We start from the raw sequence: 144,179 nt of genomic DNA, 5'->3' as shown, positions 1-144,179 counted from the left end.
GCTGGGGGGTGGGGGGTGGGAGACATGGGTGGGGGCCTGGTGGAGGCTGCCCCTGCACTGCTGGGGGGTGGGGGTAATAGGGGACATGGGTGGGGGGCTGGTGGAGGCTGCCCCTGCACTGCTGTGGGGTGGGGGTGGTGGGAGACATGAGTGGGGGCCTGGTGGAGGCTGCCCTTGCACTGCTGGGGGGTGGGGGTGGTAGGAGACATGAGGGTGGGCCTGGTGGAGGCTGCCCTTGCACTGCTGGGGGTGGGGGTAATAGGGGACATGAGTGGGGGCCTGGTGGAGGCTGCCCCTGGTGGCTGGGGGGTCGGGGGGTGGGAGACATGGGTGGGGGCCTGGTGGAGGCTGACCCTGCACTGCTGGGGGGTGGGGGTGGTGGGAGACATGGGTGGGGGCCTGCTAGCAGGTGCCCCACAGTGCTGGGGGGTGGGGGGGTGGGAGACATGGGTGGGGGCCTGGTGGAGGCTGTCCCTGCACTGCTGGGGGGTGGGGGGGTGGGAGACAAGGGTGGGGGCCTGGTGGAGGCTGCCCCTGCACTGCTGGGGGGTGGGGGTGGTGGGAGACATGAGTGGGGGTCTGGTGGAGGCTGCCCTTGCACTGCTGGGGGGTGGGGGTGGTGGGAGACATGAGTGGGGGCCTGGTGGAGGGTGCCCCTGCACTTCTGGGGGGTGGGGGGGGTGGGAGACATGGGTGGGGGCCTGCTGGCAGGTGCCCCACAGTGCTTGGGGAACATGAGTTGGACATGGGTGGGGGCCTGGTGGCGGGTGCCCCTGCACTGCTGGGGGGTGGGGGTGGTGGGAGACATGAGTGGGGGCCTGGTGGAGGGTGCCCCTGCACTGCTGGGGGGTGGGGGGGTGGGAGACATGAGTGGGGGCCTGCTGGCAGGCGCCCCACAGTGCTGGGGGGTGGGGGGGTGGGAGACATGGGTGGGGGCCTGGTGGAGGGTGCCCCTGCACTGCTGGGGGGGGGGGGGTGGGAGACATGGGTGGGGGCCTGGTGGAGGGTGACCCTGCACTGCTGGGGGTGGGGGGGTGGGAGACATGGGTGGGGGCCTGCTGGCAGGTGCCCCCCAGTGCTGGGGGGTGGGGGGGTGGGGAACATGAGTTGGACATGGGTGGGGGCCTGCTGGCAGGTGCCCCACAGTGCTGAGGGGTGGGGGTGGTGGGGAACATGAGTTGGACATGGGTGGGGGCCTGCTGGCAGGTGCCCCACAGTGCTGGGGGGTGGGGGTGGTGGGAGACATGGGTGGGGGCCTGGTGGTGGGTACCCCTGCACTGCTGGGGGGTGGGGGGGTGGGATACATTGGTGGGGGCCTGGTGGAGGCTGCCCCTGCACTGCTGGGGGGTGGGGGTGGTGGGAGACATGGGTGGGGGCCTGGTGGAGGGTGCCCCTGCACTGCTGGGGGGTGGGGGTGGTGGGAGACATGGGTGGGGGCCTGCTGGCAGGTGCCCCCCAGTGCTGGGGGGTGGGGGGGTGGGGAACATGAGTTGGACATGGGTGGGGGCCTGCTGGCAGGTGCCCCACAGTGCTGGGGGGTGGGGGGGTGGGGAACATGAGTTGGACATGGGTGGGGGCCTGGTGGCGGGTGCCCCTGCACTGCTGGGGGGTGGGGGTGGTGGGAGACATGAGTGGGGGCCTGGTGGAGGGTGCCCCTGCACTGCTGGGGGGTGGGGGGGTGGGAGACATGAGTGGGGGCCTGCTGGCAGGCGCCCCACAGTGCTGGGGGGTGGGGGGGTGGGAGACATGGGTGGGGGCCTGGTGGAGGGTGCCCCGGCACTGCTTGGGGGGTGGGGGGGTGGGAGACATGGGTGGGGGCCTGGTGGAGGGTGCCCCTGCACTGCTGGGGGGGGGTGGGAGACATGGGTGGGGGCCTGGTGGAGGGTGACCCTGCACTGCTGGGGGTGGGGGGGTGGGAGACATGGGTGGGGGCCTGCTGGCAGGTGCCCCCCAGTGCTGGGGGGTGGGGGGGTGGGGAACATGAGTTGGACATGGGTGGGGGCCTGCTGGCAGGTGCCCCACAGTGCTGAGGGGTGGGGGTGGTGGGGAACATGAGTTGGACATGGGTGGGGGCCTGCTGGCAGGTGCCCCACAGTGCTGGGGGGTGGGGGTGGTGGGAGACATGGGTGGGGGCCTGGTGGTGGGTACCCCTGCACTGCTGGGGGGTGGGGGGGTGGGATACATTGGTGGGGGCCTGGTGGAGGCTGCCCCTGCACTGCTGGGGGGTGGGGGTGGTGGGAGACATGGGTGGGGGCCTGGTGGAGGGTGCCCCTGCACTGCTGGGGGGTGGTGGTGGTGGGAGACATGGGTGGGGGCCTGGTGGAGGGTGCTCCTGCACTGCTGGGGGGTGGGGGTGGTGGGAGACATGGGTGGGGGCCTGGTGGAGGCTGCCCCTGCACTGCTGGGGGGTGGGGGGGTGGGAGACATGGGTGGGGGCCTGGTGGAGGGTGCCCCTGCACTGCTGGGGGGTGGGGGGGTGGGAGACATGGGTGGGGGCCTGGTGGAGGGTGCCCCTGCACTGCTGGGGGAGGTGGGAGACATGGGTGGGGGCCTGGTGGAGGGTGACCCTGCACTGCTGGGGCGTGGGGGGAGTGGGAGACATGGGTGGGGGCCTGCTGGCAGGTGCCCCACAGTGCTGGGGGGTGGGGGGGTGGGGAACATGAGTTGGACATGGGTGGGGGCCTGCTGGCAGGTGCCCCCAGTGCTGGGGGGTGGGGGTGGTGGGGAACATGAGTTGGACATGGGTGGGGGCCTGCTGGCAGGTGCCCCACAGTGCTGGGGGTGGGGGTGGTGGGAGACATGGGTGGGGGCCTGGTGGAGGCTGCCCCTGCACTGCTGGGGGGTGGGGGGGTGGGAGACATGGGTGGGGGCCTGGTGGAGGCTGCCCCTGCACTGCTGGGGGGTGGGGGTGGTGGGAGACATGGGTGGGGGCCTGGTGGAGGGTGCCCCTGCACTGCTGGAGGGTGGGGGTGGTGGGAGACATGGGTGGGGGCCTGGTGGAGGGTGCCCCTGCACTGCTGGGGGGTGGGGGTGGTGGGAGACATGGGTGGGGGCCTGGTGGAGGGTGACCCTGCACTGCTGGAGGGTGAGGGTGGTGGGAGACATGGGTGGGGGCCTGGTGGAGGGTGACCCTGCACTGCTGGGGGGTGGGGGTGGTGGGAGACATGGGTGGGGGCCTGGTGGAGGGTGCCCCTGCACTGCTGGGGGTTGGGGGGGTGGAGAACATGAGTTGGACATGGGTGGGGGCCTGCTGGCAGGTGCCCCACATTGCTGGGGGGTGGGGGTACAGGGGTACATGAGTTGGACATGAGTGGGGGCCTGCTGGCAGGTGCCCCACAGTGCTGGGGGTGGGGGGGTGGGGAACATGAGTTGGACATGGGTGGGGGCCTGCTGGCAGGTGCCCCACAGTGCTGGAGGGTGGGGGGGGTGGGAGACATGGGTGGGGGCCTGCTGGCAGGTGCCCCACAGTGCTGGGGGGTGGGGGGTGGGGAACATAAATTGGACATGGGTGGGGGCCTGGTGGTGGGTGCCCCTGCACTGCTGGGGGGTGGTGGTGGTGGGAGACATGGGTGGGGAATAGTGGAGGGTGACCCTCCACTGCTGGGGGGTGGGGGTGGTGGTAGACATGGGTGGGGGCCTGGTGGAGGGTGACCCTGCACTGCTGGGGGGTGGGGGGGTGGGAGACATGGGTGGGGGCCTGGTGGAGGGTGCCCCTGGTGGCTGGGGGTGCAGGGGGACATGTGTTGGTGGGCAGTAGTGCAAGTTGACATGTGGGTTGGCTGGGTGGCATGGCCATGGTGGATGGGGTGCCTGCAGGACATGTGCAGGGTAGGCCCCTGTGGTGTGAGCCACCTGCAGGGGCCGTGGAGGGTGTAGAGGGAACACCTGGGAGGACCCACACGTGCAATTCACGTGTGGTGCTCCGCGCGCACCCCTGTAATACACGTACCCTGATGGAATTGCGTGTGGAACCTCCCGCGCACCCCTGGAATACACGTACCCTGCTGATGTTGCGTGTGATACTTCCCCCGCACCCCGAAGTACACGTACCCTGATGAGATCGCGTGTGGAACTTCCCGCGCACCCCTGAAATACGCGTACCCTGCTCGCACGGGGCCAATCGCGTGTGGAACTTCCCACGCACCCCTGAAATACACGTACCCTGCTGATGTCGCGTGTAAAACTTCCCCCGCACCCCTGGAATACACGTACCCTGCTGAAATCGCATGTGGAACTTCCCGCGCACCCCTGAAATACGCGTACCCTGCTGAAATCGCGTGTGGAACTTCCCGCGCACCCCTGAAATACGCGTACCCTGCTGAAATCGCGTGTGGAACTTCCCGCGCACCCCTGAAATGCACATACCCTGCTGGAATCGCATGTGGAACTTCCCGCGCACCCCTGAAACACGCGTACCCTGCTTGCACGGGGCCAATCGCGTGTGGAACTTCCCGCGCACCCCTGAAATACACATACCCTGCTGATGTCGCGTGTGAAACTTCCCCCGCACCCTGAAATGCACGTACCCTGCTCGCACGGGGCCAATCGCGTGTGGCACTTCCCGCGCACCCCTGAAATACACGTACCCTGCTGATGTCGCGTGCGAAACTTCTCCCGCACCCTGAAATACATGTACCCTGCTGAAATTGCGTGTGGAACTTCCCGCGCACCCCTGAAATACGCGTACCCTGCTGAAATCGCGTGTGGAACTTCCCGCGCACCCCTGAAATACACGTACCCTGCTGGAATCGTGTGTGGAACTTCCCGCGCACCCCTGAAATACGCGTACCCTGCTCGCACGGGGCCATTCGCGTGAGGTACTTCCCAGGCACCCCAGTGATACACGTAGCCCGCTTGCCGTGCTGGTACAGGGTTAGCGCAGCCCTTTGCGCTGGATTGGGGATTTTGATGGCTTTTCCCTGCACGAGAGGCGTTCTTGGGGGCGTAACTGGCGCTTCTGCAGGGTCGCTGCGCCACTGTGCGCCACGGCTGGTTTTGGTGGCTGGAATCCATGAATACGCTGTGCGCGGAAATGGATTTTAGCGCACGCGGCTGGTGCAGGGATTCGCACGCGCACACTGTGCGCCAGCCGCATGTGCCACTTGTGCGCTAAATTCTATGAATTACCCCCTTAATCTGTTCGTACTGTTCACAGAAGGTGATACTGTTCTACGAACGCACACAGTGTCCTGGATGACCGTAATTAAATGAAAATGGATATGTCCTAAGAACACTATACCTATCCGTACTGTTCGCAGGCAAGTTGAAACTGTTCTAAGAATACACATGGTGTCCGGGTTGTCCGTAAAAAAAAACAAATATGGAGGTGTCCTAAGAACACTGTACCTGTCCGTACTGTTCGTAGGCAAGTTGAAACTGTTCTTAGAACACTTTGGGTGTCCACGGACATAAAAAATACCCATACTGCATGGTTAAAAAGTTTGATTCTATGGGTGGGATCTATGGGTGTGAAATGCTGCGGTGGTTGTGGCCAGGGACTAGAGTCTTGGGTGCATGTGTGAAATATTTGCTAATCTACAGTTTATGCACTGTTTGATTTGTATAGTTTGTATGTGAAGTTTTGGCTACATCATGCCATTAATATTGTAGAGATTGGTAACAAGCACTGCAGTATAACATATCCATGGAAGAAAACATTTTGCATTGTGATGTACCGTTACATGTTTGCTTCAATGGTTGTGTTACGGAGCAGTATTTATGAGTTGTACTTACTATAATATACTTACTGTTTGGTTTGATAACTGGAGTACATATATTCTTTGTCAATTTCTGTGATAAAAGAAAGATCATGTTAGTATTGGTAGTTTGTAAGGACTTATAGCATTGAATAATAGACATTGCTTATTCCTTTTGACCCTCATATTTAGTAGATTACAAACTAGTGTACTGTGCTAATTGCTCAGTTTCGGTGTTTGTGTTTCTAATCATTGGGTCTGTGGGAAAAAAATTCTATGTCGGATTAAAAAAACCTTTTTTTGTTATGCTACAGTCTATTTGTCTGTTTGTTTTCAGAGTTCACTTGTTGTTTCTGGCTAATGTTCTATCTGTTGATTTTTTACATATTTTTTGGAGCAGTTAGATACCTGTTGGCGTATTCTAACTGTTTGTTTATTGTTATAATTTAGTGGTATTTATTTATCTGTTTGGTTGTTATAGAATCTTGGGGCAGTTTGATATCTGTTGACGTATTCTAACAGTTTATATTTTTTTAATTGAAGTTTTGTTAATGTTTAAGTACAGATTTGTTATAAAATTTTGGTTTTAGGAAGATTAAAGAAGTGTTTGTAAGATTTGCTGGTAATCTCTGATTTAGAATAATGGTACTATAATTACATTCAAACCATCCGCATTTCTTTTTAATATATGCAGTGTAGTGACCTGCATCAGTTGTGCCTCCTGTGTGGTAGATAAAAAACCCTTTTTTGTTATGCTACAGTCTATTTGTTTGTTTGTTTTTACTGTTCACTTGTTGTTTTTGACTAATGTTCTATCTGTTGGCTTGGTGCACATTTTTGGAGCAGTTAGATAATTGTTGGCGTATTCTAACTGTCTATTTTTTGTTATAATTTAGTGGTATTCGTTTATCTGTTAGGTTGTTGTAGAATGTTGGGGCAGTTAGATACCTTTTCGCGTATTGAAACAGTTTATTGTTATTTAATTGGAGTTTTGTTAATGTTTTAGTACAGATTAGTTATTAAATTTTGGTTTTAAGAATATTAAATAAGTGTTTGTAAGATTTGCTGGTAATATTTGCTTTAGAGTAATGGTACTGTAATTACATTCAAACCAACCACATTTCTTTTTAATATATGCTTTGTAGTGACCTGCATTGGTTATGGCTCCTGCATGGTAGATTATACCTATTGTTGTGAAGGTTTTCTTACCAAGTGATACTTGACCATGTGTGAATCCAGTTAGCTTGCAGTTGTTTTTGGTACCATCTGCATTGTAACGTAGAAGCATTTGTATTATGTATTTACTATGTGTTTGTATTAGTATGGTGGAGTGATTATCTGAATTGCAGGTAGTACATAATCTACCATGGTTTGCATTTTGTACAAGTTGCTGAAATGGAACGGATTCACAATTGGATACATACATGAAGCGTTCATTAGGGATTTGTTCCTGTGTCACATTGTTGCAGAGAGTGCATGTATGTTTCCATATGAATGAAATCTTGAAGATTCATTTATAGGTATGTTTTTGTTTTCCAGTACTTGTAGTAAGTACATTAGAAATTCTTGTGGATCTTCTTGTGAGTTTATAGTGAATTTCAACATTACAGCACAATAGTCTAATTCTTGTCTTATTCGTGATTTACCTTTAACACTATGGCCCTCATTACGACCCTGGCGGAGATCCATGGTGCAATTTGCACCATGGACCATGGCGCAGAGCTGCCAACTCCGCCATGGGGGTTGGCGGACTTACCGCCCCATTCCGACCTTGGCGGAGCGGTAAGTCCCCAATCCCCATTTACCCTTCCCCATTCCCATTTTTGCCCCATAGGGTATAATGGGAGTGGGGAAGGCGTTAATTACGCCACCGTAAATTACGGTGGCGTAATTAACAACAAGTCCCGTAGCGCCATGGATTTTTCCGCCTGCAAAAAGCAGGCGTAAAAATCACCATGGCGCTACGGGAAGTCGTAATCTGGCGGAGAGGTACGCCATGCATTACGCTGGCGTAAACCCCTCTCCGCCAGGGTCGTAATGAGGGCCTATGTCTAACTGAAGACATGAAGTTGTTCACTTCACCTGTTTCTGTAACTGGTCTAGGGAAACCAAAACGGCATTTGGTATAGTATTTCCCTTTGTTTTTGTATTTGCAACGACAATATTTGCCACATTTATGTCTTTGAAATTGTACAATTTGTGCATGAAGATCACTATTTGTTGCTTCTGATGGAATTTCACAAGTGACATATTTTTCGATAAACTGTAACACAGTGGCATCACTGCCTTGACCAAATTTAGGAGCATCTTTAATCCATAATAGCATGTGGATATGTGGTGCTCCTCTGGCCTGGTATTCTTCTCTCCAAAAGAAGTGTTGCACTTCTCTGAGGGGAGGAACAGTTTTATTACAATTAAAGTGTAGCATAGCAATGAAGCATGATGGAAATATCTTGAAACATTAACATGATCTAGAGAGCAAAGTTCTCCAGGTGTTAGTATATCTATGTTTGTTTTGTTTTTGTTTGATATGTGTAGGAAATCATGTAGATCTTCCCATGCATATTCTGCACAACTTAATATAACAAACCAAGTGGGTGGGCCAAGGTTTCTTATCATGCGACGTACATCTCAGTGACGTTGGAACCAGTACTCTTTCGTACCACACATGTTTGCTAACAGATTTGTAATGCTTGATTGTAAAACTTCATCTTTTTCTTGCACTTTTTGTAGTAATTGCGCAGCTGACATATTTTGAAAGTGGGTTCCTTATTTTAATTTGTGTGCAACTCCGTAACATAGAGTTGCTAGTTCACTTTCAAAGAGTAGGTGGAATATGTATTCCACATTTCGTCTAAATCTGGGATCTTAAGAATACATTCGTAATGAGCGGTATTCTGATGCTGTTATCTGAGTGGGTCTATCATCGTACCTTCCTCCTTTGCCAGTAGGAAAGAGTAAAGGAAAAGCATGTGCTTCTATACTTTTTTCCCATATGCTGATTGTGATCCTTTTGTTTGTCGCATTTGGTACATTTCTAGTGCATCATCTATGGTGTCTTTAAAGTGTAATGGATGCATTGTATAATGGTCCAAAATATTGGATATTGTAGCAGGATCTAGAAGTTCAAATTGACCAGTTTCTGGTGACTCTTGTATTATTTCAGCTGTTTCTCTTACGTTTTCTTCAATATTTATTTCTTTGTAGTATTCATTATTGTCTTTTAGATATTGCAAGGCTTGTCTAACTGTATGTAAATCTACCAGTTGTTGCCAAATTATTTTGTCTTTTGTAAGTACACCATTTTCTATGACAATTAAAGATTGTTCTATTGGACGTTGCACTCCCAGAGTGTGCACATTTTCTTTTAGATCTAATGGTAAATATACTACTTTGCCGCGAATGCTTTTCACCAATTCAGAGGGAGGTAATTTTGCTGTTTTTGGTTGAAGGCGTATTATTGCTTGGAATTGGTGTACTGTTTGAATTATGATGCTGTCATATAAATTGAGTTGTTGCAGGGGTTTTGGTAGAGGGAATAATTCCAAATTATTTGTGATAGCACGTGAAGGAGTTTGATTGTTGTCAAGTTTTTTAGTGCTGCAGTAACTGCAAACAGTTAATGGGTCAGTTATTACGTATTTGTTTTGATCTATAACATAGAGAGCTAATTCAAACCATTTGAAATCTTCATTGTCTTCTATTTTGTATGTTATGTCTATAGTTTTTGTGTTATTTTTATAAAACGTTCTGCGGCAACACACACACACATGGTTTGGTATTTCAGCGGATGTACTTTTGAATTTTAGTATTTCTTTTTTGTATGTGTGTAGTAGAAGGTTGCCATGTTCAGAAATTGTTGCTAGTCTGTTGTAAAGTTATTGCATTTTGCAAGTGGTTTTCACTTCCAAAATATTTACTCTGGATATGGTTGATTTCTTCGAGTAGGTCTTTGGCTGTACTATGTAGAAGATTGTTATTTAAATTGGCTAGTGCTAAAGCAGGACGTTTAGCATAGTACAGTTTATAGACTAGATTTCTTATAGTTGAATGATGTGTTGAAATCATTTTGATATGATGGAAGCTGCTTTTGCAAATAGGTCCTGAAATGCAGGCCAATGAATGTCCTTGCCGTCCTTTGTATTTGCGCACTGTACAAGTATCCATATTTTGCAGCAGTTTTATTTTGATTTTGTCTTTGCCTTTCACATATTGATTGAGGAACTGGCGTAAAGATTTGCAAGATTTTTTGGCAATGTTACACATTGACGTGCATGGCCATTTGTATATTGGACGTTCTGGTTTAGTCAAATGGAGAATTGATTCTGAGTTCTTTGGAGATATTTTTGTAAGCAGTATTTCTTGTTCCATAATGGTATTATTAAGTTTTTCATAACCTCGTGCACTGCTATGGATAGCAATTGTGTTTGTTTGAGTTTGTTTATATGCTTCTTCATTGAAATATGGTTCTGTGCTTGTGGTGTGACTCCATTCACCTCCACAGATATTTAAGAAGTTATTTTTGTGGACATTCTGTTTATTGAGAAGGTTTTTATGTAATTTAGTAGTTAGTTTTGTTAGTGGTTTCATTCTGTTTAACACTAAAATAAATAACTTTCTTTTGAGAAGGATTGCACTGTCTATCAAAGCATCTAAGATTAATTTTCTACGGTAGTTTTTAAGGGTTGTGCATGATTTGTCTCCTGATTTTATAAGATTCTGAAGGACTCTGTGCCTGTACATTTTTGTTAATATACTTTTTCTGGTATGGTTACTTCCTGCTACATCAATATTTATAGGAACAATTTTAGCAGTAGTGGTACCTGTATTTCTGTTAATCATTTTCTGTTTTCTTTTACATTTTGTTAGAGGAGGCAAAGTTTCTGTACTGGAAGATTGTTTAGTTTTGCTAAATGACTGTATTAGCTGTTTTGTTTGAACTTTGTGTACTAACTCTGCTAGAGATGGATGCTTATTTTGGACATTTTTATTTTCATTTGCTCTATTTCTGTGTTGCTTTCTATGGACTTGCTTTCTGGTAGGCATTTTGTGGGGTCTGTGGAAACAAGAAAATAGAAGGCATGGGTTGGGCTGTTGTGCAATGTATGTGTGCTGTATGCATGAGTGTTTGAGTATGATTGTAAAGATGTATCTAGTGGTGTGTGATTGTGCATTGGGCAGCTACAATTAGTTGGGAAGGCTACTCTTCTATTTGTGTGTTACTATACTGCGGTTCAGATGATTGTAAAAAGTGAGCTAGTGGTGGAGATAAGCACTAATAGTAAATCAAATGGTATAACATTAAAATTATTCTTTGTTTTGTAATACTAATATTCTAGCGGCTGAGTTATGTCATTTGTGCTCTGAAAAACTGAGATTTGTGTGCCATTCTGCATGCTAATCCCTGTTTAATAAATGGTGATTTGTGGGTAGAATGGTACACAAATGTTGGTTCTTTTGGTGCACAAATTACATGAATCACTTGCACAGTGTGTTTGAGTAATATATTTTAATAACAAGATGATAAATATAACAAGTTAAATTATAACAGTAACAGTGGAAACAATTTAAAATTGAGAGTCAGACCAAGAAAACAGTAAGTAGACCCATTAAAGTGAAGGGAAGAAGGTGAGTAGTGCAGTAGAAGTGAGAGGAAAGGGTGGAGAAGAGGAGGAGGAGGGAAATGGATGGGGTTAAAGGTGAGAATAGGGTGAGAGGGAAGGGGAGGGAGATGATTAAGGAGATACGGCAAGGGGGTGGAGTGAAGAAGGTGGGAGGCGTTTCATGTTGGGGAATGGAGAAGGAGAGATTTGAGTAAAGTTTACAATGAGGAAAAGGTAGAAATAGAGCAGAGTGAGAGAGGTAAGGAGTTCCAGTGCAGGGGGGGCTAGGAGATGAAAGGAGCGTAAATGGGGTATGGTATAAGGGGAAGGAGTAACAGTGAGAAGAAAGTAGCCAGCAGAGTGAAGGGAGTGGGAGGGAGTGTAGAAAGACAGGAGAGAGGAGAGATAAGGAAGAGCAAGATTGTGGAGAGATTTAAAGGCTAGGCAGAGAAAGTATGCTAGTATTGTACTTACTCTTTTTTTGTGGAATGAGCAGGTTTCTTTGTAGTTGGTGTTTGTAGTTGAGATGTTGTTGTTTTCCAGAAGAGTGATCTTCACTGCAATTGTAAAAGAAAGAAGTTAGTAATTTTGTGTGTTTATAGCAGTGATGTTAATTGAGAGATTCATATTTATGTTTTTGTAGTAGTATACTTGTTTGATATCTGAACATAGTGTATGCATGCAGTTTCATTTTACTATGTTCAGCCTTCATATTTCATATACAATATGCTAGTTCAATGTGCCTTGCAAATGAGTAGAATATTAAGTGTATGAAACTCACTTGGTTTTTTAAAGCTGTGTTATAGGATGTTAGGAGAAAGAAGAAATAATGATATATTTATGTTGCAATTTTTATAAGGTAAATGGCAGAAACTGTATAGAAAAGCATGGAATGTATGTATTTGTGAAGGTGTGGGTAACGAAGCAGAAGGATGTGATTTACAGGTATTGGAGTTATTGCAGCTGGGAGCTTTCCAATTATAGTGTGTATGTGTGTGAGTCTATGAAGATGCATGACCTTTTACTGGCTGTGTATAATTTTATAATACACTACTAAGTGTTTTTCCACTATTATATTGTTATTTCTCCCATCCTCTAATATTATAATTTTTTAGATAGGTGTGTGTGTAAAGAAAAATTAGATAGCAGACAGGTTTGGAAGTGACAGTTGATTATATCAGATGGGAAAATTACAGTAAATTCATTTTATAGGTTATACAGTTTAAGTGGCAGTTACTCTGTTTATATGCATGTATAAGAGTTGTACATGTACTGTGCAGAACATATGCATACCTGTAGTTTGTATTCATGCATGTGGATATTCATGCAGCTGCAAGTAGAAATCTTGGAGACTTGTAGAGCAGTTTTTGTAGTAGGTGCTTTCCAATGATATGAGACTTGTACTCAGAGTGATCAACAGTACATTTGAAGTGCTGAACTCTGATGATGGAGTTAGATGTAGAGTTCATGGATGTGATTGGTGGATGGTTGTGTGACTGGTTAGCTGTATCCAATGAGGGAATACACAGAGAGTGAAGTGGAAATGGTAGGACTGTTCAAGTTACGATATGTCCGCAGACATGGCGGTAGTCCAAAGACATCGCGTATAACATACAGGGATTTTGGGGTCAAGAGGCATGTAAATGAGAGTGAGCACAGTAATTGATTGGTTAGTAAAGTTTAGTGGGTGTGTTCTTTAAGGAGAGAGTTTGTCAGAAAGTCTTTTTCCTGAGAGAAGGACAGTTAGCTATGGCTGTGTGTTTCAGAAAACAGATTGTGTGGATTTTGGGAGACTCGTGGATACATTGGTTGGAGGTGCATGCACAACAGTGTGGAGTAGCTGCAGATATTTGATTCCCTCATGTGGAAGTGAACTAGCATGGAGTGCGCTGAATGAAGTGTCTAGACTCGCTACCACTCTGTGCTAGTTTGCAGAGACAGTATAATCGAGACATAATTATAATTCATTGTGGAGGGAACAGTTTGGGACATGTGTCAAGAATTTCTTTGCAATTTGCGATGAAAGAAGGACTTGGGAAGGTCATGTTTCCAAATTCCCAAGTAATATTTTCTCGTATTGCGCAGAGACAAATGTGGCTGTGTTCTTCTTCATTTGGTCCACAAATGGAGAAAGCGAGGCGCAATGTCAATAAGGCTGTTTGTGCCTTTATAAGAGATGTTGACATGTCCTCATAGCACATACATTTTTCGTAGAGATGGAGTCCATCTTACATATACTGGTAATCAGAGTTTTCTGAGAAATGTACAAAATGCATTGCGTCCTTTTGTGGAATTACAGCCGTCTTTTTTGCAGTAGGTGTTGATTATTTCATGTTTTTCAAATACAAAAATACAAAACACACCACCAAAAGGCTCTTTTCAGAGCCACCACTTCCTCCCAGAGAAAAGGGCAATAATTTTGATAGGGCAGCACCCCAAAATGTTTGATGTCCTCAAACTGTCTTCGGACTTCTGAAAAATACAAAGGAGCCTGCTCAATTTATTTGCCACTTATTTTTTTTTTGACTGTGAAAGAGGGCTCTGAAATTCTTTTTTGTTTTTTTATACACGACACACTAGGAGAGATGGGGAAAGGAGGGAAAGGAAGGACACCAACCACGGGGATAAGAAAGGGCGGGTGGAGAGAGGAAGATGTAGGGTGGGCCTTCTCGTGCTCCGAGACCGTATTCTCGAAAGCACTTCAAAGTCTCTCCTCCCTGCAGAGTACTGTGTCACAGTACATACACAGAACTGTGACCCTCGAAAGGTAAGGGTCATCAGCATTGTGAATGGCCTGTGAGGCAGCTGGAGGGATGCGCTCTCCCACAGGAGTGTCTCTTGTGGTGAGAGGAGTGGAAACGGAGGATGAAGTAGAGGAACTCAACCTACTACGCTCCTCGCAAGTTACAACCTTGCGAACGGCCCCACCGTGGAACGACCTTAGGTGTCGCTTCATAGTAGTCGTACCAAAGCTGTACGAACCAAGCCTCCCGCGACTCAGCACCATTTTGCACTGGTTGCAGGTGACTTTGTTCGCACGCGCCTTGGGTATGTTACCATGAATGGTAAATAACCACCACACCCAAGACTCACAGCGAGTGCTGGTAGTAGGGACTTCCACTACCTCATCCTCATCATCCTCTTCATCCTCCTCTGCATTCTCATGCTTGTTTCCCTCTTCAGGCCCTTGGGGAGGTGGTGGAAGTGGAGGGGGTGGGGGTGGTGCTGAGGCAGATATAGCACCAGTTGGCAGTAGAGGAGCCATGGATGCCATCAGGTTTCAGAAAAATCTGAAGATTGGCAGCAAAATACCAGCCAAACTAGACAATGCTTTGTCAAATAGCCAAAAGCACAATGAGGATGAGCTCTGGGGTGTGGCCTTTTATAGGGGTGCGTGTGCGTGCTTTGCGGACACCCGCGCTGTCCGCGGACAGATCGAAAACCCAAAAAAGACTCAAAAAAATCCAAAAAGTATGTAGAAAGTCAGGGTGATTGCCTGGGACATGTGCTATGGTGAATGTTTACTATAAAATACTGTGGATAGCCTGAAAATGCATTTGTGATGTCATCTTTGATGTCCTGGGTGTTAGTCTTAGCAGTGCACGGTGGTGGCGCGAGTTATGGTTGGTTAGCTTACCATAACTTATGAATTTCAGGGGTTTTCTGGTTTTACTTGGAACCATAACGTCCCTTTAACAAAGTTGTTTTACTGAATTTCATAGGTTTTTAGTAGCGCAACTTAACCATAACGTCCCTTTAACAAAGTTTTTTTACTGAATATATATATATACATTCTACTCTACTTCTAACGATAATTACGTTTTCCCGCCTCCCTCCGTTACATTCCCTTACTTGTTCTACGGCATGCACTTTTGCCAAAGTATTCTTTTTCACTCACCGTTTGCATGTTTCCTCTCTTGATGCTCGGGATCACCACCTTTGTCACCGCCTCTCCTGCCATTCGCCTGCTCAGCTGCCCGCAGAAGTGGGAAGGGGTTTGTAGGGGAAAGTACAGGTCCCTTCGGGCCTACACCTGCAGGTTTTGCTCTTTACTCTAATCACTATCTACAGGGAGCTTCACGCTCTACTTAGCCGGATGGCAAAGGACTTGTGATATTACTGAGGAAAGAGAGTTACTTTATTTCGACGGTCAATGGGTGTCTTATCTAATCGATAATTGATAACCATCAATCTCTGCTACCAAGTGTGCAGGAGGGACCCCAGCCGGCCCAAAGGACTGGGGTTTTCCCTAACAGCACTTTAAGATGGAATAGCAGCACCTGTGAGATGGATGGGGATGCAGAGTCGTACTCAAGCATGACATCAATAATGACAACTCAGAGGTTTGGCAAAGGGAGTCCGTTTAATGACAAGTACACAAAATGGGGAGTTATGAATATCAGCAGTGGCGCGATCTCCCTTCTTGCTTCAACTCCAATGAACTTCACAAAAATTACATCCTTTATACTAAAAACTCATCATCGCTGACGTGAAACGCTAAAAATGTTGCATGTAATTCTATTGGTTATAGGAAGGTAACTTTACTATAGGTACTATATCTGTATACAGTAACGGGGAGAGAGGATTGGATAACTAGCGTCAGGTCGGGCATCTAAGTCCTTCCTTCAGAATGACTACTGTAAACGTCACAAAAAGTACAACGTCTCATTGGTTCTACGGACTGTAGGATCCTAGATTACTTGCTACATTCTGATTGGGTTGATACCATGTCACCTTGTACTTTTCTACTTTGCCTAGCAGCATGCAGAACGGTCGGCCAGTTGCAGGGTGCCTGTCAGTTCCCCTAGCCTCCCACCAACCAGTACCACCATCCATCACTGCCCCACTGGCCATGTGTCAATTAGTTTCTAATTTGTAGACCTCGATGCTGCCTCTTTGTCTGGGAGAACTCAGATATCTGTGCAAGGCTCAAGGCTGTGCGTAGGTGTGAAGGCCGCAACTCTTCTTGCTTGGCAGGTCACATGCCTTAGGCACTGTAAAATCATCTCCGTCTCCATGTAATTTGTGTATTTGATTTTAGCTTTCTGTCCACCAAATGCCTTCTGCTGCTTATCTCGACTCCTTTGAACAGGATACTCTGCTCTTGGTGTCATAAATTGTATTAGCCTGTGTCAGCTTAAAATGACCTTGGTTCCTTTGCACAGTCCTCATGCCTCTGAATTTCGTTTCTGTCCTTGGCTTTCGATTCCCGTATTTGAGGCCTTTGCTCCTGGGGTCTCTGGTCACTTGCAGTTGGTTCTGCCCTTTTGCAAAGTGGACATATGTTATATAAAAAGCTCCTTTTGAGGTAGATATGTATATGTGGCGCTTGCCGCATCTAATTTCCTTCTATGGCAAGCCGCACGATTTCCTGAGCCTTCTTGCGTTTCCAAGCGTGTAAACTGGTTGCATATCTGCATTGCTCTTATGGCATAAGCTTCTTATACTTGACATCTTCCTTTTACGTCAACTCAGGATGTCGCTTATCCATGGTGTTTCGTCTCTTTTGTTATTCACAGGTCATCGTTTTCTTTATCTGCGAGTCAGTCCGAGTTCTTGTGACATCACCATTTGTCTTCTTTTAGGACTTTCTTGGCCTCTTCAGGGACTGTACTCAGACAATCTTCACTCTGTCTTATTTGTTGATCTAGTTTCCTCAATGGGTCCTTTATTCTCCATGTTTTCTTTGGTGTTGGTACTTCAATGGGTGCTGTCGGTCTGATCGGTACCGGGCAGAGCCCTACTGCGGCTCTCTGCTGGTTTATTTACTCATCGTACATCACGTATCTCGGCGTAAACGTTCCTGGTATTTCAAAATGGGCGCTTTGAGTGCGGGTCGCGCTTGCAACCTCCTCTACAATATAACATTTGATGGAGATGTATTTGAACCACTATACCTTTTATTGAGCCACAATACACTTGATGCCCCTAAATAAATGATATACAATACATTTTATAGGAATTTATATAAATTTGATAAGAATTCCAATGAGTTTGATATAAAAAATATGATAGAGATGAACCCGAACCCCTATCAATTTAATTCAACCCAAAAAATGTGATGACCCCCCAAACCTTTTTATATGCATTTTACATGGTTTTTAAATGAATTTGATAAGAATTTCAATGAATTTGATATACAAACTGGATATAGATGTACCCAAACCCCTATACATTTCATGAACCCCAATACATTTGATGAGCCCCAAACATTTCATATAAGTTTTATAAGATTTTTATATAAATTTGATAAGACTTCCAATTAATTTGGTATAACAAATGGATATATATTTACCTGAACGTCTTTACATTTTGTGCATTGATTACGATGGTCTAAACATCTAGACTACCCAATGTGTTTTTATGTTGGAAGTGAACACTGAACTGAACAAGGGGGGTCATTTTGGCGACTCCCTCATATACAAGGAAGTTTGAGTTTAGGTGAATATGAACATAAAAGCGCACAAGCTTCTCCACTAACCGAAGGCCTTCTGAAGCATGAAAAAACATTGTAATGTTAACCTTTCTACGTATGAAAGACAGTATACATTGACAATCCAAACTCAGTGATACAAATTCTGCTGTCATTAAAACTTGAAGCCCTTTAGTGATTGCTTGCAAAGCATCACATACATCCAACCATGTTCTGGCTACATGCAGAGATAGCAAGCAGATCATTAAGATGATCCCTTTGCAAGTGCAGCACATGGTTGGCCCTTCAGTTCAGTATCTCCCAAACTTCCCTCATTAAGCTTGCTTCCTCAAAAGTGACTCTTGAAAGGGCAGTAGTGTGCTAAGTGCTCTGCTAAGAACAAAAAACACGCCCTATGCTCCTGCTCACATAAGAGGATTTTTTTAATGGTAAAGTATTCTTTAATGTGCAGCTACAGCTACAGCACCAATGTCTTGAACATGTTATGAAAGCCTTTGTGCAGAAGGAAACCAAAAAAGGTTCATCCTTGTCATGTGCTTTGTCAGCTTGCCGTGCTGGTACAGGGTTAGCGCAGCCCTTTGCGCTGGATTGGGGATTTTGATGGCTTTTCCCTGCACGAGAGGCGTTCTTGGGGGCGTAACTGGCGCTTCTGCAGGGTCGCTGCGCCACTGTGCGCCACGGCTGGTTTTGGTGGCTGGAATCCATGAATACGCTGTGCGCGGAAATGGATTTTAGCGCACGCGGCTGGTGCAGGGATTCGCACGCGCACACTGTGCGCCAGCCGCATGTGCCACTTGTGCGCTAAATTCTATGAATTACCCCCTTAATCTGTTCGTACTGTTCACAGAAGGTGATACTGTTCTACGAACGCACACAGTGTCCTGGATGACCGTAATTAAATGAAAATGGATATGTCCTAAGAACACTATACCTATCCGTACTGTTCGCAGGCAAGTTGAAACTGTTCTAAGAATACACATGGTGTCCGGGTTGTCCGTAAAAAAAAACAAATATGGAGGTGTCCTAAGGACACTGTACCTGTCCGTACTGTTCGTAGGCAAGTTGAAACTGTTCTTAGAACACTTTGGGTGTCCACGGACATAAAAAATACCCATACTGCATGGTTAAAAAGTTTGATTCTATGGGTGGGATCTATGGGTGTGAAATGCTGCGGTGGTTGTGGCCAGGGACTAGAGTCTTGGGTGCATGTGTGAAATATTTGCTAATCTACAGTTTATGCACTGTTTGATTTGTATAGTTTGTATGTGAAGTTTTGGCTACATCATGCCATTAATATTGTAGAGATTGGTAACAAGCACTGCAGTATAACATATCCATGGAAGAAAACATTTTGCATTGTGATGTACCGTTACATGTTTGCTTCAATGGTTGTGTTACGGAGCAGTATTTATGAGTTGTACTTACTATAATATACTTACTGTTTGGTTTGATAACTGGAGTACATATATTCTTTGTCAATTTCTGTGATAAAAGAAAGATCATGTTAGTATTGGTAGTTTGTAAGGACTTATAGCATTGAATAATAGACATTGCTTATTCCTTTTGACCCTCATATTTAGTAGATTACAAACTAGTGTACTGTGCTAATTGCTCAGTTTCGGTGTTTGTGTTTCTAATCATTGGGTCTGTGGGAAAAAAATTCTATGTCGGATTAAAAAAACCTTTTTTTGTTATGCTACAGTCTATTTGTCTGTTTGTTTTCAGAGTTCACTTGTTGTTTCTGGCTAATGTTCTATCTGTTGATTTTTTACATATTTTTTGGAGCAGTTAGATACCTGTTGGCGTATTCTAACTGTTTGTTTATTGTTATAATTTAGTGGTATTTATTTATCTGTTTGGTTGTTATAGAATCTTGGGGCAGTTTGATATCTGTTGACGTATTCTAACAGTTTATATTTTTTTAATTGAAGTTTTGTTAATGTTTAAGTACAGATTTGTTATAAAATTTTGGTTTTAGGAAGATTAAAGAAGTGTTTGTAAGATTTGATGGTAATCTCTGATTTAGAATAATGGTACTATAATTACATTCAAACCATCCGCATTTCTTTTTAATATATGCAGTGTAGTGACCTGCATCAGTTGTGCCTCCTGTGTGGTAGATAAAAAACCCTTTTTTGTTATGCTACAGTCTATTTGTTTGTTTGTTTTTACTGTTCACTTGTTGTTTTTGACTAATGTTCTATCTGTTGGCTTGGTGCACATTTTTGGAGCAGTTAGATAATTGTTGGCGTATTCTAACTGTCTATTTTTTGTTATAATTTAGTGGTATTCGTTTATCTGTTAGGTTGTTGTAGAATGTTGGGGCAGTTAGATACCTTTTGGCGTATTGAAACAGTTTATTGTTATTTAATTGGAGTTTTGTTAATGTTTTAGTACAGATTAGTTATTAAATTTTGGTTTTAAGAATATTAAATAAGTGTTTGTAAGATTTGCTGGTAATATTTGCTTTAGAGTAATGGTACTGTAATTACATTCAAACCAACCACATTTCTTTTTAATATATGCTTTGTAGTGACCTGCATTGGTTATGGCTCCTGCATGGTAGATTATACCTATTGTTGTGAAGGTTTTCTTACCAAGTGATACTTGACCATGTGTGAATCCAGTTAGCTTGCAGTTGTTTTTGGTACCATCTGCATTGTAACGTAGAAGCATTTGTATTATGTATTTACTATGTGTTTGTATTAGTATGGTGGAGTGATTATCTGAATTGCAGGTAGTACATAATCTACCATGGTTTGCATTTTGTACAAGTTGCTGAAATGGAACGGATTCACAATTGGATACATACATGAAGCGTTCATTAGGGATTTGTTCCTGTGTCACATTGTTGCAGAGAGTGCATGTATGTTTCCATATGAATGAAATCTTGAAGATTCATTTATAGGTATGTTTTTGTTTTCCAGTACTTGTAGTAAGTACATTAGAAATTCTTGTGGATCTTCTTGTGAGTTTATAGTGAATTTCAACATTACAGCACAATAGTCTAATTCTTGTCTTATTCGTGATTTACCTTTAACACTATGGCCCTCATTACGACCCTGGCGGAGATCCATGGTGCAATTTGCACCATGGACCATGGCGCAGAGCTGCCAACTCCGCCATGGGGGTTGGCGGACTTACCGCCCCATTCCGACCTTGGCGGAGCGGTAAGTCCCCAATCCCCATTTACCCTTCCCCATTCCCATTTTTGCCCCATAGGGTATAATGGGAGTGGGGAAGGCGTTAATTACGCCACCGTAAATTACGGTGGCGTAATTAACAACAAGTCCCGTAGCGCCATGGATTTTTCCGCCTGCAAAAAGCAGGCGTAAAAATCACCATGGCGCTACGGGAAGTCGTAATCTGGCGGAGAGGTACGCCATGCATTACGCTGGCGTAAACCCCTCTCCGCCAGGGTCGTAATGAGGGCCTATGTCTAACTGAAGACATGAAGTTGTTCACTTCACCTGTTTCTGTAACTGGTCTAGGGAAACCAAAACGGCATTTGGTATAGTATTTCCCTTTGTTTTTGTATTTGCAACGACAATATTTGCCACATTTATGTCTTTGAAATTGTACAATTTGTGCATGAAGATCACTATTTGTTGCTTCTGATGGAATTTCACAAGTGACATATTTTTCGATAAACTGTAACACAGTGGCATCACTGCCTTGACCAAATTTAGGAGCATCTTTAATCCATAATAGCATGTGGATATGTGGTGCTCCTCTGGCCTGGTATTCTTCTCTCCAAAAGAAGTGTTGCACTTCTCTGAGGGGAGGAACAGTTTTATTACAATTAAAGTGTAGCATAGCAATGAAGCATGATGGAAATATCTTGAAACATTAACATGATCTAGAGAGCAAAGTTCTCCAGGTGTTAGTATATCTATGTTTGTTTTGTTTTTGTTTGATATGTGTAGGAAATCATGTAGATCTTCCCATGCATATTCTGCACAACTTAATATAACAAACCAAGTGGGTGGGCCAAGGTTTCTTATCATGCGACGTACATCTCAGTGACGTTGGAACCAGTACTCTTTCGTACCACACATGTTTGCTAACAGATTTGTAATGCTTGATTGTAAAACTTCATCTTTTTCTTGCACTTTTTGTAGTAATTGCGCAGCTGACATATTTTGAAAGTGGGTTCCTTATTTTAATTTGTGTGCAACTCCGTAACATAGAGTTGCTAGTTCACTTTCAAAGAGTAGGTGGAATATGTATTCCACATTTCGTCTAAATCTGGGATCTTAAGAATACATTCGTAATGAGCGGTATTCTGATGCTGTTATCTGAGTGGGTCTATCATCGTACCTTCCTCCTTTGCCAGTAGGAAAGAGTAAAGGAAAAGCATGTGCTTCTATACTTTTTTCCCATATGCTGATTGTGATCCTTTTGTTTGTCGCATTTGGTACATTTCTAGTGCATCATCTATGGTGTCTTTAAAGTGTAATGGATGCATTGTATAATGGTCCAAAATATTGGATATTGTAGCAGGATCTAGAAGTTCAAATTGACCAGTTTCTGGTGACTCTTGTATTATTTCAGCTGTTTCTCTTACGTTTTCTTCAATATTTATTTCTTTGTAGTATTCATTATTGTCTTTTAGATATTGCAAGGCTTGTCTAACTGTATGTAAATCTACCAGTTGTTGCCAAATTATTTTGTCTTTTGTAAGTACACCATTTTCTATGACAATTAAAGATTGTTCTATTGGACGTTGCACTCCCAGAGTGTGCACATTTTCTTTTAGATCTAATGGTAAATATACTACTTTGCCGCGAATGCTTTTCACCAATTCAGAGGGAGGTAATTTTGCTGTTTTTGGTTGAAGGCGTATTATTGCTTGGAATTGGTGTACTGTTTGAATTATGATGCTGTCATATAAATTGAGTTGTTGCAGGGGTTTTGGTAGAGGGAATAATTCCAAATTATTTGTGATAGCACGTGAAGGAGTTTGATTGTTGTCAAGTTTTTTAGTGCTGCAGTAACTGCAAACAGTTAATGGGTCAGTTATTACGTATTTGTTTTGATCTATAACATAGAGAGCTAATTCAAACCATTTGAAATCTTCATTGTCTTCTATTTTGTATGTTATGTCTATAGTTTTTGTGTTATTTTTATAAAACGTTCTGCGGCAACACACACACACATGGTTTGGTATTTCAGCGGATGTACTTTTGAATTTTAGTATTTCTTTTTTGTATGTGTGTAGTAGAAGGTTGCCATGTTCAGAAATTGTTGCTAGTCTGTTGTAAAGTTATTGCATTTTGCAAGTGGTTTTCACTTCCAAAATATTTACTCTGGATATGGTTGATTTCTTCGAGTAGGTCTTTGGCTGTACTATGTAGAAGATTGTTATTTAAATTGGCTAGTGCTAAAGCAGGACGTTTAGCATAGTACAGTTTATAGACTAGATTTCTTATAGTTGAATGATGTGTTGAAATCATTTTGATATGATGGAAGCTGCTTTTGCAAATAGGTCCTGAAATGCAGGCCAATGAATGTCCTTGCCGTCCTTTGTATTTGCGCACTGTACAAGTATCCATATTTTGCAGCAGTTTTATTTTGATTTTGTCTTTGCCTTTCACATATTGATTGAGGAACTGGCGTAAAGATTTGCAAGATTTTTTGGCAATGTTACACATTGACGTGCATGGCCATTTGTATATTGGACGTTCTGGTTTAGTCAAATGGAGAATTGATTCTGAGTTCTTTGGAGATATTTTTGTAAGCAGTATTTCTTGTTCCATAATGGTATTATTAAGTTTTTCATAACCTCGTGCACTGCTATGGATAGCAATTGTGTTTGTTTGAGTTTGTTTATATGCTTCTTCATTGAAATATGGTTCTGTGCTTGTGGTGTGACTCCATTCACCTCCACAGATATTTAAGAAGTTATTTTTGTGGACATTCTGTTTATTGAGAAGGTTTTTATGTAATTTAGTAGTTAGTTTTGTTAGTGGTTTCATTCTGTTTAACACTAAAATAAATAACTTTCTTTTGAGAAGGATTGCACTGTCTATCAAAGCATCTAAGATTAATTTTCTACGGTAGTTTTTAAGGGTTGTGCATGATTTGTCTCCTGATTTTATAAGATTCTGAAGGACTCTGTGGCTGTACATTTTTGTTAATATACTTTTTCTGGTATGGTTACTTCCTGCTACATCAATATTTATAGGAACAATTTTAGCAGTAGTGGTACCTGTATTTCTGTTAATCATTTTCTGTTTTCTTTTACATTTTGTTAGAGGAGGCAAAGTTTCTGTACTGGAAGATTGTTTAGTTTTGCTAAATGACTGTATTAGCTGTTTTGTTTGAACTTTGTGTACTAACTCTGCTAGAGATGGATGCTTATTTTGGACATTTTTATTTTCATTTGCTCTATTTCTGTGTTGCTTTCTATGGACTTGCTTTCTGGTAGGCATTTTGTGGGGTCTGTGGAAACAAGAAAATAGAAGGCATGGGTTGGGCTGTTGTGCAATGTATGTGTGCTGTATGCATGAGTGTTTGAGTATGATTGTAAAGATGTATCTAGTGGTGTGTGATTGTGCATTGGGCAGCTACAATTAGTTGGGAAGGCTACTCTTCTATTTGTGTGTTACTATACTGCGGTTCAGATGATTGTAAAAAGTGAGCTAGTGGTGGAGATAAGCACTAATAGTAAATCAAATGGTATAACATTAAAACTATTCTTTGTTTTGTAATACTAATATTCTAGCGGCTGAGTTATGTCATTTGTGCTCTGAAAAACTGAGATTTGTGTGCCATTCTGCATGCTAATCCCTGTTTAATAAATGGTGATTTGTGGGTAGAATGGTACACAAATGTTGGTTCTTTTGGTGCACAAATTACATGAATCACTTGCACAGTGTGTTTGAGTAATATATTTTAATAACAAGATGATAAATATAACAAGTTAAATTATAACAGTAACAGTGGAAACAATTTAAAATTGAGAGTCAGACCAAGAAAACAGTAAGTAGACCCATTAAAGTGAAGGGAAGAAGGTGAGTAGTGCAGTAGAAGTGAGAGGAAAGGGTGGAGAAGAGGAGGAGGAGGGAAATGGATGGGGTTAAAGGTGAGAATAGGGTGAGAGGGAAGGGGAGGGAGATGATTAAGGAGATACGGCAAGGGGGTGGAGTGAAGAAGGTGGGAGGCGTTTCATGTTGGGGAATGGAGAAGGAGAGATTTGAGTAAAGTTTACAATGAGGAAAAGGTAGAAATAGAGCAGAGTGAGAGAGGTAAGGAGTTCCAGTGCAGGGGGGGCTAGGAGATGAAAGGAGCGTAAATGGGGTATGGTATAAGGGGAAGGAGTAACAGTGAGAAGAAAGTAGCCAGCAGAGTGAAGGGAGTGGGAGGGAGTGTAGAAAGACAGGAGAGAGGAGAGATAAGGAAGAGCAAGATTGTGGAGAGATTTAAAGGCTAGGCAGAGAAAGTATGCTAGTATTGTACTTACTCTTTTTTTGTGGAATGAGCAGGTTTCTTTGTAGTTGGTGTTTGTAGTTGAGATGTTGTTGTTTTCCAGAAGAGTGATCTTCACTGCAATTGTAAAAGAAAGAAGTTAGTAATTTTGTGTGTTTATAGCAGTGATGTTAATTGAGAGATTCATATTTATGTTTTTGTAGTAGTATACTTGTTTGATATCTGAACATAGTGTATGCATGCAGTTTCATTTTACTATGTTCAGCCTTCATATTTCATATACAATATGCTAGTTCAATGTGCCTTGCAAATGAGTAGAATATTAAGTGTATGAAACTCACTTGGTTTTTTAAAGCTGTGTTATAGGATGTTAGGAGAAAGAAGAAATAATGATATATTTATGTTGCAATTTTTATAAGGTAAATGGCAGAAACTGTATAGAAAAGCATGGAATGTATGTATTTGTGAAGGTGTGGGTAACGAAGCAGAAGGATGTGATTTACAGGTATTGGAGTTATTGCAGCTGGGAGCTTTCCAATTATAGTGTGTATGTGTGTGAGTCTATGAAGATGCATGACCTTTTACTGGCTGTGTATAATTTTATAATACACTACTAAGTGTTTTTCCACTATTATATTGTTATTTCTCCCATCCTCTAATATTATAATTTTTTAGATAGGTGTGTGTGTAAAGAAAAATTAGATAGCAGACAGGTTTGGAAGTGACAGTTGATTATATCAGATGGGAAAATTACAGTAAATTCATTTTATAGGTTATACAGTTTAAGTGGCAGTTACTCTGTTTATATGCATGTATAAGAGTTGTACATGTACTGTGCAGAACATATGCATACCTGTAGTTTGTATTCATGCATGTGGATATTCATGCAGCTGCAAGTAGAAATCTTGGAGACTTGTAGAGCAGTTTTTGTAGTAGGTGCTTTCCAATGATATGAGACTTGTACTCAGAGTGATCAACAGTACATTTGAAGTGCTGAACTCTGATGATGGAGTTAGATGTAGAGTTCATGGATGTGATTGGTGGATGGTTGTGTGACTGGTTAGCTGTATCCAATGAGGGAATACACAGAGAGTGAAGTGGAAATGGTAGGACTGTTCAAGTTACGATATGTCCGCAGACATGGCGGTAGTCCAAAGACATCGCGTATAACATACAGGGATTTTGGGGTCAAGAGGCATGTAAATGAGAGTGAGCACAGTAATTGATTGGTTAGTAAAGTTTAGTGGGTGTGTTCTTTAAGGAGAGAGTTTGTCAGAAAGTCTTTTTCCTGAGAGAAGGACAGTTAGCTATGGCTGTGTGTTTCAGAAAACAGATTGTGTGGATTTTGGGAGACTCGTGGATACATTGGTTGGAGGTGCATGCACAACAGTGTGGAGTAGCTGCAGATATTTGATTCCCTCATGTGGAAGTGAACTAGCATGGAGTGCGCTGAATGAAGTGTCTAGACTCGCTACCACTCTGTGCTAGTTTGCAGAGACAGTATAATCGAGACATAATTATAATTCATTGTGGAGGGAACAGTTTGGGACATGTGTCAAGAATTTCTTTGCAATTTGCGATGAAAGAAGGACTTGGGAAGGTCATGTTTCCAAATTCCCAAGTAATATTTTCTCGTATTGCGCAGAGACAAATGTGGCTGTGTTCTTCTTCATTTGGTCCACAAATGGAGAAAGCGAGGCGCAATGTCAATAAGGCTGTTTGTGCCTTTATAAGAGATGTTGACATGTCCTCATAGCACATACATTTTTCGTAGAGATGGAGTCCATCTTACATATACTGGTAATCAGAGTTTTCTGAGAAATGTACAAAATGCATTGCGTCCTTTTGTGGAATTACAGCCGTCTTTTTTGCAGTAGGTGTTGATTATTTCATGTTTTTCAAATACAAAAATACAAAACACACCACCAAAAGGCTCTTTTCAGAGCCACCACTTCCTCCCAGAGAAAAGGGCAATAATTTTGATAGGGCAGCACCCCAAAATGTTTGATGTCCTCAAACTGTCTTCGGACTTCTGAAAAATACAAAGGAGCCTGCTCAATTTATTTGCCACTTATTTTTTTTTTGACTGTGAAAGAGGGCTCTGAAATTCTTTTTTGTTTTTTTATACACGACACACTAGGAGAGATGGGGAAAGGAGGGAAAGGAAGGACACCAACCACGGGGATAAGAAAGGGCGGGTGGAGAGAGGAAGATGTAGGGTGGGCCTTCTCGTGCTCCGAGACCGTATTCTCGAAAGCACTTCAAAGTCTCTCCTGCCTGCAGAGTACTGTGTCACAGTACATACACAGAACTGTGACCCTCGAAAGGTAAGGGTCATCAGCATTGTGAATGGCCTGTGAGGCAGCTGGAGGGATGCGCTCTCCCACAGGAGTGTCTCTTGTGGTGAGAGGAGTGGAAACGGAGGATGAAGTAGAGGAACTCAACCTACTACGCTCCTCGCAAGTTACAACCTTGCGAACGGCCCCACCGTGGAACGACCTTAGGTGTCGCTTCATAGTAGTCGTACCAAAGCTGTACGAACCAAGCCTCCCGCGACTCAGCACCATTTTGCACTGGTTGCAGGTGACTTTGTTCGCACGCGCCTTGGGTATGTTACCATGAATGGTAAATAACCACCACACCCAAGACTCACAGCGAGTGCTGGTAGTAGGGACTTCCACTACCTCATCCTCATCATCCTCTTCATCCTCCTCTGCATTCTCATGCTTGTTTCCCTCTTCAGGCCCTTGGGGAGGTGGTGGAAGTGGAGGGGGTGGGGGTGGTGCTGAGGCAGATATAGCACCAGTTGGCAGTAGAGGAGCCATGGATGCCATCAGGTTTCAGAAAAATCTGAAGATTGGCAGCAAAATACCAGCCAAACTAGACAATGCTTTGTCAAATAGCCAAAAGCACAATGAGGATGAGCTCTGGGGTGTGGCCTTTTATAGGGGTGCGTGTGCGTGCTTTGCGGACACCCGCGCTGTCCGCGGACAGATCGAAAACCCAAAAAAGACTCAAAAAAATCCAAAAAGTATGTAGAAAGTCAGGGTGATTGCCTGGGACATGTGCTATGGTGAATGTTTACTATAAAATACTGTGGATAGCCTGAAAATGCATTTGTGATGTCATCTTTGATGTCCTGGGTGTTAGTCTTAGCAGTGCACGGTGGTGGCGCGAGTTATGGTTGGTTAGCTTACCATAACTTATGAATTTCAGGGGTTTTCTGGTTTTACTTGGAACCATAACGTCCCTTTAACAAAGTTGTTTTACTGAATTTCATAGGTTTTTAGTAGCGCAACTTAACCATAACGTCCCTTTAACAAAGTTTTTTTACTGAATATATATATATACATTCTACTCTACTTCTAACGATAATTACGTTTTCCCGCCTCCCTCCGTTACATTCCCTTACTTGTTCTACGGCATGCACTTTTGCCAAAGTATTCTTTTTCACTCACCGTTTGCATGTTTCCTCTCTTGATGCTCGGGATCACCACCTTTGTCACCGCCTCTCCTGCCATTCGCCTGCTCAGCTGCCCGCAGAAGTGGGAAGGGGTTTGTAGGGGAAAGTACAGGTCCCTTCGGGCCTACACCTGCAGGTTTTGCTCTTTACTCTAATCACTATCTACAGGGAGCTTCACGCTCTACTTAGCCGGATGGCAAAGGACTTGTGATATTACTGAGGAAAGAGAGTTACTTTATTTCGACGGTCAATGGGTGTCTTATCTAATCGATAATTGATAACCATCAATCTCTGCTACCAAGTGTGCAGGAGGGACCCCAGCCGGCCCAAAGGACTGGGGTTTTCCCTAACAGCACTTTAAGATGGAATAGCAGCACCTGTGAGATGGATGGGGATGCAGAGTCGTACTCAAGCATGACATCAATAATGACAACTCAGAGGTTTGGCAAAGGGAGTCCGTTTAATGACAAGTACACAAAATGGGGAGTTATGAATATCAGCAGTGGCGCGATCTCCCTTCTTGCTTCAACTCCAATGAACTTCACAAAAATTACATCCTTTATACTAAAAACTCATCATCGCTGACGTGAAACGCTAAAAATGTTGCATGTAATTCTATTGGTTATAGGAAGGTAACTTTACTATAGGTACTATATCTGTATACAGTAACGGGGAGAGAGGATTGGATAACTAGCGTCAGGTCGGGCATCTAAGTCCTTCCTTCAGAATGACTACTGTAAACGTCACAAAAAGTACAACGTCTCATTGGTTCTACGGACTGTAGGATCCTAGATTACTTGCTACATTCTGATTGGGTTGATACCATGTCACCTTGTACTTTTCTACTTTGCCTAGCAGCATGCAGAACGGTCGGCCAGTTGCAGGGTGCCTGTCAGTTCCCCTAGCCTCCCACCAACCAGTACCACCATCCATCACTGCCCCACTGGCCATGTGTCAATTAGTTTCTAATTTGTAGACCTCGATGCTGCCTCTTTGTCTGGGAGAACTCAGATATCTGTGCAAGGCTCAAGGCTGTGCGTAGGTGTGAAGGCCGCAACTCTTCTTGCTTGGCAGGTCACATGCCTTAGGCACTGTAAAATCATCTCCGTCTCCATGTAATTTGTGTATTTGATTTTAGCTTTCTGTCCACCAAATGCCTTCTGCTGCTTATCTCGACTCCTTTGAACAGGATACTCTGCTCTTGGTGTCATAAATTGTATTAGCCTGTGTCAGCTTAAAATGACCTTGGTTCCTTTGCACAGTCCTCATGCCTCTGAATTTCGTTTCTGTCCTTGGCTTTCGATTCCCGTATTTGAGGCCTTTGCTCCTGGGGTCTCTGGTCACTTGCAGTTGGTTCTGCCCTTTTGCAAAGTGGACATATGTTATATAAAAAGCTCCTTTTGAGGTAGATATGTATATGTGGCGCTTGCCGCATCTAATTTCCTTCTATGGCAAGCCGCACGATTTCCTGAGCCTTCTTGCGTTTCCAAGCGTGTAAACTGGTTGCATATCTGCATTGCTCTTATGGCATAAGCTTCTTATACTTGACATCTTCCTTTTACGTCAACTCAGGATGTCGCTTATCCATGGTGTTTCGTCTCTTTTGTTATTCACAGGTCATCGTTTTCTTTATCTGCGAGTCAGTCCGAGTTCTTGTGACATCACCATTTGTCTTCTTTTAGGACTTTCTTGGCCTCTTCAGGGACTGTACTCAGACAATCTTCACTCTGTCTTATTTGTTGATCTAGTTTCCTCAATGGGTCCTTTATTCTCCATGTTTTCTTTGGTGTTGGTACTTCAATGGGTGCTGTCGGTCTGATCGGTACCGGGCAGAGCCCTACTGCGGCTCTCTGCTGGTTTATTTACTCATCGTACATCACGTATCTCGGCGTAAACGTTCCTGGTATTTCAAAATGGGCGCTTTGAGTGCGGGTCGCGCTTGCAACCTCCTCTACAATATAACATTTGATGGAGATGTATTTGAACCACTATACCTTTTATTGAGCCACAATACACTTGATGCCCCTAAATAAATGATATACAATACATTTTATAGGAATTTATATAAATTTGATAAGAATTCCAATGAGTTTGATATAAAAAATATGATAGAGATGAACCCGAACCCCTATCAATTTAATTCAACCCAAAAAATGTGATGACCCCCCAAACCTTTTTATATGCATTTTACATGGTTTTTAAATGAATTTGATAAGAATTTCAATGAATTTGATATACAAACTGGATATAGATGTACCCAAACCCCTATACATTTCATGAACCCCAATACATTTGATGAGCCCCAAACATTTCATATAAGTTTTATAAGATTTTTATATAAATTTGATAAGACTTCCAATTAATTTGGTATAACAAATGGATATATATTTACCTGAACGTCTTTACATTTTGTGCATTGATTACGATGGTCTAAACATCTAGACTACCCAATGTGTTTTTATGTTGGAAGTGAACACTGAACTGAACAAGGGGGGTCATTTTGGCGACTCCCTCATATACAAGGAAGTTTGAGTTTAGGTGAATATGAACATAAAAGCGCACAAGCTTCTCCACTAACCGAAGGCCTTCTGAAGCATGAAAAAACATTGTAATGTTAACCTTTCTACGTATGAAAGACAGTATACATTGACAATCCAAACTCAGTGATACAAATTCTGCTGTCATTAAAACTTGAAGCCCTTTAGTGATTGCTTGCAAAGCATCACATACATCCAACCATGTTCTGGCTACATGCAGAGATAGCAAGCAGATCATTAAGATGATCCCTTTGCAAGTGCAGCACATGGTTGGCCCTTCAGTTCAGTATCTCCCAAACTTCCCTCATTAAGCTTGCTTCCTCAAAAGTGACTCTTGAAAGGGCAGTAGTGTGCTAAGTGCTCTGCTAAGAACAAAAAACACGCCCTATGCTCCTGCTCACATAAGAGGATTTTTTTAATGGTAAAGTATTCTTTAATGTGCAGCTACAGCACCAATGTCTTGAACATGTTATGAAAGCCTTTGTGCAGAAGGAAACCAAAAAAGGTTCATCCTTGTCATGTGCTTTGTCTTTTCAGGATACTGTTGCGTGAAGTCCAGCATTGTATGTCGAATCGTCCAGGATCACTTTGATCACAATATCAACCCTACCATTGCGCAAGTACTCTGCATGGTTGGAATTCACTCACACTATGATTGTTTAGTTAAGGTTGTGCAGTTACATTTTATTTTTGTAATTAACATTGCGAAGTACAGGTTTCTAATTTGTACTTTTAAGACTGCCACTCCCAAGAAGCTCGAATTCTCAAATGTTCATGTTTCTTCAAACTAGCCTTCGGGTGTTTTCTTGCTCTTAAGAAGAGCTTGGTTAACTCAAAACGGAATTCCTTGCATAGCTTTTAGTTTGTGTCGTTTCCACCCAACTCGAAAATATGAAAATGTCTGCTCCTGGTTCTTATTTTCATTGTCACCCGAAGGCGTCCATGGGACTTTAAAGCGTATGCATTACGCAATCTTAGCATATTCATTTTTTAGTCAGGCCAATAAAAGGTATTGACCACTGGCACGACAAAGTGTTGGTGCACGTGCACAGAGCAGGCTTGTGAGCTGGCCACGTTACTGGCCACAATCACAAGACCCAAGCACTATGTCCATGCTGAACTGGACAGCGCTATTATAAGCACGGGTATGAGAATATTCCTTAAAAATAGTTTATAATTATTTCAAACTTTTAAAGAAAAGTGTTTTATAGACGTGTTCAGAGCGTGTTTTAAATCCAATCTCTCTTATACTCTTATGAGGTAAAATGGCTTTCATAATCATGGCTGCCCCTTCATGGAAGGATAGTCAGAGGTCATGCCTTGTGTTATGATTCTATAGCAATGGTATTCAAACTTGTTACGCTCTTACTGTCACATCTGTTTATATTTCCTATCGAAAGCACTCAGTTGAAGAGCCTTGCTATTTTAAACTTTTAAAGACAACTGTTGAGTGTGTGTTTTAAATCCAAATTCTCTTGTATTTTCTTTAAGGGTGTAAAGGAACGACACGTGCGACTGCACGGCCATCAGTGGGGATCCTTGGACTGGCGCTATCAACATGAAAAGATGTCTGCCCATCAACAGCAATCCTACAACCGGGTCTACTATCGATCAAAGGTTCTTTTTAATGGGGACTGAGCTTCATCGTGGGGATGCTGCAGCGTGCAGCCTTGCTTCATTTGTGGGGCCGTGGAACAGGGCCCCCCTCACTGGCTCCGAGGGCCTTTTTAATAGGGACTGATCTGCATCATGGGGACGTTGCAGCGTACAGCCTTATTTCATGAAGGGGCCGTAGAAGCGGGCCCCCTACAATGGGCAATAGGGCCTTTTTAATAGAGACTGATCTATATCATAGGGCCGCTACAGGGCACAGCCTTGCTTCATCAAGGGCCACTGGAACCGAGACCCCTAGAATGCCACAGGATATCTTTAAGGCAAGCACTGATCAGTGTCCTAAGATCAAATACCCAATCGTTATAGATCGTTAGTTCCCTCACATGTGCAACCCACTACTAAATATGTGGGAATGGAGCTGGGACAGCTTACAATGCCAGCACCATCATGCTTGACAGCGGAACATTTGGGGTTAAAACAACACTTCAAGACCATTAAACAACCTCAGGTGAGAATGGGGCTGAAGCACAAGTTGGGGTGTGCAGATACAAAAGCTGTTTTAACTGCCCACTCTCACAAAAGACAAAACCTTCAAGCCCCGCTAGAGAACGATGTTACAAATGAACATGTTATTGAAGCAAAGGGACCTGCTTGAGCCTTAAAATAAAAAATATGTGCCTAGCAGTGGGACAGGAGATGTTATGCTATCAAACAGCATTGTCAATGCTGATGTACTTGGGCTTCAGGCTATAGCAACAACAGATGACTGCTATAACAAGGTGGCACACACACATTTCAAAAGAGCGATGACACAGCCCAAGCTGTGGTAATCATCAATGAAACACAGTCTACACTGTTAACTTATGGGCAAAGTGTAGTGGGTATTAGGTGTGAATTAGAAAGTAATATAGGTAACTGTAAAGACCAAATTATCACAAATACTGTTGTCAATGTCACAATGAACCCATCTGACAATACCATCAGAGCCCAGGGTGATTTGCCAGCATATATAGGATCTATTCACCAGTGTGAGCCTGACCCCCCTCAGTAAGAAAACATCAGCCCATGGCAGGATGAGGATCTATTTGTGGGAACTTGTGATAGACATGTTAATGAGAGTGTGTAGTTTGATTGTAAAGATGCAGCGTTGGTGGCACTGAGGGCAGAGTTACAACCCTGTATTAATATGTCCAATCAGAAGGTTTTTGAAATGGCTTGCAATCTCTTCCAAATGACCCCTGCAACGTTTGTCCATGACCCGAGTACAAGCACTAAAAGGAAAGTGCGCATAATGATCACAATGTTGAAACAAAAACAGCATTCCTTGGAGATAGGAAAGATAGACACATTACACCAAAGCATTAATTGCGGCACAATGAAATCAAGGGCCACTTTATGTGCTATGGTCAAACATTTCAACACTGTACGCAAGCTTTTACGCTCAAGGATTTTGTCAAGTGACCGAGGATACTGAGATGGAATGTCTTGTGATGATCGTAACAGAGACAAAGGCAGAAAAAAACATGATACACAGGCAACTTGCGAAAAGCAAAATACATAGTCCGAAATGGATACTTATGCTACTCTAAATGGAAGTTTTTGTCTGCATGGTGAATATGAGGTGTTTAAAAACATACTAAATCAGTGACTCACCCCCTGAAGTGTGCCCAAAATAAACCTTTAATGAGTCTAGCAATTATTGTATAGAATTCCAAAAAGTCAAATTATTTGTTATTCCTATTCTTTCTTATTTCGGGTCACTGCTCAAAGTGTTTTCTTAAGAAGCCTGAACAAGAAAGCCAGCTACCATAGAAACAAAGTGCCACATGGAACTGGCCACAGCTCAGGAGCTTCAATTTGTAAAAAAAAAAATGTTTTTTTTATTCTTTTTTTTTAGGGGTACCAAGGGAGACCACCAGGGTAGCAAGGGAGACCTCAGGGGTTGCAGGTGTGAGCCCTGGCAACACCCAAATGACGTCACTGGAAAAAACATGCACACATCCCCCACTTTAAAACAAAGATATAAAAAAGGGTGACTGTGGTGAAAACCTTGAAGCCCTATTGTAAAAGTAAACTAAGGGAACCTGATATCAGGGGTTCTTACCGATATGTGGAGAGGGTAGGTTCTACATTAATAAAACCGCTGAATGATAGCATTACAGCCTTAGTGGCGGGGCATTGTGGGGCATCCATGGTAAGCCAGCCCAACTATCCTGATAGCACAACATGGAATGCTCAAAAAGGAGAACATAGCATACCAGTGCCTGGGGGCCTGGTCAGTTCAAAAACCATAACACATCTTCTACACCTCTGATAAATCACTGAAAATCATGGTGTAGTGATCGATATTCCTAGTACAGTTGCTGCTCCGTCAATACCCGCTGAAGGGGCATGGCAATCATCAGATGTAACAGGGGCTGACGACAGCAAATGCTTATAACTAGTAAGTAGCGCACACTTGAAAACGAAATGGCCCGTTACAAAATAGGCACTTCATTTAAACAGCCAGCAAACCGTTAGAGCAGGCTCGCATTTAACCAGCACCAGCTGCAACAGGAGTGATCCAGCATGTGAAATAGAAAACACAAGCAATGTTACAGTCGGTATGTCTCTACAAAGTGAGGGTGGATAGCCAGTTCAGAGGGCCCATAAAAGCACTGAACGATCCTTAAAATGGTGTAGATCCAGAGCTCTGCAATGTCTGTTATTTAAAATTTTCAAAAAGTCCAGGTTGATTATATTCAGACGTGATTGGCCTAATATGTCACAATCCCAAACCTCACAGTCTGATGCTCCTGTGTACTTAGAATGGGTGAGGACATATCAAGAGGCATATAAAACATTGTCAGCTGTTGAGTATCATGAGGAATTCAGATTTGTAGACTTGGACCAGTTGAGGTCCTTGGGACATGGGCTAGTTGTTATAACAGACGCAGTGGAATCACTGCTGAGGCATATATTAGAAACAGTTGGACACAATGATTTCATCCAGATATGCATAGATGCCGATGGTTTAACCAGGGCCTTATTTACATAGCAATCCATGCACAATGTCTTCTGTGTTTTACAATTTCTGGAAAATATGAGGAGGCTCATGCAGAGTAAGACTGAAATCATGTGTTTTGCACCATTAAGAATCATTGCGGTATTTGTAAGGCCCCACTCCAGAGGTATTTACCACAATTTGAATGAAGTCATTCACAGTCATATTACAAAATCTAAAAATAGATGGCTATCAAATTTCAATGAAGGACCATTAAATCTGTGTGTAGTGTCTAGTCTCATAGCTTCAATCAAACCGTGAAGCTGAATAGACGCAGATATACATGATAAAGCATTCAAAGCACATAAAGAGCTAGGTATTCCAATGGGCACGCCTGTAAGGTTTGGGGAGTTGGTTCTCTTTGAATGGTATTTTTTTTACCCATCAAAATATTGTACTTCAACAGAGATGTATGGTGATGCTTCCTGCTAAAGGCAAAAACAGCAGAAAACAGATTGTATGTTTAACATCACGACGACCATTTTCATGTTATAACAAATCTACAAAATGTCGTAGGGGCTAAAAACCTCTGTAAGCATTGTCATCGCATTTTAAACAACAAAAATAAATACAGCTACCAGTATCACTGTCACTTCTGTTTTAGAGAGAAGTGCAAAGTGCTTAAGGAATGTCCGCAATGTCACACCTTTGCAAGGTTGTGCGTATGTCTAAACATTCACATTGAGAAAGCGTCCGCGTGGGCTGTCATGTATGAGCCATGTTTTGACTATCCCATGTGTGGGAAATTTACCACCAAGAGTCATAAGTGTAATGGGCTACTTTTTCCGGTATGCAAAGTACCTATTGTCAACATGGCTGAGCACCTATGTTATATGACACTTCAAAACAGAAGCGAGGTTTAGATTGTGTATGGCATAGAAGCTAGGCAGGAGGATATAACGCACCAGCCAAACTACATTTATGCCAGACATTTAACAGGTGTGAGTGATTTTGTTAGCATCTTTGTAACACCTAAATTCATGGGCTACGCATTTATAGCTCATAATGCCAAAGGGTGCGATGGCTACTTTATACTCAAACAATTGCTGAATGAGCGAATTAGAGTGAAAATTATCACATAGGGTGCTAAACACATGTCAATACTTGTGGTAAGGCTGCAAATATGTTTCATTTACTCAATGAACTTCTTACCCCCAAACCACATTAAACTCCCCAAAACATTTAGTTTTCCTGGTTCAAAGTGCTTCTTTCCACATATTTTCAACACAGCGTCTAATCAAAACTATGTACGCATGATCCCGGCCTCTGATCAATGTGGCGTTCAGTACTTGATGCCTAGTGAAAAAGACCAGTTCATGACATGATATAAGGCAAATGAGCACAGAGTATTTGACGTTCACCGCGAGTTAAGAGCTACAGTAAAGAAGGTGTCAACATTTTAAGACAGGCGTGTAATTTCTGAATTACAATTGCGCAGCCTCCCCAGGATTCATATCACCGGCGTCAAAAACATTATTCCACGGCAGCTATTCAATGGCTCTTATACATAGTAGAAACCGAAAACATTGCGATACAACACATTCTAACTGGTAACGTTGAGAAACGCTATAGTAAATACTGGCTGGGTGGATATGCTTTGGCTCAGGGTGTGGAAACAGCCTACCAATTCAACGACTGCTTCTATCAAAGGTGGCCTGAATGATATCTATCCAGGGGTTTCAATACTCTGACAGGTACTACTTAGAGTTGCATAGATACACACTGTTGAAACAGACATTCATATTCAGTCATGGAGTTTGTATTGTCAGTATCTGCGAACATGAGTGGTGCTGAATGGTACAAAGCAATCCAAAAGTGTATCGTCTTTTTAAAGAGAAAAAACTGCATAACCCCATATAACCCAAAATGCACTGTACAGAGGTTGTACGAATGCTTCAAAGTTGCATCTTTGCATCTCAGAGGGTGAGCAAATACACTATTTAGATTTCACCAGTCTATACCCAGCTGTGAAAAATGAAAAACCATTTCAGTTAAGACACCCCGAGATCATCTGTAATAATTTTGGAGATATAGATCAGTATTTTGGTTGGATTAGGTGTGTGATCTATCCACCCGAGGCCCTTACTTACTTGTGTTGCCCTATAGATGTGATGGCAAGCTAATATTCCCCCTTTATCGTACATGCATCGAGATAAAACAGGATGGGTGTAGACACACAGATTAAGAGCGGGTGCTGACAGGCGCTTGGTGTACAATCAAGTTATAGGCCACTTTAAAAGGTGGCTAGCGACTGGGGCTCATACACGAGAGATGGCATTTTAAAACAATGACCCTATCACTCTTCTGTGAATATATCAAAATGTTCCTCCCAACAAAAACAGGATATCTCAGGCTTTCCGGCATGATGTGTGGACGATGCCAATAAACAGGGTTACGTGGATGATTATTACAAACATCAGGGCATATGTTTGTGTATGGAACAAACACATCAAGGACAACCCCGATTGGCAGCTATTACCACAGCTATGTCTTAATTCGATATGTGGCAAGTTTGCACAAAGAGTGAATTTGTCAAACACAGTCATCATTACAGACCCCAATGAGCTTCATGATTATTTATTCGATATCTATTAGGACATGAGAAGCTACATGGTCATAGATGATGAAAGAGCTTGTTTGTGCTGGTGATATGCAAAGGAATACCTGACAACTTCTGACAATACCAATATATTTATAGATTCCTTCACACCCGCTCACACATGCTTGAAGCTGTATGGTTGATTGGGCAATTGCAAGAGAGTGCTCTGCATCATGATATGGATAGTGTTATTTTTGGCAGCGCCCATTGTGATGTCAATCCGGCCACCAGCAACCACCTAGAGGATTTAACCTCACAGCACCTAGTGAGTCAATTGTGGAGTTTGTATCTACATGACCTAAAACATCCACCTATCACACATCTCTAGGTACTGTAAATATGAAAGGGAAAGGTATAACGCTGAATGTTAAAAATACAGCTGAGATAAATGTTGACAGTTTGAAAGATCTTGTACAGTTGTACGGATGTCAAAACTGGGGCTATTACTGTTATATAGCCATTTATCGTACGTGACAAAAAGCCCTTGGAAACTAGCACGACTACTCTACAGAAAACTCTCATTGTTGTTTTTCATAAAAGGACATTAGCACCAGGAGGCTTGACACATTCCAATGACTATTGATTACTAGTTGTTATGGATACCAGTCTACAACACCCGTTTGCGGGTGTTCTGGCCGGACCTTACAGCTGCAGCAAGAGTTATTTTGTCTGAAAACCTCTAGAAAATGCACACATATTTTGTATCCATTATGTACTTGTATTGGTGTATACCAAAGCGCTCCATTGCTTCTCAGAGCTAGGTCACACCAGTTTTAACACCTCCAATTTGTAGACAGTATGCCAGACAGTCTCATCAATGATCACCTACAACCCTGAGCATGGTGAATATGGTCATCGTCGATGATTTGATGAAAGAAGGTGGTAAGAAAGCTTAACTAGAAAAAGCATTTATTCAGTATTCACATCTCCACAATCGAAGCATTTGCTATATCGTCAGAACATGTTCAACAAGGATAGGAGCAACACATCTATAACACTAAACATTAGTTATATAGGGCCTCATTACAACTCAGGCGTTAAGGGTTAACGCCACCGTTAACCCTTAACGCCTGATTCTGATTTTAACGCCTGCTTTTAGCAGGCGTTAAAATCCATGGCGCTAACCTGCCATGGTGCTAATTACGCCGCCGTAATTTACGGCGGCGTAATTAGCGCCTTCCCCACTCCCATTATGCCCTATGGGGCAAAAATGGGAATGGGGAAGGGAAAATGGGAAATGGGGATTTACCGCCCCACTCACCTTGGAATGGGGCGGTAAATCCGCCATCCACCATGGTGTAAACAGAGTTTACACCATGGTGGTAAAGTTGGTGCACTTAGCACCAAGGTTGTAATGAGGCCCATAGTGTTATTTAAACCACCTTGATAAACAACAAGTAGCCATGATAGCAAGACGCTACTAGTAAACCCTGCAGTTATCTTTTGGTTGATTTAAAAACAACGACTCAAGAGGATTGTTGATTCTGCACAGATATATTCTCACACCCGATGTCTACATCCCTAAAAAGGCATCTAAAGCAACTAGAAAACACCCTTCGTTACAGTACCATATCAGTAGCTGCTCGAGTTTTCAACATGTTGGCATGCATACAGAGAAACATTGTGCTGCTCAAAATGCTTGTATACACCACAACCCAGCAATGCAAGGCCATTCCAGCTATGGCCTCTGATGATCTGGTGGCTGCTTTTTCTGAGATTGTCCAGATCAATTTAAAGGGACACGTCCCCTTAACACAACACCAGGTAAGTGTTTTAAAAAAGAATAAGGGCATCATCAAAAAACTGGATCTCTCATAGACATAGCCCTACCGCTAATCACCAGATTGCTTAGGGGTCAGTGATGGAGCATGCTCACATAATGTATTTGGTGGCCAAGCGCCAGTTGGAAAGCCTGGCACCTACACCCATGTAGTTTTGGGACATAAGGAAGGTTGCAACTGTGAGGCTTGACTCGATAATGATGGATGTTTTAAACAGGCCTGCTTTAACGGCTCATGATAAAGTGGCCTTACATGCTAAAATTCTACATACATATTTAAATCACGCTAAGCATGGTGATGAAGAAAAGAACAAACTAACATTATACATGCCACCCGATGAATCTAGCAGTGTGAGGTTTCCGCAGGGAGTAGACCCTGTTGTGGCAGACGTGGTGAATACACTTAGCCAGAGCTATAGACCTAGTGTTGGACTGCCTCTACTTAATATGGAGCTTGAAATAGATGTGGCGGCGTTGACCTACAGGGGAGAATCAATCTACAGAGATAGTTTTGTAAAGGGATTGAACCTGCACAATCTAGTACAGGATATTACAATTTGACAGCCAACTTCTATAAAAAAAGGCCCCCAATGTCTGGAATGAGTTCATGCAGGCCGCTGCTGTAAATATCCTGACATCTGTTGTAGGTAACAAGGCCTTCTGGGGAGGTTAAAAGCTGTTGATCTTGCTACCCCACAACAATAACATAATCCTGTAAATACATCCAGGCCCACCACCCCTATGAACAGATTCTGATCGTCCAGTCTTGAAACAAGGTGGCAGACCTGGGGCTTTTAAGACTCTTTACTCTGCCATCTATACATCTGAAGTGCCTAAGCCTCGTAGAAGATGTACACATCCAAGTTGGTTGTCTGATTAATGCGAACAATCCGTTGTCTGGATGTACTTAAAAAAGATTGTTCAAGTATAACTGATGCCTTTTCTCCTTTCTATATTAAAATAATTGTTCAAGTATAAATTATACCTTTTTTCTTTCTGTAAAAACAATGGTTGTTCAAGTATAACTGATGCCTTTTCTCCTCTTTGTATTAAAATGATTGTTTTAACTATAACCTTTTCTCCTTTCTGTATTCCATATGTCTTTTATAAATAGATATTTTTATAAGTAATCAAACGCACTGGTTGTTTATTACGTTGGCACATCTATGTATAATAGCACATGAGACTTGTTGATTTAAAAAAAGTGATTTATTAATACAAGATAACACTAAATAGAACACAAACATCTGCATTTCTGACACAGTGTAAAAAGTCTGTGAGATATATACATGCTGCGTAATGTCTTATTAACGAATGTTGTCAACATTTGATTGTTTTGCTTGGGATTGTTTGAGAACATTTTCATAACAGCTGACAGTGATCGCCATTCCGACATTTGACTGATAAAGAATATACAGCGTTGTCCGCATTTAACCGCTTTAGAAACGTGGTCTGGTTTGGTGGTATAACGTAAATACTTTGCAATGCTTTTCACGTAAACCATTAAAACATTACCGTATTAAGGGGTGTTGAAGAACATGTGACAAGCTGTAAAACACTGTTAGCGTATCCCCCCTTCAGCCACAGATCTATCCAATGCATTCTATCCCGGTCCTGCGGATCACCGTTCACCACCAGGCTGACAGGGGCATGTATCGCTGACATACACACCGTGAAATGTTTTCCTGGCATGTCTATAGTTTCTTAGGAATCCTTTTATCTGTATACTATCCATTATATATGAAAGAGTATGTTGTGCTGCGTGTTGATCTCGCAAACGTTATCAAAAATGCTCCATGCTAGAAGCAAGTGCGTAGCTGCTAGGTTTCCTTCAAATGTTATATCAGCTCCTAGGTTCCCATTCCTCAATAGGGTGAAATGGCCAGATGATGCATTGTTGGGTCTTAGATCGAAGGCCAGTTATGTGTAGCTGTAGGAAAATACATTGCATGGGAATGCAACTGCTGTATCACGCATGTGCTTCCCCGTAATGGCCACCAGCCCCAATTTATTGATGTTGGCATATTTAACAAAGTCACAAAAAGATTCCGGTGTGCTTGCCCATATTATAATAATATCATCAATAAATCGTTTCCATCCAATTATGTGATGCAAATATGTATTATGTTGATATATGTGTTCTTCTTCGTATTGAGCCATAAATAGGTTCGCTAGAGATGACGCCAATTTTGCACCCATCGCTACCCCTCTCTCTTGTTGGAAAAATGAGTCATTAAATAAACAAATGTTGTTTTTCAAAGTAAAAAGTAAAAAATCTAATTCATATACGTTTGCTCATCCCAAACCTTCTACCAACTGGTGTGGTATGCTACAATCTTATTTCATTTTTATATTATGTTCCATCATGGGTGGATATTGATGTATTTTCTTTATGTTTATCAATAATTGACTGCATAATATGATGCCACTTTTATTCTAATGGTCTACTTTTGTAACTGACTGTACAACTATGGGTAACAGATAGCCTTGAAAATGACCGTCGGGGTCGAAACATGTGTCGGCTATTACCTTACAATACAATGAAGAAATTTCTCACAATTTGATGTGTGGATTCAATTAATTGCAGCATCGGATCATGATTGCTACAATCTGAACATTTTAATAGTTTTCAAGTGGGCATACATAATTGCCCTGTGTTACATCCACCTGGTTGCATATTGTGGCTATGGGGTATGCAATCATAGCCACTCGTGCACCAGCTGTGATGTTGGTGCCATCAGCATTTCTTATTTTACAAGTTAGATGCAGCAATGTGTCGTTTAAATCGAAGTACATGTCGGTCGACCGTGATACAAATAATTCTGTGGGGGCTAGTGGCAATAGCTCTGCCAGAGGCAACACCGCCATGAAAAATCTGTTCTCGATGCTGGTTTGGGTTGATGGTATGCTGAAGAGATCAAGCCCCGATTTCATGCACTACTCGGATGAACCATGTAAGAAGACAATTGTTGTTTAGAAGATATCACTGCCCTTGTGTCTTTCAGTGCTAATGAGCTTCTTCTTAGTTGGATGTCTGCGTCAGGCCCTTGAGCTTCTTTTCTTGATGGGTTTCAGAGGGCCGCGTAGATTTGATGTGGGCAAAGCCTGACCTGCCCTGCCCCTCCTTTTCCTGTTTGATGAGACGATTGGCAACTGCTTTTGTCACACTTCCCACAATGTCTTATGCAATGCTTGTGGCAGCTGTTTTCACGTGTGGTTTAGCTAATTCAAAGCCACCGCATAGGAAGAGCATTGTGGTCTAAAGAGACTTCTAACGGTACCACTGAGCACCACATTATACATTAGGGTGCTCCCACTAAAGTATGGCTGATCGCCATAGCCAGCCTGGGTACTATAATATTCCATATAGGCTCTGGGGTCCACATAGTTCTTCAGCGCTGCCATTGTAACACTGTTTTATTAGCATATGAGCCTCTGAAGTGCAACCACAGCCAGATCTTTCAGTATTTGAATGATACAAACTGCCCTTGACCATCTCTTGTCTGAATATTAATGATATCAAAATGATTTATACACACAGGGACGTAATTGAGTTTTCTGCATTGAATGTTCACAATATAATTGTTATTTCTTCTGATCTCCACGATTCTAAGTAATGGTGCATAGCTATCCCCCACCCTTTGACACTCCACTATATTGCTGTAAAGCAGTTAAACTATAAAACCCGACATTAATATCAGCTTGGATATTGTCCTGCGGTTCTCTACTTCCAACATGTGGCACGATTCCCAGCATGTTACGTAGTCTCCCTGTTGTTGAGAACCTGACAGACGCATTTGGTCCCTGGAGAAACACATTCCTCTGGTGCGGGTCTAGATGTAACACCATATCACCATACTCTGATATGGTTGATATGCTTTTGTTGATGCCTCTGACAAGATCCTGTATATTTCAGTAATACCCCTTGGCATAACCTTCCTGGTGAAAGCCTCAGAGGGTTTGTTCATTTTAATAAACATGGTGTCCCCGTTGCATAAAGTATCCCATGAATGAATGAATTGAACTTCTTTATGTGCCACAGTCCACTGTCCTTCCGAATTTACAGGGTTGGCCAGCTTTGTGGTGAAGTTGGATGTTTTGTTCTCTGGGAATGTATCTGCAGAGGCATTGCTGAGGAGCATAATGTAAAAAGGCTCCACAACTTTCCCGCTATATACCCGTGGCCTCGAGGGAAGTGGCGTCCACCCGATTGTTGAATTTCACACGCCACCCCAGCCATTTCAGTAGACATTGTTTGCTAGACCATAGTCCTTTACTAGTTATTACTTTTTCTATTGTATAAACTCTTTGTTGGTCTTCACTGACTTTCTGGATCTCGTCCCCATAAAAGAAAATCTTGAACTGCTTCCAGTAAGTGATTAGTCTGTATATATAAAGACCTGCATAGAAAGCCACTCCATCTATGATATCGATCTCATCGCTGTAGTTCCGCTCATACCCTTTTATAACTATGGACTTGAGTTTTGAGATCTGCACATGATCACACTTTCTAAAGGGCGCTCGTGTCTCCTTTTTAAAAAGTCTTTTGGCATACAGGTTTTTCCAGACCACCAAGGAATTCTGGGGTGTTACAGCTACGGGGGTAGTTTTACTAAATCTTTGATGTGTGTTGTTATACACCTGTTTAAATGTGAGTAACACATCGAACTATCTACAGGTGTTTGTAGCTGTGAAGAAATGCCAGATCCGTGTTTTAAAAGTCTGTATAAAATGTTCTACCATAGAGGCTTTAACTTCGAAGTATGTTATAAAATGGCGCACTGTATGTTGTTTTAGAAGGATCTTTAGTTCTGTGGGTTATCGTTCACTCTTAAATATGCGTTTAAAATCCATCGCTACACGGGGCCCCGTCTTGTCTTTTAAAGTCTCACCATAGGCATATTTTGATAGGACATCGATGATGGCTAGAATATATCGGAAGCCATCATTGTCTCCCTGGAACGGGGTCATATCCATAAGATCAGACTGCCATTGTTGATCAATATTGGAAACTACGGTCATTGGTCGTTTAAAATGTTTTTGGACTGGCTTGTGTAGCGCATAGGACTCCTGATCCGAAAGCCACATTTTGACAGTGCTCCTTGACACATTCTCACCATCAGCTTTCAGTTTACAATACAATCCTTCAACACCTCCATAACTACCGACAGCCCTTTCATTATAATATATTTTGGACAGCCTTACGCGGAACATGTTCACCACATAGTCGTTGGACATAAAGACACAACTACATTTTACAAACAACATATTTGTATTAACATTTACAACATCAGATTTTGTATTCAGATTTATATTCTCCCTGAATAACTGGGGTCGTCAGCTGCTTTAAAGATATCAATTGGGCTACAAATTCTGCCGAATACTCATTTATATACACACTCTGCCGTTCACTGCATCACAACATGCACAGTATAGTGGTGGCTGTTAGAAATGCATAAAGCTCCCTATCAAACAGCCAATATTCTGTAACAACTAGGAAATTATGTTGCATGTCGTACACTGCCAGCATCAATGAAATTTCCACAGGCAGCCTTACATTGTCAAAACCCCCTTTGCAGCAACACTAGATGTCCATTGTAGGGTTGCATCTATTGGAACATAAGTTTGCTATACATACAACATAGTTACATTCACGTTTGTATGCCACAGTGGTGTTTGCAGATAACATAATATCCTTGGGGATATACTGCCCATATGCTCTAAGTAAATCCAACATTAATTGTTGTACCCATCCTCTGGTGTTTTTCAAATTAAACTGGCAGCTTCCAAACAGGTGTTCATTTTTTATTTCCTGCAAATAAGTGTAAATACATGTAAATTATCTACATTCTCAATCTTTATATGTCCGTTTATGGTACGCCATGCACATTACTCTGTTGTACTGTCTTAGACATACTTTATCCCCCACTTGTGAAACATTTTCTCAATTATACTTCTAACACACAATGGACACCCCCATCTAAACCGCTTCATTTTCAAGAGGTGCTTATATGACACTTGTATAGCCCACAATGTTTTATACATGCATCGGTCTGGTCCTTTCCCAACCCTTAGCTGGGTTGACTGCTTTATCAGATGGATAATTTTGACAGTTAGGGCTCAACACGTAGCATATTTTCCGTAACGATTTATCTGTATATGATATTTCCATACATGAGCCTCCTGCTGCGTATCGTCAATTTTATGCCCGCAACAATTTGTGAAAGTGTTGTTTTCACCACTATTGCTGTGAATCCCTGAATGGCTGGGATATCAACCCAGGTCACAACTGTCATGTCTGCATCGTCTTTAACACTTATCATTCTCCATTAGTGATATACATTGTTTACACAGGCTATTATTACGATTCCCTGGGCTTTCAATTTGATTTGCACAACAAAAACAATAAATATTGACGGTGGCTGCTACAGCTTTGCTCTCCTCATTGCCGTCCTTTTTATCAGCTAGAGGCTGTAGACAAAAACAGAAATGCATGGTTTTAACTCCAGGTTACGTGTCTGCATTCCCCAAATGTTCAGGGGGTCGGGGTCACTCTGCCTCACCTCAACTCCATCATTCTGCATGGTCATGGATTTGTATCCATTGTCTTCAGACTCCATTCCACCATGGTGCATATCTAAACATGATGGCACAGGCTCTAAGTTCATAGGCTGCTAGAGAACCATGGTAGCCATTCCAAGTGTGACTGTCCACCTCCCTGAGTGTTTCGAAAGATGTCTCCAACAGAACACTCCATGACAGTGGTGATGAGAGGCGGCTGACTGCTTACAGAAAGTGTAGCCATGTTCACACTAAGCTCCCGAGCTTCGTGGTCTGCCATCACAGCCTGAGAGACGTCTATTGCATCAAGACTGTTGTATCTTCTCCTGAGGCAATAAGGTAACTATCATTGGGATCGCTGGGGCTGCAGAGAGCTGTTTTCTGCTCGTCGTAATTGTAGCTGTTCATAATGACAGTTTCCTCAACACCACGCAGGCGAACCCCGAGAAGTGTGAATAACACATGTGTTTTCAAGGCCTACAATACCAGATATATTTGGTGCAAAAACTACTCAAATTTGGCTACTTTAACCAGCTATCATAGCCTAATGGAACAACTGGTACATAGCTATAAAGCACCCCAATGCTACCTGTTGTTGTGCCCTTACCCTGAATGATGCAGATTTTTGCTCCCCAATGCGAAATGGCAAGTTGCTGTTATTGTCGGTACTAGGACCGGAGCAGGATATTCCAAAGGAGGAGAGGCTCTGCCGATCCTGTGGGCTTGGGAACTACTTGGAGTCTGCCCATCATGTCCTAACGGAGTGCAGGGAACCTGGCCCTCTATATGTGAGTAGGTTGGGAGCATTTGTCTCTGATTCCCAACAGTATTAAATCAGAGACATTTTAGTGTTACTGCTTGAACTCAGACCATAAAACAATACGCTGTGCACTTTTCAACATTTAGAAAGAACTCCTAAAACATATTAAGGTAGGGTCTCACATTGTATCAGAAAATGACATCTAATATGATTAACGACTCTGGAAACTTTCCTCGACACATTGATTATCCATTATGAGATTGGAATTATGCAATATAGATTTTAATGTGTTAGTCTGTGAGTACATCGAGTTTGATACACTGTAACGTCCTGATCTGTGTAGTTACAGCTCCATGATACATTCACCTATTGTTAGACTTGTAAGGCTAGTACTAACCTCATGATTTGTATGAAGTCTCTGTGAAATTATGATATGAAATTATGATATGAATTTTAGGAACTCTATTTTATCAATATCACTTTGTGTAATATATTGATGAGACCGAATTCAGATACATTTTAAAAACATTTCTAAGTAAATTTGAGCGATTATTTAAAATTTTAAGAAATCACGCATTCATGTAACACTTTGTACTGTATGAATATTATCTGTTTTTATCTGTTTATTTGCTATTTACTATCTATTTTATGAATTTGTTTGTAAATGTATTATGTTAAAGCTCTTTGAGCTATAATCATAATTAACGTTAATGTTAAAGGATATTTGTACCGTGCACTATCACCACCGGAATGGTCCCCTGGTGCTCTGGCAACTCTGAAAAGGGAGGGTTGGGAGTGAGTTAGTGGGAATAAGCTGGAAAAGTGCAAGAGAGCAGTGATGTGCTGTTGGCTGCCTCAGCCTGGAAGTCCGTTGGCTGGGCTTGGGGTGTTTTACGGTCGGTAGCCGTCGTGTGCTGTTGTGCGAGTCTGTGTGTTGTTTGTTTTGTTGTTGCAGGGTAGTGAAGTTTGTGCGGATTGTTGTGTTGTAGACTTGTGGTTGTGTTTGGTTAGAGTTTGAGAGGTGTATGCAGAGGGGTGAAATTGTTAGTGGATTGGTTAATTGGCATTGCTGTCTCAAAGCGAGGCGCTAAACTTCTGTATTCTCTTCAGGTGGGGTGCATGAGCATCTCTGCGTATCTGTCCAGATCTGGGGCTGTCCGACACTCACAGTCCCTTTACCCACATGGCATCCACTCACATTCATAACCTTTCCCAAGTTGGGCACCGGCCACCTACGTGAAGCCTGTCTGTATGCGGGGCAGGCAGGCGTTTCTGCGTTCCTTCAAATCTGGCTCAGAGATCATCCCCAATCCAGTCGGTGTGCGGCATCGGTCAGCTAAGGTTACTCCATCCGTATGTGATGGCTGGTCGGCATTCATCATCTTATTCAGTTGCTCATGCATGCTACCACTCCCAGCCCCTTCGGAGGATCTTGCAGAGTGGGTTCACCTCCCTAGCCTACCAGGCGGTGGCTCCCCTCTGGGTAGAAGGGACAAATGTATCATATTTGTCACAGTCGGCTTGATAAGATACCAGAAAAGGATGATTTTTGAGATTAACCCAAGGAGACACACCAGAGATGGGCCAACGACAGAAGGAGAATCAGGGGGAGATATTGGCATTCAGTTGAAGACCAAAGGGCAGCACATTCGCCTGGAGTTCCCCAGTTGGGAGAGATAGAACCAGGGCATTTGCCGGATGTCCTTGGATAAAGAGTCCAGAAGGTTCATAGAGTTTTCAGTGATCTGGCAGCAACGGGCACCTACTTTTGGATTCAGCAATACAGTCAGGGTTAGGATCTAAAGGGAGACCGGCCCTGCAAGCAGGAGAGGTGATTTAGTTGTCCCCACAGAATCAGAGGGGAAGATGCACGACAGTCAGTCCCTTCTGGTTGAAGAGGCAGAGCCTTGGCATTTGGTTGAACATCAAAGGTGTTGGTGCAGAGGCAGGTCCTTTCTTGCAGCAGGAGGCCTACCAGGAGTGCTGGTACAAAGCTCCAGCAGTAGAAAAGCGAAGTCCATAAGGAGGTCAGCTTTTATCCTTACTCGGGAGCCAGCGAATGGGCTAGGATCCCAATCAAACACTGTGCATCATTCAAACAGCCAATGGCGGACCACCCCACCAAATACACCCAGGAACTCAGGAGGAGCACACCCACAGGAAAGGAATCCAAGCTAATCAAGACAGGCATCTGCCAGTCAGAATCAGATTGTGCCTGGCTACAGCCTCAAGTCCTGGCATACAGGGCCCCAGTGACCAAATATTGTCACCACACAAAACATATGACATACTCGGAACAAAGACTACCTCCACTTTGTGAAATGAGGGGAGTCAAGACCCAACCATGTAAAAAGTATTCCAAAAGGTTGGAATCATCATTGATGTGAGAAATCTGAAGTTGTCTCCAGGGATCTGCCATCCAGGTGGCCGGGACACGGCCATCGCTTTTGGATCCAGTTCCTGGGGGTGGACCAGTGCAGGAGGATCACCTGGATGAGGGGGTCTTTCAGGAGTGGAAAAGGGACACCATACAGCGATATGCGGTATCAACTTCCCTGTAACACCTTTATCCCATCCTACAAGGTAGAACACCTAGGAACTCAAACCCTCCCCCCCTCACCCGACAGGAACACTTTCTCACGGACAGCTCACTGTGAGAGAAAACAGACTAACAACCAAGCCGTATACCGGACATGCCCCAACACTATGGTCAGGCAATTACTGATTACACACGCCTGATTTCCATCACACTTAGTCACATGGATAAAAGGTGCAGCACGAAAGCACACTCTGAGCAAGGCAAAGCACATGAGGAAGCAGCAGTTCCAAGATGGCAGTTTAAATCGAGGAGAAAGACGGCAAGACCGGAGAGGGCTGCAAGGAGGGAAGTGCCCTTGACCTTTTCAAAGAAAGACTTACTTTCATGAGCCCTCGAGAATAAGAAACATAAGAACTGGAATGAAAGCTGAAGAAACATGCATTGTGTGTCAGAGGTACCCGGGGCTCTACCGCAGCGATAACCAAGGCGGGGAGGAGCGTTTGTCGCTGTGGTACTGTCTTTGGCTCCTACAACAAAGCAGCACCAGTAAAGTCAGCACAGCCTGTGAGTCTGGGAGACTGATACCAAACCGGTTTGTGTTAAAGCCAGGGTTGCAAGTAGCAACATTGTATAAAGAAATATGAAGAGAACAGTGTGTGAAGCATATGTGATGAGCGACCCGAATAATTAAACAGCAGATGAGTGGCTGAACTTTTGAAGCCCAGACATATACTGTAAACAGAGTGGTCTGGCAGCATGTGGGTGCTCATTCAAAGGTCTCTTTAGGTATCCAACTGAGAGGTGGCAACTGTAAAAAGGAATTGTGAAATTGGAGTGGTCCTGCAACGGGTCAAGCTAAACCCTGTGCCCATTTGAAGGTCTTCAATAGTTAATACTAACTGAAATTGGTCCGAACCCAGTTGAGGGAGACTAATTGTGTAAGAGGAAGGATCTGAGCCCAGCTGGGGGGGATCCAGGCTGAAGAGTGAATCACCTGGATTGAGTACTTGTAAGAGGAAAATTACTTTTCTTTTGTTTAGGTACATCAGGCCCTCTGAATCAAGAGACTTTGATATGCAAAGGCACTTGGGCACAGAAGCCCCTTATGCTAGGGATTGAACTGTATCCTCGTGCCGAAGAAGCCAGAGATTGTGCTACGCTTGAGTGAACTTCCTTGTCCTGTGCTGAAAATGTGGGGAAGGGAGGCCAATGGCCTAAACATCCTGACATATCATTTTTGTGAACACTTCTTTTTTCATAAACTCTACCCCCACACTATTTGTATTTAGGAGGTAAGGATTGGCAAAAGTTGTTTTCAGTGTAGGCCCTTTTATTTTGACAAGACACCACAAGGACTGCGCTATTATTTGATGGTTGTATCTTGCTCCCGTCTGTAGATTTAGGATTAGATAGGTGTTTATCAAACCCTTGTTGGATTTAGGATTATATGGGTGTTTATCATACCCTTGTTAAAGTTCAATAAACACTCTTGAACTGTGGTCACTTGTGTATGTCTTGCTGTTGATGCCATGCCTTCCTTACATTACACCCAGAAAAACCTACCACAAGTCTAGCCACATGATTAACAGAGGGTGTACCCGTTCTGAAACGCTATGAGGTACCCCTGCCTTAGGAGACTTAAGGTCTCCTTAAGGAAAAAACATAAATAACAGCTATATATCTGTATTGTGAGATCCCCACCCCTTATAGCGCTGTAGCCTTAGAACCGCCCATAGACATACACCTATATATCAAATGCATTGGGGGGGTCTTATCAAATATATATAAAATTCATATAAAATATGTATACAAATTATTGGGTTCAATTAAATGTATAGGAGTGCAGTTACATTTATTGGGGTTCGGGTACATCTCTATCACAATTTTCTATAACTCATTAAAATTCTTATGAAATGTATATGAAAATCATAAAAAAGGCATATCATTTTTTGGGGTCATCACATTTTTTGGGATTCAATTAAATGTATAGGGGTTTGGATATAGCTCTATCAAATGCTATACATGCTACAGAGGGGTTCTTATTATGTTTATATAAAATGTATATAAAACATGTTGGGGCTTCATTACATTTAAATTGGAACCTGTCACGACAAACATAACAGTAGCAGGAGCAAGCACACCTATCAAACTATTATTCTATTATCAACCTTCCTGTAACACATACACTTCAGAGCAGAGACCAGCCACGTGCTGATGCACAGCACTCTTTAATTTAACACTTTCAATCTGCCACCCACTTACCAACTTTCTTCTGGACTTTTTGAATACATTGTATATTTCATAATATAATACATACAAATATATCATACATATATAATAATTAGATATTTTCAGTCAAGCTAACAAAGCTTGGAAAAATGAAAAGATGTATTGGTGATGTAGTGGAGCAAGGGGGTGCAATGGTGAACCTCTTTCTTAAGGAGAGGGAGCCAGGTGGTTGTTCAATTGCTAGCAGGATTTACAATAGGATTGTGTCTGCTTATGAGGAGAATTCTGGTTTGAGGGATGAGTGGGGGAGGAGATTGGGGTGTGAGATTTCGCCAGAGATGTGGTTCAAAATGTGTGCGAATGTTAAGCTTTGTGCTATTAATTTGGAGGAAAGGTCGAGACAGGTAAAGATCTTCAATAGAGTGTTTTGGTATCCAGAACGGATGTTCAAGAGAGGGATGATTGATTCGGATGATTGCTGGTGTTGTGGGAATGCCCTGGGAAGTTTGGAACATCTGCTTTGGGAATGTGTGCATGTGCGGGGATTTTGGCATGATGTTTGTTGTGTCTGTTTGCGTGTTTTGAATTTGGATGTTGAGTTGGATTTCATGACGATGATTTTGGGGTGAGGTGAGTTGCTGGAGGATCTCTCTATTTCACGGAAGAAGTTTCTGCTCCGTGGTGCTAGTTTGGGAAAGAAACTGGTTCTGAGGGGCTGGAAGACATGAATTGCTCCTATTGTGGAGGACTGGATTGAGGGGATTTCTGGGCTTGCAACCATGGAGAGGGTAATTTAAAAGCGACAAGGGAAGTTGAGATTACATGAAAAGATTTGGGATGATTTTCTGAGTTTGTATTAGTTCTTTAATGGTTCTTTGTATATTATATTCTGCGTGTACTTAATTGCTTTGTTTTAATTGTATTACTTGATTTGCTTTTTTATCTTTGTGTAAATCTTATAAATAAATAAATAGATAAATAAAGGAAAAATGAACATTCTAGATGCTAAAGCTTAATATACAATTGGTATCAACATTGATAAGTGTAATTGTCCTTCAGTTACATGAATCAATTGTATCTCCCTTTAATACAACAAAGATGTTACACTTCAAACAAAAGCAGTAGAAACCTGCCAGAAAAATGCATTCTTACTTTATGAAAAGTCCAAAAAAAACAAATTCTCTCTAGCCAGAAAACATAAAATTCCTTTCATGTTCCCTCGTTGCCTGGTGTCTCGACATTTTTGTAAGATTTTAGAGCACCCAAAACGTTTTCCTTTGCGAAAGAGCACACCAAACTCTTTTGCTCTGCCAAAGAATTAATATTGTTATTAAGACATAATATTTCACAAATCTTCATTTCATCAGTTATTTTCATACTATAAAATTGTAGAAATCATACGCAATCAAACACATCTTTTCAGTATCAGTTGGAACACTTCTTGGAATGTTTTTCAGACCACTCCTTGCTGCTTTTAAACATAAACTGTTTGTTTGTTCCTGTAACAAATGGTAATGTTTTTCTTTTATCATTTTACTATCTTGGATCACATCAAATTTTGTATTTGACCATTTATATAATCGCTGTAATTTCTTTCCTAAACTCATTTGCTTTCCACATTTTGAAAATGCTCTTTCCCCCCTTAGTAATACATTTTTTCTCTTCTTAGTAAATATCCAACACTGTATTTTTTTCACAAAAAACAGTTAAATATCTCTACCCTTCATAGTCCTGTTTAGCTAACATTTGTACCTTTTTATGTTGTAATAGGTGTGTATTAAGATTCCCTAGTTTTTGTTCCCATATTTAATTTTGGCCACAACAATTTCCGTGAAAACCAAACAATGATCTGTAAGGAAAATACAGGTATTTAATCACAGTTAGTACATTCTAAATCAGGGGAAATCAAACCAGAATCAATTTAGACTTTGACGATCCAGCTACCAAACTTGTATATTTCAATCTCCAATTATTGCTCGCTGAACACCGAATGAGAGAACACAGAGAGACCAAAATGAGAGACCGAGCACTCTACTGGCAAGCTCCAAGCTCGGAGCCGAGTGAGCTAAGAGCTGACCCGTGCTGATCTGAGGAACTAATGGGATCGGCCCGGGGGAAGCAGAGGAGCAGAGGAGTACTCCGCTCTGCGTATTGTGTTTCCTTCTACTCGCTTGGCCGCTTAGCCATGGAAATTGCCGGTGAGTCATGGTGTGCGGCATGGTCTTTGACCAATCTCTTTCTGGCCCTTTCTCATTCTTGGGGACTCAGGTGACCAGCAGTCTATGAGGGTCTAAGCAGGTCGAGCAGCAGGTCGAGCAACCTTGACATGTGACACAAACCCCTACTCCAATCCCACCCTGATTTCAATCAAATATCTGTATTCTCTGGGGAGGCACACCCTGGCCTTGACAATTAAGTAGCAAGGCTTTCCTGTGTGAGTGATAAAGCAGTCCTGGTTAGGTGGGGACTGTGGGCTTTTGCCTATGACCCACCTGCCCGTGCAAATCTTGCTACCTGCCCTGCTGCTGAATGAGCTGGAGGAATTCTTTGTTTGGGGATCTGAAAAGTGAACGCATAGTGTGTGCGAAGGTGATATTGGTCTGGACAAGCCCAGTGAGGAGAAAATGGCTGTGCTACTTTTCTGTTTCCCGCTGTTTGCGCTGGCCGCAGACCGTTGATGTTGATATGGCATCGCACGGTAAATAATACACAATAGATACTGAACATAAAGTGAGGAGATTGTGACTGAAAAGTGGGATCGGATAAATAATAGCATTGTGAAATAGCATTCGAGCAGAGCTATTTCATATTCATTAATCCCACTACTTGCTAAGAAATCTCCTACATGAAGGGCTACGAATAACACGTGACCTAGGCAAAAGACATATCGCCTCTCAAGGAGCGTTACAAAGACTGCTTATATAGAACATCCACGCAACTCGCTTGTGAAACATAAAGTGGTAACAATGTCAAAAAGCTACAATCTGCGTAGCGCTGCACAGGAAAGTAATTCAAAAAATGGCCAGACAGCTTGCAAGTTTAGCCAAAGCAAAGATAGACAACAACTGGTGACTCAGTTATTTAAATAAACTGCTATAGTCTCAGGCAAATTTTAACCCCCTAAAAGTATATATCCATGAGATCAACAACAGCCTGCCTGTTCAGGTATCGCACCAGTAGAGGAAAAAATATTTGAAACACTAGGAAAATTAATAAACAACCATAACAAGAAAGAAGTTGGAAACCCGATGAGAGAAAATACAGAGGAGACCAATTCCTATGGGAGAAACCTCCATTGAGAGTAACGATCCAAAAATAAATACAACTATTGATACTAAACAAAGTAAACAAAACAAGGAACTTAAAATACAAACAAGCAATATCATGCAGATATCTAATCCAGACGACAAGCTAGTACAAGAAATGCTAAAAAATGTACATACATTTGTGGAGTCCAATGAAACACAACAGGAAGAATGTGCTGGAAAAATGGAGATGACAATACATTTAAAGAGGACAACTAATGCACAGGACCTACAACAGTCAAGTGGAATTGACCAAAATGAACAAATTAGTGATTCTAACATAAACGGGAAGATAGGCGATAATACAAGCACGCAATTGTCGCAATGACAGAAAGCTGCGCAAGCGAAATAATTATGTCAAAAGAGATATCAAGAACATACAAAGTATATGCTAGCAGGAAAAACAAATCCTAATGATTCCAACCAGAAAATACAAAGACTTTCATTGGACATTACAGAGATTGAATCACTCATGATGGATCAGGAAAAGATAGGGATCCTGTTAAATAGATTAAACACCAATGAAACGTCTGGCATGCAGTGGGGGATGACATCTACACCACAATATGACACAAAAAAGGAAGATGTGACTATAACAAATAGAATTAGGAAATGGAAACAAGAAAACATGTTGGATTGGGAAAAAACTGATGGACTAGGAAATAGCACAGTTTTAACGCAGACGGAAATCCAACAACAAGAAATGCACCTGAAGAACTTAGAGAATGAGAAGGCAACACGTGAAAAAACAGAAGAACAGATATCACAATATTCTTCAATCCCTACAACTATGTTGGACCTTCAGAACACTCTAGCGACAGCAGCAACCCATGTTCTAATACCTTTTACGAACCTATATGAAACCTTAGCTGACAATATAAAAGACCAAACAACGATGTTAGCTTTGATCCATACAAAAACAGATATTTCTTGAAGCATTTATGGAGAAAGTTCAACAAAAACTAAGCAAAGAAGCAGAAACAACAACAAAACGGCAAGAAGGAATGTTTGAAATGATTACAAATGATAGATTGGAGAAAGCTGCACTAGCTAAAGTGATGACAGAAATAACTTTTGCAAACACACAAGGAAAATACACATATAAAAACAAAGATTGCAAAAATGAGCTCACACTCAGAAAAAGAAATAGAAAACTTAAGAATGCCAGAAGAGACTTTGAGCCTAATGCAAAATAAAACCGAAAATAAGCAGCAGAATCAATCAAAAGTCGTATTACTGTCCCCAACAAAGAGATCCTCACGATCATAGATAAAACAGCTGACCTTGAGCAAAAAGGGCAACATTTTAAAAAAAAATGATCAAACACAAAAAGAACAAAAAATAAAAAGGAAGTCAAGTACCAACACTATAAATACGAAATTATTGGAAAGCTTCTCTATCTTTGAAAAAAATGGGAAAAAAGATGAAAAACAACAATCACAGAAAAAGCGGCAGAATAATGCTAATATAAAAGGAAAACAAAGATGTACGAGAACGTTTTTAAGCAATTTGTCAATGCCATCACAAAGTACTAAACATGGAAAAATAAAAGAGATAGAAAAAAAACCCCTAAGAAACCACACCCACCTGAAAAATCACAAAATGTTTTAGAAAAGAAACAATTAACAAACGAAGAAGCAATTGAACTATTAATTTATCAATTTATGACCACGAAAGTGAAGATGGAGAAATGAGTGATAAATCAAACAAAACAATGAAGGTTAATAATGAAACACTATATGTGGTGGATGAATATGAATCTGATGGATCTGTGTATAATGAATTGGACTGTTTATCGATGGATGAAATCTCGGAAAATGAACTAGAATTTTCAACCTATTCGCAACACTCAAGGAGATCTTTACACACAATTTACACGGCGAATAATACACAGTTGTCACTAGTGAAAGGGAAACCCTGTGATAAAATAGAAGAACTGCACACAAGGGAAAAGACCAGATAAAACAACCGAGATTTATTAATCTGAGAAGAATCCGGAATGAACATAAACTAAGGATAGAGCGCTCTAAAAGAACAAAAGATAAACTAATACGGAATAGAGCCAACATTTTAAGATTATTCGAGACCATCAGAAATTTTAAAGACATCTCGAAAAAAGATATACAATGTGTAACATTTCCTAATGATGCACAACTTGATGTCGTGGACATTGAATTGGCTAATAAAAAAACTTACGAGCAGATATTAGTAAATGAAAATCAATTAGAAGTATTAGGGTTCGGAGTAATACAAGAAACAACTACGAACATCTCTTATGAAGTGCAGAAGAAAGAAAGAAAATGACGAGAAAAGGAAAAAATACCAATTCACTCTTGGATTATATTTACGTATCCCATACAATACTAACTAGAATTGAAACCTTTGAGGTTATTGATGCTCAACATAGTGACCACAAAAAAGTAATCATGAGATAAACTCAAGAAAGCGAACAACTAGAGAATAGAAAACTACCACTAACGATTGCAGATAGTGCAGGGACCAGATTAAGGTTGAATGAGAAAAACATACAATGACTTAGAAATAGTTTTGAAGATCTTAATGTACAAATTGAAACTAAATTGAACTATTTGGGATTACTAATCCCATTTAAAATGAAGATGAAGAACTCAACTACTCAAAAAAAGAATCATAAACATCAATACTGTGAGACAATTGTACAAATGAAAAAAAATGTTAGGAAAAAGATTGCACTACCAAAAAAGCTATCTATAGCTCAATGTAATGATGAAATTCGTCATATTAGAACTGAATATAGAAATTGGATACGGTGACAGGCAATGTTGAGTCAAAATGACTCATAAAAAAATCTTAAAAATAATAAACCAAAGAAATACGAGAGAACTTTGGGCTTTATTAAATAATAATGGAGACCGGATGATGAATCAAATTGTCGGCGTATCTTACGAAAATTGTAAAAAACATTTTGTTGAGCTATATGAGAAAACCAAAAATACAACTGAAGCGATGCATAACCTCACAAACTGCAGTTGGCAAAGGACATGGAACATTGGTGAAATAATCATCCACATTAAAAAATGTAATCCATTTAGAGCCCCTGGGCCAGATGGTATGAGCAACGCAACTATGAAAAAACAACCAGAACTATGGGCTAGTATATGCTACGGATTGTTCAACATCATCGGAAAAATACAGCGAATACCGAATGTGTGGAGATCAGCAATAATACTTCCAATAGACAAAAGAGGACCTAGAGATAATCCGGTTAATTATCGACCTTTAGCACTCCTTGATCCGCTGGGCAAAATCTTTGTGGCATTTCTAGAGAAGAAGCTATACATGTGGCCAAAAAATTAAGACCTCTTTAATAAAAGGCAAAGGGGCTTCACTAAAAATATAGGGTCAAATTTAAACATCTTCCTATTAAACTGTCTAAAACAAGAAGCGATAAAGAATAACATCTCAACGTTTGCTATCTTTGTGGACTTAAAGTTAGCTTTCGATTCTGTCAATAGACACAAATTATGGGAGAAACTATATAAATGGAACTGCCTCAGCAACATTTTGGACCCGATTAAGGCTTTATATTCTCAAACATCGATTAAGATATGATTAACTTTAGATGGCATGTTGTCAGAGGTAATACCAACAGAAAATGGCCTTAAACAAGGATGTCCCTTATCGGCAACATTATTTGTACTATACATCTCGGATATACAAATAACAGAGGTAGCAAAGGTTGGATATCCACCAATGTTGAATGCGATTAAAGTACCGTACATCATATTTGCAGACACTGTTTTTTTATTTGATAAGACACAAAAAGGATTACAGCAGAGAATGAACGCATTCCTTCAATATACAGAGGAGAATAACTTAAAAATAAATATTGAAAAAACTGAAACGATGGCCTTGACAACAAGAGCTAACCCCGCAAAAAGACCCTTAACGATATCCGTTAAGCGAGAAATGATACAAGCCATCAATACAGTCAAATATTTAGGAATTAAGGTGAACCAGTCAATAGTAAATACTAAATGGAGCGAACATCTAATAACAAAGGCCGAATCCTTAGCACAGCAGGGTCTTGTCATGCACAGGAAATAGGAACATTTTCAATTTTACTGGTATGGACATTCTATAAATAAAAAACAATAGCTATATTAACATATGGGAGTGAGGCCATGATAAATACTTTGATGGTTAATTGATTAAGAAGCAAAGGTATATTTTGGAGGAAGGTACTTGGCCTCCCAAAATCATACCCGATGCCTAGAATTAGGTTTGAGTTGGGGTTACAATCCTTATCTTCCATAGTGATGTGGAAACCCCTTGATCTATATAGGAAAACATTAACACAGGAAAACATACCTGCAATGATAATAATGCAAGATAAACCATTTGCTGCAAATGCAACAGCAATAGATTTTTGGAAAAAACACTGTAAACATCTACTACAAGCTTTGGATGTAAAAGAGGAAATGCTGATAAATAGACCGAAGAAAATAAAACTGAAAATTAAAAGAAATGACTGGATATTAAAACAACAAAGGAAAGCTGAATATAAACTGAATATCCACTTAGCTCAAGATAACAGAAGCTTGAATGAATTGCCATCATACCTGAATAAATTCCTATACCAGATGATTAGAGATACTTTCTAAAGATTAAGACTAAATCCATTACTAATGAGAGGATACCTGGCGCAACCTAGTCAGATTGAATAACAAATGATTTTGCAAACAAAAGAAGTAAGCAGAGACAATTTACCATTTGCTAATGGAATGTAAGGCCTTGACGATGAAGAGGCAAGTGTTTGCCAATATGCTGCCGAAAGACAAAAGAAACATGGATGAGAAAGAAAGGTGGACATATATTATGTTGGGCCAAGATAATAGATGGACCATAAGAGTCGTGCAATTCTGGGGCTCATTAAAATTAAAAAAATGAGAAATAGATGTTGATGAAATGAAAAATGATAAACTGAAAATGATTGATATGTAGCGCACAAGACGGAACATTGACTTTTTATATTAGGAAATGTTTTTTTCTTTTTTTAAGATGTCGTGAAAAGTTAAAAATGAAATATTCTAAGTGAAAATTAAAATAAAAAAATGATTGCTCTCAACACAAATGATGACTTCTCCTGTGAGGTAATTCATATTTTGTCTTTGTTAAATACGCCCAAGTGAAAATCCCCAGCTAAAATCAAACCTCTAAAGGTGACTATTGATTATTGTAGGACGGAAAACAACAATCATGTTTATCATGTGGCTCACATACAAAGATTAACTATTATTCTGCTCCAAATAAAACAATATATTTTAAAACTCTGCCCTTTATACTTAGTGATATAATCACATTTTCATTTTTAAGTTATATAGCAACTCTGCTGTTTTTACATATCTTCAACTCACACAGAAATCAAACTTCATTCATCCTTCGAATATTGGTAATTCTCCGAATATGAAATCCCACATTACTGCAGACAAATACATTAGCAGAAATAGTTTTCAGATGTCATAATACAAATCACATTGAACTGGACTCTTCATACAACTGAAATTTAAAGTCACAATTTGCAGGGCAATACAAATTAGCATTAGAGAGCACTTATACATTATTGCCCTATGTACCATGTTCTGGCTACCAGGGACACAGTTGAAAAATCGTCTAGGGCAAATGCCAACTTTGTCAAAAAGTCCCAGCAGCCACACTCTGGGAGACACTGGGAGCATCAGCTCAGTCATCTCACAGGATATGGCAAAACGTCTGTATTTTAGGGCATCATGCCAGAGCTAAATGCAAAGGGTCTGCCCCCTCTGCCCTACATCCCTCACAACATGAAAATGCTCCTATGTAATACTTCTCTAATTTAACGTGGGTGTACTACATCTGGTGGAGATACTTTTAGTGTGTCAATCTAAACTTACTATTCAAAGCAACAGTTTTAGTTTGTATGGGAGCGTGTGTCCATAGCTCGTCAGTAAGGGTCTCTTGTAGCAAAGTCTCTGGCAGATTGTCTTGATTCCCCTGTATGTGTTTTGAGCATTTTATAGATTGTGCATACCATGTTATTTTATCTTGGGGTTCTAGCCATCTGGTCCGCTCTGGGGAGAAGAGAGGGCCATCAGGGTTCTGAACAAAGTGATGTTTCAGGGTGTTTTTTTATCTCAAATATAAAAAGGTTGCAAGGTCATTCAGGTGCTCTTTCTCTCACAGTTCCTGCAGCGATATTAAGTGACCTTCGGGGTATAGGTCTCCCAGTGTGTACAAACCCAATGCTTCAAAATGTTGTCTGAAGAGTTATCATCTGCAGTTTCAATATTCTTACTTCCTCATGAATCGCTGGCAACCTCACCCTCATATTGCCTGTCATCCACTACAACTGTACTTTCTTACCCTTCAACAATCTCCTTCCCTACATGTACATTTTGGCTTTCTAATTCAACAACTGAATCCTGATTTTGGATGTTTTCCAACTTTTTCTACAATGTATTTGTTCACTTCTTCCACAACCCCATCTCTTCTTTGTTTGGCCACTCACAAAGAAATCTGATCCGTCTTTATAGAAATTAGTATTTCCCCCACACAATTCCACTACTTGAACACTTTACAATCATTCGCCATATTGGCACTTGTTTATAAATTGAGCAAACCAGCTTTTCACATTCTGCTAAAACATGACCTATTTCACCACACCAATTACATGCGTTAGGCGGCCAATTATGAAACAAAAAGACATGATTAGCTCACAAAATAAAGGAAGATTCCTCAACCCACCCTGACCATTATCACCCAGTGTCAATTGTACAGATGCTCTCCAAGTGCAACTTCAACAACTATCCAAATCAGTTACTTTAACAACATTTGCAACCCTCTCAACATATCTTTTCAGCCGTACCCTTTGCTCTGAATCCGTCACAACGACACAAATTGCTATTTAAATGACTATTTATGTATTTATTTTTGCATTTGTAAGGCGCACAAAACCCAGAGACATCAAGGGCTTATTTCAGGAACTAGTTACATATGGCCATTTGGCAATAGATACTTACAGTCAGAAAGATACACAGCTGCGTACAGACAAAGGGAGAGGATTACAAAGGTGGTGCGTTACATGCAGAAGTGGTAAAATGATGGATCAGGCCAGGCAAAGGGTGTAACCCTATGGAAAACCCAGTGGGATTCTTTGGCTCTCAGCGCATGAGGAAGGGAGTTCCATTGTTTGGTTGCAATGGAAGGAAAGCTTGAACCTCTGGCTTTTGCGCGTTTAAATTTTGGCTGGACCAGCCGATGAGTATAAGGAATTCTAGTGGGCCTGGATGATAGGGTCGTGGTGATTTTCTGGGACAAGTAGGGTTGGCCAGATCCAGAGATGCACCTGTGGGTGATAGAGAGGGTCTTGAACATAATCCTTCCTTGGTGGATTGGGAGTCAATGGCCGGCTCTACTGGGCAGCCAAGATGTTTTCTGTTTTGGGAAGGTTCAATGCCGGTCGAACGGCATTATTTTGGATCGTCTGTAGTTTCTGTTTGTTGTGTACAGATGTACCAGCAAAGAGTACACTGCAGTAGTCTAGCCTGGCACCTACCACAGCCCGTGCAATCGTTAGGCAGCTATCAGTAGATAGGAAGGGTCTGGTGGCATTTTTCAATTTGGTAGTGTATACTGCTGAGGAGGAAATAGCATTCACTTGGCGAGTCAGTGATAGGGTAGCGTCAAGTTATACTCCGAAAGTTTTCACTGGAGGGCAGATGGTGATATGAGTATCGTCGATGCTAAATGCTGAGTATCATGGGTGGAGTTATTTTAGCACCGTTGAGGGTCCAACCAGAAGAAGCTCGGTCTTCTTGTCATTCAGGCAAAGGCCATGCCATCCAGGCTTGGATGGTCGCATAGGCTGAGCTCAAGGTGCCAGCGTCATTGGAATAGATTCCAGATAGGGACAGAAGAATTTGCTTGTTGTCAGCATAGTTAGTGTAGGCTATGCTGAGGGAGTCCAGGAGGTCAAAGAGTAATTTAGTAAATATGTTATATAGCATGGTATGGACACAGGATCCTTGTGGAACCTCACATTTGATTGAAATCGTTACAGCACTTGCATTTTCTGTGAAGACCCTCATAGCTCTTCCTTCTAAGAAGGAAACTATCCAGGTCGTGGCTTAAGGTGAGAATGACGCTGAGACGGTAAGATGATGGCAAAGAATCTGGGGGTCAACTAGGTAAAAGCCTGCTCACAGGTCCAGGAGGAGTAACAGGGCAGGTTTTCTTTCATTTCTGAACTCGTCAATCTGGTTTTTAAGGTCTAGGAGTGCTGGGTCGGAGCCATGGCCTGGGCGGAAACCAGACTGTGGACTCCCAAGATGTGGTAGGATTCCAGATGGTGCTGGATTTAGACATATGCTACTCTGTCCAGGATTTTTAGGAAGAAGGGGACTGTGGTGATTGGCCGGTACTTGTTAGGGAGGGCCAGGTCAAGAGTAGGTTTTTATGGTAGGGGGAGAACCCAGGCTTCCTTAAGGCTGGATGGGACTGTGCCTGCCTCGAAAGAGGCATGAATGAAAGCTGTGATGAAGGGTGTAAGAGCTTCCGCACAATCATTGATGAGAGAGGCAGGGCTGACATCACCTTTACATGTTGATGCTGTGAGACTCTTTAGGATGTGAAGTGTTTCTGATTCAGTGACTTTATGCAAGCAGAACAGTTGGATGCTGGGGCTAATGGTCGTAGGAAGGAGAGGTTTGGTAGTGTCTTGTTACGGGGCTTTCAAGGCGGATTGTGATGTGAGAATCTTTGTGTGTAGAGTGTCAATTTTCTGTAGCAAAGCATTTTGAATATTGGTACGCCATGCTTTGTCTTTCATCAGGGTAGAGGGTGGAGTGCCAGGAGTTTCCCACTCTTTGAGGATGGTGAATAATTCTCTGGTGTCAGATTTGGCATTGGTAATTCCGTCAGTGAAGGTGGTAGCTTTGGCATGAATAATGTCTTGTTTGCATAGGTCAGCCATCTTCGTAAATGCTAACCTTAGGGCATCTGAAGGAGTTTTTTTCCAGGATGTTTCAGCTAGTCTTATTTGTTTGGAATTCAAAAGGTCAGGGATAAACCAGGAGTTGATTTGTCCTGCTGCTTTAGCTTTTTTGAGTGCTAGGTGTCAACTGCAGTTGTTAGGGTCATGATACATATGTCAGCTAGGATGTTAGGATCTTGAGAGTAGAGGTGCTCTTGTTTGAGTGCATCCAAGTGAGATAGTATCCGATCCTTGGTAGGTTTACAAGAGCTATGGCCATGGCTGGCGTAAGTGGTATGGTAATGGGTTTGGAATGGTGGCAAAGTGGGATCTTGAAGGCAATGATAGAGTGGTCAGACCATGGACATGGAGTGTTATTTCTAATGTTGATACGGCAGTTGAGGTGTGCGACCCAGTCCGGGGTGTGGTCTTTGGCATGGGTGAGTGCTGTGAGACAGGCCTGGTATCAAGAGAGACACAGACTCAATGATAACAGTTTAAAAAAAACCTTTATTTAATACAGTTCCGGGGTTGGTGTAATACCTAACTGGCCATAACTCTAAAGGGGTTCCCTTAACTGATGTTTCTAAGGGCCCTCATTGTCTGAAAGTCCAGAAGCAACATCCATCAGTGTCTAAACCTATGCTTGCCCTCACTCTTTGACAAAATGTGATAGGAAGTCTTGTTAAAGAAAACATTGGGGATCAAGAAAAAGGAAATGTAAACCACGGGTGGTTTCAGGTAGTCTTACCAATAGGTGTAGTTCTGCTGGTGCAAAAACAAAGAGGTGATGGAAATCAGGCATGGTCCCACCCCAAAAGGGGCAGTCCAGCCCGAACTGCTAGTCCACATCCCTCTGCACGAGTCCACAAGCCTCCCCAAACATGTTTCGGCCTTGTTGGGCCTCATCAGTGAGGAGTAGCTTGGGTCTCTAGGCCCAGCAGGCACAGGACCCACGTCTGGGCATACCCGTCCCACTCGGGGTGTCAAAGCAGAAACAAAGAGGAGATGGCTGGAAGGATTAGACTGAATCTTAACCACTGGCGTTGCTCTGGGCAACCTTCCAGACCATCGTTCTTCGCCTGCCAAGCCACTACAGAAGGGGAAAAACCATATGCAAATCAGGCTTGGTCCCACCCCAAAAGGGGCAGTACAGCACGAACTGCTAGGTCACATCCCTTCTGCACGAGACCACAAGCATGTAGTTCTGCTAGTGCAAGATAGTTCAATTCATAAGGGTAGCCCTTGGAACCTTCGACATAGGGCTCTGGCACGGGTAAATAAAGATCACAATGTCTCTGCGTCTCTTGGGGTTCCTTTCCCCAAGCGCAGACTCCTCTGGTTCCTCTCCTTATTCTTTGTACCTTTCTTCTGGCACCTTTTCCGTACTGTGCCTCTTTCACTCTGTTTTTTCTCCCTTTGCCGTGCCTCCTGCACACCTTCTTTTCTATTGTGCACACTGCACCCTCTCTTTATCTTGCCATGCCTCTTGCACACACACCTCTTGACTTTATCTTGCCCCTGGCACACTCTGTTCCTTGGATTGTGCATGCTTGCACCTTCCTTTCTCTTTGTTGGGCTGCATGCACTTTCTGTTTTCGACCTTCGGGCCGCTCATACCCTCTTTTTGCTTTCTCTCACTTTTTACTTTAACTTTTCCAGTCTGTCGGGTCACTCGCACCCTCTCTTTTATCTTACATGCCTTAAAGTTCACTTTCCTCTTATCTCTGTTTACTTCAGCGCGGCTAGCACATCTTTCTTCATGCCTTCTCTCTTGCTTTCCGCTCTCTTTACTTTCTCTCTTGCTTTTGGCTTTCTTTACCTTCGAACCGCTTGTAAATCTTGCATGTTTCCACTCCCTGTCCAGCCAACTGCATGCTCCAGAGTTTCTCTCTGCAATTTCACAAAACTCACCGGGTAGCGCGGAGCTGGCGAACGGACTCCTCAGGACACACTGGGTCGAGATCAGGGTGTCACCACCTGCCCCTCAGACAACTTTAGGACCGGCACTCGTCCCATTGAAACGAGCATCTCTCTGGACTCGGCAACAGGTCGCAGTCTGCCTCACTCCGGCTCTCAGAATATATAGCTCCTTAGCCACCCTGCAGCCCCTCAAAAACACTCGGTCAGTGTCTTGGCACGCCACTCCCCTCTGGACTCTCCAGGCTTCTCTTTCTGCCTCTTCCCACACCTTGGTTCTTCTGGTCCATTCGGCATCCCCATCTCGCTCTTTGCTTCTGACAAAACCACACCTTTTATACTGGTGTAAAGAGTCAATTGGAGTCAGGTGTGCACAGTCTGAGTAGAGTGCCTGACCTTGCTGTCCTCTATTAGTGGGACAACCTAGTGGTAAATTGTAGTAGGCCTTGTCCTGCCTTCCACTGCTTTTCCTATGGGTAATCCTCATTGTTCTTAGTTGTATCTTCCTCATCTCAGTATTTATTGAAAATGGGGTTGGGGAGATGGGGTGTGACTAGAAGTAGCCCGGAAAGTTTGTGGGGTAGTGTGTCGGTGTATAATTTGGAAAGGGGAATATCATGTCTCTCCCTTGGGTATTCTCCACCCAATGCCCCGTGACCCTCCACTTAGAGATCCGCCCTCACTTGTCCACTCCCAGGGTCATGATCCAAAAGCGATGGCTCTTCCCTGACTACCTGAATGGAAGATCGCAGGGGAGTAGGTGGGAGAACACCTTCAGGCTGATGCGGTGGCTGAACCCAAGGGCATTCAACAAATTGGACAAGGAGGAGGCTAGGGTCGTTCAAGCCCAAGGTCAGATCACCAGAGAAGATAACTCTTGATAAGGGTTTAATGTTGTCACCTACCTTGTGTAGAAGGTCCCCTTCGAAGGTTAGGGTGGGGCCAGATGGGTGATAGATAACGTGTACTGTGATTGTGCTGGTGGGGGAGGTAGACAGCTTCATGTCGAATGTCCTTATGCAAAGGTATTCTTTGGCTATGGTGGTGACGGCACCGCCTCTGGCATTGAGTCTGTCATTCCGGAGGATGATGCATCCTACTGGGATTGCCAGAGAGAGGGCAGGACCAGAGGCTACATGGAGCCATGTTTCCGTGATACTGAGTGCATCAAGGTTGTCTGTTAAGAGGAGGTTATGGATGTCCAGCGCATGGGCTGGTAGGGAGCGGGCATTGACAAAGTGAAGTTGAAAGAGAGCTTGGCAGGTTTGGTGCATTTACTTGCATCTACGTCATATAGTTGGCTTTCATGAAGGTTAGCATTTATGTCATGACCGGGAGCATCAATGGTACAGGCAGTGGAGATAGGATCTGTATCATTAGCAAAAGGGCTATCCCTGTCTAGGCTGTGAATGTCAGTCTCTGGGTTAGCAGTATAGGTAGTAGGGCAGTTGGCATTCTTTAGATGTGATCGGTATTGCAGTTGTAGGGAAAAGCATTTACAGCAGTATTATTAGGTACAAGACAAGCAGTGACATTGAAGGCATCAATGTTGGGTGTATGGCAGTCAAAAACATTAGCAGCAGCATTGTTAAAGGCAAGGCAAACGATCATCTGATCAGCACTGTTGTTATGTACATGGCAGGGAACGACAATGGCATCAGTACGATTAGTTATAGGGCAGGCAGATATATTTACAGCAATATTGTGTGGACCAAGGCATGAATTGGCATTGTTAGCAGTATAGGTAGATGCAACAGAGGGTTGGATTAGCGCGACTGGGGATGATGTTGCAGCTCTGAAGTCCACTGTTGCTAATTTATCAGAGGATATGAAGTTGATTAAGGTGCAGTGCACCAAACTGGAGACTAGGTTTTGTAAAAGTAATATTTGTATACTAGGGGTCCCGGAGGAGGCACTATGTGGGAACATGGAGGGGCCAGTGAGGATTTGCTCCTAACCTTGTTGGACAATCTGCCATTATCACTGCACTTCACGGTGGAGCTCTCAAAGGGAAGCCAAAGCCTGGCGATTACCCTAGACCTATCATTGCATGCATTATGAACTATTGCAACTGAGATTTAATACTTAGGTGTGCCAGAGAGAAAAAGGAGCTGCACCTAGGTTCCCAGTAGATTCATGTTTACCAGTACTTTACAGTAGCGGTCTAGCAGGAGCGATGCACATTTTTGGGAGCCAAGAAACCGCTGCATGAATGAAATAGCCCCTATGCGATGCTCTTTCCGGTATGTCTCAAATTGCAGTTTAATAATAATAAGTCATAATTTTTCATGGTGCCCGGAGGAAGCTGTTTCTTTTACTGAGTCCAAGATCCCTCTTGGGGATGGGATGCTGCGTGGATTCCTGACTGAAAGCTGGTTGGTGTATATTACAGCAGAATATCCGTCCTTGTACGAGTTCATTGTAATATGTTGAATGTCAAGCTTGTGTCCACAGTCTCATCCTTGGTAGACTGTGGTTGATGGATGGGGCCCACACTGCGCATCAACGGTTGTCACCTTTTGCAAGTGCAAATGTATGTGTGTGCTATTATGTTGGGGAGGGGAGGGTTTTGCACTGCCATTGTTTGGGGGGCTGTGAGGGCAGGGCGGTTGGGGATGGGAACCGGGAGTTTGGGGCAGTTGAAAACACACTTTGTGACAGACGGTGTGGGTTGGGTGCAGTGAAGGATGGCTTCAGTTTGTTGCAATGGTTAGCTTAAGGCTTTATGGCTGTGCCGCATAAGATGGCCCAATCTGTAGCACTGCTTAGTTGGACCCTTATACACCACTCTCTTCAGTTCCTGCATTTAGACACAAGGTTTGATGAGGGGAGCGGTATGTCATGGTGCATGGAATATGACAGCGTCGAGAGGTGTTGCTGGTTAATGTCTATGGCCCTAATGTTGATGATAAGCCATAATGGCTCTGCCTAATGGTAAGGCTCTGGGGTCGGATGGCTTGTTTGCAGAATTTTATAAAGAATTTCAGGATTCTCTGACACTGTATATGGTACAGCTGTGGGAGGAGACATTATGGAAGCGGGTGTTGCCTGACACTATCCGTGAAGCCATCATCATTCTGTTGCTGAAGCCCGACAAACAGGGTGAGGACTGCGGATTGTATAGGCCCCTGTCCCTTATTAACACTGAGGCTGAGGTTTTTGCAAAGGTCAAGGCGAGAAGTGTATCTCCGCTGATACCCTATATGGTCCATCCTGACCATTCTGGCTTCATTCCAGGTTGTTCGGCAGCCCTGAATCGGAGGAGACTCTATGGCATGATGGCGTTGACCAGCCCAGATGTTCGTGCTGTGGCAGTTTTATTGGATATGAGGAAAGCTTTTGACACATTGTCCTGGCCTTTTCTTTACCAGGTGTTTTCCAATTATGGGTTTGGATCCCAGTTTATATCACGGGTACAGATTTGTATACATCTCACCATACACAAGGGTGCGTGTGAACCCTCTCCAGTAGTACGGTTGGGTGGTGGCACAAGGAAGGGTTGCCCTCTTTGGCCCCTTCTTTTTGCCCTGACTATCAAACCATTGGCAAGATAAGAGATAAGCATGCTAGAGCGGGAATGCGGCTAGGAGGGAGGCCAGAAATTATATCACTCTATGCTGACGATATATTCTAAAATATTCAAAACCCGCATGTTAACCTGTCCACATTAACATCTGGGTTAAGGCACTCTGGTGTGGGTCTTAATGCCGACAAGTCAGAGATATTTCCTTTGCGGTCTTAGATGGACTGAGCATAGTTTTCACTATCTGGGGATATCAAAAACTAGGTTGTCAGAGTAAATGCTAACCCTCAACTATATGTCCTTGTTAACAGCTGTGAGATCCAAATTTAAAAGATGGGGTCATAGCCCTATGTTGTTGGCCAGCAGGCTCTCCCTGATGAAGATGATTATCTTGCCTAAGTGGCTGTACCTATTTTGGAACATTCTGCTTTGGCCTGGGTGTGTATGGTTTGCGGATTTGGCCAGAACGTGTTCTGGGTTCCTGTGGGCTAATGGTCATGTTCGGATGTGGTGGGCTCATCTCGCCAGGCCCTATACTGTGGGGGGCTTGGCGGGGCCAGATTGCGAACTGTGCACAGGTGCACTTTGTGATCTATTGGGTGGACATGCAGTCGGACTCCCTGCATGTTCGATTGGAGAGGCTGCAAACGGGCAATGCACCCTTAGTGATGTTACTTGCTGGTGTACCGTACTGGGCCTCCCATCCTTTAGATCCAGTGGGGGCTATATGGATGGCCTGGCAGAGGCGTAATGCCAGACTCAGCACCTTGGCTCTCTATGATAGGCAAATACCATTGTGGGGATTATCAGTGGTATCACCCACGACCGATAGAAACATTGAAAGAAGTAGGCGCCCTGCACACATTCTAGCTCTTGGCAATTTGTATGGGGATGGACAGTTTGAGGACTGGAATACTATCAAAGTCCACATGGGTGATGATGCCATGCAGTTGTAGTATTATCGCATGCAAGCCACTTTCATGACGCACTGGCCGGTGTTCCCGGTGGACCCTTCTTCACACCCTTGTTTGAAATACATATTATCTAACCCTGCACTAATAAGAATGTCTCCGTAGTTTCCATACTACCACAGGCCACGGATACCATGGCAGGGCCGAAGTCTAGGTGTAAATGGTGCACAGATCTCCAAGTAGAATTTAGTGACCAGTAATGGCAGAATATATGCAATTTGACCAATGGGGTTTCACTCAACTCGAACTTTCGTTTGATACAGTTTAAGACACTTAACAGACTGTACTACCCACCATCTAGGATGAATAAATTGAGCTCCTTGGATGCTAGGAAAATGCCCCAGATGTCACGAGGTGAGTGCCACATTGTTACACATGTTTTGGGGGTGTCCTAAATTTATTGGATATTGGGTCTCGATTTGCCAGACATTGTCGGAAATTCTGGGCCGGCAACTCAACCTCGAGGCACAGGTTTGTTGGTTGGGGTACACTGGTAAAATGGCAATGGTTAAGCAGTGATTTCTGAACTTGGGGCTACTCCTTGTAAAGAGAGCCATACTGCTGCGATGGTCCTGGAGTGGACTACCTACACATGAGGAATGGCTACATGACGTCATGTGGGCGAATGATATGGAGGAACTGTATTTGGCTTTGCTACCACCAAGGTGCCATTCTAGGAATGTATGACAGGAGGTTTTGTCAATATGTTATGGGAAATGATCCACCCTCTACATGATGTTGGGGAATCATGGGTGGACATACTGTACATAGTATTATGTATATCTGAACGTAAGATGCTGTGGTAAGACTCTTTTGCTGTACCTGTAAGCTCCTGTGCTGGTGTGGAATGTAGCTGTCCTGCTGTTGGTTCACCAAGTGTTTAATAAATAAAGGTTTAAAAACAAAAAGGTATACAATGCTAAATCTCAGGCCACTGCAAGATACAGAGCAGGTGTGTGGGCCACTTCCAAGGCTCCACGTCCAAGGCTCCATTGTTACAAACCCATGAAAATAGCTTTCTAAAAAAGATAAATGGATTACCTGAATCTGCTTTCAACTACACGGTTCATTGTGAAGTTGGTCTTTGCTTTTTAGAGGATGAGCTATTTACTGAGCAAATCAACTTGTGGATCAGAGTTTGATCTTATTGCAAGGCATCTTTGACACTCCTCATGTTCAGTCAAATTTTACATTTTGAAGGCAACAAATTAGATATTCCATTGTTGCTTTATGCGAAAACAAATTTGGATGGACTAAGCCTAGGATTTTATTTCATTAATCCGTTTAATTTAAACAAGAAAATTGAAACTGAAATTAAGGAATGTTTTTAGAATACATGGTGAGAGAGAGAGAGAGAGAAATTAGAGGACTTGCCAAACACTCCATTGCTAACTATGTACTCCTGTCCCGACTGGATTGGCTGGTTATCTCATCTGGTCTAACTATATGTGCAAGACCTTCTCACTAGAGCCAGACTTAACATAATTCACTTACGATCAATCATGGCAAAATGCATGAAATGGGAGGGCTAATCTAATAACTGTTGATTCTGCACTCAATGCACTGAAAATGTAATGCACTTTATTTTCATATGCCCAACATATCATGATATATGCCGAAACACAATTTTTCTCCTCTTTCATAACTTGTTTATTTCTCAAAACAGACCTGCACTGATGTTCTTACTGTCAGTAAATACTCCACTGGTGGCCTGCACATATTAATTTATATGAGACGTGCACGGAAAAGAAGAGATTACATGATGAAGGATCTTATTAGGGAATTAATTGATACTATTGATTACATTTATACAGTTTATTTTGCATTTATACAGCTTATTTTGCATATTGGTCTTAAACACGTTATATATATTTTACATATAATGATTATATGAAATCCTAAATGATACAGTTACCTATGTGAAATTTTGTATTTAATGTTCTGTATTTTAAAAATTGTATTTTAATGGGCTTTATTACCCGAATAAAGTGAATGAACGAAAATCCAAATCTTTACATATAACACTATACGTTCTAAAATGTATCTAAATTAATAAATATGTTCCATAAATTGGCGACTGGACCTGGCCATAACCTTCATTCTGATTGACTCCTGTGTGAACAAAAATAAATAACAAAATAATCTCGAAAAAAATGATATTCACATCTGTTCAACCTGGACCCTACATCCAATACTAACTCTTGATCAGAAGTTATGGGTACCTGCCATCAGCCCTACAATATAGTAAAAAAAACGTGGTACCATTCTGTAAACCTCCTGCCTGTCGCTGTGACTACAAAGCTCTGGTCAGAAATTTCTCTTTACAGCTAACATCTATCCAACTCATTATGCCTTATCTTCTGTTCCTGCACAGTGCCATGTTGGCCATCTTGCTGGTACAATCGAGATTGGACTAAGTCAACAGCCTCTGCAAAGACCTCCACGCTTAAGTTTTGAACCACCTAGCTAGAGCACAACATGTTGCAGCAAAACTCCTACCAAGACTGAATAGATGGGAACTCATTACCTCAGCCATTCAGATCCTGCACTGGATTCCGGTCAAGAACAAGTTGCCATTCAAAAGGCTTTTCATCGCCCACTAGGCATCCTATATGGGCCCAGAAGTGATTATGGAGAAAATCACTCCTCATATCCCTAGATGGAAAGTACACTCATCCAAGGCTGACATAGTGATTTTTCTCCTGTCAACAGAAAAGGCAATGAGGGGCCATCTTTGCTGTGAGGCCCACTAATCGCTGCAATGCCATGCCTAGACATTCTTGCAACTAGGAGGGCTACTGACCTTTCAGAAACATTTGGAAACCATTTTTTTTTCAAACCACAAGAAGGAATATATCACAACATCACCCTCTCAAGAAGCTAAGACCGATGAAAAGCTTGGAGAGACACTAGACGTGTCAAACGATTCAGTGACATCTGAAGAACATTAATGCATGCACTGGGTACCACACCTAAGCCACCACACCTAAGCGCAGACAGGCCACTTTAATCTTCTGGGACCCACAAATACTACCCATCCCCTTGTGAATAAACATGGAGAACGTTTTGGGAGCCACTTATCCAACTGATCGGGCAAAAACATATCACCATGTGCCCAGTATAACACCCATCAATCTATAGGTGAACCCCTTGACAGTGGCATGCACTATACATCCCACCTGCCTTTCATTGAAATCAGGAATCTCAGGTATTCGAAAAACAAGAATAAAAAGCTGTGCAACTTCATATTCAACCGGTTGTGCAACAAAACACTGCATTTTGGATAACCACACAACTTGAACATCCCACCAACAAGTTCACACCTAATGAACCTGATGCTCCAACCCACCCTCACTGAAAGTGTGAACTGCAGATATCGAAAGGATGAGAAACAATCAGAAAGGCCTTGACACTGTCTATTAAACTGGACCAGCAACAACACACAGCCCACACGGACTGGCACCTGTGGAAAGCAATTAATTTAATTTTTATTCAGAACAAAACATGTTACATAATAGCAACAAAAGTACATGCAGAACAATATAAAGTCACATAAAACATATCTGTATATGGTGCAGTTTAAAAGGCTTGTATAGGATCAAGTAGTGGGCACTTACATTAACACAATTTTTTTGATTAAAACTATTTCTCTTAAATCAAGTGTTTTCAGAAAGTAGGTTGCTACTGCCCAGCATGTAGGAACATTTACAAGCATACAAGGAACAGACAGGGTTACTCATCAGTCTCCTATCTCTAATCTTCTCAAATTGTTAAAAAAAAGTCATAGAATTTCCTGTACTGCCCATGTACAGGAGGTGTGTGAAAACAACCCTATGTACCTCATTACGAACTATGACGGTCCGGAAATAAAGGTACCGGTAGCAACGTACCAGCACCCTTCTGGACCTCCAGGCTCTGAATATGCCTGCAGGGGCATCGGCTCCGGCAGGCATAGTTTTCACGGAAACACCAGCACCCTTAGCGATGGTGCCGGTGCTTCTGTGATTCCACGCGAATGAGGACTTACGCTTTCTGCCGCCTGATATCCCGGGTCGCCCAGGACTTCCCGGTGGCACTGGAATATCAGGCGGCAGAACAGTGATACATGTTCGGCAGCCATGCCAAACTCATAATGAGGGCCGTCTCTTATCTGGGACCCAAGACAGGTAACCTGAGAGCCCCCCACTTGTGAAAATGGTATATCATTGTTAACCAATTTTTTAGACGTCATAAGCTCTTTCCTCATACCCTGTACAGTAGAGCTTGCTAACCTTCTGAGAAATTGTACATTTTCTTCAGGAATTTACTCGGTATCCAGTCATTTTATTGCAAACAAATCAGAGTGGTACATAACAGAGCGGACAAAAACACTGAACAACACTGAAAGGATTACATAAATATATAAAGGGTAGCGGGGTAAGGGGTTAAAATGGGTCGGGATTGGGTGGCTTGTAAAGGGTGGAAAAAAGGGGTGGTTTGTCCACGATGAAATGTACCACTCTGTTATTGTGGTCGGTAAGATCACATATAACCATTGACTCTGGGGCGTGGCTTGCAGCCATGCAGTGAGGCGGCTGAACCTCGGAGCTCCAGAAGGATCATGAAATATAACATACAAATCAGCCCGATTTGAGTTGAAATCTTGACGTTTGGTGGCAGAACGTAGCAGGAGTAGCTGTCTGCAACGTTACAGTAAACAGAAGAAGGGGCCCGGCATATGGCAGCTTTCATGTGCGGACACGGAGGAAGACGTACCAAGATGCACAATCCATCAGGCTTGGGTTGTGGGGCCAGATCACCTGACTGGACAGCACACTGCGAGTGCTGGAAATGAGGTCAGCTAAGCACCTACATAATTCCCAGGAGGCCTCAGCTACTCTGGCCAAGCCGCTCCATCCTCACTACTGTGACAACCATTGGTGCAGCCACGGAATCCAAATGAAGATTGCAATATGCCAGGCAAACAACATGGGGGCAAAGGCAAGCATACCAGTATGGACGCTTATGCCCACCAGGGCGACAATGACCCTTGCACCTCTGCAAATCCAGGCGCAATGAGGACAGACCAGCAGACAAAGCGCCAAGAAGACGGCCCCATCGTAGAGGCAATAGCAGCACTGAAATCAGCACTCAAGCACAAAATGGATGCAGTAATCATAGACGTTGGGCTACAATGCCAGGACGTAAGGGCCCTGACAGACAGAATGGGAACAGCTGAATAGCAGGTTCAGGACAATGCCAACATCATCACCATCACCCAGTCCCAAATGTCAAACATGCTTGGAAGAATACAAAACTTGGAACACAGAGTTGAGGATGCGGAAGGAAGGGCTCATAGAAACAATATCCGTAAAATTGGCCTGCCAGAGGGAGAAGAGGGCAGAGATCTCACAAATGACATAGAAAACGTAGGAGTGGGCGTACTATGGTAGGGCTTTACAGTGGAAAGAGCACATAGTTCCTTGATCAAAAGGCCTCCTCCGGGCGTCCTACCGAGGCCCATGATAGCCAAAATTATGAACTTCAAAGATCGGGAAAAGATCTTAACTTTTTCAAGAGAAGGCAGCGCAATCACCAGGAACTCCTTAAAGCTGGCGATCTACCCAAACTACAGAGCACTTGTGCAAAAGCAAAGAGTGTTGTTTGGCCCGACGACCGAGCATCTCAGGAAGGCAAACTTCCGATACATGTTACTATACGCTGCCAAACTGAAAGTGTTGCATTATGGAAGATCCTACTTCTTTGAGAACACTGCTGAGTCTCACTCCTGGCTCAACCAGCAGGGTATACCTCAACTGGTGGCCAGAAACAATAACAACAATGACAACGCACCTGCATAACTAATCAAGATGACACGCACTGGAAGACCTCAAGGGGAAAATTAGCTTACGCTAACAATGTGGAACCAAGACCGACAAGTTTTAAAAGCGGGAGACCGAGAAAGGGAACCTCCACGGCTGCCAGACAGTTGCTGTAACGGGCAACCACAGGACGTTTGTAAAGTCTACGATGCCAGTTGACAGGCATCACGCTGCAGCAAGCCACCCCCAGGAAACTGGGGCTGAGCAAGAGAAGCAGCAGTGGCTGAGCAGGGCATGGGTGGCTGGGCATTTGTTTAAAGTTCAAGTTTGTTGGTTGCCATTGAAGCTGAGGCAGGAGCACACATCATTATCAAGGGACAGATAAAGGGTGCACAGGATAAACCTGCACAAAAAAACAAGAACAGCAGAACCCTACACGATGGCCGAGAAGCAGGCAAAACCCTCATGGTCGCTGCATGGTCCAGGAAGAAGAGGAAGCAGAGACAAAACCCAGACCTATGGGCCTGAAGCTGAGAACCCCAGAGTAACAGAACTGACAGTGAATGCGAGGGAGCAAATAGGCCCATGGGAAGGGACGGCCCCTGCGAAGGACTGCAGTAATAAACCCTGAAGGTATGCATATAGTCACATGGAACATACGGGGACTGAATAACTACGTTAAAAGACTACGGATGTATGCATAGTTAAACAGAATGAAAATGAAAGTGGCACGGTTGCAAGAAACGCACCTGATAGAGGAGAAGCAGTCCAAGATCGCAAGAAAATGGGGTGAGGGCAAAATATACGGATCAACCTACTCCACTTATGCCAGGAGCATGTTGACGTGGATAGCCCCCAACGTCTTCTTCCAATTCATAACACTGGGCCAAGACAAAGAAGGAAGGCTTGTTATAGTACACAGATTACTAGAGAATGGAGAAGTGTGCCTGGTGAATACGTACGCACCGAACCACGACACTACCGACTTCTTTGGAACACTTGCCCTCCAACTTTCACCATACAGAGGCGCAACATACATCTGGGGCGGGGACTTCAATTGCACACTCAATCCGCTATTATACAGGTCTGACACCAAACATAGGAAACCAGCCCGGCCGGCAAAAGCCTTAGTAACACTTCTAAGTTAGCCGGGTTTTGTGGATGTTTGGAGGGAAAAACATGACGAGGGCCGTGGCAACTCCCACTACAATGCTCCCCATGGCACACACACACAAGGATAGATTATGTCTTCACAAGTGAGTTCACAGAAATAGAATTCAAGGCACGGATTCTCTTGGACCATGCCCCACTCGTGGCAATATGGATGTACACAACCACGGGGGCTCCTACGCCAACAGGGCGACTGCGGGCAGAAGCATTATTGGAAGGGGAATTCCAAGACCACATGCAGGTGGCCATCGAAGAATACTTTCAATTTACAGCACGGGGAGTGCAGATAGGTCAGGAACTCTGTGGGGCACTTTCAAAGTGAGATCAGAGGTGCAGCGATGGGTAAAATTAGGGGCCTCAAGAAAGGCATGCTAAGGGAACCAGCAGATGTAGAAAAGGATATAGCTGAAGCTGAGCGAGAAGCCAGTCGAACAGGGGTAGAGCCAGACATATTATTAGCACTGAGATTACAATGCACTGCTATTTGGGAGAAATGAAGGAAACTAGATTATGGGAAATATATACAGAAACTGCACGCTCAGGGTGATAAACCAGGCAGACTTCTTGCTTGGTTAACCAAACAGGAGGCAAGAAGGGACCCGATAAATGCAATACAAAATAATCGTCAGGACTCAGTAGGATATTAAGCAGGTCTTCTCTCATTTTTTATGAGGAACTGTACTCCCCAAACCTGAGCATGGAAGCCAGGGATATCCACGAGGCCCTAACTCAAATTGAGCCACCAAAGTTAATAGGAGAACAGGCAGCAGTATTAGATGCCCCACTAACAATAGAGGAACTAGGGAACTAGAAGCAGTAATTGTAGACCTCCCAACAGACCCCGGGTCGGGATGGACTACCAGGGGAGTTCTATAAGACATATACAGCACTAATAGTACCCAAACTACTTGAGGTTTATGAAGAAGCACACGCACAAGGCCACTATCGGATAGTATGCGAGAATCATTAATAACACCTATCCCAAAATCGGGAGAAGCAACTCCTTGACTGTAGATCATACAGACCACTCTCCATGATAAACCAAGATAGCAAGATCCTCATGGCAGCCCTGGCCAACAGATTGAAACATATTATACATGCCCAGGTTACGTCCCGGGCCACAACATTACATGGAATCTGAGAATATTACACCATGTAATAGACCAAACCAAACATAGGCAGGGAGAGAGTGCAGTTGCTTCTCTAGACACGGTAAAAGCTTTTGACTCAGTGCGCTGGGACTGGCTGCTGCAGGTACTAGAACACTTTGGGATAGGTATGAGCTTCCTGAGGTGGATTACGCTGATATACACAAATCCCAAGGATAGGGTCAAGACCGGTAGACATGTCTCAGCAGAATGGGAAATACACAGGGGCACGAAGCAAGGTTGCCCGCTGTCGCCAATGCTTTACATACTGGCCTGCCTTGGGGCCACTGGTGTTCTTCCTCAGGAAGGAATATGTCAGCGCAGGGATAATCGTAGACAACACCACTCACCCAATCTCGCTATACGCCGATGACATGCTTCAATATGTTAATAATCCGGAAGACAACCTGCCACAATTACTAGATGTTATAGCAGAATTCGTCAAACTATTGGGCATATGTATCAACAAGGACAAATCCTCCTTGTTTACTCCGGCGGCATGTAGACAACAAAATCAGGACCAGCTGCCTAGCGTGGGTTTGAGATGGGTGCAGACCTCCTTCCGCTACTTAGGGATTGACATACACCATGACCCAGCAGCATCACACCGAGGAAACACACTGGTGGCACTTCGGAACGTCACAAACTATCGCAAACTCTATGGCCTTCTGGAAGATGCTGCCCCTGGGGATGCCGGGAAGGGCAGTCTTGCTGAAAATGATAGTACTCCCCCGCCTCCTATATCACTTTACCAACATACCCTACAACATACCCAGAGAATTCTTCAGGAAATTGAATACAACAATAAGGGAATTCCTGTGGGGATGGGGCAGGAACAGATTAGCCCTAGGGACACTGCATAGAGACTACGACCAGGGTGGTATCAAATTACTGCATTTCAAGTTATATTACCGAGCAGGACAACTACAGTTTGTGGTGCACTGGTTGGGAGACGAGCCTTTCCTAGACACACTACTCCTGCCACCTACACTGCGACACTGCTGTCTAAAAGAGATCATAGGTATGAAAAAGCCCCTGCACCAGAAACTTCCCCTACTTGTCACACTGGGCCAGACCCTATGGCAAAGAGCATGGAGGATCCTGAAAAAAACATACCCCTGTTCAGTGCACGTCCCTCTGGCGGGACTTATTGATAACCTACTGGAAACGCTAAAGGCATACCAAAGACACTAGGAAGCCAAAGGAATAGCCCAAATAGGAGACCTATGGAAAGGAGGGCAGTGGATGGAGTTCCATAGCCTAATGGAAGAGAATGATATACACAAAAGCCAATTCCTGCTATAGAAAAGTGTGGTGAAGACGATGAACAAAATATGGCCGGGACTCAATACTGGAGGAGAAATGAATGAACTGCTCGACGGATGGTATGATGTGGCGGAAGGAGGTCATACTGTGTCCAGACTGTACGAACTGCTTCTGCATAATCAGAACACTACAGCATTGCCTGCACGTGGGAAATGGGAATCTGAACTTGGGAGCTCCCTTACAGATGCAGAATTGGGAAGGGCCTTGCTATACATTAAAAAAGTTTCCAGAAACGCCAGGTTTCAGCTAACGCAATTCTACGTAACGCAGAGAGCCTACCTCACCCCAAGCAGAATATCCAAGATGGGGGACAGGGCACGACAGACCTGCCCCAGATGTGCAACAGAAGATGCTAATTTGCTGCACATGTTCTGGGCCTGCCCAGTGATAGCGAGATTCTGGGAACAAATTAAAACAAAAGCCGCAGCAGGTGGCACTGGACACTAGAATCTTATCTACTGGGGCTATTCCCAAGAGGTGAGAGGCAGCGAGCACATCTGGCCAAAATGAAAGATTTAATGTGCATCCTAGCAAAACACCCAATAGCCATAGAAAGGAAGTTCAAAACAGTCCCGGAGATTGAAGCATGGTGGGCAGACTTAGAGCAATGGACACTGGCTGAGTCGACAGCATGGCACAGAGCACTACAAAGAGGTACCCACGAAAGAAGTGAAAGGATAGCTGCATGGAACACCCAGGTGCAAGAGATGTTCACCCCCACTAGATGAGTTTCGACCAGGAGTGCCCTAGCGAATAAGAAGGTCATTGTCACTAACCAGGACAAAGTGCAGGAGCTGAACACCCATCAGGACTCACTGACAGACGGGAACTTGCATTTCCCCTCTCCTAGAAGAATACACCCCAACAACTCACAAGGGACAATGCAAAATAGGACTAAGATCGAGACCTGAAAGCACACTAAGTTGCTAACAAGTTGTATGGCGCTCCCACCTAATGCGTGTATGGTTGTATGGTTGTTTGCTTATGTATATAATAAGTTGTATAAACCAATAAAGAGGTTTAAAAAAGAACCCATTGATTCTGGGTCTTCGAACCTCTGAAAAAGATCCTCATCACTCAGGTCATTTTTATAAATCCCAATCACAGAATAAAATTTACCAATATTAGCTGCATATAACTTTGCATGTTCATTCTTCCAGATCTTACTGAACGACCAGCGGTTGTATTTTCAATTTGTCTGATAAATAAGCCATATTAAATTCTAAATGGAACAGGTACATTGCAACACTCTAATGGAGGTAAAAAAGATGAGACAAATAACAATTCTAGCGCCACTGAATCTTCACTACATTGCCTGTTGTCCATACCTGATGCCCGTACATTGCTATCACATTTATCTCAATACATTGACAAAAGATGATCCACTGGGTGGCTCCGCAGTTTGGATGCAAAGTAAAATATTGCATTGTTTGCTTGTTCGAGTTTAGGTACTACTGCTTCACCGTGCTCATCCCATCCAAGTTCACTGTTACCTCAAACATCCAAAAAGTACCATAGTGGCTGCATGGTTTCGGTTTTTGATCATTTACAAATATAGGGTTGATCTTACATCACCCTCACATTTGATTTCTGGGCATATACTGAGGGGACCCTACAAACCATATATGACACATAAGCATTGACCAAAAGGTGTCAGTCCCTGGAAGCAGGAACAACCAGGACTGTATCATCCGTGCAAGAGAGAGTCTTGATGTTTCCGTTGCTTATGTGAGACTCATTGGGCGTAGTTGTGACCAGATAAGTTGGAATAAGAATTCACATACAAATTTAAAAGGATTGGAGCCAAGAAACATCCTTTTCTTACTCCTTTTCCAGTTTTACATTTTTAAATGCTGCTGTTATTTCATCATTTAACTCATACCTTAGCTTCCTTTGGGTATTTTGAAATAAATCAAATATAAACGTTAACCTATATGCCGGTTATCCCTAGTTACTCAAAGTTGCCCACATTGCCTCCCAGTCCACAAAATAAAACAGGAACAAGAGATGCATGAAAGCAATATCCAATGGTGCTTTTAATCCCAAAGCATATTTTGATAAAATAATGATTGTTCTAATCCATCATTCTCTGGTAAATAACTCTGCCAACAGGCTTATCTGTGCCACCCATCAGAGTCATCGGGAGATAGGACTGTGATAGAGCTCTATCCCTTGTTTTAACAGAGTGGAAAATAATACCCGTAACATAGCTGACCAGAAGACTCGCTGTCCTCAGCATAGCATTAAAAAGCATGTTAGGATTAAAACCGATAATTCTACATGGCAAGTAAAAACATCCACTAATACACCATCCTGACCAGGGCTTTTCTTTCATTTCTGTTCCTATAAGGCTGTATTTAAGCTCTTTAAAACCAATTTCTTTAAAATGAACTTGACTCCAGCTCGCCACAGGGCAGCTTTCACCCCTTAGGTCAATAATTTTCATTTTTTTATTTGCAAGTGGTTCCACCTTATAATGGTGCTAGAAATATTTGACCCATTTGTCCGCTTGGACGTGCAGAATTATCACATTAACCTTATTACAAAAGTCACAGATTTATGCTACCATATATGTAGTATTTGCAGCCTCCAGGAATTTCACCCAGTTCTCTAGTTTCAGGGTCTTTTTTTCCATTTGTCAAGGGCCTTTTTACATTGTGCTCATGCCAAGGTAATTGTTTCCTTGTTGCAGGGAACCTCTTTCGGGTGGCCATTAGGCTCTTCTTAAGCCGTTTCGATTAATTACCCAGCCAAGAGAATTTCAATTTTGCTTCTTTACGTAGTTCCTTCTTCAAATAGCAACCAAAGATTTAAGTGATTTCCTCAACTGACCTGACCAAATCTTTAATTCTTGGTTCCAATTTCGAAATATTTCTTGATTTGCCCATTAGCTCCCATAAAGAGTTTTGGATACATATTTTCTTCTACTATTCCTGTCCATTTAAAAAGTCCCCTGCCATTCAGGTATTCCCCTTGCCAACTCGACACCTTAAAGTCCGTCCCAGCAGCTCTTAGTTGTTGGTCCACCCGCAGGACTAACACTAATGGATTATGATCTAACTATGACTTTAAAACTGCTTATCCACCACTAGTGCATATGATCCATTATCACCTGAACTGCAATGCTCCTGTTGCTACCACTATCACATGTGTATGTGCTAGAGTCCACCAACATAAACCTTCCAATCAAGGACTCATGTCCCTGAGCCACAAACCATTCTCACACTTACACCGTTTACTCTGTGTAATTCCTTTTACCAATGGCGGTGGGTTATCTGGACACCTTCCTTCTCATTTCTGTCAAAAGAATGGTCTTTGGCCACCCCTAATCTTGCATTGAAAGCCCCTGCTGTAATATAAATAGAGCTGCCCACTTCATACCATATTCTGTCCATGGATCAAGTCGGTACATGCGGGTGGACGGAATCCACCCACTTTTTTTCAGAGAGTGGACTCAGTCTCCCCCAGCTTAAATGCGAAACATTGAAAAACTTCCTTGAATTTAGAATTTAAAGCCGACCTCTCGAACCGCAGTCAGGTTTGCAGGCCGGAGACTTCACCACTGCACTACACAACCTGATGAAAAATAACAAGCAACTAAAGGTGAAATGTCCCATTTGGGTACTCCAAGTTCCAGAGAAAACATTTGTATTGGTTCTTGGAGTTTAAAACATTCACACCTTTTAACGTTTTCAAAAACACTATTAGAAGAAAGCATCCTCTCTTGGTTTTTGTGTGTGTGGATTTTATGAAAGGCAAGCTCCATTCGTCGTGTGAAATGTGGGTGGTTGAGCGATGCCAATTTAATGAAATGTGCATCTTTCACCTTGATATTCTACTTTCTGGCATCATTGCGTTTGTTGATGAGTCCCCCCACTTTTATTTTTAGGACTTGGCCCCTGATTCTTTCCATGTGCACATCAAACTCTTCAGCACCTCTAACTCGTCTGTCTTAAAAGTGGGTATTCCACCTTTCATAAAGAGTACTAGCAACAGAAGATTCTTGCCTCTCGCCTGTATTGCATCTCTGTGTAAATTGAACTTTGCTGAATCCTGCTTACACAAGCCCTCACATGGGCAACCCCAGACGCCTTTTTTTTCTCAACTTCAACAGAGAACGCTTTTTGCCATTAGGGAGAATTGTAGTCATCACCCATGTTTCCTGGAACCTTAAAATATCACATTTGGCCACACACTCCCACTAATCGATTACATTTTGATTGCTAGCCAGCCACATTTCAGCTTAGCACCACTAGCGTAACCCCTGCAACAGAAAAATGTTGCTCCTTCTAAGGAAATCTCATTTTAATCCAGTGGACAGGGCTTCACTTAAAATAAATTCGCCCATTATCATATCATATCATGTTCCTCCATTTGCGTCCCTTTTGGAGATGACAACACCAACAGGGATTTTAATCATTTGTGCCCTTCAACAAGATTAGCTAGAGGAGCAAGAGGGTTCGGATGGGTGAAGGATACGCAGCCAACAATGTTTGTCACGCCCCCCGACCCCCAACCCCATTCACATTTCTAGGGTTCATTCAGACATTACTAGAAAGGCCGCAACTGGTTGTTTGGTGGGCAGGTCTTGCAAAGGCAACCCAATGGTAATGCCTTGATATTTTGTCCCTGTTAATCTTGCTGCCTGGACTCATGTAAGATATTCTTCACTAAAGTAGGATATCTTAAAGTTAATGCTACACAATCCCTTGGCAAAGAATATCTGTGTTCCCAACCCATCGTGTTCTCTTTGCCACCAGGGATTCCTTCCCTCGTCTCCATAATCAAACATATGGGTTCATAACATATTGAGTTACCTTGTTCATCAAAGAGGTGGTATTTTCTACCGGTCCTACAGGTAGGAGTGGCACATTCACCAATATAAAAGCCAAGGGAGATACTTGTATTGTATTGTAGTGATCATTTATATAGCGCCCTTTCCCCATTTGTATGGCCTCAATGCGCTTGGGCAGGGATCAGTAAAGGAACAGGAGTTTATGTATCCATAACCTATGGTTCCTTGCAGCACTTCATAGACTCCTCGGATACAGAAATGCATTTACAGACACCCTCCTTTTTTGCTCTTTTAGTACTTTTCACATCATTACCTAGTACCTTCTGATTCCTTTCCTTCATTGCCCCACTCCGGTCAGCTGCAGGAACCCTCCAATTTCCTTCCCTTTCCATGCACAGGCATTCTGTCCACTATTTCCCGTATATGTCCCTCTTGTGCATAGGTCTCTACTGCTAACCACTTCTCTATTTGTGTGTGCCAGACACCCTCATGTTCTGGGTCGGCATTGTGTGGTTTAACCATCTAAAGGGCACACCCCTGCCCTAATGCTCAACCTTTGTACCATGTCATCCATTAATGTGTATCAATAGATTTTCATTTATAACTAATCTTTTCCTCATCTCATATTCCACATAAAACTCTTTTCCAGCATTTGTTTCATTCTTCCGCCCCTTGGTAAAGTCTTTATATGACACCCCACACCTCAGAATGCTTGGATTTATGTTCCTTGTCTATGTCATGTTATGCTATGTTAATGAAATGTATATATTCACTGGAGGGCATCATCGTGCTCACCTAACATATACAGGCTAGAGAAGAAACGACAGGAATATTCGTAAAAAATAAGTGTCAAAGCAAGACGAAAGGAGAGACGCTTGGTGGTTGATCGCAGGGAGAAGGGAAGTGAGTTCCAGGCATTTGTGCGGCTACACAGAAGGCACAATCGCCCATACGAGAAAGTCTTACCCGAGGTAGTTGTATTGTGAGAGCAGATTGAGAGCGCAAACCTCTGAGAGGAACATATAGGGATAATTTAGTTTGAAGGTATTCGGCTCCAAGTTTATAAAAAGCTGAATGGACGATACACAAGGACTTAAATACTACTCGCTTCACGGCTGGAAGACAATGGAGCTGGCGAAGAAGGGGTGACATATGTGCACCAGAGGGAGGTTGCAGATTGGCTCTAGCCACTGCATTCTGTAAGAGCTTCAAGTGGCAAAAGAGATAAGCAGGTTGGGCTAAATTAAGTGTGTTGCAGTAATCAATACTGCAGAGCACAAGGGCAGCTACCACAGGGGCGTGACATTTAGTGGGGATGAAAGGTAGAACCTTGCAGAGAATTCTGAGCTTGAAATGGCCCAATTGGCAGATGGAAGAGACTTGGTCACGCACTGACAAGTCAGAAGATATTTGAATCCCCAAATCCTTCACAACAGTTACAGGAGAGGGGAGGGGACCAAGGATAGCGGGCCAGAAATCCGAGGTCCAAAAGGACAGAGGGTGAGAGGTATCAACGACCAGAACCTGTCTTCTCGGCATTAAACTTCTACAAGTTCTTGGCCATCCACACCCCGCCTCCTCCAGGCAGCCTCTAAGCTGAGCAATATTGTTCGGCCTGGCGAGATCCAGTGATGTATGATCTGCGTGTTGTCGGCATAGGAATAGCATGTGAAGCTGTGGGAGTGAATAAGGACAAGAAGCGGCTGAATAAAAATATCGAACAGGGTGGGGGAAAGAGCAGAGCCTTGAGGGACTCCACAGGATAGGGGCATGGGCTTAGAACGCTAAGGGGGAAGGTAGATGGACTGCGAGCGATCAGCCAGAAAGGCAGAGAACCAGGCAAGAACTTTGCCCAGCAGAAGACATCCAGACGATCAGAGTGGGGTGGTCAAAAGTGTCAAACGTGTATATACCACCCTTAACCCCACCAGAGTTTTAGTAACATATTTAGGCCTTCTTTTCTTTATGTTAATAGCCTTGCCCACCTCACCCACACGTCGTTTGCCCCATCTATGGCCACTCCATCTCCAGCATTGTACTTGTCTGCATCTATCCATACTGCTCCTGGTGGTCTAGGGATACCTCTTGCCCACTTGCTGATACATCCTCATCCTCCGCAAACCCCTTCACGAGTGCTATCGATATAGGCGCGGAATTGTCCATGTATGGTTCCACACTCCTTATTATTTCCTCCAATTCACCATTTGAATGGTTCAAATAAGATTCACTGGTTCCTAATTGGATCCTTTGTTTCTTCCCACTACACAGTGCATCATCCACTGTCTTCCTTTTACCCATCTGAAAAAACAACCCCCAGTAGCAATTTAAAACAAAACGGACACCAGATAATTTAGGCCTTCACTAGAGTCCTAGTTGTAGATACTGACAGATTCCTTTTACCAAGTTCAATTGTACGAGGTAGGTGTGACCTCCACATTCGCTGGCTTACTCTTTCTGGGTCTCCTTTAACTTGCAAACAGACCATAAGGTGCTATAGTCCTTAAAAAAATCTGTATCATAATAATGTATACGAGAATCCTCGATACAAAACTAAATTTAAAAAAAGTAGAATTGTACAGGTTAGAATCCATCCAGTCATGCAGAGAAGGGAGACATGACAGGATACTTCATGCAAGAATATATAATACAGGATTCCAAGATGGTTGCGCTTGGGTGAGCAGCACGTCCCCCTAGCTCCTGCTCAGAAGCAGTCATAATAGGCACAAAAGCAGTGGAGTAGGCCCTCCCCATGAGCCATTGCCCAGGAAATACTGCATGAGATTGTGGAGAGGAATTGGAAAATCGCAACGCCGGCCCCTGAAGCCCCCGGGTACTGGGACACGCTGCACTCACGGACCATTGAGGCCGCTGCATGGCATCAGGGGCGCTCCCTGCGGGCAGACCAACAACACGTGGAAACAGACCCTCGCTCTGCAGCTTAAATACTCAGGCTGACACAGTGTGGGCAGAATCCCCCCCTTGCTGACGAGTACCTTCCAGGAGCAGGACGGGGACTGCGGATGGTCGTTGAACACCGGCGAACCATCGGGCCGGGATCCGGCTTCCCTCAGGGGAGCCCGCCCAGAAGATCAGCAGAGCCGCCGGACAGAAATTGACACATCGGCATCAAACCCAACCGGGGCAACGGCAGGAAACGACTCAAGCCTCTGCCCCGCAGACCCCCCCACAGACAGGAGCTACAGGCGAGAGGGCCCCTTGCCCGCGTCTACCTCCCCTGACGACAACAACCAGAGCTGAGAAGACTCACGCCGGGCCATGGCTTTCCGGAAGTAGAGATACGCGGCTTAGCTAACGGAAGACTGCGTCCCCAGAGAACAGAACTGGCAGTGAACCAGCAGTCACACTCCGGGAGGAGCCCGGGGGCCCTCTGCCGGAACCAGCGCACATGCCACCTGCTTCGCGACCAGACCCCAACCCTAGTGGATCCCCACTGGCCCAGTGCTCCCCCAGCGCAAAGGTGAACAGAAATCCTGCCGGGGCAGAGGCCACTACCTGCGCCCTGCGGCATCTCCGAAAGGACTCACACAGACAACGGGAGTGCTTCAAAACCTCCCAAAATGAACGTCAACAACCGTCTTGGCCCAATAGGGGTGAGCCCCCCAAGCCAGAAAGCAGCGGTTGCACCCGACCAAGGACCGTGGGGAACTCCCTGACTTCCTGCAGTGTGGAAAGCCTTGTCAAGGCCCCCATCTGGCAGCCTTAGCCCCTCAGAGCCACAGGGCACGGAAGCCAGGGCGGGGAACCTCCATCCACGGAGGACACCCCCACCAGAGACCACCGGCCACAGTCAGACCCAGCCACCCCAGAAGGGAATGGGCAGATACGCATAACACCTAGACCTAGGGGATGGTCCACCTCCAGCAAGCCCCCTTCCCAGAGGAGAGGCCCACTGTGCCACAAGGCCGAGAGTTAACGGGGAGGGGGGCATCCCACCTAGGAAGCAAACAAGGTGACCCCCGACATCTACAAGCCAGCCCCCCCCACATGCCAGAACAGGGTGCCCAAGAAGGACCCCCAACAAGGAACCCGGAATCGGGCCACAGCTAGCGCCCTTCTTCGCACGAGAGCGGCGGGAGATTACATACAGAGTTGCGACCAAGGCCCCTCAGGGCACACCAAGTCGCACACAGGTGAGGCCCCCTAAAGGCGAAACCTCTAGCAGAACGGGGCTCCACCACATACCACAGCTCACAAGGCAACACGATCTGGGAGCTCAATAGTATCAGACGGATCACTTCAGGGGCCACCTCGCGGCCGCCCACCTGCCGAGATGTCCAGAAACAGGAATAAGGACACGGCATTAGCCCCCAAAATGGCAAAGAAAATGCAAGAAGGAACCCTGGCGCAGATTTGGGCCGGGGAAACAGGCGCGATGGGGGCTCATAACCCTAACGACTGGGGTGCTGAATCTGACATGGACAGAAGGCTGGAGGACCAGGAAAGGCCCATGACACACTCTTCAGTAAAGATCCTACTAGGAGAAATAGTAGAGAAAATTACTGACGCAGGACAAAAACAAATGGACACTTTAAGAGAAGATCTTGCTGAAGGAACACAAGAAATAAGAAGGGACAGCAACAAGATAGAGAGGATAGACACCAACAAGAGGGCCATACAAGAGCTAACAGAGGACGCACGGAAAGTGGATACCCTCCTAGAGACCTTGGCAGTAGCTACCAATAACCTCGAGCTAAGGGCGAAAGATTAAGAGAAAAGGTCCAGATGATCCAATAAACGGGTCAAATGCTTGCCCGAGGCCACCGAAGACCAATATCTGACCCAATCCATGCGATCCATCTTCAGAGACCTGTTGGAAGCAGAACTGAGTGTGGATGTCCGATTTGATAGAATACATAGAGTGTGCCTGAAATATCAGGAACTGGGGGCAAGACCGAGAGATGTCCTGGTGGCGTTCCATAACCTCACCCTGAAAGAACAAATTCTGGAGAAGTCCAGAAAGACAGCTCAAATGGTGCAGAAATCTACCTATACCAAGACCTTTCCCAGACTACCCTAAACAGAAGAAGGCGCATGGGTCCGATACTGGCCCACCTGAGAGATAAACAAGTGTGCTATAGATGGCTGCACTCACTTGCTCTGAGCTTCACCTGGCAGGGAAAGACCCACAAAGTAACAACATGCGAGCATGGAGCAGCTGTACTGGGGCTTGAAGATGATCCTCAGCCACTACGCCCCTCACCATCCGGCCAAGCTACCGCCCGGAAAACCTGGGAATGGACAGCAGTGGAATCCAGAAGAATGAAGAAAGGGGAGAGACAACCTATCTGCAGAACCCTGCCCCCCCGACGCAGACCTCATCCAACCGGGGCACACAGAGGAAAAGGGCAAGTGTTACAAAAACAAGGGCTGAGCACCAGCTGGACCCACCCAGCAAGGGGAAGGGAGGGAAGGGGGAGGGAGTGCGGGGCAGGAGGCAGGAGCAGGAAGAACAGGACGGCGCACTTAGGGGACGGGGTGGGCAAGTAGGGAAGAAGAGGGAACTGGGGGGGCACACCCGGGAGGCCCAGGCTCACCCACGCAGACAATAAATATCTAAGAGACCGATTATGGCTCAACCAGAGCACTTAAAGGTACTATCACTAAACATCAACAGGCTTAACTCCCTGCTCAAAAGGAAAAAAGTGCAGCGATACCTTAGGAGAGAGGACCCACACATAGTCACGATGCAAGAGACCCACATACAGATGCTGGATACCCACTGGATTAAAGTCTGGGGGTACGGAACAATCAAGCCAGATATCTGGCAGTCGCACTAGAATACAGGCCAAGATTCTTACATACATAAAGCGATCACTCACCTAGAAAAGTTCGCAAAATCTCCAATCATTCTGTCAGGAGACTTTAATATGGCCTGGGACCCTATCAAAGACAGGAGCACAAAATCCCAGGGTCCACCGGTGCTACCCTCCTGGGACCTTAAACGGAAAATACAAGAACTAGCCCTAGTCGACACTTGGAGACTAATGCAGGGGGACAGGGAAGGATACACCTTTTACTCGCACGCTCACAGATCACATTCCAGGATCGACTATATTTGGCTGTCCAGCTCACTGATGGGTAAGGCCACTGACTTGGAGCTATCACCCTTTCCGAGCACACACCAATGACTCTAGAATTCAAAAGGAACAGGGGGCCACGAGGGCTCTGGAAATGGAGATACCCGGTCCAGCTTTTCAGAGACATAACACTAGCACTGGAAGAGACGGAGGAAATCGAAAGATTTGCTGTGACCAATAAAATCATGGACACCACCTGGCAAACCTGGTGGGACGCACTCAAAGTGACACTCAGAGGCAAGATAATAGCCATAAAAGCAAGACACGCAAGAGAACTGAGGCTGGAGGAAGCCCGGTTAGAAATGAAACTAAAAGAGATAATGAACAAAATCGGTCCGAAACAGACCCCACTATCAAAAGAGAGTACAGGGCGATATGGGGGCAACTAGACACTATACAAACCAGAGCAGCGGGATGCAACGTGCTGCGCCTTAAACAAAAGCTCTATGTTAAAGCCAACAAATCAGACTGTCTGCTAGCTAAAATGCTGAGGAAAGAAGAAAGGGACAGAACAATCTTGAAAATCAGGCAACAGGGTGACGGGTCGAGCACTAAAACTGAAGCTATAGAAAGGGAGTTTGTGAAATTCTACTCTACTTTGTGTGGCTCCAACTCCCCATCCTTAGAAAGCCAGGAAGCCTACCTGTGGGAGGTAGACCTACACCGGTTAAACGGAGAGGAAAGGGAAACCTTGGAAGTGGAAATCACGAGGGGAGAGGTCAGGGTAGCCATAAACTCATTACCAATCAACAAATCCCCGAGCCCCGATGGTTATGTAGCAGAGTTTTATAAACTACACAAGGAAGCTCATATCCCACACCTTGCGAACCTGTTCAACCACATAGGCCATTCCAAAACTTTACCGAAAACCATGGAGGAGGCCAAAGTGATATTAATCCCTAAAAAAGATAAAGCCCCAACCGAATGAGGGTCATACCGCCCCATCGCATTAATAAATGTGGATGCAAAAATTCACCCCAAAATCCTAGCCACCAGACTCGAGGCAATCCTCCCCAGACTCGTCCACCTGGACCAATCAGGCTTCGTTAAGGGAAGACAAACGGGTGACAACATAAGAAGAATAGCCCATCTAATCGAAAAGGCCCAGAAGAGGGGAATCCCTGCGCTTCCACTGGCCGTGGATGCCGAGAAAGCCTTTTGTCGAGTGGAGTGGGGATTCCTCTTTGCAACCATGACAAAGATGGGCTTTGGTCCGCGCTTCTTAGGGAGAGTCAAAGCTAACTACAAGCACCCTCTCCTCCGGCTCACGATAAATGGGCACATATCCGACCCGATTCACGTAGAAAGTGGCACAAAACAGGGCTGCCCATTGTCCCCAATCCTATATGCCCTGCACTTGGAGCCCTTCCCAGCGCCCATAAGGGAAAACTAAAACATAGCAGGAATATCATTTGGAGGGGTCGCACACAAAATCACTGCCTTCGCAGACGACATAATGTTGTCAATAACCCAGCCAGATACCTCACTGGGGATAGTACAAAGGGAGCTGGACCTCTTCAGGGCCGTGGCAGGGTTAAAAGTAAACATAAACAAGTCTGAAATACTCAACTTACACTCACTCCGCTAGAAGAACAAAATCTAAAAAACACCTTCCAATACAGATGGGTAAATCTGACCAAATCAGGGAGCGGACTGTATCAAGCCAACTATCCGCCCCTCCTAGAGAAACTCAAAACAAAACTGATAGACTGGAGACCCCTAGCCATATCCTGACTGGGCCACATCAACGTCCTAAAAATGGTAGTTCTGCCGCAAACCCTCTACCACTTCACATCCCTCCTGATCCACCTACCATCCCACTTCTTTAAAAATCTCCATGAAGCAACAGATAAATTCCTCTGGAACAATAAACCTCAGAGAGTGGCGGCAAAGGTAATGAGAAGCCTGGTAGCAATGGGGGGACTGGGGACACAAGACTTCAGCGCATATTACATTGCTGCCCAAATAAGGGTCATTAGAGATTGGCAAATAGACAATAGAGGGAAAATATGGAGACCTATGAATAGGGCTGTCGCGGGTGCTGCATTGGAGGACATTCTGTGGAAACCAAGGGCGGACAGACCAGCACAGATGTATGCTAGCCTAATTTTAGAAACAGTGGGCCAGGCATAGGACTCCGCAGTGAAGAGAGCGCAGATCACCTCCTTCCCCTCTCTGTATACGCCACTCTTGGGCAACCCTCAGTTCACCCTCGGTTTCAAGACATCTATGTTCCATACATGGCAGCTAGGGGGGGTGTCAGAGTAAGGGACATGTTCACCGGGGACCAGATCAAAACCTTCAAACAATGTAAAGCGGACTTTGACCTGGGGGAAAAAACAAAGATTTTCCTATGTCCATCTGAGACACCGGCTGGCACACCCGGACTTGAAACACGTATGGGGCCCGTGAGCTCACGCCGTTTGAGAAATACTTAAACACCGACACAGGAGAGAAGAAAGTGGTAGCGAATATTTACAAAATCATTAAAGAGGGGGATGTTCCCCCGAACAGACTATACATTGGGAAATGGGGAAGCTGACACAGAATCCACAATTGACATAACCAAATGGGCAAAACTATGGGGACAGATACCAAGACTGACAAGCTCAATAAAAATGAGAGAGATCTGGATGAAGCTAATCGTGCAGTAGCGTCTAACCCCGGTCAGACTCCATAGAATATACCCAAAGGTCTCACAACAATGCTGGAGGAAATGCGGACAGTTAAACACATATGGTGGAGCTGCACAAAACTAGCCCACTACTGGGAAACCTTTCACGCAGCGACTGAGCAGTTGTTGGGAGTTAAATGCGGAGGAAACCGGGGGTGAGCCATGATAAGATTAAACGGAGTCCTGGGGGAAATTCAGACCAAAGCTCACCTGAAACATTACATCATTATGATGATGGCGGCAGCACTGGTACTAGCGCGCAAATGGAAATCGACACAACTCACCCTAGATCATGAATGGATCACAAAAATATGGTTGCTACTCACCATGGAATGGCTATCATACTCACTACAAGGCGACCACACCAAGTTCAACACAGAATGGTCAACGTTGCTGAGATATCTCAAGTACAGAGCACGTCGGGCATGGTGTCCCAGAGCTTTGCCCCTCCTGGGAATAATTCCTAACCAGGAAGAGAAAGAATTGTAAAAGACACAGAAATAAGGGCCTCACCAAACCAAGTTGGTGGTGCAACAACTCGATTAGGTAAACCTAGTGCAATGCCAAAGACTTCCATGAACTGCTCCGGACCAGGGGGCGGCAATGGTGGGGGGAGGGTTTCTGTTTCAGCTGTTAAAGTTGAATACAGCTAAAAAAAATCGATTGGAAAAAAAAATAATATATAATACAAGTAAACAAAGTTAATGACATTAGCCTACTTAGGGCCTGGAAGTTTGTAGGTAGTGTTGGAACATCTGGTATTGCTAGGGGCTGCATGTTTTACCACTCCACACAATTCGAAGTTGCAAAATGAATGCAAAAATATTGTGTGTGAAGCATCTCATGTTAACACATGTAGTAACCATGGCAAACCACATGCAGAGAATATCAGGCGAGGAGATCGAGCAATGCCAGATACAGTGGATACCATAAGATTCTAACTTCAGCTATTCAGTAAAATAACAAATTAAATACATCACAAAATAACTTATAGCAAAAACGAGAGGGTAATGGCTGTCAAGTGAGGGGAAAAGAAACACATGTACATTCCGTTCACCACAAAAGACACAAAAGGCCCACCCAAACCTCACACAATACACACACCAACATGCAGGCTGCTGAAGCACTGACGCTGCACCTCGGGGGACTGTACCTACTGCTTGAGGGCAGGAGAATGAAGCAATCAGAGGGCCAAACAAAGTAGGGGACTGTGCAAGTCACGCGTACCCACACTCAGATTGTCCACGCAGGGCTTAACTGAACTTATATTTTGGAAAAACCCACCATCACCTATGTAGCCCAGCTCATTGAGGCGGCCAAGAAATCCAAATAAATATAAGCACAGCAATACCCCATTTTTAAGCTGGTAGCTGCCCTCCATTTCCTAGCAACTAGTACATTCTAACACACAGTGGTCCTGGTGTATGGCATGGCACAGCATGCCAAGCACCTTAGCAGACTTGCCCATTCCAGCTGGCACATGGTCTGGCATGTGATGCATGGACTGCTGTACAGTAGTGACATGGTGATGGTCAGGGGCGTTGCTAGATCTGGAAAAGATCCGGGGCTACGCTAATTTTGGGACTGTCGGGACAGGGGGCTAGCTAGCCTTCTTGGTTGTAACCCTTGAGCTTTTATCCGGGGCTACAACCAAAAGACCTGGGGCTATATCCCCTGAGCAGCCCCCCCACCCCTTAGCAATGCCTCTGGTGATGGTCATCATTTTCCAGCCTCTTTCGTGGCATCAGCTGATGGAACCAGGTCCTGCACCTCTCTGATAGCCATCATTGTCATGCATGGCTATACCTGTAGCTGTTATTTGTTTGGTGGCTGTGTGACACATGTGGTGTCTTGACAAATGTCCATGGACACCAGTTGGCAGGGGTTGTGAAAACAGAAATAAAATAGTGAGGCTGAGTACTCCAAAAGGAAATACACTGAACACGGGTTACAAAGGAACATACAAAGTACTTTATTCTCTACTGAATTCAATTACAAAAAACAGTGCAAAGTCAGATAGCTATCGGCCCTCAGTACAACACAACAAACTCCAGCATGGTTCAGTGTGTTCAGTGAGAGACTCTGTACATTAGAATGCATTCGCTTTTTATACATTTTGTGGGCACTATGTCCAGCCCCACTTCGGGTTAATATTCTACTTTATACATCACCAATTCTAGGGTTCGTGCCGTGTCTCAAATAACCGCATCTAACTGGTTTGCCATTAATACATGTAACAACAAGCGTATGCATTAACTGTATATTCTAAAGTTTTGCATGCAGGTCTTCTTAAACATAAATACAATGTAGTAAGACAAATGTTCTTCGTTCAGTATGCAAACACATTATCTCAATATATGCTTGTGGATTAGTTTCATCGGACGAGTGATCCCTTTCCACATAGGTCAACAAAGGACGAGGTCTCAGTTCATGACCTCAACAAGTGGCCTGCAGGCAGATTACACATTAGCTATGTACAGAGGTCAAGACAGCCATGTTGTATTTTGCAATGACATCGTCCACCATTTTAGCTCACAGGGTGACTTTTCCACAACAAATCCTAAAATGGCGTTTTGACCTAAAATGGCGGCCTACATAGATTAAAGGTCAGGACCTTGCAACACAGATTTCTCTCACAAGCGACTTTCGAGCAGCTTGGCATAGGCCAATATTAAATATATTTATTACAATAGGAGGCACAATATATTTTTTATTCCGACAGGGTTTGAGTTACAAGGCATTGGGATTTACATCCATTGCTACAAATCTTGTCACCTGTGTCTAGGTAGGCTGGTCAGATTGCACTGGATAGTCACATTGCAGTGGCTGGGCGGGTTGCAATAGCTGTCCTGACTGAGCAGATTGCACTGGCTGAGAAGTTTGCCTCTTGCCTTTCTTTCCTTCGGCAGACTATTTTTTGAGGCCCTTCTTTCACCTTATTGCTGCTACCTCTGCACCTCCTGTAGGTCTCTGCTCACATGCCTCACTGTTGCAGACTGCCACATCCCTTATACTCTCTAGAAAGCAGGTACATCAGTTCCTGCTGTCTGGAAGGATGTAGGGAGACACCTGGAACCAACAGAACTTTACACAATCTAAATGAACCTACCACTCCAGTCATGGAGCCCAATAACCAAGCATTACCACCCACTAACCAATGAATCTTCATCCTCACGCTCCTATTTCTACGTTACACTCCCTATATCAAACAGATAAGCTGTACCAAGGAGCATCTCACCCACTCATACAGAGGCGGGAGAAACACTCAGGTGTTGTCAAGTAATCCATTAGGCAATCTCAGGCAACAAAGGTAGAGGCAGGAATTATTTCCATATAAGCTGTGCAGAAATGGACAGGAAACTGGCAAAGTAGCGCTATCCTAAAAATGTGCACGGTGAGCACCTGAACCTTGATGTGGAGTGAAACATTATTTTTAAAATGTTTGAAAAAATGTCAATTTAGAAAGACGGATCCGAGGCCGCTCACCACACACGACTGCATGCAGGAGCTGACAGGTGGCAGCTGGGCAGGAACAAGGAATTCAGAGGCATCCAAGGTAAGTGTACATCTAGGAATGTATCAATGTATCGTATGTATGTAAGTATGCTTTTGTGTGTGTATACCGTGGAATGGAGGGGGCGGGGGAGCGAAGTGTGATTGTGTGTGTGCATGGGTTTGGAGTGGGTATATTTTTCTAGGCGGACGGAGTGTGCTGGGAGTGGACAAGGGTGGTTTGTCGGGGTGAAACCCTCTGATTAAAAGGAAATCCAACGCGGGAGAAGGTGAGAGTAGGAGGAGAGATCGTCTGGCTGTGGGTTTTAAGGGTTTACTCCTGACAGTCTCATATTTCCGCAATTGAAGGTCTCACAAAATCAGCCAATAAATATCTGTCTTTTTTGTGTTTGTCCTTCAGTATGTGAAAATATTACAGAGAACCGAAACCCGAGGGTTGTAAAGGGTATAATGGGGTTCAAACAGGAGAGTCAATAAGCTACATTTAGTCAGTGGTGGCTTCGGATGTGCTGGTAGCTAAACATTGTTCCGGGAATTGATGTGGCAGTTGGTTGGGTGACAGGCAGTCCTTCTTTATCACTGGTTGTGTCCTCTCTAGTTACTTATAGGTGACGTGCTCATTTTTTATTCACAAAATTACACGTTTTCGCGCTGCGCGACTGTCTGCACTTTGGTCCTACATGTGTGCCCTGGTATGCGGTGTGCACATGTCATATCCTTGTCTGTGTGGTTGGGATTCATTTGTGGATTGCCTGCTGGTGGAGTCTATGGCTGCACAGTTTGGGCTTGGGGCTGGTACCTTCTAGGATAGATTATGAGAGTGATGGGTGCAGCAATTGGATCTTTTGGCTGTCCCCATGCTCTTTTTATTGCCAAGGTGGGCCTGCCGGTCACACTGCATGAGTCGTCACCCACCAATACTGCATGCTTTACATCCTAACCCATTACTTTGGTAAATTGAATGGTATGATGTTGTACTCACCACTTGCAGCCTGTAGTCCTGCAGAAAACTTTGTGCCACTGTTTCCAGTTATAACCATGATGTCCACTACAGTGGCAGCCTTTGCATGTACAGGTCTGGCACTGAGAACCCTCCTGTGGCCATACACTTCTGCCTGTGCGTTGATGTGATGAACATGCACACCTTTTCAGGTTATCCCTCCTCTTCTTAATGTGTTTGATGGTACCTGGCTGCACAGGCACATCCGCAACTTTATCACGTACCCTGACGCGTAGCTGGGTACAGGAGCAGTTTTAGCCATCATGTGGACTATCACCCTGGGTGCATTTGTAGCAACCTCATCAGCCAGTACAGTGAGATAATGGTCGGCGAACTTGCATTTCCCCTAGTGACCATCACCTGCCTTCCCCTTCCCTGGTGTCCCCAGATCCCTAGGCATGACCATTTGCCCTGCATGGCATACTTTGTGCGTGATGTCATGACTTGCAATCCTGTGATAGCTGCCAAGTGGTCTACTATTTTCCAGATGTCTGTTACTTCTGCTTCTGGTATCAGTATTTTCACATGCGGTCCAGCACTTGCGGTAATTACTGTTACTGCATGTGTGGCGATAAAGTCCTAATCATGCGTCACGCCTGCCATTACTACATGAGATATAGGTAATTGCCAAACCATCATTTTGCAGGTATTTTTCCATCAATCATGTAATCAGGCCCTTAGTAGGTAAGATGGCATTTATCAATGGTGCTTAACATGTTCTCTATAAACTTCCAGCAGCATATTGCTTAACTTAAGTTTGGCCTTAACACTCTTCAATAGAGGCATTGCCAATTTCACCCGAGGTGTCCCTTACTGCTTTTGAGGGACACAGCAGATGGACAACCAGTGAGAGCACATTTTGGAGGACCTACCACCTCCTTCCTTAAAGAAAAGGATTCACAAAGACAGAATTAGCCCTGTAGCGGATGGCTGGTGTCACATCGTCCTTCATCGGACTGCTACAAATTGCCACCTCCCCCCACTTTGCTCTAATTTGCAGCAGGAGAAGATTTTGAAGGAGGACACTGACGTCAATGCCACCAGCCCGTATGGGCCAAGTGCTACCTCCGCACCTCCTGGAGGTCACTGCTCGCCTTCCGCGCTGCTGTGCTTCCCTTCCACTATTTGGAAAACAGATATAATAATTCCCAGTCTGCAAGGATGTAGGGAGAAACCTAAGACGAACTGAGCTTTACACAATCTCAATGAACATACCACCCCTGACATGGATCCAAATGACCAACCATTAGCACTCACTAACCAATTCATCATCATCATAACTCTCCCTCTTCTATGCTGCCCTCCGTATATTAAACCAGCTAAGCTATATCAAGCAGCATCTCACCTACACCTGACGCCTGTAGAAACCCCCTGGCATCACCATGTAATCTAACAAGCAATCAGCTAACAAAAGTAGAGACAAGATTTATTTCCATACAGGTGTGTAAAAATGGACAGGATACTGATGGAGCATACATGCCCTACAAATATGGCTTTGGAGAGCTGAAGCCATAGGGTTTTTCTAAGGTTTGACACAATGGGATTCAAACAGAAGAGTCAGTAAGATACATTTAGTTGGTTACATTAACAATTCACTTCCATATGGTTCATCCTTTGACCATGGAGGGCAAGCCTTTGCAGCACCATTGGTGACCTGTGCAATTCTGCTTAACATACCCACATGAAACAAACCACCACCATTAGCAGGTCCTTTCATTACACATAACATATTGGGATCTGGAGTATAAGACCTACTTGATGTCTAATCCGAATCTCAGACAGTATAGCACACAATCATTGGTGATGTATATCATCTCACTGGGTGTACCTGCAATATCTAGCAATATGGTTGCCGAAAAATTGCTGTTTTTACAGCAAATCGTGGCAAAAAGGCTGTGGTGTGACCCGGTAAAAGTGTTTCCATTATACCACACGAGGGGGACAGGGGTTGTGGGCTGTCCCCTGCACCCCTTGTGCGGTATAATGTGTCCCGAGGTCACGGGGGTGTCCCCTGCACCCATCACGGCATGCTAACATGGTCTTATGGGTTGTTGTGTGTGTGTGTGCCAACCAATCAAATCTCTCCCCACGCTTCCATTAAAAAGATGGCTGCAGTCGCTGCATCATTTCTCAATTGTGGCTGTGGTTTTGCTCTGTTCGTGACTCATGTACGTGTGGATCACGAGAAATGAAATGTGGTTAAGTCTGACAGTTCCCCCTTTTGTGCTTGTAGCAAAACCTCCATACATACTTTATATCACCTCTTTGCTTGACACTCTACTGGGGTCTCATCATACCCATGTTTTCTGATCCTAACCATAACTTAATTTGTTCATGCCAGTGTATTATCGGATTATTTGGTAAGGTGTTTACTTAGAACATGAAAGCAATTTATTTCTTCAGGAGTATTCAATTTGCATTATATTTTCATTGCCTCTCGAATAGTACAACCACCACCATCACTGTTGATACCAATAAACAAAATATCTATATTGTCTATGAACATAGGGAGAATGTTCTCATTATGGATATGCAAAGAGTTTTATAGACTTTTGTGGCAGCAGCAACACCAACAGAGTGAGAAGGTTAGGACAAAGATCATGACTACTATTGTAAGAAGTGTCTACTTATACAAGCCAACTAGCTTTAGCATCTTGATGGCATGACAGGACACATCCAGTGTCGTGCTAAGGGTAACTTCTCAATGCACCCTTTCAAAGGTTGTCTTTTCTCGATTATATGTTGCTTTTAGTGCTCATAGTTCATTCTTAATGTCTCACAGTTGTTGGACATCAGGTCAGATTTCCAACAGGTTATCAAAGGATAGGGAAAAATAGCAGACCAATTAAATTTGGTTTACAATTTCAAATGCACTTTGAATCTTAATTGTGCAAGCCAGAACATCCCATGCCACTTGATCATGGTCAACAAAGTTAACGTCACATCAAGATCCAATCGTTCTTTGGGATACACACAACTATAAACATTCAAGTTGCATTTGGCATCAGATTCTTATACTTCCTTCTCAGCCGAGCCAGCGTGCAACAGTCAATATGTGTCCTGATTTTACTTTGCCCACACATTACAGCTGTGGGGGTCTCTCTGTCATAATGTACAGTCTTTTCGGATACCGATCCATAAGTCTCACTTCATTTTGGGAATGCTCACCACATCATATTCTGCTTTTTCTGGAGCTTGTATTTCCCAGATATCTCAATGGACCATCCCATCCCAAATGCATCTTGCCCACATTCCCAGCATTATCTGGCATGTTGGAGCCCATGTCCTTTGAACAGGCCGCTATGCATAGAAGAACACCTCGCCGTTCCTATGCCACACTTCCAGCTGGAAAACATCCATGCATTCCTCCAAAGCCACAAGATCATAAGGTCTGCTGGCCTTCACTCATTGGTGCTGGCCAGGACTGAGTCTGACGTCATGCCAAATTGATCTAAGCTCGTTGTTCAGGTGATCCTGCACTTCTCTGCAAGTGACATCCCACTCGATGTTTCAACCTGCAATTATGATGTTAAATAAGAGATTCACTAGGAGAGTTTGCGTAAGTCTTCAATGATATGCACCTCTCCTAAACTCGCATCTACATTGGTCAATTGTAGCCCTAGGATCAGTCCACTTACTTACTTCAAGTCTCGTTATGTCTCTTCATGAACCTCTCTGTGGTAAATGTTCCCAGCTGAGGTTACTTAATAAAAGATATGACATAATGTTCCTTCTAGGGTTCCCTGTCCTGTTGCTCTCATCATCAGCATGGCCTTCTGCTGCACCAATCTTATTGCTGCTCCTTTAAATAACTTATGTGGCATTACAGGGCATCTTAGCTCCATCATACTGCTGTTGGCCATCCATTTGATTGCTCACCGGTGAAGCTTGCCTTTCTCGAAAATATAGTTGACCGGAACAGTAGGATGCAAAATGAGTTCTTTGTGTTGACCTAGGCTACCCTGATACTTTGACCTTTGCCACCAGCTTTGTATAACAGGTCAAATTATTTTCCACTTTCTTAAACATTTTTTTTCGAACCCATTCTGAATTACATGCTGCCCTCCCAGGAGGTACTGCTCCCAATCAATAGGGATCCAATTCGGCAGGTTCCCACAGGTTTATGGTATGTGCCCATGCGTGAACTTGCTCGCACTAGTAATGAACTCTAAATAATAATTGATTCCACAATCCCAAATGCATTCCCACAATTCCCTCATTGCCTGCCATACCACAATGGATCTCTTTTGCCAACCAAAATCAGTTCTTCATTTCTTCAGCGTTTACCTCTTTCACGCTCCTTCTCCCTTGCTGAAATATCAGTCTTTTGAAAACAGAATACTCAAATTAATGTCTCTCACCTGAGTCCCAGTTCAACTGAAAAACAACAATGACCTTGCTAAACAGAGCTGCTAACAGGATTCACAGATGTGGGCTGACTGGCTGCATTGTGGGCCAACAGAAACTCAAGTGGATCCAGGCTGCAACCAGTGGTGTAGTGAGCAGGGGATGTGGTGGGGGCAGCTTGCCCCCAAGTGGCTCTTTTCGGAGTCGGATAAGGACATTTTGCAGCGGGACACCTCTCCCGTTCCCGTTCGGCACCCTCATTGACAATGAAGGTGCCGAACGGGCAAGGTGTCCCGCTGTCCGGGCAATCAGGACACAGAGCAGGAGCAGAGTGTTCCTGCCCAGCAGCCTCATTGTCCTGACAGCCAGGGCCGGTCCAAGGCATGCTTCCAGCATATAAAAAAAATGTTCTTTTCATGTATGAGGCTCGGTTCCCTTTTTGTTTGTCCTACTGAGGCAACGTATCACTTCTCAACCTCCTGCTGTGACACTCTCAAGACAAATAACCACTTCCCAGGGCCCACTAGACGCTGCAGGCCTCGTAAGCACGATTTATCACTTTCATCAAACAGAGCATTTAAAATTGAGTGATTTACAAGTTATGGCCCATTAAAGAGACCATTGCCCTGGGCACGACATTGTTAACGTTTCGGTGTTAAGAACTGCAAAGGTACATTTCTATTTTGAAAGCACACGCAAAGCACAAGTTAGCTGGCTAAAATCTGTGCCCTCCTCCAGAACAATAAAAAATATCTCAGCGAAACATTTTTAACTATCTGCCTTATTTTCACTTGTTCATATTTAACACACCAAAATGCGTTAATTTTAGGTAGAATGTGACATTTGCCTCACTTTACATGTGAAGCATGCCTTTGTCGAACATTGAAACACCAACAGGTAATCTTTTCACACAATGGGCTTCATTACAACTCTGGCGGTAGCTGTGGCATTAAAATTGGCATGGCTGCCGCAGGAGTTGCATTTTTTCCAGCACCCGCGAATGGGCAAGAACCGGGTCATGCCGAGCTCGGCGGACCCGGTAATTGCCCATTTGCGGGTGCCGGAATCAAGGGCGCCCCCAAACCCCATTCTGCCCCATAGGGCTGAATGGGGATGGGGAGGTTAGATGCACCGGCACATTCAGAGTTGTGCCAGTGCATCCGACGTGCCAGGAAAAACCTGGCGGGGTAAAAGGCACCCGCGAGCAGAGCACGTAATATGACGGTCCAGGAACTACGGTACCGGCATGCTTACCGGTACCGTAGTTCCCGGACCGCCATGGTTGTAATGAGGCCTAATACATTTTGTTATGAGTCCTTAAGTTTTGAAAGTACATTTTTAAAATCAACAGGTCATATTTTGCCTCCTGCTGAATTGCATTCTGGTATTTGTAATTTTTCATTCAAGGTTGTGGGGAGGAGATAATGCTACAATTGAAAACCTTTTGCCTAGCATATTTCTATAAGGATGTATATATTTGTGTGAGTACATTACTAAGGTTTGTGTACTTTTGAAGCTATCTTTATAAGAAAGAGCATTGACGAAAGCCAAACACGGGGGTGAGAGGGGAAAGGACGAGAGGGCAAGTGATTATTGACTATTGGCCCAGGATGTGGCAAGAAAGGTTGCAATCCTGCAGACTGGAGGGGTTATTATCTCTTGTTCAGGATCTGTGTTGATTTCAGGGCACAAGTCGAGGATACATACGGGTGAACATCATCTGCCCCCTATTTTCAGGGGGCGGTCGCAACCCCTGTTGGGTGTTTTTGAGGCCAGAATTTTAAAAAGTTTGCTTGCTCAAGTGTTTGGCTACTAGGATTTCACCCCAGGTTATCATGTTTCCAGCTCAGACGCGTATCCACAAGACCACATAAAAGTGTCATTAAAGCACACGTCACCTGTCTGGATTTTGGGCCTCATTACGAGTTTGCTGGTAACCCACTGGTGTTACCGGCGGGTTGCTGCCAAACTTGTAACACCGTTCCCCACCTGATATCCCAGTGCCACCGGGACATTACAAGTCCCGGTGGACTGGGATGTCAGGCGGCGAAAAGTGTAGGTCCCCATTCCCATGGAATACCATAGGACTCAGCGAGAATGGGGATACGGAAGCACCGGCACTGTTGCTAATGATGCTGGGGCTTCCATGAAAACCATGCCTGCAGGGGTGGGTGCCCCCGGCATGTCAGACCTGCCGGGAGCAACGGCCCCTGCAGACATACTTGTAGTATGGCAGTAGGGAAAGGGCGCCGGTACGTTGTACCGGCACTCTTATTTCCGGACCGCCAGACTTAGAATGAGGCCCTTTTTTTCCTTTGAATATTTCATTATACATTGTTGGGTTTAAAAGGTGAGCACCTTTTATATTTTGCCATCATAGTTATTGGAAATTCTACTCTCTCAGAATATTTTTCTTGCTTGATTAACATTTGTTGTGTGTACTTTCTTCTAAAAGGAAAGAACAATTGAACTAAATGTGTATATTTTTTTTAAGATATGTTCACTTACTGTGCAGCTTTTGATTTTTGGAACGGGGCAGAGATTCCCACACTGAGTGACGGCAGGGAGCTGTACCCATCCCCGGGTCTAAAGAGCACATTCTGCAGCAAGAATAGGAAATAAAACATATGATTTACAGGTAGTTCTAATAACATGTCAGCAGCTGTCACCTAAACTTCTGAGTTGTCCTTGCAGCATTCTGCTCTGGGATCCCCTGCTACTTCCGCAACAGCAAAGCAGATTTGGCCTGCCCATCCCCTCCAATGAAAGGTCAGGTGCTCCATTAATCAGGCTATCTTCTAATTTTGAAATTAGCACCACTTGCTTGTTTTGCAAGATGTATGCTAACACGTCACCAAGACTGAACCCAGCAGGAGAGGAGCTACAAACCCTACCACAACCAGTGATTTACATGAGCATGGCAAGGAGGATGGGTGCAACAACGCCCTCTGCCCCCATGTACTCAGCACCTATGCATATATCATGTCGCTCCCCGCATTACCTTTTTCTGATCCAGTCCGGGACAGCACTGTTGCCGTGTGCTTCTGCTCGGCCTGGCTGATTGTAGAACACCGGTCTGGAGCAGAACACGGACAGCAGTGTGGCCTTATGCTCCTGCTCTGCAACATCCATGCACAATGGGGGGCATAGAAGGAACATACATTGGGGGTCATGCCGAGTTTGGAGGTAGCCATGGTGCTATTAGCATCATGGCTTTCTCAAAACTCGGGTACGGGTCCGGGTCTGGGTCCAGGTCCGGGTAGTCGGAATGGGGACTTACCGAGACATTCCAACCTATGCGGACCCGGTAAGTCCCCATTTCGGAATGGTTAAGGAGCTAATAACGGGCCCGCAAATTGCAGGCCCGTTATTAGCTCCATGGTCCCTGATGGGTCCCGCTAAGGGCGGCTGGTAAAACCAGCCGGCCCTAGTGGGACCCGCTAAGGGACCTCGGAATGTGTCGGTAGGGGGTTAACGGCACCGGCATCCTTACCGGTGCCGTTTACCCCCTACCGCCATACTCGGAATGACCCCCATTGTGTCCCACTCCTGGACGGTGACTGCACTGCAGGCTCAATAAGGGGTATAGCCAGATGCAGAGCAGGAGCACGCTGCTCCATGTCCCACTCTTGTCTGAATGTTGCAGGTAGAGGGTACGGAGTCAAGTTCTCATTTCGGGGACAGGAACAAGTGTGTGCCATTTAGCATTAATTTTCCAACGTGCATTTGTGGGGAAAAGTAGCAGGACTTTTAGGTGGCTTGACCCCCCCACTCCCCAACTCTTGCAATGCTGGATACTCCCCTGGCTGCAACATCTCTGAAACAGACTATGGTATCTGTGACCAGCAAAGCTGCAAATGGCCTGACCCATCTCGCTGACAGACAGTTTTTCTGCCAGTGGGTTTTGATAGCAACACAGCTCCAAAAAGGAAACAATGACAGGGTGCTTCAGACTCCTTTGAAAGAGACTCCTGTACCTGTCGATAAATGCATTTGTCAAATTTCACTAGTTCTTGACAGTAACTGGGAATTGCATCAACCATAATTTCCACATTGCCCTAACTCAAAAGTAACAGTGGACCTTCAGGTAAATACATCAGTCTGCCAGTGAGGATTTCATATGGGCTTAATCCTGTAACTCAGTTTGCAGTTCCTTGCATGCTCATCAGAGCAAGCAGCAGTGGATCGCAACACTTCAAAACAGTTTCTGTGCATATTTTGCCAATTCTGTGTTTCAGAAACCCTTTTTGTCTTTCCACTACACCCACAGATGGAGGATGATATGGACAGTGGACCTTTTGGTGATTATTTAGTACCTTACAAAGCTCCTGTAACAGCTTCCTTGTGAAGAGTATCCCCGATCACTGTTGATACTCATTTGATTGCTGAAGCATGGGATAACGTTGCATCTGTGTTTCGCTCTGTGGGACGTATATACCTCTACCCATTTCGTAAACATATACAATATGGCCAATAATGACTTCATGCCACCACCTTTGTGGCTGTTAAAAGTCGCATTGGATTTGTTCAAAATGGTCAAATGATGCACTCCCAGTACACATTTGCCCACATTTGATCTTGGACAGATTAAACAATGATGGCATAATTTTTATGCTACTTTTGAAAACCCCGAAGCATACAATTTCTTTTGTAACTGTGCTAACATACCACTCTTTCACAACGTGCATGACATCACAGAGCACATGTGCGAAATAATGCACAATCTGGTTTGCGCATCAGTAACTCTAGATTCTTTGGTACACACACATTTAGAGAGTTCTATTTTTTTCTGGCCATCTTCTTTTGGGTTCTTGCCCTTAGCCTGTTTGATTAGTTCGTAATCTGGGTATTTGTTTTGATTCAGATCTCACTTTAACAACACAGATGAACTCACAAGCCGTTGTTCTTCTCAAATGAAATCCTTAAAAATGTTCCTTGACTATTTCTCATTCCCAGTAAGAATGCAATTTATGAATGTGTTTATTTCTATCCGCTTAGATTACTGCAACTCTATATGGGGGTCACAGCACCATGGCTGCCTCCAAACCTGTGTCCGGGTCCGTGGTGTCGGAATGGGGAAGGAGCTAATAACGGGCCAACAAATAGCGGGCCCGTTATTAGCTCCTTGGTCCCTTAGCGGGACCCGCTAAGGGACCTCGGAATGCGGCGGTTGGGGGTTAACAGCACCGGTGCCGTTAACCCCATACTACCATACTTGGAATGAGGCCCTATATCTCGGTCTGCCAAGAAAAAGATCTTTAAACTACAACTAATTCGGAATGCTGCTGCCAGGTTTCTGTTTCATTTGCCCAGGTGTGCTTCTCTCCTGTTCTTAAAGACTTGCATTGGCTGCTGGTGACAAAAAGGATTGACTTTAAGATACTTTGTATGCCGCACAAAGCTTTTCACCTCAAAGGAACATTAAAATCGACTTCTGCCAACTTGCTGAAAGTGACGAAGTTTAAATATCTGCGCTGGGGAGGCCAGTATTTTAGCGTTTTGGCACCTTAACTATGGAATGCCCTTCCTTTGTGTCTTCAGCTTCTTTCAAACCATCTAAAATGTAGACGTTGCTTGAAGACCTGGCTGTTTCCAAGTTAAATGCCATCAGCTTGGGAGGAAGGGGTGTTCCGCTGTGGTAGCATCTTGATGTCTCTTTTGAAGTGAGCAGTGCACTCTACAAATGTACTACCTATCTAGCCTATATAGCAGAGCAAGGTGTGCTCTTCACAGGGATATGCTATGGTTATCTCATGTGGGCCATTTAGTGGTTCCCAGGATTGCAAAACATGACCTCTGTTTTCTCTGCATTAGTTGTAAACAATTTGAAGACATCCAAGACCTGCCTTGCTCTATGCAAGTTCTGATACCCTCTATCAGGTCTTGACCGATCCATAGTATCAAAAGCTACTGACAGATCTAATCAAATGAATAGCCCTATTCCTCCAGAGTTGATCCACCTCTTAATATTATCCAAAGCTGCCATAACTACTGATTCCGTATTGTGACCGGGATGAAATCCTGCTTGTGCCTCATGGGACCAATATTATTTTCTGCAAAAGCCTGGAGCTGAGATGTAACTTCAGCTTCCATCAATTTTGCAACATGAGGCGACTGCGAAAAAGGACGATAGGTGACTTGGCGGGCTGGATCACGAGATTGGATTTTAATTAACGCTGTGAGCACTGCCCTTTTTGATACACTAGGTACCAACCCTGAATCAAAGAACGATTGATAATGTTACAAATATCACCTGAAATGCAAGAGAGTAACAATTTAAGAAGACCTGTAGGGCAGGGGTCCTGAGTAGAGCCTGATGGTCTTCAGAGTAAAGTATTCTCAAATAGCTATGCTTCCATATCTTCATATGTAAATGCTCCGGATTTGCAGATTCAAGTGTGGCAGAGATTTCAGGATCACATACTGATAAAGAAACCAACAAGGGAGCTCTGATGTTAACAATCTCAATCTACAGAAAACCAGCCAGCTCATTGTTAAACGATTATGAGAGCATAAGAGAGGATCAAACAGCATCCACAGAACGTAGCTGATGCAGAAGTTTAAAGAATTTCTTGCTACAATTGCCACTTAGAGATACGCAATCCACATAATACCATTGTTTACTGAGTTTTTTAATGTGTTTTATGTGTTTTTTTTATCCACAAAATGAATATCTGCCAACTCTTCCAAAGTTGAATAAGGGTGAACAACGACTGAGATTGTATCTGCAGCATTAGTTTGTCTTCTAGTGGAATCTAAGAAAATCAGCCTCCGTCATGCTTGATCTGCAAGCGCATGCATTCCCTCGTCCGACCTCATCTTTTCGGACTTGGTGCACTGCGCACTTTTCTATTGACAAGTCTTTCGATAACATTAGGGATTCAATAAGGGCATTCACATAGTGTGTGTTTTTAATGGATGTACTTACGGCTGTTAGAAAACCTTGTTCTTTCCACAATATCCCATAATCATGCACTATCCCAAACACGGAGGGAGTCAGTTCAACAGCATCCCACTTGTCCTTTGGTAATGTGCCCAATCACGTTAATGCTACTAGCTCTGCTAGCCACACTGAAAACACATCCGGCAGCTATCCACTTTCAATCACTGTTTGTGCCGTAAACACTGTGTAACTCAATTCCAACTCCCCTTTTCATTTCTGCACCAAGAACCATCCACATAGTATTGTCAGGATTTTGCAGTGGAGTTTCTAATTGATCTGTCTGAGGTTTCGTAAGAGCTGCCGTGGTTAACATGCAATTGTGAGGCTCACACTCTCCCGGACATGGGAGTAGTGAGGCTGGGTTTAGCAGTGAGCTTTGTGTAAGGGTCGCATTAGCTGAATTTAACAGAATACATTCATATTTGGTAAGTTATGAGGGGGACCAACACCATGTTTTTCTTTTAAGCAATAAAGCAGTAATTGCATTGCGCGCTGCTACAATGAGAGGTGATCCTAGCACAATATTTTATGAAATATGCACAGTCAGGATGGCTGCGACTCCAGACCACAAACAAGGTGGCAACCTAGAAGCTACAGGTTTCAGAACTGTACTGTAATATGCAGCCTGCTGGTGCTTGTCACTGTGCTTTTGCATCAATACCACTTGTGCATAACTTTCCTTTTCATGAAAGTAGAGACTACATGTTTTTTGGTAATTGGGCAACCCAAGCGCTGGTGTACTTGAAGATTACTTTTGATTTCTTTAAAGGCTTCCTATGCTGCCAAAGTGAATTGTAGCAGCTCTGGCACACGAAAATGAGTAATTCTATACAATGTATGCCCTATACTAAACAGTAACCCGTTGCCCTTAAAAAGGATCTAATTTGACTAATAGTTGTTGCTTTGGGTAACTTTAGTATGGTTTCAACATGAGATTTTCTGATGCACCTAGCCCTTGTGGTTATGTCATGGCCCAAGTAATGAACCTTCTCTTTGTAAATGTGTAGTTTCTGTTTGGAAGCCGTGTGTCCCTTTTCAGCTAAAGTTATTAAAAATAAAACAATGGATCCCCCTTACATGCCTCATAGGTACCCGACACGATTAGTTGATCGTCCACATACTATACCAATACTGAACCTCCATGAAAATGAACATCATTTAAATCATTTTTCAACATTTGGAAAAAAGAGGGCTGTCCTTTCTTCGTACAACTGTGTAAGGTGTGTTCACATATACTCTTGTCCAGAATGAGTAAAAGACAAAACATACCGGCTATCTGTGTATATATAGGGTTGGAGAAGAATGCAGGAACATAGATTGCATACATATGTGTGTAGGTAGAATACAAGACAATATTGTTGCTGTATTTGGGACTACATGGAAGGTAAGTAAAACTACTGCATTACTGCCTTTGGATCCTGTATGAACCTGTACAGAATTCTTTCGGGTTTCTACATGGGCAAAATGAGAGTGCTGCATGGACTGACTGTTGGCACAATTATTCCTTGAAGTAGCACTGATTAAATCACTACCAATATTCCTGTCTCTCCTTCTGGTTTCAAATGGTATTGGTGATTTCTCTGCAATGGCTTTGTGATGTCTACTCTAATGGGTACTGCCTCAAAATTCTTCCTTAGGCCCACCTTATTAGGATGTTAAGACCATAAATCTGACAACACTCTCACCAACAACTCTTCTAAATCTGCCAGTTTTGTCTTGTCTGCATCAACCTTTTTCTCTCCCAAATGTTCCCCCTGCAACATTGTTACTACCTTACTTTCATGCTCACGTGGGCTGTATAAAATCACAAATTATGGGGTACAATATATTTTGCATCTCAATTTATTCGGATCCCAATAAATTAACTGGTGAAACTCGAGCCAAAATCAATGCATGTTAATCGGAAATCGGGCTGACGGACACAGTTAAGGGCTTTGTTACATGATGAATCACGATTACTAGAATGGCCAATACTCAGAGAGTCTCAGATGAAAGCTTTGGAAATCCCTACATGTGATTGATGAGCAATTTGCTATGCAGTCTAGTACACATGTCACACTGATTTCACTAATTTCAAGGAATTACTCCCTTCTCCTGAACAGGTTTGCCCGGCCTTTGTAAGCTATCTTTAAATAGATTTTTGTTATTTCTTGATTCAGTTCTTTTAGTTCTTCCAAGGGACCTTTTCACCTACTGGTTCCCCCCTTTTCTTGCTGTACAAAAGTCAATTGATTTATCCAGTGAGGGTTCTGGTCCTTCTCTGGGTTGGCAACTTGCAGTGTCTCTTTCTCACTCCCTATATTCAGACTTGCTTTTTCTGATCCGGACCAACTTTTCTTCTGTGGACTCTTTATCCACTTGTTTCTATTTATTTACTATCGATATACTGCGATGAATAGACTGAGTCCCCAAGCATGCTTCACTGATTTTTCTACTTCCACAAGTAAACTGAGTCATCAAAGATTCTTCACTTGTTCTTGTATTGAAACAAGTATGCTGTGCCCCCAGGTATTCTCCTCGTATTCTTGTACTGGGATGAGTAGGCTATGTCCCCAAGTATTTTTCACTTCTTCTTGTACTGGGACGAGTAGGCTGTGTCCCCAAGTATTCTCCACGTATTCTTATACTGGGACGAGTAGGCTATGTCCCCAAGTATTCTTCACTTGTTGTTATACTGGGACGAGTACTCTGTCTCCCCAAGTAGTCTTCACGTATTCTTCTACTGGGTTGAGTAGGCTGTGTACCCAAGTAATCTTCGCTTATTTTTCTACTAACCGTTTGATTGCCCCCACTTTCACTGGTATGGAGATAATTTATCTGTTTATTCTCTCACTTTAGAGTTCTTAATTCAGTATCATTGGAATTTCAGCCTTTGGCCAACAATGGTTTACTCTTTAATTCCAATCAGCACAGTCACCAAGACTTGTATGATTTACATGTTTGCTCCTGGGTCTCTCTCCATCCCCATTACATTCACTCGAGGGTTTTTTGCATCACTGGGCCTGTTCTCAGGGTGGGAATTCTTCTTCTCCTGGTCAGGTTGGCTTTGCGGTCGTCTCCGACCCTCTTGCTCTTTTGACACTTGTTCCTCGTAGTCTTGGTCATAGAGAATTCAGCGCTGTTCATGGATGGAACTGTCCACTCTTCTTGCGTCTCGCCACCACTCATGACAGGTTGTCTGTGTTGGGGTTTTCTTCTGCTTCCATCTCCTGGTTCCAGCTCCCTCTGTACTTCATCCGTATGCCAGCTGGTTGCCTTCACAGGGCACAGGACTTCCTTGCTTTGTTCCGCTGTCCCTGCAATGCAGGTTTGAAAATCCCGGGATTCTCCTTTGCGGCATTGACACTCTGATAAGTGTCCTTCTTCTCTTTTTAAGGTGCTTAGTTCGGTCCTCCCCAGCGGAGGATCATAGTCCTCTTTTACTGTCTATGAAGTATTCTTCATCACTCTATTATTCTTCCTCTTCAAAGTATTGTCCATTTTCAATGGGGAGTGATCAGCATTACTTCACTATTCTTCTTCTTCACAGTGGCTGGTTTCATTTGAGTGTTAAAAGTAGCGTCATATGTAAGAAACCAGAAGGTGTCTCATCCACTGGATCTGTCATCCAAGTAGCCAGGACAAAGCCATCAATTTTGGATCCAATTCCTGGGGTTGGACCAGTGCCGGAGGATCACCTGGGTGAGGGGTCCTCAGGTAGTGTGAGTGGACACCGGATGGTGAGACATTGTATCCTTCTCTTTCTTGTAACACCTTTACCCCATCCAATCAGATAGGATACATAGGAACTCCACCCCGCCCCCTTTTCCTGCACCAACACTTTCACACAGACAGCCCGCTCTGGGAGAAAACAGGCTTACACCCAAGCAGTATACCTGATGTGTCCCAATACAATGGTCAGGCAAGGTCAGGCAATTACTGACCATCACTCACACCTGACTTCCATTAAGCTTCCATACATGGATAAAAGGTGGAGCATGAAAGCACACTCTCAGCGAGGTGAAGCACATGAGGAAACAGCTGTTTTGAGATGGCAGATCAATGAGAGGGTGTCAAATCTTGATGTGTCGTGAAAAGTATAAGGACCTCTGTCCCCAAGTTCCCCACAGAGAGAAGTATGTACACTCTCTGTGCGATCCTTGAGGACACAGGTGTGGATGTTGGATCACAGGAAGCACATGCCACTGAGAACCCCAAGGCTGCTGGAAGGAAACAAGGAATTAGCACAATCAGGCACAGTACAATATCAACAGGGTGTGTATTAACAAGAAAGGTGCTTACCTAAACCTAGGGGGGAAGTACCTTGATGACCGGGGCCTGTTTATGCAGAGAGGGCATGTGAACAGTGACTGTAGCCACACTGTAGAATGGTAAGTACCAGATACACACATGTGATTAGTTCTTGGAAGTTCGTAACACGCAATGATAACGTGGAGACCGGTGAACGCGTGGGTTAACAAGTACGAGTCCAAAGGTGAAACTAGAGCAAATCCGTGAAGCAATCCGAGGGTCAAAAATCCAGGTAAACGTGTAGCAATAGGACAATGCCAGGGAGCAACCTAGTAGCAGTTTGAAGTCCGTAAACCGTAATCATCCGAGGGTCAGAAATCCAGGTAAGCTTGTAGAAATGCAACAATGCCAGGGAGCAACCTAGTAGCAGTCCGAATTCCGTAAGCCGTAGTCTTGAAGCTGTGAAAGTCTTGAGGATGTGCTGAACAGAGTTGCAAGAACAGCTGTGAAGCAGCGAGTTTTTGAGCTCTCGGGGTTTTTATGTTGAATGCCTCCCGATCACGTGAGCGGAAGCGAGATCACGTGATCGGGAGAATGTCACGCGACCAGGAAGTCGACGTGACAGCCTGAGCCTACCTGACCGTAATCTCCACGGTAACTGCCAGTGTAGGCGAGGAACCCAATGAGAACGTAAGCCGCCTTTGCCTCGGGACAGAAACCGTTGACGCGGCCCTCGTACCGCAGGTAGAGTGCAACTTCTGGGTGATGGAGATACTTTGGGGAATCTGGTGGAATGACTAAATGGAATGGAGGGTGATGTCGGGAAGCCAATGGGGCCGCGGATCTTTTTGTGTCTGGGGGCATAGATGTAGCGCATGGGGGTACAGATGTTGCTGCGCATGACAGAGAGGAAATATGGCAAAACAGGAGGGGATCGCAAGGAGGGAAGTACCCTTGACCTTTCTGACAAAAAACCATTACGTTCAAGAGCGCTCGAGATTAGAAAGCATAAGACCAGGAAACCAGGCTGAAGAATCCTGTATTGTGTGTCGGAGATACCCGGGGCCCTCCTGCATCACTAATCAAGGCGGGGAGAGCCAGCAGTCACTGGGGTACCGTCCTTGGCTCCAAGAACAAAGCAGTGTCAGTGAAATCAACACAGCCGGTGAGCTGGGAAGACTGATGCAAGACCGGTCTGTGTTGAAGCCAAGGTTGCAGGCAGCAACATTGTATGGCGAGCACTGGAATGAACATTGTTAAAAAGCGTGAGATAAAAGATGCACATAAGGCTGAACTGCTGATGAGTGTTTGAACTTTGAAGACTCTTTGATACGATACCTTTGACAGAGTGGTCCAGCACCATGTGGGTGCTCAATCGAAGGTCTCTGTAAGGTGTCCAGCTAAGAATTGTGAATCAAAGTGGTCCTGCGACAGGCAAAGCAAAATCGTGCACGCATTTAAAAGTCTTTGATTTTGATGTAGTGAAGTAAGTATTAAGAAGAGAGCACAGAATTGTAAATTGAAGAGATCCTGCGACGGGTCAAGCTAAATCCAATGCACAGTCAAAAGTCTTCGATTTTGATATAGTAAAGAAAGTTTGAAAAATTAGAAAAGTTTTGTCTGAGCCTGGCGGAGGGAGACCAATTGAAGGTTTTGCGTTAAAGTTGGTCTGAGCCTAGCGGAGGGGCACCCGCGGCGAACAGTGAATCACCCGAGAAGTTGTGTACTGGAGAATCCTGAGGAGAAAGGGACTTTGTTTGTCGCATCAGGACCTCTGAAATAAGAGACTTTGAATGGCAAAGAGACTTGGGTACAGAAGGCCCTGATCCTGAGATTTTGAACTGCATCCTCGTGCTAGAAAATCCAGTGTATGTGCTAAGGTCAAGTGTGCCACCTTGCCCGGTGCTGAAAACATGAGGAAGGGAAGATAACGGCTCAACTATCCTGACACATCATTTGTTAAACCCTTTTTTTTTGTATAACATTGTTTCCCTCACCATTTGTATTTAGAAGTAAGGATTGGCAATAGATTTATTAGTATAGTCCCTTTTATTGTGACAAGACTCTACTAGGACTGCATTTTTATTATTTGATGGTCATAGATTGCTGCCATGTTTAGATTTAGGTTTAGATAGGTGTTCAACCCACCCACTGAAGTTAAATAAACACCCTTGAACTGTGATCACTTTTGTATGTCTTCACTGTTTGATACCATGTCTACCTTACACAGAGTAGCAAACAGTGGTTGGTTCAAGTTGGATTTCCTGAGGCCCTAATAGTCTGAGGGTCTCATATGATGTATTAATTTATATATTTTACTTCTATAGCACTGGAACAGAGCCCGTGGGCATAGAAGCACTGATCAAAAGACAGAAACACAAGGAACATAAAGCAGAATGAGTTGTACAGGAGGACCGGTTTCTCAAAAGTCATGTCTGAGCAGAGTTTATTCAAAGAGGATGATTTTTAGACTGTGCTTGAAAGTCACTAGAGAGAAGCAGGCCCTTAAGTCAGGAGGCAGGGCATTCCACATACGCAAGGCTGCCAGTGAAAAAGATCCTTCTAACACAAGGGACAGTTTGCCCTTTGGAGTTTGGAGGGGGCATGAATTTTTGGCCTAACTATTCTGCAGTTAGGAAGGGAGGACAGCCTGATAGAGAGATAAACTGGGCTTTTCCCATAAAGACCAGCATGAGTAATGCATAACGTCTGAAATGTAATATGTCTACTGATAGGCAGCCAGTGTAGGGATCTCCTAGCCTCAGTTACATGATCGTATTTGCAAAGCCCCAATACCATACGAAAAGTATTATTTCATACAACCTGCAGACGGTTGATTTCTCCCCTACCAACGCCTTGCAGGAGGCTAGAGCAGTAATTAAGGGGGCCCAATAATGGCACGAGCTAGAGTGGCACAGTTAGAGGAGTCAATGAAAGATCTGAGCTGGGCAAGTAACTTCTTAATATAACAGGAAGTTCTTGATACAAGGCTGCTGATGTGAGCATTCATGCTGAGCTCTTGATCAAGCACTAATCCAAGAGTCTTACCTTTTGGTACGGTCACCAGAGTGCACTCTGGGATTTGAAGGTAGCAATATGCAGTGTCCAGGTTACACGGCTTGGATGCTGTGCCAGTAATCATAATCTCAGCATTGGCGTTGTTTATTGCCAACCCATTGTAAATCATCCATTTGTGGATATGGTTATAAATGGTGTTATTTGTAATGGTGTCAAGGCTATAAATGACTGAGAGTGGTATGAGGCACTGTGTGTCATCGGCATAGTTACCATACACTATGCCCTCTGCGTTCAACAACTGAAAAAGAGGAAGGGTAAAGATATTAAATAAAGTAGGGGCCACAAAGGATCCCTTAGGTACTCCACAGGATACCACATATACATCAGCCATGGCACCTTACTGGTAAACTCTGGCTGCCCAGTTCATCAAGAATGAGTGCACTGTCAAGTCTTGATCTGTCGTGAAGAGTATAGGGGCCCCCGTCCCCAAGTTCCCCACAGAGGTGTAAAAATATTCTCTGTGCGGTCCTTGAGGCCACAGGTGTGGATGAAGAGATACTGGAACCACGCTACGCTGATAACCCCAAGGCTGCTGTAAAGAAACCAGGTATTAGCACAGACAGGCACAGTAAGTATCAACAGGCGTATGAACACAAGGAAAAAGTCTTACCTAAAAGAGGGCTACCCAATGCTGTAACCTGGGCCTGGGATACTTGTGGGGAGGGTGCGTGAACAGCAACAGCAGTCGAACTGAAGGATGGTAAGTGCTGACTGCACACACCTGAGTGGTTCTTGGGTATTTTATGCAAGGCGTAGTTCTGATGGATGCGTAATACAAGGAGAATCAATAGGTCTGAGCAAAGAAGTCTGTGTAGCAAGCCGAGGTCCGATGATGCCGGGTGGACGTAGAAAAGAACAACAATGCCAGGGAGTATCCAAATAGAAGTGCAAACGTCCGTAAGCCGTGATCCGTGAATCCGTGAAGTCAAGGTGAGTCAAATGAATGGAAATCGCCGAACAGAGTTACTGGAACAGCTGTGAAGCAAAGACCGCTTGTGCAGTCGTAGCTTTTATCGGCTTGCTTTCCAATCAGATGAGCAGGAATGGAGTCACGTGATCGGGATATCGTCACGTGATCCCGAAGTTGGTGTAACAGCCTGACTCTGCCTGACTGTAGCCTCCACGGTAGCTGCCAATGCCGGTAAGGAGACAAGTGAAGCTGAAAACGGCCTTTATTTTGGGGCAGAAACTGTTCACACGACCCCTGCAGCACAACTGGATTGCCGCTAAATGCTGATGGGGAAACCCTAGCAGAATGCCTACCTGAAGGAGGGGAAGGTGAGACCGGGGAACCAATGGGGGCACTGGTGTTGTGCATGACATGCACCAATTGGGAGGCATCACTATAGAAGGAGGCACAGTCTTGCAGTCTGGCTAAAAGAACGGAATAGTCTACTAGATCAAATGCTGCCGTTAGGTCCAGAAGCACCAGGAGAGCAGTTTCCCCTTTATCACAGTGCTGCATGATGTTTGCTTTTAGGTCCAATAGTGTGGACTCAGTGCTGTGAGCACATATGAAGCCTGATTGTTTGGGATCTAAGATGTTATGACAATTTAGGAAATCTTGGATTTGAAGATGAGTGACTTTATCCAAAATATTTAGTAAGAACAGTGTGTTGGTAATGGGGTAATAGCTGCCCACAAGATTTGGATCCAGGGTGGATTTTTTCAATAGGGGAGAGATCCAAGCCTGTTTGATGTCTGGTGGAACGTGGCTCTCTGGGAAGGAGGAATTTACAAATGTTGTAATGAGAGGTGTGAGTGGCATGGCACAATATTTAACAATAGATGCCGGACAGACATCACTCCTGCAATTTGTAGGTTTGATTGTCTCCAGAATATCCAAGATTTCTGCTTCCGAGATAACCATAAATTTAAACTGAGGCAGTGAAGTGACAGGTCTCACATACTTTCTAGCATGGATAGACCCACCCAGGGTACTTAACTTAGACCCAATACCACTCTTCATTTTCTCAATTTTAAGCAAAATCGCTTTCTGGAGGGAGGTGCAAAGATTGGAATGATAGAGGGTTAGGGAGTTCCTTGATGTACGGGAGTCCATGTCCCCTAGGGTGGAGTCTCTCTGTGTGAGGTCCCTCTTGCCGTCATCCCTAGGGGGAATTTTGCATAGCAGGCTCACCTCCATAGTCTTGCAAGGAAGAGCTCCCCTCTTGGTAGAAGTGATGAAATCCTGCAATTCGTCAAACAGTTGAGGGTACAATTATGTAATTGATTTATTGGAGCGAGGCAAATCTGAAGTTGCTCCTCTTTCCTGCACATTCCTTTGTTTTTGCAACTTGTCTAATGTATTCCTTGACTGACCATATGTGTCATCCAACCCCCTTATTCTAGATCCTCCAACTTTTTTAAGATTCTACAAATCAATTTAGAAAAAAACTCACATTCCTATGGTTTTATCTTCCCCTATGTGGGGCAGATTTATGGAATTATTTGAGCCGAAAAACAGGGATTTGTGCGCCATTCTGCCCGCAAATCCCTGTTTAACAAATGGGGATTTGCGGGCCGAATGGCGCACAAATTCCTGTTTTTTGGCGCAAATAATTCCATGATGAATCAGCCTCTTTGTGCGTTAAAGTATGTAATAAATTAAAGGTTTGATTAAGTGAAAAGTCCCATTTATCCGGAATTGCATGACCCCCTTCGTCATGGAGCTCTATTTTTCGAAGTAAGTTTATGACTCAGGTTGATAGTTAATATACTTAAAACAGAATTAGGTTGGAGCAGAACTCAGTAATCTCAGATGGCTGAGTCCCACTGCATCTTTCCTTCTCTGTCTCTGCCCTCAGCTCTCTTCTAGCGTTTTCCCCACCTAAGACCTGAAAATTGTATATTATTTTCTGCATTGTGTTTATTCTTTTTCCACTTATTTTTACTTGTTATGCTACCCCTCCCAGTTTTATTTTACCCCTCTCTGTCTACCTTTGCTGCCCCTTTAATGAAATAATACATACAGATTTTCACATAGGTTTCATGTAGGCCTTTTACCTATCCTTTTTCTGGGCACAGCGGTTCCAGGGGAAGTGGTCCACTACTTGTGTTACCATTTCAGCTGGACATGGCAAGGCCAAGGCTCTGTGGCATCAACTGAGGACTCTCTCAGGTGTCACCAAGTAATCAAATAAGCAAAGGTAGAGAAAGGATTTATTTCCATGCTGCAGTACAGGAATGGGCAGGAAATCTGACAGAGTATCCCCATCTTAAAAACAATGGCCCGAGCACCGAAACCTTAGGGTGTTATAGGGTATTACACAATGGGGTTCATTCAGAAAAGCGAGTAAAATACATTTAGTTAGTTACATTACCAATTAACTTTCTAGCAGTAAATCCTCTGACCTTGGAGGAAATGGCTTTACAGCATTAGTCGAGACCTACTCAATTCTGCTCGGTCTACCCATTTGATGCAAACCGCTGCCTCTAGCGGATCTTCTCATTACATGTAGCACAGCCTGAGCCAGCTTCTAATGCCAATGTGATCATTAATCTGGTTATCTAGTGGTACTAAATGCCTTTATTGTTGTCGGTTTTTCGTGTCACTGGGCATTCCTGTTCCTAGGACAAAAGGCTAACATCATGCTTGCATGGCTTAATTGGCCATAATGTATGTGCCAACCAACCATTTCTCTCACAGGGCCTTCTCCCGAAACATTTCTGCTGTCACTCATGGCTCATGTCTGTTCGAGGCACAATAGAAATAAAATACTGTTGGCTTCAACAAGCCCGACAACATACTCATATGTGCTCCGTCATCCTACCATGTTGCATTCTGAAATATACCTGTGATTGTGGGTGAACCTCACTAGCACACAACAGAGTATAGCACTTGATACCCCAAAAACAAAGCCTCAAGTGTCGCAACCCAACTCACCTAGAATCTCAGCGGCACACAGACAGCGGGTACTTCCAGATGTGCATGCATCAACACATCAGGATTTAGACCTTCCCTTTCCCTCTGCACCTACAAATCCCCCTCTGTTGCAGACTGAGCACCAAGAGGGTGTAAAAATGGGCAAAGTAATTCAATAAAAATAGCCAGGTACATTACATTATATACCAAAATAATCTCTGGTAATTGAAGATTTTATGCTGCATCAGTCAAAGACCCTCTTAGTCTCCGATCTCCTGCTTTCATTTTAACATTATGATTACTTACAATCAGAGAAAACAGGACACCCTCCCAACTAGGAGTGGATGGTGATGGTTGTCACACCAGCACTGTTTATGGAGATTATGAGATTATGTTCATAGAATTGACCATTTAGTTTTCTGTTAAGGGACTCCATCAGGTTCAGAATTTGCAACCCTATGTTTCTGCAACCAAATACTATAATTTATGCAGACATTTGCTGGTTCTCAGGCAATGGTTTCTCATTCGGGTATTTGTTTTTGTCATCGCCAAAATAAACACACAACCTATGTGTCGTGTCTGCCTATTACGCATAATGTACATTTTCAATTAGAGGGTTGGTTTATGCGCCAGACAATATGCAAAGTTTAAAAATGTCCTTACACCCTTTTATGAAATAAATTGTGTTTTATTTTATTATTTGCTTCTTCTCAAAGAGAGTTTTTATTTATATACAATGCAAAAAATGCATCCTAAATTGCTGATTAGTCACAAATTCTTAATTCAGAGTCATTCTTCTTCTCAAAGAGAGTTTTTGGTTATATATGTTATTCAAAAAATGCATTATAATTTGCTGATTTGTCACAAATTCTTAATTCAGAGTCATTCTTCTTCTCAAAGAGAGTTTTTGGTTATATATGTTATTCAAAAAATGCATCATAATTTGCTGATTAGTCACAAATTCTTAATTCAGAGTCATTCTTCTTCTCAAAGAGAGTTTTTGGTTATATATGTTATTCAAAAAATGCATCATAATTTGCTGATTAGTCACAAATTCTTAATTCAGAGTCATTCTTCTTCTCAAAGAGAGTTTTTGTTTATATATTTTATTCAAAAACTGCATCATAATTTGATGATTAGTCACAAATTCTTAATTCAGAATCGTTCAAAGGTGCATCTTCATTTGTTAATTGGTCACAAATCCTCATTCAAATGTATCGCTTAGTATGTAGATTAGGTTTAGATCCTTTGCTTTGTTCAAATGTATGTCTAAATTAAATGAATAAATTAATTAATCTCAAGTCCTTTCATCTCAGATTCTTTTCCTCTATACGTATTTCACCACATAGAAAATACTGTGGATAATCAGGAGGTTCTTAATTGAGGCAGTTGTAAACTAAAAAGTAGGGAGGGAAAGAAAAAATAACTATTTAAAATTATTATTGTTTTGTTGCCTTATCATTGGCTTTTTGTACAGTGTTCATTTTGTTTTATTCTGGCAATTTAAACATGTAAGTTCTAAATGAAATCATAAGGCATCGAAACTAAACATATCTATCATGATAATTATCCATTTGTTTGCACATATAATGTCCTTGCTGAATCACTCAACACTTATGTCATCCATAGAATAGGTTCTTGAACATAATGGAAGATTTCCCTTTTACATAATGAAATTGCCAGAATAGTAATGAGTTACTAATTATGAGGGATGTTATGATATGTAATGTTGACACTGGAACTATTATAAAAAAAAGAGTGAGTCCACGGGCGCTAAGAGATTATTTATCTCTGACGTCATGCCTTGATTGACACATTACGTCATCACGCTTGGGCAATAAAAATGAAAGTGAAGAGGGCGGCGTTGTGGGGAACACGCGGAATGCCGCCATTGTGATTGAAACTAAACAGAATAGTGAGTATCACGGCTAGCTCAGCCAGAATAAACACAAGTGTGTGATGTATATGCAATTAATTGCCTTAGAGTGAATAACATGTTTTTTAAACTATTTATCTGTGATAAAATATAAATAATCATTATAAATATCAAAAGCAAGTTCATGCAAGAATTTGAATAAATATTCATTATAAATATCAAAAGCAAGTTCATGCACAATTCAGAATTAGAGACTTTGGCATGAATGAGAGGTTTCGGCCTACTTTATGGAAAAGGTGTCTCTCTAGTATTTCGATTGACTTATTTACAATCTCAAAAGATATAGAAAAAGAAAGTGTATTTTACCGCCATTGGGTGAATAATGGCATTTACACATACAAAAATTAAACATCATTACAAGGAATTGGTTACTAATATTCTTAACAAAAGTGAGGGTCTGTAATAAGCTATCTGAACTTCATTAAGGAAGTAGAATGGGTTAGTATAACCATGAAATAACAATTATAGAGTACAATATTAAACTGACTAAGTAGTTGGGATGTTGGCTAATAGAAATAGTAACCAGACCAATACTTGAAATTATCCTTTAGAGGATACTCATCCAGGATTTAACCTGAAGCAGTCCCGGACCTACCGCAACATATCAATATATAACTGTGAGGAGAAATCTATAATAGAGTTATTCAATAACATATTGATGAAGCTGCTGTGCACAATTGAAAATAGCCAATATATAGAATACTACAACTGATTTTCATTCTCAATAGATAATAATTGGAAAAGAAATGCTCATGGAAAACAAAATTGGTTGAATAGAAAGTTAGATCTATTTATGAAAGGGTATATACAGCTGTTTGGGTAAGTCACTAAGACTTGATACATAAAATATGGTTCTATCATAAGTAATTACTTATTTTAATACTTGTCCTATTTCTTTCCATCTTTTGTCTCCCTCTGAAATCCTAGGGAACAAAATAAAACAATAAATGACAGAACATATAAAACTATAATTCATACAACATTGAGCAAAATATTTTTGGAAAACCTTTATAAGATTGTCTTGGTTAAACCTAGATCAAGGTGAAGGGAACCATGAACTAGTTCATGTGGAAAAACCTACTTGTTTTCGGAAACCTTTTCTGTGTGTTAATACAATGTAAATTACAAATTAGGGTCAAATTATGAACTAGAACACGCATAGGCCCATCCAGAATTTACAGTTAACAGCAATGTCATCTACTGGGGTCATTTCATGGATGACAACCTGTTAATATGAGATGGAGACACAACAAATGCCTGTTCAAATACATACATTATCTCAACAATGACTACAACATTCAATTGACAATGAACTGCAACAAACAAAGCATCTGTTTTTTGGATCTTGAGTTATATGTGACTAACAACAGCATTCATACTACTGTCTATCGGAAAATGACTGCAAGCTACAGCATTTTACACGCCCAAAGCAATCATCCTAAACGTACTATTCACAATATACTGTATGGAGAAATCCTAAGAATTAATGGAAATTGCCGTGAAGAATTAGAATACCAAACACATGTAAACAAAACTGTACACAGATTCAAGGAAAGAGGCTATCAAGCCAAAATATTACATAAAGCATTAGAAAGAGCTAAAACAAAAGAAATAATTGAATTATTACCAAACAAAGAAACCAGCACAGAAAATGTGAAACATGACAAAGTGCGATTAATTACTACATACAGCTGAAATGCTTAAACTATTAAACGCATCCTAAGGAGACATTGGAATATTTTACAGTTGGACAAAGCCATTTCTGTACCCACAACCAAAAGTTACATTTTGTAAAGCCATCACAATCAAAAATTAGATTAGTCCAAGCTTTCTGCAACCAACAAAGAAAACAACCAACTCTGCAAACAATGTGGGGCATGCCACCCATTGTAGGAAACAACAAATGTGGAAACTGGAAAATATGCCCACACATAATGGATGGCAAGAAACAAATGGATCTACCAAATGGTATACATGAACAAGTAAATCAGTTCATCAACTGTACCAAATTTATCACCTATGTTATATTTTGGAATTGCAGAAAATGGTATATCGGAAGTACTGGACGATCGCTTAAAATCTGAATCATCGAACACCTCAGAGCAATCAAAAACGACTTCAGATATCCAATAGCAATACATTTCAACTTAGAACACCGCAATTCAATGACAGATACCCTTAAAGTGTTGGGCCTGGAACTGGTGAGCCTACCACCGAGGGGTAAAAACAGAGAACTGCAACTTCGCCAGAGAGAAGCTAAATGGGTTAGCATTATGGGCACATGTCAAACTGGATTAAATCATGATAAAGAATTTTACACATATCTATAAGTTTGTGACTTTGGCAAATCACCCTAGTTATCAAGCATAAACCAGAAAAACCTATATCTGTATGTATTTGTCTGAATTAACAGTTTTGTAAAATATTGTGTGCAAACCTACTTAATAATAGATCAACAAACAGGTCTGATCAAACCAATAAATATGCTCAGGCCTATAGAAAGCTCCTCCAAGAAGAAATCAGACATTGCAACAGATTTATGGAAACCACCAAAAAATATCTCACCACTAACATGTACACAACATACACATGTAGAGCAGCCAATCCCAATCAGAACAAGAAACAAAGAGCAAGAGGGAAACTAGGAAAATCTAAAATGTCAAATATTTAAACAACTGATAAAATTGCTCTGAAACCTCCAGATATCCAAATTAGGCTGCAAATATAAGCGAAACACATATTTCCATTACAATTGTAATCAACCGCATTTGGTTTGTTAGAATAGATGACATAATATTATTGTGAAATGATGTCGGGCTGATGTCACACTTAACAAATACACACCTTAAATCAGTGTATATTAAATTTAATAATGAGATTCCATTAGCAGAGGACAAAAAATAGAAGTATGACACATTTTCAAATAAGAAGAAGGCCAAATTATTACTTTAAAAGATGGCCAGCACAAAAATGTAAAATACACAACAAAATAGCTGCAACGTTGGGAAATGGACAGAATTACATCACAGTGCAACGTCATGAGTGTGGTGACACCAATTAAGGAAGTATATTATCCATCTGACACCCCCAAACACCGATCCCACGCAGAACGGCGTTTGGAGGATACCGGACAATTGGATTGTCACATCCAAGCAAATTTAACATTACAGGTAAGACAATCCCACAACTATTGCATCCCCATAATAGAATGGTAATAAATGAAATTAACATTGTTACAACGATATGGAAACGCCACACATTTTCTGTTTATATTCCAGGCACAATTGAAATATCTATATTTATAAAAGTGAACATTTGTGTGTGACTGGGTTTGTGGCAAAGCATTGTTCCCTATACAATTCCACACTGTTTGACCAATCTGCATCAAATGTTGCATAGTTACCTGTTAGGACTTTCCGGACAATACTGGCTAGATGACATTTGGACACACCAACCCGTTCCCCAGATTTCAGCACAAGTCAACATTTCTTTATGGGTTTGTGGCTTGGTGAAGGATTGTTCATTATACAATTCCACACTGTTTCACCAATCTGCACCCAATTCTGCATAGTTACCTGTTAGGACCCTCTGGACATTACTGGCTACATGACATGTGGACCCCCCCTTCCCCGGATATCAGCACAAGTCTAAATTTGTTTGTGGATTTCCAGCCTGGCAAATCATTGTTCCTTATACAATTCCACACCGTTTCACCAATCTGCACCAAATTGTCCATAGTTACCTGTTAGGACTCTCCGGACATTACTGGCTACATGACATTTGGAGACCCCACTGCTTTCCCTGGATTTCAGCCCCTTCACACATGAGACGGTTGCCTGAAATTGGCAAGATATCAATGTGGTCAAAGAAGGGTCGGTCTTGACACGAGGAACAAAAAACATGGGGTCGCTATGTGACCTCAAAAAACATGTTTCAAAGACCTAGGATGCACAGTCTCTGAGATATTTGCACTGCAATGCACTGCAACAAACTGCACCATGACAGGGTGAGCTGACAGGTCGGGAGAGAGCACAGAATGTCCCAGTATGCAGCAGCACACCCACTCTTGCCTCCCCCACAATGTCTGCTATGGGTTATGTCAGCCAGCCACACATGCCCATTCTCAGTGCAGTAAGTATGAATGAGGTTAAGCTTCATATTTTGGATTGGTTGGCTGTTTTTGAATATAACTAAGGGATTCAGGAAATTACAGGGAACCAGCTGATTCCTTGGATTCTGTCTAGACTACCCCAGGATGCAACTGATGCTGTAATGGAGGTGGGGGAAATGGATAGGATTGAGTATGAAAATGTGAAACTAGCTCTGATAACTAGGTTTTGGAAAACTCCTTCCCAGTATCTTAAGAGGCTTAGAACCCTCAAAAAGCATGATGGTACCCCTTGGGTTACCTAGGTGTGTGAATGTTTGAAAAACTTAGATGGTTGGGTTAAGGGTTACAGAGTTAACACTTGTGAAGGTATGAGAAATCTGTTCATGTTAGAGTCTATCTATGATGCCTGCTCTCCTGAGCTCAGACAGTACTTGGCTGATTTAAAGGAAATTGATTCTAAGAAGTTAGCAAAGGCTGCTCACTTGTGGGTTGCCAACAGGGCTATTCACAAGGATTCTGGGGCTACTCAGAAGAAGGATGAGGGAAAGCAGCACAAGAAAGATAACAAAGAGAATTCCAATACCTCCAATCCAAAAGAGGGCCACAAACATAAGAAGGGTGAGCCACCTGGGAAACTAAATCAGGCTAGTGAAACTTCTGGTGCTAAACCAGAGGGAGGTCAGACCAAACCCCCATGTATCTGCTTGTGGGTCACCTCACCATGTGAAAGGGGATCCCAGATGTAAGGGTAAACCTTCAGGTATCCACACTGTCTCCTTAGCCTTCTACCCAGAGGAAGAAGTACAAATGGCAAGTGGAAACATTCACCTAATGGCTTAGGAACCCATAAAAGTCTCAGCCAGTGTTTCTTTAGTATCCCTGGGTCTTTTCTGTGGGAACAACAGAACTTAGATGTCTATAATCCCATCCCAGACAATACTAAAGAGTATTACAAAGGCAGTGTACTTGTGAAGTGAAGAGGTAAGCAAATCAGAACAGCGACCTACAGGATCATTGATTTTTAACAATTGATGAGAGTGTTGGCATTTCTGTCTACAGAATCAGTTCAGAAAACAGGGACTTTTTGCTAGTAGACTTATATTAACAAATACCAGAAAAATACGGGAGAAACCAGTGTCAATAACCTGAAGCATCAAAAACCCTAAAACTTTGGTAAGTGGATATGCAAAGGCAACCACACTGAACACTGTACATAGAAGCCATTCATAAGGTCACAAAACAAAAACTTTAAATAGTTCTATTTTTCCTTCCCTTCCTCCTTTTTAGGTTACAACAGACACAGTTAAGAACCTATTGATGATCCACAGTATTTTCAATGTGGTGTAACACGTGTAGAGGAAAAGAATCTGAGAGGAAAGGACTTGAGAATAATTCATTTAATTTAGATATACATTTGAACAAAGGAAAGGATCTGAAACTAATCTGCATATTAAGATATACATTTGAACAAGGATTTGTGACCAATTAACAAATCAAGATGAACCTTCGAATGATTCAGAATTAAGAATTTGTGACTAATCAACAAATTATGATGCATTTTTTGAGTCACGTTGTATATAAACAAAAACTCTCTTTGAGGAGAAGAATGAATCTGAATTAGGAATTTGTGGCTAATCAACACATTTTGATGTATTTTCTTAATCACGTCGTATATCAACAAAAACTCTCTTTGAGCAGAAGCAAATAATAAAATAAAGCACAATTTATTTCATCAAAAGGAATAAGGAAATGATTACACTTTTCATATTGTCTAGCGCATAAACCAACCCTCTAACTGAAAATTTACAAATACCATAATTACCTGACAAAATCAAAAAAGACAGAGGCAAACTTTTTGTGTATTGTTTATGGGGCGCTGCATTTTCCCTACTATTTATCGATGTTGATCTGTTGACCGAATGCATACGCAGTTGAAAGGTCACAACCCACACTATATTCAAACAGTAAAGTGATATTTACTAGAGTTTGTGCATATGCAAGATCAGGATTATTGGAAAGCTCTTCTTGTCAGAGTAGAATATGTCTTTAACAATTCTTTCCATTCTGTATGATACGTTATGTTATGTAATGTAATGTTATGTAATGTTATGTTATGTTATGATATGTTATGTTATGTTATGTTATGTTATGTTATGTTATGTTATGTTATGTTATGTTAATCACCTCTTATACTGTGCCCATCACCACTGGATCAGGTCTGCAGCACAAGGAATTGTCTGAATAGTAGCAGATGGTGGCCCTGCCATGGGAAAACTAGGTTCTGTGGGGGAAAGGTACAGGGTATAGTAAAGAGGATATTTGATGCGGGAGTAGGATAGACACAGACAAATAATTGAAAAAGGCACAACATGTCTATAGAAGAGAGTATGACTGTGTTACTAGGGGTGAATGTGTAATCCATCCTTAGTAACAAATCAAATATAATCCACATCAGGAAAAGAGAGGATTAAACCTTCCCACAATGCCAAGCATTTCTGGAAAGGGTGTTGCATGGTACTAGCATTAATCAGTCCATGATTGCGTGATGAACTCGAGATGTGCTCAGGTGTGCCCTTGATGTGTGGAGGCATCTTCATCAGATACCGTTTTTTGAATACCCCATTAATCGCCAAGTGGATAATCTGCTTGTGCCAGGTTAATTGATGGAAACACGGGAGCCAAGATTTGGAGGCATGCAAGTGAATGGGGGGAACATGAAAGGGAAAGAGTTAAGGTAACAAAAGGGAAACATCAGATCCACCAAGAGCCATACCTACGTGGCCGATGAGTCAGTTTTTCTGTTCTTTCCCTAATGGGGAATATTTCCTGGCCAAGCCTCTACCTGTACATAGACACTACTAGAATAAAGCTACTGGGAGTCCACTAGAAGTAAGAGTATTGCAAACAAAGCAAAAAGACAGTTGAGTTATGCACAAGAGAGGTACAGGTTACAGGATGACAAGAAAATAGAACATAGGCCCCTTTAAAAAACACATGATTTGTTCTGCCAGTGCACATGAAGTTTAGGACAATTCTATTCCTGCCACTGGTTGCTTCCTGTCAATGGGGGTTTCATTCATTCTCAAACAACTCACGAATGAAAAGCTCCACAACCACCATAATACCATCTCCGATCAGTCAACAAAGACGTGAGTTTTGAAGTATCACAAATGTGTGAATCCCATCTATTCTGAGGTCACTTACAGTACTTGGTGGACTGCTAAGGCAATGGTCAGAAAGAGCACTGCTGTGAACCAGCATTGCAGGAGCACACTTTCTGTCTGGTTCAACATTTCCATCTGATTCATGCAGGCAAAGAGTCAGGCTCTTGACACTCTGTTTGTTTGTTTGTTTGTTTATTAATTTGTATGGTGCACCTGACCCAAAGGTAGCTGGGCACAACAGAGAACAGAATACATGGATACTTCAAGCTTAGTGAAAGAGTAAGGCACAAAGGTACATGAATAAGTAAAAACATTGCAAATAAATAATAAAGAACAAATCAAATGAGGTGGTTCGCGGTTAGTCTTGGGGGTCTTGGAATGTAGCCATTTGAGACTATTACATCTGAAACTGTAATAGGATTGATCTATTGTAACATCAAGTGGGAGAGCGTTCCAATACTGGGCTGCCTTAACCGGGAAGCTGCTGACTCCTGTTTTTTCATCCTGAATCTCGGTATCTGTAGGCAGTAAGAGTTGGCAGCTCTGGTAGGGCGGGTTGAAGTTCTTCTCACTATTCCCTCTGCCAGGTAGGGGGGAGCTGTGTTATTGAGGCATTTGTAGGTTAGTGAAGCTATTTTAAGTGAGATCCTGTCGCTAATTTTTAGCCACTGTTGTTTTATTCTTATATTAGAGATGTGTTCTCTAGTAGGTAAGTTGAGGGCAGTTCTAAGGGCATTATTTTGCAAAATTTGCATTTTATCAATGATGTGTTTGTTGGCTCCCAGGCAGAGGGCATTACAGTAGTCTAGTTTGGAGAGTATTAAGGCATTGGCGAGGATGATGCAGCTTGCTTGTGTTAGGAAAGCTCGGCATGCACTAATGAGCTTGCATGCATAGGAGGTGGAGGAAGCTAGGGGAATTTACCTGTTTCTGCAATTTTAGGGTGGAGTCAAGGTGAAAGCCTAATGTTTTCAATACTTTGGTTACTGTAATTATGTTGCCATCAATGCTGAAAGCATAGTAGTTAGGGCTAAGTTTCTTTAGGTTAGCAGCAGAGCCGAGGAGTAGGATTTCAGTTCTATCATCATTCAGGCAGAGGCCGTGATTGGCCATCCATGCCTGAATGATGAGCTATATTTCATTTACCAAGGCCGTATCAGAGACAAAATTGCCCCGAATGGGGTATGAGGATCTGGGTGCCATCTGCATAGTTAGTGTAGGTGATACCCAGTCTGTCCAATTTGTCAAATAGGGGCTTATTAAATACATTATACATAGTCGGCGAGATGCAAGATCATTGGGGTGTGCCGCAGGTTATTTTGATGGGGTCTGCTGATGCCGATGTAGAGAAAACTCTCATAGTTCGGTTGTCCAGAAAAGATTGGACCCAGGCTATAGCCTTGCTTGAGAAGTGGGCAGCCAATGCCAGGTGTTCACACAATACTGTGTGGTCCACCAGGTCAAAGGCCACCCACAGGTCAAGGAGGAGTAGCATGGCAGTATTTCGCTTGTCGTTGAGCTCGTCAATTTGGGTTTTGAGATCAATTAAGGTTGTCTCTGTGCCATTTTGGGTTCTGAACCTAGATTGGCGGACACCTAAGAGTTGGTTAGATTCAAGATAACACTGAATTTGTAAATAGGCTACTCTGTCTATTATCTTGAGAAGAAAAGGTACCGTGGTAATGGGCCTATAGTTAGTGGGGAAAGAAGGGTCTAAGGTTTGTTTCTTGAGAAGAGGTAAAACCCATGACTCTTTTAAGTTACTTGGTATAGTGTTAGTAGAGGTGTCCAGTCAGTTTTTCAAATAAAAAAGTTTCGAAAGGCAAACTTTCAAATCTTTTTTTTTCGAAATGCCACTCTTTCGAATGACAATTTATTTGAAAAAAATTTGAACAAAATTTGAGAGTTTGCCTTTCGAAACCTGGGTTAGGGTTAGGGTTGTGGCTTGGTTTAGGGGTGGGGGGTGGGAGGGTGGCTTGGGGGTTGGGAGATGGGAGGAATCCCCCAATATACATAGATGACATAACACTGAGGACCATATGAGTTGCAATACACCACAAAACCAGCACCAGATGCTTAAATAGTGAGCATCAGCAAATGGCTGTAGGAGAGCTGTATTAAACTGCAGCTGCAATGTAACGGGTAATGAGAGCAATAACTTGGCCATCTTAAAACAAGAACAAATATTGTCAGACATCTTGAACCATGATACAATTCTTCTTTCATTATGCACATGAGCACAATTTGAAAGTGGTCCGTAACCACAATCTGTGACTAACTCTGTTTTTTTCGGTACCTTGCCATCGTCTTCCTGTGGGTCATAACAACCCGGGCCAGTCCCAGGAAACTTCTCCTGCCCAAGCACATCAGTGTCCCTTGCACCGACAAAGGCAAAGCTGGCCCATAACATCTTGGCTGTCCCATTGAGCCTGATGGGAAGCATGACACAAACTAACTTCTGACATCGCACAGTGGAAGGGTTGTGATTTTAAAAGGTGGGTAATGTCTGGATGCCCCTCTTAAGACCTGTCTGGCCTGCCTAACTGCATGATTTGGCAATGGATAGCTTTTAATTAAGGAGAGGATGTAGGTGTATGCAGAGAATTCCTTGTTGTAAAGCCGCAGACATGTTAGTCTCTTCTGGTAGTGACTGGCAGAGAATCTGGAGGGCCGAAATGGGATTTTCCATGTCCAAGATCTTGATGCTGATTCTAAAATGGTGGCACAATAGTGAAACATGTGTATCTTAGATTCCAGATCTTCATGTTGTCCATGCACTGCCAGGTAGCATCATTCTACATACCTTTTTGTGCTCTGAAGCCTCGTTACTATTCATGGTGTTTGAAATTCTCCTGCAGGCCAACTTTTTCTGAGACCCATGTCCTTGTTTTGCCTAAAAAGTGAACTTCCTGCAGCAATAATGTTATTGACATCTATTTGACTGTAACTCTAACTCCTCTACCGGCGGATACCCAATTGGTGCTTCATTTTTGTACCAGGTTCCAGTCTGCTGTTAAGATCTTATATTATAGACCGGTAGAGTTTACTTGGTGATTCTGGGAAACATGCTAAACACCGGGAAAAAGTGAATATCGAAACAACCTTCAGTCACTTCCCTCTCCCCAGAAACACAGAATAGTTTTGTGTGTCAGTACAGCAGGAGTCTACAACCTTAAACTCCAGATTTTTGGGACTACAACTCCCAACAGTCCAAGCCTCCAAAGTCAATTATGAAGGATTGTGGGACTAATAGTTTAAAACAATCCGGTGACCTCTGGGTTCAAAATCCTTCAGTACAGCCAACCTCATAAATGGTACAAAAACAGGTGACTAACTGTAGCATCCAATCTGATTGAATGACTGATTACTGAAAGTTTTCATTTGGGAAATTTGGTGTATTTTTCTACTGAAATAAACAGATATACTTAATGTGCAGTCATTTCCTGTATTCGTCTGAGTTGCGTGAAGCAAAATATGAGTTAAATCCATTTCAGGTCTGTCAACGTTTCCGTGTGATGCTGGTGAGAGTGGCTTTTATGGGACAACTTCCAAATGTAGGACGAGCAGAGAGAGAAAATAACACAAATGAATATAAAAGAGAATGTGCGCTGAAAAAGACATAAAGTCACTGTGACTGGCATTAAAGCTTTTCACTGGTGAAAAGAAAACACATGCAGACAACGCAAGAAGCCAATCAATGGGATGATAGATAATATCGTGCTCAGAAAAGGAGAACTAATTTTACGCCTTGGATTTTTTTCCAGCTGATTTAATAATGTATATCAGAATACGTTTGTAATTTGATCCCGTCATATTTGAGTTCCTTTATGTACATATTGTTCAGCTCTCTAATTAATGAGCTAGAGAAACAAGTCTGGCAGTAAGGTTTTTGGCACTCGAAATTAATGTTTTAGTTGTCTTTTTTCATACAGATCCAAATCGTGAATGTCTCATTAAAAAAAAGTTGCCATTTCCTTGTGCTTATAAAAAAATTCCCAGGCAGAAACTGTTACCCGGATTGCTTCACATGAGCAGTCATGAACATGTTTACAGCAAGAAAGTGCCAGCAACTACGGCCTCCACTAGGGCATTATGGATACCCTTGCATTGGCCTACTGCAAGGGTAGCTCTTCCAACCCCATTGTGTTTTTTTAGGGGATACACCAGTAGACGCTGGTCCTCTCTGCCTGGTTCACTGAAAATAGAAACAGAAAAACAATTGAAAAAGGCACAACATGTCTAGTATGATTTTGTTACTAGGGGTGCATATGTAATCCATCCTTAGTAAAAGATCAAACATAAACAGCATCAGGAAAAGAGAGGATTAAACCTTCCCACAATGCCAAGCATTTCTGGAAAGCATGTTGCATAATACTAGCATTAATCAGACCATGATTGCATGATGAACTCGAGATGTGCTCAGGTGTGCCCTTGATGTGTGGAAGCATCTTCATCAGATTCCGTTTTTTGAATACCCCATTAATCGCCAAGTGGATAATCTGCTTGTGCCAGGTTGATTGATAGAAACACGGGAGCCAAGATTTGGAGGCATGCAAGTGAATGGGGGGAACATGAAAGAGAAAGAGTTAAGGTGACAAAAGGGAAACATCAGATCCACCAAGAGCCATACCTGCGTGGCCGATGAGTCAGTTTTTCTGTTCTTTCCCTAATGGGGAACATTTATTGGCCAAGCCTCTACCTGTACATAGAAACTACTAGAATAAAGCTACTGGGAGTCTGCTAGAAATAAGAGTATTGCAAACAAAGCAAAAAGACACTTGAGTTATGCACAAGAGAGGTACAGGTTACAGGATGACAAGAAAATAGAACATAGGCCCCTTTAAAAAAACACATGATATGTTCTGCCAGTGCACATGAAGTTTATGGCAATTATATTCCTGTTTCTAGTTGTTTTCTGTCAATTTTGGTCATTCCAAAAAAATGCAGTAGGTTAATCTAGTATCCTAAATTGTTTTGCTTTTGCCGCAATGGGGGTTTCATTCATTCTCCCACAACTCTCGAATGAAAGCTCCACATCCACCATAATACCCTCCCCAATCAGTCAACCAAGACGTGAGTTTTGAAGTATCACAAATGTGTGAATCCCATCTATTCTGAGGTCACTTACAGTAGTTGGTGGACTGCTAAGGCAAAGGTCAGAAAGAGCGCTGCTGTGAACCAGCAATGCAGGAGCACTGTTAGGAAAGATTTCATAATTGTATGTAATTTTCCCTCCCTCTGTACACCCACAAACTTTTTGCTGCTGTTTAGACACCATTGACTGACTTTGCCAGAGAAGCACAGCCTTCAGCTGAACTCCTCTGGGCTTTCACTCACTTTTTATGGGGAAACTGACATGCCCTTAAGACAGTCAGTACTGGGAGACTTTGTTTCCCTTAGCCCTTTCCCAATGTTGCAACTTTTGTGCAACATGTAACAAGTGTGCAATGTATCTTACCATACAGCACACTTTGGTCTATAATCATTTCCAAAGGCCCTAGATACTCTCGCTGGACCTTTTATGAACTGTGCAGATGTGTCAGGGACAGGACTGGTGGCAGCTATCTTTTTTCATTCTTTTAACCCTTTCCTGCCATGTTAACCGCGTTAACTGCGTTTGGCACGAATAGGTGGCCTGGCTCCAAAATGGCCATGACACAAGGTCGTTTGTCCTCTTGTTTGGCCATCCTGCCCTTTGGCTTCCCCAGGTCGAGCCGACTCGGGTCAGTCCTTATTTGGTCATGCAGTTTCCTGCGAAATGCCAAGGTTTCACGGGGTTCTGCATGCCTTGTTTGTGTGCCCCCAGGATGTGGGCTGGGGTGTCTTTCCCCAATACACAACCTGGGTGCCAGAGAGTCTGGAGTGCTGTGAATGACTGGGACCACCGTGGTCCATGATTGGTCCACATATGAAGTGTATGTTTGTGAGCAGATCTCCCATTGGGTCCCCTTCATTTTGGCGCGAAGGAGACTCTGGTTAAGAGGAGGCCCCAAACACCCATACCATGTCGATCTCTGGAGTTCTCACTGAATGAAGGATAGGATCCAAATATCCTGAAACTAAGAATCCGAGTTGAGGAACCACTGGTGATCCGCTGGAAGGTTTGGCACCCTGAGCCCGCTGTCTTCCCGTGGGACCCCTTTGCAACTGGTCGTCCTACAAGGTCTACGAAGATGCTTCGACCCATTAGAATAGTGGGACTAACTATTCTCAGCACCTTCAACAAAACCTGCAAGTAAGCCCTCTCGTAAGTGTCCCTGGGCCAACTAGTGGGCTGAAGAGCTTACGCAGGACCTTTGCTCTGTCTCTGCCGTCGTTTTGAGGAAGCCCTTCAAACTTATTATACTGTTAGCTCTGTGTCCTCAGCACCCTCACACCGAATTTCAAACACTTGGCATTCCCAGGTCTGAAGTGAGACAAGTGCGCCAGGACCGGAGTAAACACGGTCACTGTTTTGCCCAACTGTGGCAACGATCTTTGCAGGTGTGCTGCATTTGTGACCCTCTTTCACCTGAAGCCTGCTGCAGTGAAACTGGCCTCATCCATCCATCAGGAGCAGAGAAATCGCCACTGTCCCGTTTGGGAAGCATCCTGTACGTTTGGAACTGAAAGCTGCAGAGCCTTCATATTGCCGCATTTGAACGTGCAACCGAAGTGGACCCGACTTGCAAAGTTTGGTCCAAAGTGCGCCTAGGGCCTGTGAGTAATCCTAACCCTAATTGGTGGCCCCTAGCACCTCCATCAATTTTCACACACAAGTGACCCCTGGCAGTTCCTCTCCTTTCCACTGCTAGTGCGAACTAGCGAACTTTTCCCGAACCTTGGAATCACCTCTGCCCTCAAATGGAGGCCCTCCTTAAATAGCGGAAATCTATTCTTCATCGACTCACCCACCTTCCTGAGCTGCTAGAGACCCCTGAAGAGACCCAGTTTTGTCCATTGGAACAGCCGCATTCACCTGCACTGCATGTACCATTGAGCATAAGGCTCCTCTCTTCTTAGGGTTTGGACTGCCTCTTAGTTAGGTGTGTGTTTGATATTGAAGGGGACTAAAGACTACCTGCACTGCCTATTTTCCTTCCCCTCTAGGTTGTGAACATATTTCGTGCCTTTAACCCTTTAGACCCCAATGGTCTTGTATATATCTTGTATTGATTGTGTTGTGTTGGTTTGATAGTATTGCTGTGATTCTTTTACTGTGTGTTGAGTTACAAAGGCCTTGTAATAAATTTGTTTATATTTTGATATATACACTTGTCTGGGAGTAATTTGTAAGTGTCCTTGCTGTGTGCTCATTTAGGTCTTCCAGTCACCCTCACCCCTCCTGAGACTAGTCTTGACGGCAGACCATGGCTACCTTGATTGGTCTGGCTTGTCCAGAGGTTACCCTGTTCCAAGAAACTAGGCTAGCTTTTTGAACATCTGCCCACCAGGTCAGTGTTCAGAAATCCGTATTAACAAATTGGTGTACAGCGGTGGGATAGGACTGAAGGTGTCCAGTGTTGCACACTAGCGAAGGCATTTCAAGTTATTCCTACCCAGGACACAGTGAATTGTTGTAGCCTAACTGAAAAAGGCCATAGACCTATCTAACAAAATGGAAACGAGTACCTTGTTAACCTTAAATGCTTCTAAATTTGAAACATTAAGAAAGATGTATGCTGAGAAGGGTTTACCTGCTCAAGGCACAAAAATGGAAATGAGTCAAAGGATCATGGAATGGCAAGAGTCACAACTTGGTGCCACAGCTCCTGAGGAAAGTGCAGAAGGTGGTGGGGCTGCTTTCCCTGGCAGAACTGACAAGTCCGTCGCTGCACTTATCCATGGGACCCATGAGGATTTATATGATGTGATGTCCAATGTTTCCTCTGCCAGTGCTGATGCTGAGGCCATGCTTGAATTCAAGAAGCAAGAACTGCTGTTTAGGCAGAAGGAGCTTGAATTTAACATGGCCAAGCTGAAGACAGAGCAGGCAGGAAAACAGAAGGACAGGGATCACCAGTTGGAACTGGCCAAGCTTCAAGTTTCCAATGGATCTAAGGGTCCTGGACATGGATCTGGGACCTCCTCTCATCCACGGTTTCCCAAATATCTGCTCAGTGTGTATGATGAGAAGAATGACATTATGGACTGGCTGAATATTTTTGAGTATGCATGTGAAATTCTACAGGCTGACAATGCTAATAAAATTGCATGGTTGCTTAGCAGACTGCCCCCATTCTGGCTGCAGTGCCATTATGGAAATGTCAAAGGCTGAGAGAGCAGATTTTACAAGGTTTGAAGCAAACTCTCATCTTAAAGTTTGGAAAGACTCCTGCCCAATACCTGAAGAGATTCAGAAAGTACAAAAAGAAAGAAGGAAGTACTTGGGTGTCTTATGTAACTGAGTCCTTAAAAAACTTGACTGGCTGGGTTGAAAGTTATAAGGTCTCCACCTTTGAGGGTATGATATGTCTTGTTATGCTTCAACATATTTTTGCATTTTTTCCCCTGAGCTTAAGCAGCATTTGGCAGATTCAAAGGAGTTAGATCCTAAGAAGCTCGCCATAGCAGCAGATGTGTGGGTGTCACATAGAGTGTCCCATAAGGACAAGACTCATCCTGGTAAGAAGGAGGAGGGGGAAAAGCCCAAAGATAAGGAGGGTGGGGGATTCCTCCCAAAAGGGCCACAAAAAGAACAATAAGGGTAAGTCACAAGAGAACTCACAAGGGAGTGGAGGTTATCCTCCAAAACAGAACTCAGGTTACAGTAAGCCTCCCTATGTCACCAGACCCTGTGGATCGTGTGTGGCTTGTGGAGCAAGTGATTACGTGAAGGGGGATCCCAGATATAAGGTCAAAACCTTGGGGGTCCACTCTGCTAATTCGGCCTTCTCCTCCTATTAGGAAGAAGAGATTACAGGAGCATCCTTCTCCTCAAATTCCTTCCCCATTGGGATAGATTCTGAGGTAGTTTTAGTTTCCCGGGGTTCCTGGGAGCCTACATTCACAGAGGCTTATGGTAGGATTCCAGACAATACCAAGCACTACTTTAAAGACAGTGTGCTGATCAATGGAGTAGATATTCCAGCTCTTAGGGATAGTGGGTGTAGTCGAGTTGGTAGTGGACTCTACCTTGGTAGACCCAGAGGAAGTTGCCAGAGCTCCTCTGATTCCCACTAAGTTGTCTCATGGCCCACCTTTCCAGTTCCCAGTAATACCTGTAAATCTTACTATAAATGGTACAGTAGTCAGGATTCCAGTGAGCATTCAGAGAGATGTCCCAGGAAAGGTCTTGCTGGAAAATGATCTCAGAGCTTTAGGGCTTGTGGGAGATACAGCTGAAAGACCCTGTATAAGGTCTCATACAAGGGCAGCAGTGGCCAAGACCACTGCAGTGCCCAGGCCAAAGGGGAACCCCAAGGCTAAATGAGTCCGAAAAAACAAAAGAGGGAAAGAGAATATTCCCCCTAACTCACCTACCACTGAGGTGGAGCTAGTTGGTCAAACACCAGAACCTGACGAGGTAGAGGTGTTGCCTGAAGTATTTGATACAAATGACCATCCTGAACTAAAAGACTTGTTAGTAGAAGGTGGTCCTGATAGAGAGGAATTCAGTAAAGCCCAAAGTGAGTGCCCCTCTCTGGAAGGCCTAAGGAGATAGGCCTGTTCCCAGCGTTAGGGTGAACCTCCTGGGACACAAAGGATTTATTGGGAAGGTGGGCTCCTGTACAGTGAGCCTACAGAGTCTACAGAAGGAGACTGTGATGCCGGAAATGCATCTGAGGGACAGGGCCTCTGAATCCTTGTCCTTTTTCTGTTTTTACCGTGTGTTCTGTCATGTTTTCTGCCCAGGAGTCCATGAGGGACTCCTGGCAGTGCAGCTCTCTTTTGGTTTGGTGAACAGACCCATGGGATACCCTTATGGCACCCATGGGTAGGGGTACAACCCTGTGCCCCTAGTGTATGTTTTTGGGCACCTGTGGGTGGCCCACAGAGCAGGGTATGGGCTGGTGGCAGCTCCATGCTGAATTTGACAGGTGCTCTGGGTGTCCTCCATTTTGGGATACCCAGGCCCTGCCATTGGAATCAGTTGATTCCTGATAGGAAACAAGATGGCCCCTGTGGCCTCTTGCTTTCTATTGCCTGTTATCTTGTTTTTCCCAAAGTCCTGGGAAGCCCTGACTCTGTCCCTTCCCCCTGACTGGCTGTTGGGTGGAAGTTCCATATATGGTGTTGTTGTAAAGGCCCAGCTAGACTGACTGGAGCCTTCCCAGTGACTGTATGTTATGGGTACCTCCTGTGGGTGGGACCTGGGTGAATGGAGTGTGTGACCAATATACACTCCTTGTTGTGGTTGTCTGGTTTCTGGCATGAGAGACAAAGACTGAGACAGCCCTGCCCGAAACTGGCCTGAATGCAGTGTGTAGTGTTGAATGGCTGGGTACTTGTCCCAATCCACATTCCTTGTTGTGAGTGTCTGAAAGGGAGGAGTGTGGCCTGAATGCACTGTGTGCCTGATTGGCTGACTGACTGCATGAATGCCCTTCTGTGTGATTGGCTGCTGTGTGTGTGCCAGCAGTGTGGATGAGAGACAGAATAGTATATCTGGGGACCTCTCACCACTGGAAATTGTTCAGAAGCATTCAGAAGCTGAGTCTCCACTCAAGAGTAACTGAATTTGCTGATCCTCGACGTCCAGCTGGAAGAAGAAGACTTGCTGTGGCATTTGCTTCGACGGAACTGAAGGTTGTCGAAATCGTCGAGGACTGACCCGAGAGAGGACCTGGTAAGGCGCCCTCTTCCCGTGCTCCGAGGGACCATCGAGCACCGCTGAATCTTCGCCGAAGCGCCCTGGAAGTCAGACCCTCGAAAGGCTGCCGACCCGAGACGGGACCGCCGAGGAGATCGAAGTGAAGCACCCGGACATCGACGCTGTCGAAGTCCATTGCCGTCGACCAGGGTTCGCAGGTCTGTGTAACCGCTGGAGGCCCGTCGAAGTTGTGTTGCCCAGCCGTGGGAACCACTTGACGCCGTGCCGCCGACGACCGGAGCCGTCCGCTCCTTGCCTAAGAACGTTTCAATCGAAGGACTCCCTCGACCGCATCGTCGACCGCTTATCCTGCCGGAGAAAGTCGAGGACGACCAACGCGCCGAGGAGAAACCTGCCGGTGGGTTTCCCGCCACCCAACGACCTCAAAGACTCGAGCGACTCGACGCCCTTGCTGGGCTCCCGTCTCTACAATCTTTGCGGTCCAGAACTATTGTCATCGAGGTGCCCCGCACACCTCCGCCGTGCAGGACGCCGACGCCCCGACGCCGACGAGCACCGCTCGGACGAAGCTGCCGCCTCTTCGACATCGTTCTACCTCGTTCGTCGACGGACGTTCGACGCCCCGTGCCTCCCGCTTGAAAGGGAAGGCATTCAAGAAGGGCCGTCGATTCCCCGTCGCCGAACCCCGAGGTCTTCGACGTTTCTCGACGCCTCTCGACGATCCGTGACTCCTGCTTAAAAGGGGGTCATTCAAGAAGGATCTGTCGACGCCTCTTCGAAGAACTCGACTCCACCAGGTACATTGGGGGGGTAAAAAACATTGTAGGAGAGAATAAGACTGTTGAACAATATATGGACTGGGCTTGTGTCATATCCCTTTATTTTACAGGTTGCCCAGGTGGGGGGATCTCCACACAGAACTGTGTCCAGTGGTAGGGGCCAGTATTCTGCCTATTGTTTCAACCCTCTGTTATCTCTCCTCTCTCTATTGCTGGTTTCCTTCTTATTGATCCGCGTGCCATTGCTACAGTATTGTGAATGCACTGTTATGAGGTCTAATATTAGTGGTACCACTTTAGAATTGTAGATATTTATCATTATTGGTTTTCCTGAGCACAAAGTGCGTTGTTGTGATAAGTGTACATAACCCTTGAATATTAATTATATAAAGACTGTGTTTTCAGTAATACAGTGTGTGGACATTCCTTTGTGGGGGCTTGGGGATACACTGTACTTAAGAACCAGCCTGCATCACCTCCTGAGAAGCTAGGCCTTGATTGCTCGTCCATCGCTACCGTAATCGAGAATCTTGGCTGGGGTCTTCTGTGCCTCTCCTCTACCATATAGAGAGCGGAAGTACAGACCCCCCCACCGGTCTTGACAAGCTGGTGGCAGCGGTGGGATGCTTATGGTTTTAAGACTCAGTGTATAACCGTGCCACTTACAAAATATCCGCACTTTATTAGATTAAGGTTTGGGTGTGTACCAAATAACTGCATTACAGGCAATGGAGCCCATTGCAAATGGTAAATTGACTCGGATGAGCTTAGAGGCTCTCCAGAGTGCTTGTGAAGCCAGGGAGTTGGACTTTGTGGATAAGTCTAGGGCTGAGCTGATAGCTGCCCTGGTGGACTACCAGACTGATGGTGAAACCCTTGATGAAGGGGGGGATGCAACCAGTGAGGACTCTGCCCCTGGGGTTGTCGCTGAATCTGTTTCTGGGAATGCCACCATTCCTGCTGCCTCTGTTCCAAACCCCAGCAATTCCATGGAACTTGAGTTATTAAGGATGAAATTGGCCTTTGAATATCGCAAGTTGGAAATAGAAGCTGAGCTTAAGAAAGAGGAGCTGGCACAGCAAGTGGAACTCAAGAATAGGGATCTTGCGCTCAAAGACAAGGACACTGAATGTCAGAGAATCCAGCTAGAGAGAGCTAGAGTGGAGACTTCAGCTAGACCAATTGAGAGTGGCAGGTCCCCAGCCACCAAGTTTATGAAAGATTTGGTTGGTGTGTTTGTGGAGGGTTCAGATATCCTCCAATGGATTGAAGCGTTTGAAATGGCTTGTGCAATTCATGATGTAGATAAAAGAGATTGGGCTAAGTGTTTGTTAAGCAGAGTGCCTCAAACTGGATATGACTGTATTCTGAAGCTGAGTGTGGAAGAAAGGGGTCAGTATGAGTGTATGAAGTCTGCTTTGATTGCCAAGTTTGGCAAGACACCTGCCCAATACCTTAAAAGGTTCAGGGAATTTAAGAAAAGAGAGAATGTGTCTTGGGTTGACTGGGTGAGTACTGCGCACATGAACATGATGGGGTGGATTGATGGATACAAGGTGAAAACTTTTGTTGAGTTGTCCCACCTCTTGTTTTTTGAGCATTTTTCTGAAGCCTGTTCACCAGAGCTGCGTCAGTATGTGGCTGACCAGAACATTTTGGACCCCTTTAAGCTGGCTAGGTTGGCTGACAAGTGGGTCTCCCACCGGGTGTCCCCTAAGGACTCCAGTGGGAAGGACAAGGACAAAGAAAAGGGGGCCTCTCAGAAAGCTGAGGAGTCCCAAAAGCAGTCACAGTCGGGTAAACCAAAACCTTCCTCTCCTAAGACCCAAAAATCTAGTGGGGATAAGTCCTCTGTGGGTGGGAATAAGAGTAGTGGTCCACCTGCTGCAAAGCAGGCTCCCAGTGGTTCCAGTACCGTACCCCGCACTCCTGGCACTTGTTGGGATTGTGGGGCTCTGGATCACAAAAGGGGTGACCCCAAGTGTAAAGGTAAGGCACTTGGAGTACAGGCTGTCAGCCTGACCTACCCTTACCCCGTGTCTGAGGTGGAGGCCACTGTCCTCCCCTCCTCTACAGGAATCACATTTGGTGCTCCAGTAGAGATTTCCTTAGTGTCCCTTGGGGCCTGGGACCAGTACGCAGAAGTACTGGCGACTATCCCACAGAACACCCGTAGATTTTTGAGAAGTGTCCTCTTGAATGGCCAGCCTTCTACTGGTTTGAGAGACACTGGGGCAAGCATGACAGTGGTGGACAGGACCCTGCTCAAGCCAGAGGACTATGAAGGTGCTCCTCTGCAAACCACCAGGTTAGCTGGTGGGCCTCCCAAATTATCGCCTGTAGCCCTAGTCACACTCATGATTGGAGACAAGACAGCAAAGCTTCCTGTCCTGGTTCAGGACAATGTCCCTGCTAACATTCTGTTAGGAAATGATCTAGTAGAGTTGGGGTT

The sequence above is a fragment of the Ambystoma mexicanum genome, chromosome 5q, assembly GCF_040938575.1.
Source record: "Ambystoma mexicanum isolate Mex_15411 chromosome 5q, UKY_AmexF1_1, whole genome shotgun sequence".
Classification (NCBI taxonomy): Eukaryota; Metazoa; Chordata; class Amphibia; order Caudata; family Ambystomatidae; genus Ambystoma; species Ambystoma mexicanum.
This window is presented reverse-complemented; position numbering follows the sequence as displayed.